Genomic DNA, 144,179 nt, shown 5'->3' with positions numbered 1-144,179 from the left:
TTGGAACAGCGCCTAGTGTGGCTGAGAAGGCCAATTCGAGAGTGACAATCTCTTCCACACTGAAGACAGATCCAATCTGTCCCCTGTCCGGCTCCCTGGTTTTGCTGCTTTTGTGACTTCCTCTTTGCCTCGGCCCGTTGGGCAAGGGTCTCTTCAAATTGGGAGAGGCCGTGATGCAGTGCCTGCCTCCAGGCTGAACGCTCAGATGTCAGGATTTCCCATCTGTTGAGATCCATTCCTAAGGCCTTCAGATCTCGCTTGCAGATGTCCTTGTATCGAAGCTGTGGTCTCCTGATTACTTTAGCAATTAAGAACAATATTATGAAAAAAAATGGAGAAGGTGACATGAACAACTCTGAAGTCCAGGGCTTCCTCCTTTCCTTTCCTCTTCTCCCCCTCAATCTATGCCTGCTTCGGTTCATTTGTTCTCTTCATTGAATGAAATCTGTTCCTTTTCCAGCACACTTTTTTTGGGGGGAAATGTGCTAATTCTAATTTGTGTTTTTCTAATTACACATAGCAACCACTCATATGTCTTCCAACTGACTAAAGATTGTTAATACACGTAACACGTTTTAGGCACTTTTAAAACTGGACCTCACCACCACTTGGATCATGGAGATCCCAGAACACTCTCTAGGGCAGGCAATGCAGCCTGGTGGATGCCTGCAGAGAGACACAATCAGACTAAATGCCCTGCACATCCTTCATCAGAGTAGCTCAAAGTAGGAACCATTCCAGAGTTATAGAAACAAGAGTAAGTTTGTGAGATGTGGAACAAATGCTTGAGATGCATGCATTCAGTCTTTCGAGAAGCCATTTACATGGTGATACAATTGGATACCACCAAGACAGTCTGTTTTTTTTTTCTTTTGCTTGCCAGGTGATGCTCACCACCTACAGTCCTTCTATTAAAGTTCCTCCAGGGAGTTGTGGTTGGTGCTGAGCCGCGTAGGCAATGGTAGACCAGCAGCCTTGAAGAATAAAGTCATAGAAACACATGCACCTTTCATGATGGGCTTGGCCATCATGATATTTACCAAGCAGCAAATTGGTTTCAGTCCCACCTGACTTTTGTCTTTAACAAAGAGAAACCAAGAAGAACGTTTTAGCGATTCATTTCTTGCTTTCTGGGAAATGTATGCAAGAGGACAAAAGTTGGCATGATTTTTCTACTTCTAATTGTCTACTACAATCATTGGTTTGAGTGCAATCTAAAAAGCACATATGAGCATAAAGCACTACTAGGCAGGGGAAGAGGGAGTGATTTGATTCATGTTTCAATGTTCTAATCTTCAGTGCAATGTATTTTATCTTACACTTGATTGATCCTTCTGTTCATACTGGACATGTGTATTTCTCCACGAGAAGGATCCAAACCACACTTCAGATCATGTGAAACCAAAGTTGCAAGGTGGGCCAAAGATCAAAGAAAATAGATCAAGGTTTGTACATGATGCTTCTTACCATTAAATCCACTAACTGACCAACAGAGATCAACCATTTGACATCACCCTGTTTAGGAAGGTTTCCAGTATAATCTTATGCACAACTTCTGAGAAGTCCCACTGAACTCAATGGGCCTGTCTTCTAGGTCAAGTACATACTGCAGCAGTGGAATCCATTTTCAGTTCATGCTTGCCCCAATGCAATTACACTTTCTTAAAATAAATGGGAGATTTCTCATCACTTGATGGGAAAATGTAAACTTTACTCACAGAAGGTACTGACTTTTATTCCTAACATTAAACATTAACATTAAAATGATCAGGACTTCTACATAAGAATTACTCCTGTAGAATCAGGAACATAAAATACCAGGTCGGATGGACCAATGGTTCATATCTGAAGGCAACTCAGTTTCTCCATTGGTTTCAAAGGGAGATGAATATTACACCTGCCATATTCAATAAATTAAGGCTATCCAGTTTAGGACAAGGTGGTGGTTCATAGCTTGAAAAGTTCATATTAATCACCATAAATTTTAAGCAGGAAATGGGCCTATTCACATTTATTTTATGAGAGGAACATATGAACCATTGTTTATTTTTATTTTGGGGGCTTAGGTCATGTATTTCAACAGTAAATGTTAATAGGAGGAAAACACAGTATATAAATGAATATCCTGTTCCAATATTGGGCCGTTCTTTTTGTTAAAAAAGAAAGCCAAAAAAAAAAAAAAGGGAGTAATGTCTGTTGGAATAATGTAATCAAGTTAATTAAGGAAAGCACTAGAACACTATGAACCCACCCAACCTCAAAACATTTTTGGTCATTAGAAAGAAAATGTCACTACTTAAACACCTTTAGTAGTTCTGATTCTGGATTTCACGGATTGTGGATTCCCGTCATTCTGCCCAGCATAAAGAGCAGATAACATTTTTTCTTCTTGTGCCATGACAAGAGATAGGTGAAAGGTGGAAAGAGAGAATAGAACACCTCCTCAAATGAGGAGGGCATTTTAATTTAAAAACGACAACAACAGCGTCATGTATGTACAGTTACAGTTCATTTCTAGCACATGTTAGACTGGTAGGCACTGTCATGCAAAGCAGAAACTTTCCTTTTCATTTATTTACTGCGGAGACTCCTGCAAGGTGAAAGGAACAACACTTGTTCAATAAAACACCCCCAAGGCCAGCCTGCTTTGCGCTCAGCTGCCTGGAATGCCCTGTGTGTTCTTAAGATCCCGCCTCACCTGCCAGGAGGGAGGGGCCTAACTAAAGACCTTCCTCACGTCTCAGTGAGGGCAAAGGTAGCTATGATGCAAGAGAAATCTCGCTGGAGCATCTTCCCCTCCCATTGTCCACAATTAATACTACGTAAGAGGAGGTTTTCATCAGCATGCCATATGGGAAGAGTGCAGAGTTAATTCTTTCCTCCTCAGGCACAATCCAGTGACTTGACCCAGAGACACATTTCTTTGTGTTCTGTGAAAGAGATCCCCCAGCGACAGCAATGGGAGCTCCATTCTGAGATTGATGCTCTTGTTATGTGATATTAAGGCAGAACCAACATATGGCAACACCAATAGGGCTTTCAAGGTAAGATATTTAAGAAGTGTTTTTACCAGTTCAGCTGGCTGGAGATCTCAATGGTTGAGATATTTATGGAGGCAGAGTTTGGGAGTTTGATTCCCCACAGTGTGCCTCCTGGGAGAAGAGCCAGCCTGTGTGGTCTTGGGCAAACTGCACAGTCCCAGTAAGTTTCCATGGCTGAGCAAGGCTTGAAACCTAGGCTTCCTAACCGTAGTCCATCACTCTGTTTACTACACCACACTGGGTATGTGAGATTAATAGGACAAATTATTTCCAGTAGGGTTGTAGCTAGGAAAGAAAGGAAACTTCCTATCCCCAAACATTGCCGTCCCAGTGAACATTCCCGGTGGCTTTGAAAAAGAAAAGGTGTGCCACGGAACAGCACTTTGAACACGGGGGCTAGTTGGCACAGAGCACCGTTTAGGAAAAATCAGTGCATATTAGGGAGGACAGGTGGTGCTGAAAATGGATTGATTTTTTTCTCAGGGTGCTGGATTAAGCTTCCTAGGGGACTAGTTCTGCCTGCACTGAAGTTCCTAGTCTACCATGTTTATGTAGCTCTTTCTGTTAGATAACGTGGCCTTTGCCCTTTGTACAGGTATGGCCAGAGATGGGAAAAGTTACTTTCTTAAATGAAGAACTCCCTCTATACCTCAGTCAATGTATTTTGTGGCCATATGGCCTGAAGTACTCCAGGAGCTGTAGTTTGGATGGGTGACATTTCCATGCTCTGCGTATGATGGTCCACAGCACCCATGGATCTATAGAACACTCTATACGGGAAAACACTACCTAAGCACAAGGTAGTCCAAATTTTCTTGCCACTCGAGGCAAGAAGGAAAGTGCTGTCTCCTGCCCCAGTGACATGTTCAACCTCCACCTCCAAGGAAAATTGGGGGGGGGGGATGAATATTCTGATCAGTTTCCCCAAATGTCCAACATTATTTCCTGGACATTGATAATACTGTGAGAGGCCCAAAGTTACCTTGCCACTTTCTTTCCACCTTGAACTACAATAACAGACAATCAAATTAGAGATGGGATGGGATTTGTTTTCCAGTCCACCACAAAAGTACAGTGGTGCCTCGTTTAACGATTGCCTCATTAAACAATGAAACCGCTATATGATGACTGTTTTGCAATCGCTTTTGCGATCGCAAAATGATGTTTTAATAGGCAAAATTCGCTTCCCGATGATCGGTTCCCTGCTTCGGGAACTGATTTTTCGCTAGATGACGTTTTTAAAACAGCTGATGAGCAGCTTCAAAGTGGCCACCCGCTGTGTAAAATGGCTCCCCGCTGTGTTTTTGGACAGATTCCTTGCTTTACAGGCACAGAAAAAGGGCCACCCCTGTGGAGGATCTTCGCTGGAGTGTTTTTAGCCCATTGGAACACACTGAACAGGTTTTCAATGCGTTTCAATGGGATATTTTATTTCACTTAATGAGGATTTCGCTCTACAGTGATTTTGCTGGAACGGATTATCCTCGTTAAGCGAGGCACCACTGTATTCTAGGTGGGCTGGGATTCTACCAATAGCCAGGCATGTTTAAAGCGTATTTATTTAATAAACAAATTGATCCGCTGTAACACATGCAAGGATCAGCCACACTGCACCTCAAGTGACCCTGTTTAGGATAATTTAGACTAACCTCTTTCCTCTTAAAGAGAAAGGAAACAACAACAAATAAAAAAATTCCCCTCCTGTCTCCTTCCCTGTCTTTTGCCTAAGCTGCTTAAACATCTTAAGAAATGGAAAGCTTTCTTGCTGCTTGCCTGTAGAGGGGAAGGGAGAGGAAGTTGTCCTTTTTTTTTAATTGTTGCTAACACATCAGCAATGCTTTGAATGGGCTTTTAAAAAGCAACAACTAAAAAGAAATTGAAAACTTCCTCTTCCTTCCCTTCTGCAGGTGAGAAACAAGGAAGGTTTCCATTCTGCAGGTGAGAAACAAGGAAGGATTTTATTTCTCAATACCGTTAAGTGACTTAAGCAAAGGGGCAGTTTAAGTAATCTGTTTTTAGTTCAATCCCACTGATTACACATGCTGAAACTGTACCAAAATGGAGCAATCCTACCCACACCAAAAGAAAGAAAGAAAGAAAGAAAGAAAGAAAGAAAGAAAGAAAGAAAGAAAGAAAGAAAGAAAGAAAGAAAGAAAGAAAGAAACCAACCAACCAACCAACCAACCAACCAACCAACCAACCAACCAACCAACCAACCAACCAACCAACCAACCAACCAACCAACCAACCAACCAACCAACAGTAGCCCCTGACATGACTGAAAAAGGTGCTAGTAAAAACATCAATTGAGACATGGTGGTTCATGATGGCACATGCATTGTGCAGTCACTGGGAAAATGAGTGACCCAGCTCATCTCCAACCCAGATCAAAACACGGGACAAATGCCCACCTGATCACACCTTTAGTTTGAATAACCAAGGTGTGAGCCCACAATTAAGGACACTTTTTTTTGGTTTTGTTTTGGAAATCTCTTTCTCTTAGTCTTGTGCTCTCTTTTAGAACTAAAGATGCACTACTGATTTGACTTTTATTCTTTCTGCTAATTAAAAGATGTCTCCTGATAATAAACCTGACACATGCATGAGATAGGCTCAATGAAGAAAATTAAATGGTTGCAGAAGGGGAAAATATACAATGCAACAGACATTTTAAAGAAACTATTCAAGCACAGAAATTGTCAGAAAATTCAATTGGTGGGGAGGGAGGCTGTAGAAAATCAAGCAGAGGCATCTTATGTAGGATGGCCAGGTGTTGTGTTTTATAGGTCGCAGTCCTCTATTTGAAGGGCTGTTCGAGGACAATCCTCTTTTTAATGGTGTTTCCTGTATGAATAGTTGAATGGTTAACCAGTCGAAATCTGATTTAAATACAAAGGACCACAGGAAAAGGGAACCTTGCCCACTAGTAGTTAGCAGATGGACAGTAAATGGAGTGTGCACCCCAGCCACAGTCTTTCCCACTACAATTATATATATCCTAAGATGTCTGCCCTGATTTCTTTTCTGGATCCCTGGATTTTGGGGGAAGAAAGGGTTATCCGCATAATCTACCAATAACTCACATGTGCAAGTGAAGCATCGCTGATTAGAAAAACACAACTTTCCTATTACAGTACTTTGCCTAAAAACTAACATTGCTTTAACAATGGAATCACAAGAGGCATGAGGCTGCCTGCCACAGTATTTCTGTCAAAAATCTCCAGAGATATGATATTGTGCATACATATGTGTCAACAGGGCCAAAGTCTCATCTTCCTTGTTTTAAGTTTTCAGTGACATTTCTGCTCAGTTTTTGGCTTGTTACAGTTAGTGTCCTCCAAAATGTCCCAGAACTCTTTGGGAGGAAGAACATCTGCCAGTATAAAGACGTGAACCTTGGACATATTCTCTCCACTATTTTTTCCCCAAACCGCTTTGCCGATTTCCTCAGCCCTTTGATATGCATGTGTTCATAAGGACAACAAAGGACAATGGATTCCTGCCTTGCTGAATATCAGTATCATGCACTTCATATCTAGTTTCTTCCTCCTTTTCATGAATTCCTTTGTTCATTCATACCACTCAACAGGCGCATTCCTCTTCCTGTTTCCTTAGATAAATAGTCTTATTGAACCCTAGAAGAGGCATGCAGCTCCCTCGCCTCTAAATGTCTATCTGGCATTGGCCTGGCTCCAGATTTAGTCCTGCTTAGAGCCCTCCCAATGGAATACGTGGTACGTAAGTTACCATAACTAACTTAGACCCACTGCAATCAATGGGTCTCCTCTTGGGATGACTAAATCCTGATCCAGCTCCTTTATTTGATAACCCAGTGTTTCTTGGTAGTGAAAACGTAAGAAATTACACCCCAATGGAATAATGCAAGGCAAGAGCGATAACTGTTGAGCATTTCAGAAGAATGTGTCTAAGGTGAGGATCAGGCAGTATGTAAGACCAGCTAAAATAAATAAAATGTATTTATTTGTTTATTTATTTCATTAGCTTTATAGACCAAGTAGACATGGTCTAGAGGGGCGGGGTAAAAATCAAATAAATAAATAAATAAATAAATAAATAAATGCTGTCCCATTAATGCAATGTACTATTCTGGGCAGTTCACAACAAGCAGAATAAGAGATAGATAACAAAAAGGTGTGAAACTATAAAAACCGTAAAAACCATCAGAACAGCAATGATTTGCTGTTCTGATGGTGGTCGCAATGACCATTCAATGACAAAGGAGCCTGGGGAGATTCTGACTGGTCAAGCAGATGACATTGGGGTGAGATGCTCTGACAAGTAGTGTGGTCCCAAACCATGAAGGGTTTTATAGGTAAGCATCATGTCTAACTAAGAATAATCCAATCAGTTCTAAGAAGCCAACCAACACTTTACCTTATGGTGGGAAAGGACATTTGCAGAAGAAACGAAACATGTTGGATAATGAGTAGTAAGGCTATTGTTGAAGTATAAAATCACCTTAGATCCTATGAATTGTCTTAATTTCAGGGGAATTAAAGAATCATCTTAAAGAGAAATGGAAGAAAGATTCCAAACCTGTACCAAGTGACTTAGGCTTAAATGAGAAGCAGAAGTGCTCTCAACAGAAGTAAAAAAAAAAAAAGTACAGCAGATTGTTAATATGGATATAAAATAAGAATTAAGAAAGGTATTTTTAAGATTGCAAAGAAAATAAATGTCTGGTGGAAAATAAGGAAGCAAAAATGTTAAAGAATTGTCTTAATTTTATGGATGAAATGTTTCATCAACAATACAGTGTTTTGAAAAAAATGCAAACATTTGCCATTATATGCAAATTACAAATATTATAAAATTATCATCATTGGCCCAAATCCTCTTGTGTATCTAAGCAAAATATCACTCTCTAACAGATCAGTTTAGAACATAAATCTTGTAATTCTTATTTTATAAATGTTTTAACTCTGAAATGCTATTAGGGTGAGACCTTCAGATTAGTATATTATTAAAACCTGCCATCTTTCTATAGTGTTTGAAATACAGAACCCCATCGCTCAGTTTTCAAATTAATGACTACAATATTTATATTTATATCTTCACCATTTCTGCTTCCCCAGAATTTCTGTAATTAACAAGAGGAGTTGCCCGCTGAGATACGAGAGCAATGGCATCATTAGCTGAATTTGTGTAATTCTTGTGTTAAAAAATGCAGTAAGAGAATACTTACAAGAATTCTTTAAAAATCTCCTGTGTGTCAATAAATCTTACTGGGCCTCTCATGCTACTCTGTATGAAAAGATATTTGCATTTCATATTCTCTCCCTGTCTCCATCTTATCTTTTTGATGTGAATAGGCTAGTGTCTTAATGAGCTTAAATTTTGACAATGAGAAGGCAGGATTTTTTTTTTACAGCACAACAGTGGTGTGACTCCCAGAGCTAAGCCATTTAGGCTTAAGGAAGCATACACATTGTTCATTTTTCCTTATTCCTACCCTTGTAAAAACTCTAACCTTCCAAGAGAAAAAATGATTCTATTTTTCTCCCCTCACCCCTCCATTCTAGCTTCCATTCTGAAGGTATAATTTACTAGCTCAGCTACACTCAGATTGTTCTGAGTGTAGAACAAGTAGACGTTGTCTAGAGGGGCGGGGTAGAAATTGAATAAATAAAATAAATAAAAATAAAATAAATGTATGTTTCTGGATACGGCGGTCCATGTTAAAAAAAAAAAAAGGAGGAGCTGGAAGAGGGGAAGGGAGGAGATGATGATTCTTCTTGATGGAAAACAGGGAAGGTATGGACACAGGGCAGCGGAAGACATTTGGGTAGCATGCAAAACACGATGGCAAGCCCACAGTGATGGACTGGATACTGTCTGCCTCCTTTCCAGGAAGGAAATCCTTTGTAAAGCCACAGGAAAATCTTCATGTTGCAGATCCTGCATGGCAAAGACACTAGCAAGGAAACATTGGGGGGAGGGTTGCGTGGGGGATAGGCATTGGCTTGACTATTCATCTCTGTAACATCCTCGCAAATGTATTGCATCAAACACGTTTGTGGACTAGAAAAGCACATCGCAAAGTGGCACCAGATTCCGTTGTTTTGCTGAAACTGACCAAAAGGGCATAACTGTACATAGCATGGGCTTCAGGAGGCTGTGTTCTCCCCCAGAATACAGGGGATGTGGCTACTTGGCATCCAGGGTGAGTTCAACAGCTCATCACACTCCATTTCTACAGAAATGGTTGTGTGCCTCGCGCAGCACTGTCCTCCAGGATAAACTTTGGTGATCGGCAACTGGCTAATAGGGGAGATTTGTGGGTGTGTGCTTTTGCCACAGCTGGTCTTTGAGGATCAGGACTGGAAGCAGTCAATGGCCACCAAGTAGACAGAATAGGCTGTTACATTGAGAGAAAACAGTATCAGTTAAGTTGCTAGGCTACCCTTTTGGTTTAGCATCATGGTAGGTGTTTATACTGAGGCAAATGAGTCCAGAAGGAGCGAAAGGATCTTATGTAGTGGCTGCTAATATCTGCAAAACACTGGCACTTGTCCTTCAGCAATTCTGGACAAGTGTGCTGTGATCCGCTTGCTGTTCTTACCGCATAATGTTGGTTGGCTGGAGGGGCTTCGGATCCTGCCTAAAAACACCTCTGGTTCATGCATGGCCCATCGCATTAGCGATTGTGCATTTTCAGAGTTAGCACAAAGGTGATACCCAATACAGGTTTTGTTGCATAACTGGTCGAAACAGGCCCTTGCACAAGCACTAGTGAGATGGTAGCTCAGGACAAATGATCTTGTAGGGATTTTCATTCCATTCACATTTTATTTGATGTACCGGCCAATCCAAATATAACGTTAAAAGTTTCCACAAGCGAAGCCCAGTCCTCATCTTGCTTCCCTACCATCTCCGTGGAGCACTTCAGGAAGAAACTGTGAGGAGAAACTCAAAGAGGCATAGGGCACAACCACACAACCACTTGCCTGACTGGAATACCCTTATGTTTCACAACACCAGTTTTTCATTGGGATTTATGTACTGTAACAGCAGAATCCTAGTCTATTACATTTAAAAGTTGACCCCAATTATTCAGTGGGTCTTATGCATTAGCAATACTATGTATTTTAAGATTGTAGTCTTAATGAAAGTGTACCACACTGCAGAGAAATGCAGATGGTACAGCTTTCCTGTGGCAGAATGCACATGTGCATGCATGTATGCACACATGCACAATTTTTAAGGCTCTTGTTTCCTTTCCTTTCCCCATTAGAATGTTGTCTGGAAAAATAAAACCTGTGCACTGTAGGCAATTGAAAATTAGTTGTTTGGGGGCTTTTTTTATAATTCTTTTGGCAACCGTGTTGTTGCTGGCCTGCTTCCATGGCAGGTCTAGTTCTGGGTGACTTCTGGAACAAAATCTGACTTTGGGAGACTAAAATGTCCCCTTCTGGTAGATTGAGGTTAACAACACCAGTTGTATTTACTATGATGTCACACAATTTACTGCTATTCCATGGTAAAGTCAATTGCTGACTGGGGCTGGATACAGGGATCACATAACTCCCTTGTTACAGGTGCTCCACTGGCTGCTGATCAGTTACTGAGCACAATTCAAAGTGCTGGTTTTAATTTACAAAGCCCTAAATGGCTTGGGTCCAAGCTATCAAAGACCACGTCTCCCTTATGAGCCTGCTTGGGTGTTAAGATCATCAGAAGAGGCCTTTCTCTTGGTCCCACCACCCTTACAAGCACATTTAGTGGGGACACAGGAGAGGGCCTTCTCTGTGGCTGCTCCCAGACTTTGGAACTCCCTCCCACAAGAGGCCAGACTGTCCCCATCTTTGTCCTTCGGCAAGCAGGCAAAGACTTTTCTGTTCAGACAGGCTTTCCCTCTGTGGTTGTCTGAGAGTGTTTTTTAAATGGATTGTTGTGCTTTACTGGCTTGAATGTGTTTTTAGTATCGATTTTATTACTGTTTACTGTTTATTACTGATTTTATTACTGTTTAATAGATGTTAAATTCTTTTAAAATATTTGTATACCAACTGTTTTTAGTTTTTAAATATTGTCTTTTGAAAGATGTAAGCTGCCTTGGGTTCTTTTTAAGGGGGAAAAAAGCAGGATAAAATATTTTAAATAAATAAATGAAGGCAAACTTCTGGCTAGCCTTTCTAGGGTTTTCTCACAAGAGAGGACTCCGAAGTGGTTTACCATTCCCCTCTTGGCCTTGGGCAAGCTGCGCATGGGACGGTACAGCTTGCCCAAGGCCACACAAGTGGAGGCATGGTGGGGAATTAAACTCTGAACTGGGACTCCAGAGGCAGAGGTCTAAACCAGTGAGCTACCTGGCCAGCTACTATGTATTAACAGTCTCTTGCTATTCTTTCTCACAAGTTGATAGATGCTTCACAGTGATAAATACGTCCATATTTCACAATGATTGGTTGTGGGGTTATCTCACACCCTGCAGTGCATGGTACGGCTTATAAGACTTTTTTTTTTTTTTTTTGGTCAGTGGGGAGGTTTGCTTAACAACTCTAATGTAGCTGTTACTGCCACTTAAGCCATGCTAATCTCTGCTGCAATTATGTGGTACCATACTAAGGTTAGTTTGAGGTTACAAAATTTCTGTTATCTGTAACACCATATTACTGCATTCTCACAGGAATTTATTTGCTGCTAAAACTATGTAAACTGAAAAGAAACCGGTGGCAGGCATCTTGTGAGCAAAGGGGATAGTCCTCTGCTCTATGTGAACTTTTGCCCTTGGCAGGAACATGAGATAAATAGGGAGGAGAATCTGAATATCTAAACAAGCATCATTACAGCATGTATTATGTGTTTTATCTCTATGCATGCAAATTTGCGCACACATATGTGTGTACATACATATCTATCATTATGTGTAATATTCCTGAAAAACTTGCTAGACGTCAAAAACAAACAACACCCCCCCCCCAGCTGATACATGCCTTCTCGTAAACTGCTGAGCAACTTCGTGCTCTGAGAGAGTCTATGGATCTTGCTGTACTCAGATGTATCTACTGGGAAATGTTTATTTTAAAATGTCTTTGTTTTAACAAGCAGGAAAATGCAAATTCCATCTCATATACTGAGCCCACTCTATCTAAACATACAAAATCCCTAATCTTTCTAAAAATATAAGTACTAGAAAACAGCACTCAAAGCTTCCATCACTTTCATGACGTTTTACAACAAACTGGGAAAAAAAAAAGCAATTCACATTTAGAGTTCAAGATAACTTTGGGATATTTTTAATTCCAGATGTTAGGGTGGCCACATATACACACACCACCTCCCAGAAAAAGAGCATGCATTTCAGAAGGAGGACATAGGAGGGTGTTGGGTTTCATAAATATAGGAACATATGAACAATTATAAATGATGTTCTGTGTGTCCAGAATTCCAGTATACCTCGCATGAGTGGGGAGAGTGTGTGCCTGATTTCCTGCGTCCACTTTCTAGGTGCGCTACCTGTGGAAATGCAACTTCAAGACCCCTACTCTCCCTCTTTGTATTTTCTTCAAATCAGACTTGAAGTGGATATCCCTTCAAATAGAAGATGTCTTCAAAAGGAGGCCTGTCATCGGGCAGTTCTTTGAACAGAGGTCTCTTCTCTGCCAAACATAGCCACCTTACCTCCATATCACATGTTTTGGACAGTCTCACTTCCGACAAGTACTCAATCAGTATTTATGTCTCTTGCATTTTTGTTGGCTTTGATACCGTCTTCCAATAAACAAGCTTGTAAGTATGGGTATGAATAAATAGTATGAGTATGAGAATAAATAGAACAAAAGTATGAGTATGAATAAATAGTATGAGTATGAGAATAAATAGAACAAAAGTATGAGTATGAATAAATGAATGAATGAATGAATGAATGAATGAATGAATGAATGAATAAATAAATAAATAAATAAATAAATAAATAAATAAATACTAGTAAGCTGAACACTTTGAACACAGTCCAGCAGATAAACCTGGAGGTGAAGGGGAAAAATGCTATTGGAACATTTAACGCAATACAAAAATAATCATTCTTTAGTATCTCACAACTCTACTATTATAGGTCTATCCTATCTCCCCTCCAAAAAAAGGCACACTAGTATAGCTATTGCTTTATACATTTGGCAAATCGTCCAGAAAGACAGATTGTAATATTGGAAGGCCATCTTAATACATCCTGGGCCCTACAGGCAAATGGCTATTCCAAGAATGAAATTACAAGAGCCATTAAACCAAGAAAACAACACCAAACTGAAGAGGAAAAACAGCCACCCACAAATAAATATTTCTGCCATGCATCAAAGGAGTCATGGACAGCGTGGGGAAATCTTTAGAAAAACACAACCTACAAACAGTATCCAGACCCACCACAAAAATACAACAAATGTTATGGTCAGCAAAGGACAAAAGGGACCCCTCACCACTGCAGGAGTATACCGGATACCGTGCAGTTGTGGACAGGTATATATTGGAACCACAAAATGCAGCATCCACACCAGAATCAAAGAACATGAGAGACACTGCAGACTAAAACAACCAGGAAAATTGGCAGTAGCTGAACACACCCTGAAACAAGCCGGACATGAAATTCTATATGAAAATACTGAAGTACTGGACAACACCAGCAATCATTATGTTACACTGCACAGGGAAAGCCATTGAAATCCACAAACACCAGCAGACCAGCTAACACCCATCAAACACAGTGACAGTTCATCTCTCCCCCCTATCACAACAATACATCCACAACAAAAACACGCTGATCACTATAATCTCCCAATCTCCTGAAAGGGACAAAAGTTGATCCCACAGCTATAAATACTCAACTATCCAACAAACTGCAACAGAGCACAGACAGAGTTCTGACTCCTGTCCTCTGAAGATGCTGGTCACAGAGACTGGCGAAACATTAGGAAGAAAAACCTTAAGAACATAGGCAAACAGCCCGAAAAACCCACAACAACCAATCTCTCTCATGTTATGTCTTCCTTTCTTCCTACTATCCCCTACTTTTCCCAGCAACATTATTTAGAAAACCAATAGCAGCAAAGATGGTCTTTCCCTACGGGATATTCTCTCATGCTCAGTACTATTCACACTTGTTAAAAAACAGCCGGGACAGTTGCATTATGTTTGAGTAAGAAGTGGATAACTGAAGAAACAAGAAGTCTGGGATTTTCCCTTGCTTGGTGTCTCCTTGTGAGTGATAGTGAGCACAAGGCTGGCAAAATATTGTAGAGCAATATTGAGCTGTTTCCTGGAATTTTGAATCATGGATACAGAAGCAAAATATCCCAGATTCATCAGCTGAAGGTTTTTTTTGAAGAACTGAATTACAGTTTGGTTTCTCGTCTCACTCCTGATGGGAAAGACAGAAATATTTTCCAAATGCCATTATTCAAGTAATTTTTCAAAACATCGTGTCTTAGTATTTCATGCAAATTTTCATAATATCGTTACTCAACATGAGCAAAGATGAATGACTCAGGCCAGCTGTAAGTGCTAAAACTAGGAACAGCTTCTAATTTCATGGGAGTGAGGGAGTAAGTAAGAGGGGAAAATATCCCGCACTGTTTGAGTTCTTTGAGGCAGAAGAATACTTGTACATAGAAAAGGGAAAATCCGGTAGAATTAGCTGTGACAAGCTTGTCTTCTCATGACAGAACATGATAGTGAGTCAGATCGGCCAGGATATGTGAGCCACAGAACCCTCCTGAGGTTCAAAAGAGGACTTGTGGTGAAATGCACCACCACAGCATGGGCTTAGGAAGTAGCAGTAGGACATCTCCAGACTGACCTGAAGTCATAGAAATCCAAGAAGCTCGACCTTCCTACCACCACCGCCAGCCTCCTCAACATAGTGATGCGCACTTTAATCTTGACTGCATCTGCTTAGCATCCCTGACCGATAAACAGGTATGGCCACCACTGCCATGGCTGGCTCAAAATGAGGATTTCTGAGTTTATCTACATTTGATGAGCAAGTGGAAAATTTATGTATCTATTATTTATTTAATTTAATTTTTAAAAAATCCTGCCTTCCTCCTTAAAGAGGACCCAAAGTGGCTTACATCATTTAAAAGAGAGTTTTTAAAGCTAAAAACAGTAAGTATACAAATACTAAAAGGGACTGAACAAACACCACAGTAAAATATAGTAAACAAAGCCTCATTATTTACATCATTTAAAAGACAATATTTAAAGCTAAAAACAGTAAGTATACAAATACTAAAAAGGATCAAACAAATACCAAAGTAAAATATGGTAAACAAAGCGAGACCAAAATGACATTGCAGTAGACATGAAGGTAATTTGAAGATCATCTATTGAGGTTCTGGGTCATGCTGTACTGGTTACACAGTCCAGGTTTTCCAGAGAAGTACGCGGGTTTTTCACTCTTTCTAAAAATTGAGATTTGTGTTTATAAATATCATCATGTACGTATGAAGAGAGGCTTCTTCACCTGAAGAAACTTTTTGTTATAAACATTTTTTGGAATATGTCGATTAACTGACTCTCCTAAACGGCAAGGAAAGGTTCAATTGGGAAGTGCAGGTGGTCATCCTGACACCCCCCATGGTTACCAAAAAATGCAGGCATCTGGATTGATTCATATCAACACATGAGGACATTTTTTCTTTTTTTGCAATATTCATGTCTCTTAAATGCTCAGTCAAGACCAAACAATCCTTGCTTTACAACAGATATAGCTGTTCCTGAGAAAATCATCTTCTCGCTTAGCTACTGTTGGGATTGCAGCTAAACTTAGAGAGAAAAGGGAAGCTTGAGCAGTTGATTCCATCATTCTTGGTATTTAAAAAAGGCCCAGCTAAGAACTGGGGGGGGGGAGAGTTTTCTATCTGCTGGGCGAGTTTGGGAGAGATGTCTTCCTTGTTCACATTTTGCCAAATGTGGTTTTTTTTTTTTTTTTTTTTTTTTTTTTGCACATATACAACCTTGCACATTATATGGGAAAAGGAAGTGTGCAGAAAATCTCTCAGTTATGCAAAGTAGAAGATTTTGTAACACAAAATGGCCAGGATCCAATTACTTGCTGTGGTTAATTGCCTCTCATTAAGAACTCAGCGCTTGTGTTTTCCACTGTGCATTGCATCATAAAACTAGTGTACAACAAAACATACAAGCCTCTTGACTTCTTCACTATGTCAAGCCACGGAAATTTGTGCTGTTTGACTTATACTAGCAGGCATAAGTAATAGGATTCTGTCTCCTGTAGCATGGTTTGTCCAAAAGCCCATTAATATTGCTGCCAAATAAATAAGTCCTGGTCTTTTTTACTCATACAGGAATGAAAAACCTCACGGTGGGTGAGATTATTTTTTTTTCAGTGAGAGACCTTGATGTGTTGAGACATCTTTTGTTGTTGCTGTTGAGAACTTGTGAGCATTCATCCTATCCTTATTTATGAAATGAGTTACTGCGGCACTTGACTCTGCTTAAGATTTCAGTGGAGCCAACATTAATATCCTGGTTTGTTTCTGGTCTTGCTCTGTGCTGCAGAAAGGTCCTTCTGCCGTAGGGTGATGATGATCTTCAGCCAGAAGTACAGCAGGCACTCCTGATAATGACATCAGGTGGGCACTACATCCATTAGTGTCTCTATTTTGACAGGACATTTCTTTCTGCTTTATAAGTGGATATTGCTGACCAACATATCCTGAAAACAGTACTTCTGGATTTTGCTGTAAGAGTTTCAGGTTAGAGAACCTTCTATTTTCATCAAAGTACACCTTCCAATTAAAAGCAGATAAAAACAGCCCAAGGGCTTTGAGTGAGAACCGTAGTGTACAATGCAATCAACTGTGAAAGGGTGACATGAAATAAAAGCCTTTTTCTTTGGGACTTGGAAGACATCAAAAATAAAAACACAGAAGATTATTGATCACAAAACACACAGAACAGCCAAGAACTGTCAAGGTCGCTACTTTCAGGAGTTTTGTGAACAATTTTGTTCTAGCCAGTAGCTCTAAATGTTCACAGTGCAGCAGTTAGTGTGAGTCCCTTCTGCTGTGTCAAGAATTTTTTTATACATTTCCATTCAGTATTACTGCCAGTTCCTGGCAGTGACCAGAACCATACAATAGTTTCCAACAGGCACACAGAACAATGGTCAAATTATTGGAAGATGCATATTTGTCTTCCTGTCAGGCTCAAAAGAAAGAGGTCAGCCTTGATCCAAACATAACATGGGCATATTTGTTTCACAGGCTAAATTGCTTGAAAAGCAGTCTCCTCTCTGCAGGGGATCCTGGGAACTGCAGTTCTCATGGGTGGCACCTCAGCCAAGGAAGGGAAGAGCCTACATTTCCCTAAACCCTCGGCCCAGAACAATAACAAGTCATGCTGTCTAAAGCCAAGTGGTGATACAGGTTTATTCAAAGCAGTTCTTTAGGCTCTTAAACAGAGATGGGCACAAACCACTATGGCTACCCATGAACCAGGAATCATCTGAACTTCCCACTGCCCCTGTTGCCTCCTTACCCAGTCCTGATGCCTTCTTCTCCTCTTCCTCCTCCATCACTGCCTTCCAGCACCATTCAGCCCCAATCTGGCACTGCGTGGTGCTGGATCACCCATTTGCAGCCCCACAACCTGTCCACTGCCCCCCCATCCCCACCTGGTTCTGTCGCCTCCTCTTCCTCCTCCTCCTCCATCTTGAGAGACAACGGTTGAGCTTCCTTTCCGAGAGCTGGCCTTGCTATCTCTGCATATGCACCCGCCTATCAGCTGACAGGCGTGGGCATATGCAGAGACAGCTGGCCAGGGCTGGAAGGGAAACTGGGCCTCCTGTCTCTCAAGATGGTGGCAGGGGTGGAGGACAAAGAGCAGGAGGCAACGGGACCAGGTAGGGAGGCGACTGGAGCAGTGCAAAGGATGCAGGGAGGAACAAACCAAGAAGTTCATAAAATTGTAAACAAAGTATGTGATTCAAGTCCGTTCAGGTTCATTGGTTTTGATGAAGCCAAACCAATAAACCAACGATTTTAAACAAACTTCCTGGTTTGTTTTTTCTAGTTTGTGCCTATCTCTTCTCTTACATGTCAGCTGTCAAGGGGAGTCTGTATAAGCCTGTAGCCATTGGGAGCCTGAAAAGATTCTAGGCAACATGAGAGTCACCTTTTCAAACAGGAGCTTCCCAGTCTCTGCTCCAAGTCACTCCACATGTGCTGAAAGGCTTATGTAAGCTTACGTAAAATGACTTTGTTTCAGGACTGGTATCTGGTTAGCCTTTGTGTGGTACAGGATGATGGAATAAAAGGGCGTTGGTCCAATCCAGAAGTGGTGCTTTAGTACAAGTATCTGGCTGTGCACCCATACATACATACGTTATTGTTACAGCATCAGGCCAGACCGAAAACGAAATTGAATGCAGAGCTTCAAGTACTGACATATACTGCAAAAAGCCAAATCAAATAAACAAAAAGCAATAAAACTACAAATATAACAATAAAAGACCAATGTCTAAGGGTTTGGCTATCTATTCTGGCTACTATGGCATGCCACCCAAAATTTCGCTACCAGTTCTGATTTTGATCAATTAACAATTGGTTACAGTAGTCCGAGTCTGATTGGCTCGTCATGTCTTTTAAGAGAGGTGTAATATATTTTCCTTGAATCTTGTTATGCCTGTTACATCTGAGCATCATATGCTCAATAGATTCTATCTCACCAGATCCACAAGGGCAGAGTCTCTGTTCCCTCGGGATCTTCTTAAATCTGCCTTCCAACACCGCTGAGGGAAAGGCCTCACGTCTAGTCAGAGTAAAGGCTTTCCTAAACGTATATGTCTCAAGCTGTGATAAATAGGCCATGGGGAACAAACGATATTTGTCCGTGTCTATCACTCTAAAGTTGGGGCATCTACTAAGATCTACATGTCTTTCCATGTCCATTGTTCTCTGTTTAAGGGCTGATTTCTCTTCATCCCACTGCATACTCAATATTGCTTGTGGAGAGAAGCCCATAACTTGCAACTTGTTTAGGACCGCTTTCAACCACTTTGATTGAAAATGGTCCTCTAGAAATAGATGGGTAAATCCCTGTAATTGAAAATTTAATATAAGCCAGTACTGAAGGGAGGCTAGTGTTATTTTGGCTACCATTGTTAGTGAGCCTGTCTCTAAACGAATTTGTGCATTTGTTACGCATCTTGGAACTTCAAGAATTGCTCTAAGGAATTTAGTCTGAACCCACTCTATTGGATCAAAGCAGCTAGATGGAGGCCCAATAAAGGTGCCATAGAGCATCTGGCTGACCACCTTTGCCTAAAAGAGTTTTTGGGCTGCTGGAATATATCGACCCCCTTTGGAGTAATAGAACCTTAAAATGGCATTTGCTGTTTTTTCCTCTTGAGTAGCTGCATATTGTATATGAGCCTTTCTGTCCCCAGTGGATTGAAGGGCCATACCTAGATATTTAAAACAGGAACCCTGTTCAAGAGATTGCCCATTTATAGACCAAGCTTTTTCTTTTGTCTTCTACCAAAGGCCATAATTTTGTCTTTTGATAATTTATTTCTAATTCCTTCATTTTGCAGAAGTCTGCAAATTGCTTAAGGGCTCTCTTTAGGCTGATTGGAGTTCTCACTAAAAGCACAGCATTGTCTGCATGAAGGAGGATAGAAATATGTCTTTGATGTAATTTTGGAGGGTGGAGACTAGGAGAGTTCAGGTATTCTACAATGTCATTTATGTATAAATTAAACAGAGAGGAGGCCAGTAAGCAGCCCTGTCTTACTCATCTATAGGTGTTAATCGGTTCTGTTAAATTTCCTTTCCTCTTGAGCCTAACCTGGAGGTTGGTATTGTCATGTAGCACAGTGGTTCTTAACCTTTTTGAAAGAAACACCCCCTTGAGCCATTGAGGAAGTTATCATCGCCCCCCTCCCTGAGGTGATATGTTACCTACCTACCTACCTACCTACCTACCTACCTACCTACCTACCTACCTACCTACCTACCTACCTACCTACCTACCTACCTACCTACCTTGTCTCCCTCCCCACCCGGGTGCGAGGCAGCGCTTCATTGGGTGAGGATGAGGATCCAAGAGACCCTTTCCTTCCACCCGATCCACACTCAGTGCTCCCATAAAGGAGAAAGGCGAGACGTGGCAGGTAGAAAGAGCTGGATCATCTGGCGGCAGCAGCAGCACCAGATCTACTGCCAGCACTGCGGCTGCAGTTGCCTTCACAGGTTTGGCTCGCTCCAGTGCCCCCCTACCACCCCCTTCTGTTTTTTTGCCCCCACACCGCCCCTTTTCGTTCTACTGCCCCCCTGAAAAATGAAATCGCCCCCTGGGGAGCATTATTGCCCACGTTAAGAACCACTGATGTAGCACATGCGACAATAGAAGTAATCGTTTATCTGTTGAGGTGGCTTCTAAATTGGCCCATAGTTGCTGTCTCGAAATTGAATCGAAAGCCGCTTTCAGATCGACAAATGCGGCATATAACGTTTGACCCTTTGATGCATATTTCATTATAAGGTGTTGGATAATGAGACAATGGTCCATGGTGGATCTACACTCTCTAAAACTGGCTTGCTCTACAGCTATCCTATTTTCTTCAACCAACCAGGTCTCAAGTTTATCCTGAAGATGCCTAGCATATGCACCCATTTTAAAAAGCCCTGAGACTGTGATATAAACAAGCCTGTGAGCAACACTACAGAGGTGTTAAAACTGGTTATATTGTTTTGGCCTGGTGTGAGTGCAACAGTGAACTACAAAATCTGCACAAACGCTTCCTGCATTTCTATGAAGCATTGATCTAAGGTACTTGAGCCTTATCACCAACATAAGGTCTCCTCAAAGGTTCTTACATCTATGGCAGATAGTTCAAGAATTTGGCAAGGAGCCCCTTGTTGCAGTGGTTAAACTGTAGTCAAACCTCTGCTCATGACCCGAGTTCAGTCCTGATGGATTCAGATAGCCAGCTTGAGGTTGACTCAGCCTTCCATTCTTCTGAGGTTGGCATTGAGGTTGACTCAGCCTTCCATTCTTCTGAGGTTGGCAAAATAAGTACCCAGCTCACTTGGGAGGCAAAGCGTTGCTTGCATAATCATATTATAAACTGCCCAGAGGGTGCTCACTATGGGGTGGCATATAAACTGAAACAACAACAACAACGGGAAGTGCCTTTATATTATGTTTGTTTTGATGGCATTTAGTTTTTATTGTTTTTTATAATTTCACACATTTTTATTTATCTGTTATTCTTTTTGTTGTGAACCACCCTGAACAGTGCATTGCGCTTGCAGAGTGGCATATAAAGTAGCGTATGGGGCTAATGAAATAAACAAACCAGCCAATGGTAGTTAATGGTTCAGAACCCTAATCAATCATCTCAGGCTGAATTGTGGGAGAATCCAGAGCTTCCTGACACCAGCCATTACTCCTCTGTGGTGCATGTTTCTGCACTGGGGCCTCAGGGGCTCTACATGCAAGTCTTCCCCACTATATTGGCCTCCCGTCTTCTAAGCTCTGGAGTCAACAAATGCTCTCAGTGTCGCCTTGCTGCCCTTGATGGTTGCGCTTAATTACTCTCACTGCAGCTTTTTTTTGTCAGGCTTTGGCAAGCGGACTTCCTATAGAATCTCTTCTTCTAAGAGGAGGAGGCATAGTCTCGGAGGAAAAGTGTCATGATTAGGAAACCCCACCAGAGCTCGAGGAGGAGGAAGAGAAGACTGTGCAGCCCCCGCCCCACCCATCTTAACAGACTGTAATTCCCATCATGTCCTTAAGAATAGTCAATGCTATTGGGGATTGCAGTTTAGAACATTTTGAAAAGCCACAGGCCCTTTATTGTTTCACCATATAAAGAGTAGCTCATATAAGACGCTGGAAATAATCTGCAGAGGCCTGGTCACTTTCAAATGAACTCTAACTCCCAAGAGGACATGGGGAATGGTGGGCAAACCAATTTAAATTAGCAGCAGGAAATATTTTATGTCTATGGAAAATCTAGCTCACCAGAAGGAAAATATTTGCTTCCTGTATGTACAGCAGGGGCTCCCAGTCCTGGGTAACCCAGGTGTTCTTGGACTAAAATTCCCAGGAGCCTTCACCACCAGTTGTTCTGGCCAAAGTTTCTGGGAGTTGCAGTCCAAGAACAACGGGATTATCCAAGGTTGGGAACCACTGCTGTAGAGAATGGAGTAGGGAATTGCTGTCTCGCCATATAGGACTACAGACCACGCCGTCACCTATTGGCCATACTGAGATGATGAGCAGACAGGGGAGGGACGTTGGCCAAAAACTTACAAACATTTCCCCCACCGTGATGTAGAACATCCCACCAGCTGTGGTGCCCCTGTAGTGACAGTGCCACATCTCCATTGGACAGAATGCCAGTTCGCGGGGGGTTGGGGGAGAGGTCAATCCCATCTTCTCATTGAGTTGTTGGCTAAAAAAGTTAAACAGAACTTAGTTATCTGGCAAAGCTTCAGAAAGTTCCTTTTTTTTTGAACCACAAGCCCCCAAATAGACCATGCTGGGCTGTCTTTAAGTGCTTGTCCCAAAAATGTAACTTTTCTAAGCTCTGCACTAGTAGGGGATAAAAGTGTGTTTGAGGGGTGTCTTCTTACTGACTCCTGTTGTAGCAAAACACCTTCCACAAACTCATCGGAAGCAACACTTACCCCTGTTCCCCCCTCAACAATGAAACATTTGCGTGCCCTTGCTTCAAGGCAATGCTACTGAAATTAGAAAAAGCTTTAAATTATCATTGTATTTTAAAAAAATCTCTTTTAGGTTCTGAGAACAGACACATGCAGGAATGTTAACCACCCACCTGGGACGTAACCTTATTTGCAGAGGCATGTGCTCAGTGTCTTTTAACCCTGGTGAGAATACCATGCTACCCTCCTTTCCTTGTGAGAGTTGTTTGCCTGCATGATGTGAAGTGCCTAAGGCATGAAATTAAATGGCTCTTTTGATGAAGATGAGGACTTATTATTCTGTCTCTTTCTTGTGCTGTCTTTGGGATGGCATCAAAGGGGAACAGGGAAGGGAATCTCCGTACACTGTCTCTCCCTTCCATTGATGGGACCATCCACTTCATGAAGCTTTCCCACTCCACACAATTCACATCTAATCCATTGTCTCCATTTGGCTCTGAAGGGAGGAATGTACAGTTCTTGTGTTGCCCCCATTTTAAAACAGTATTGAAAGAAGCCAGGGTCACCATCATCACCTCGTGAATGCTTATCAGGGTTGAGGTAGAGTTTGCGAACCAGCAAGGAGTGATGACACCACCTGGCCTCCATTTTGGGTATCGTCTTCACAAGCACCCTTGTACCAGAGAAGAGTTCTAGGCACTGCTGCCTGCCCCAATCTGCAGACAGTCTGTGGTGGCGGGCACTGACAAGGGCAGGCCTGGTTTGGGAGGGCTGCCACAGTTCCCCACAGTGGAAACCAAGAGGGCTCTCTCCACCCTAGGAGATTTTCACCCGGAGTGGGTGCATATCCCTTACTGCTTGCCAACTCAGTGGTTACCAGGCAACACGATGACACAGTGGGTTATCAGATGACAGGTGGGTCACCCGATATAGATCTGCTCCTGACGCTGCCCTGGTGCTCTGCTGCAGCGGCCAATACAAGCAGTGGCCTTTTAAAAACTACTATCTATCTTTCTACAATAAAGCATCCAAGGTCAGCAATGTACGTCCCTCAACGGATAGGATGGAGGTGTGTGTTTCTTGTCCTAGTTTTTTTTTTCTCACCTGGGTTTAAAAACAAGGAGAACTTCTTGCAAATCCCAAGCTCCTCTCTTGGTCACTGAGAAAGGGAAAGAAAAAGCAAGTATTTGACCGTGTTAGTTTATTCCCCCTTTCTCCAGTAAATCAGTCCCAAAGGACTTTGCGCTCGGCAGCTATTCTCTTCCGTTGCATGAACTGTAGAAACAGAATTGAGCATCACCCATCATTTTTCATCTGGATAGCCTGCTGTTTCGAAGGAGACAACCAACAACATCTTTCTGCCAAAGCAGCATCTTCCAGTGACCTGCCAAGAAGACTGGATTCTCCAGGCTCCCTTCTGTATTAGACCTTCAACAAAACTTTTGGCTGTTTTTCAGAAAGTGACTTCAGTGAAGAAGTGGGATAATGGTTCATCATATTTTCCCTACTTTTATTTTCAAGATTAATCCCAGGCCACTTACATGAACAACATGAAAACACGCAGAGACAAACAACTTTCAGGCTCCCCTGTGCCGACGTTATAACCAGACAGTAACACCTTGTTAACCATCATTCACCCAAACATCGGAGTGGCAAAATGCCACACATTTGCTGGAACAATTTTGATCTATGCAATTCAAATAAAACTGTACATGACAAGGGATTAAAACAGTGATGGCAAACCTATGGCACGCGTGACACAGCTGGCACGCAGAGCTCTCTCTGTGGGCATGCGAGCCATAAGTTGCCATCAAGAAATACTTATCCATCCTCCAGTCCCAGATTTCAGGAAGAACTCTAGGGAAAGGAGGGAGAGACAAGATGGCCATGGCTGCCACAAACACCCACCCACATACCCGGATGCAAGGCATGGAAACACCCGGCTCCTTCTGACTGCACCTTTAAGGACTGCATCCAGAGGTGGAGTGGGGAGTGTCCCGGGCCGGTGCTGATGGTTGTGCGGCCGAAGGAGTGGGACTTTTTGAGATGGTTGTGGTTGGCTTTGTGTTGCAGTTTGGGCACTCAGGCTCAAAAAGGTTCGCCATCACTGGACTAGAACCTGGTGGCACTGCTGATAAGTTCTGACAAATGTCACAGCATGATATTTCGGTCTGGAAAAATTCATTACTGTGATGGCTCAAAATGTGCCAGTCGGCTCAGGATTGCCCAGAATAGGTAGGATTTGGTAGTATAAATGTGTTCAAATAGCTGCTAACAGACAAACAAGCTTTTAAGGCCTAGCCACCTGGCTTTATTCAGGTGGTTTCCCTGCAGCTGACTTGCAGGAAAGTGTGTTGAGAGAATGACAACGGATCCCATGACCTCAGGAGGTGGTGAGCGTTTCAGTGGTGCAGGCATTCAAGAGAAAATTGGGCCACCCTCTGTCAGATCTGCTTTTATTTGCGTTCCCGCCTTGAGCAGGGGGTTGGACTCGATGGCCTTCTAGGCCCCTTCCAACGCCATCATTCTATGATTCTATCTGTGGTTATAGCTGTGTTGTCTGTTTTGTTTTTACATTTTTTACAATACAGTGGTGCCTTACTTAATGAGCGCACTGTACAACGCCGAAATCGCATAGCAATCCCTTTTTTGGTATCGCTAATGCGATCGCTCAACAAGTTTTAGATAGGGCGAAACTCGCTCTACGAAGGTCGGTAAGCGGTTCGCTTACTGACCTTCGCTTTGCGACGCGCCGATCAGCTGTTTGGTGGGTCCAAAATGGCCGCCGGAAGCCCCAAAATGGCCACGTGCAGCGTTTTCGCGCCCTCGTTAAGTGAGGGGAGGGCGCGAAAATGGCTGCCGGCCATCCTGGAACGTCGCTGAACGGTGAGTAAAGGAGCCTTTTGGAACGCATTAAACAATGTTTAATGCGTTCCAATGGCTTTTCCTGCCCCGTTTAGCGATGTTTCGCTATACCGAATGTTAATCTGGAACGGATTAACCTCGCTATGTGAGGCACCGCTGTACTGAGAGTGACCAGCATCTCACTGCCGCGAAGATTACACTAATTGTCCAAAGATATAATGAAAATGTGATCATCATCATCAAAGATTACATATTTACTTAGGAATATCGTTTCTGATATTTTATTAACTGAATCCATCTGAAGAAAAATAGATATTTATTCATTTGAAGTATTACCCATCAACTTTAAAATTAACATACTCATTATTAGATTTTTTAAAAGTAAGATAAGAGTCTTAAAAACATTTCCTTATTTGACTCCTCATGTTATTTACGTTCACTAAATAGCTAAAATGATAGCTTTAAAAGAACTTTGAACCACTTCAAAGAGGACATTTTTTCAAGAAGCTTGTTTTCTAACCACATTTCAATCACACCACCCATAGAACAACATATTGTCTAATAAGCAAGCTGATCCCTGGATTCAAGCTACCAACGGGTGGTTCACACACATGATTATAAGTTGATTGGAACATCAACCAATGATATATATGTCTCAATTTACCATCAGAGAGAACTTTTTTTATCAACCAGGATCCCCTCAAATGCAACACTTTTTAATGGAGACAGTTCACCTGAGAATTCAAAAGTTATGAGATACGTGTGATGTAATGTCTGCATGCGCTGGTGGAAAAGCCCTAAGCCATTAAACTGGAGACAGTGCAGCATGGAGGTTAAAGTGTTCTAATGTCCAGGGCAGTGCAAGCAAATGATAGATAGTTCTCAAAAAAAGAGATAGAAGAAGTTGGGTGCCTTAGCAATATATATAAGAATGGTCACTGTAAGATGTATCATGACAGACACGGGTACAGACCAAAGCTCCATGTTCCCAAAGATTCCCATTGTCTTCAACAGAAGAAACATTCCAGATATACACAGGTTTTTCCAGATGGCATTTGCAGTGTTCTCCATTCATAAGAGGAAGTCACAGCAGATGCTGATTGATCCAACTTGGCCTTCAGTGCAAGGAAGTGGTTCTGACTTTTCCTCAAATTTGTGCTGATCAAGTAAGACAGGAAGATAAAAAAAAATTGCAAACCGAGTAATATTCCAGAGCATTCCAACATGTTGGAGGCCTGCTTCTTGTGCTGCTGTTGAAAGCCTTTTGAGTGAACTCAAAGGTACCACACCCATGACCAAAGATCCATGGAAAAAAAAACACAAACAAGCTGGAAGACAAACATCTGCCCTTCATGATGTCATGGCTGGAGCCAATGGTACAGTCTGCATCTTTCTGCCAAGAAAGCTGCATGATGTGTAATTAAAACACGACCTTTTGTGCAACTGTAGGCCTAGATGTGATCCTGGAGGATGCCAGCACAGTAAATGTACCCTAAACTAACAAAAATTCAAATTCAATTCTCCTTTATGAGAAAATCTGATATTTGTGACCTACATTATGCACATTTCCCCAACATTTTTTTAAAAATGCATAAATTATTCTCTTCTTGCGGAGTTGCTAAACAGGAGTCTTGAAGGTTCTTTTAGTAGAAGGTTGTGCTTTCTGAGATTTCAACAGACATTTTCATAACTCTTACAGGCTAAAAATTTGTCTACTCTTTGAAGAGAGATTGTTTTGTGGTCAGACTGGATGATAAAAGAAATGAATATTCCCATAACAAGATTTTCTCAAAAATACAATTCCGGGCAACCAAACTTGTCAGTTAAGCCTGTTTCTACTAAGAGTAGCCAATGACAAACAAAAGCAGACAGGAATGCAAGACAGGAAGGTGAAGTAAAGGCATGTGTGCAAGAGAAAGTGCCATTTAAGGGAGCACTGCCTCTAAATATGAGCTATTTACATCATCGAGTTTGACCCTTGAAAGGTAAAATTTATAGCCTTTCTATTCTGAATCACAGCCTACACATAGCCCTGAGTATAACATGGCTATGCCTTTCAAGATAAATAAAAGCGATGAGATTTCAGTGACTTTAATAAGAGCACCCAGCCATTTCATTATCCAGTCAAATACTATCTAAGAGAGCAACCTACCAGGCATCCTATGGGCGTTTCATAATAGGTTTAACCAAAAACATGACTACGTGAGTATGAAAACCGTCCTTAAAGGCTTCCAACCTTCAGAGCATCCTATCAGCGAACAAATGAGCTGCCAAGTAACTGAGGCCTGCTTATGACAGTTATAACTCTCAGGAAGAAAGGAACCAAGTATTTCATCATCCACAATGATGTTCCAAGGAAGACAACAGACAATTTCATATTAATCCTTTGCCAGTTGTTTTCACAATTCCGGAGGTATTTTGTTTCTTTTTTTTAAAAAAAAAATCTATATAATGTGACAGTTGCAAGATATACTTCCCATTAAAGAAGCAACAGATTTTTTTAAAAAGAACGTTCCTATGATTTTTACGGAAATTTATTTCACCTCAGTCCACATGCTCCAAATCTTCACTTGGCTAGGCAATAAACCATATATGAAATATCTATATAATCAAAATATTTCATCAAAGGACATCATACTGCACTTCAAAGTTCATGTCAGAGTAACTTGAATTTTTTAAAATATACTTAATATTTTCCAAAACTATAATCCATTAAAAATATCATGGTAGTGGTGTTATACATTGCAAAAAAAGTACTGCTATGTGTTAAGTGGAGGCAGAAACATAAAACCTGTTAATGTCACACAACAGGATGTGGCAAGAAGAGATTCTTTAATTTGGGCCACTCTTGGAGCACATTTCCCAGAAGACGTTCCAAGGCATCCTTCATAAAGCTACAATTACTCTCCTGCGCACGGTTAAGTCCCTTCACATCCTGCTGACTACTATCGAATTTAAGCAGTGTTGCCTGAGGTGAAATAATATGCACGTCTCTTATCATTATGCCTCCCATCCACTTCAAACAACACAAAGCAAGAACAAAAGGAAACCAAGGAAGAGGAGGAGAGGGACGATGGCCCTTAAAAGCATTCAACCTTTCAAAAGCGAGCATATGACAAGCTTAGGGGTTATATGGCTAAGGGGCTTTTGAGCTGAGTTGCCAGCCATGCTTGGTTTATCCACATTTGGTCTCTGCTCATATTAAGGATGTCATCAGTCCAAAGGGTTTTAACAACAGCTTCCAGTATGACAGAAACACACATACACACACGCACACGCGTGCACACGCACGCACATACACACACACCCTGGCAGTTTCTGCTCAGGAAGAAATAATTAAATAATGAATCCAGTCACCCATCCTGTCCCCTGGCTGCGACATCACTCCTCTATATTCTCTGTACTACAGAGTCTTTAATAACCAGATACCTGTAAGTAGCTATGCTGACCGAGTCTCCTGGCATTCTGATTTTACTTGATTTTTGCTGTCTTTGACAAAAGGTCTCAGACCTCTTGTGGCCACTCCATAAATGGCGGGGAGATTCAGGACGATATTCTGCACAGTCCAATGCGCTGGGGCCATGTTTCACTCTATATGACCTCTCTCATCTGTATGTACCCATCCAAACATCTGTATCACGGCAAGACTGGACAGCTGCAACTACCTCCTGACCTGGGCTTTGAGACCCAAATATGTGGCTGAGAAGACAAACCGCAGCTTCAAAGTATTAAATGCATCATCATTGGGGGGGGGGGAGAGGACCAAAGTGAGAGCCTGTCCACATGGGTGTTTGTCCCACTGTTTGGTGCACTGATGGGTCAGGTTAGTCTACTCTTTTTTCCAGCATCCACACATGGACATTGCTGGAACAAACCAATTTCCCCCAACCAACACCTTTTTGAACTGTTAGAGGGTTATACCATTTTGGTGCAGGTTGGAGGGCTCCAGTTTAGTCAATTCTAAGTGAGTGCAATCACTTGGAAGAGACTAAACTAGTCTTGCAGCTTCTTCCAGTGGCAATTTCCAATATCCTGAAGTGGTATATGAGCCTCTTCAGGGTATCAGAAATTGAACACTTCCCCTGATCGTCTGTGGAGGGTCAAGGGAAGTGAAATTATTTTTTCATTGCATCTGCTAGATTGTTGCTAGTTTAAGCACTTTGATTAAATTATTTTTTTTCCTTTGCCTGTCTGTATTGCTGATTGAAACAGGGCCTGTGGGCAGTTTTTTGATTGGCAATACATAGACAAGCAAAGAAAAGCATTTTTAGAAATTTAATCAAAGTGATACATCACACCAGTGACGATCTAACAGATGTTTTTCAAAAAAACAATTTCACTACCCCTGACCGACTGCAGACAATCAAGGGAAGCTTTTAATTAACACAAAAGCCTATATGCTGTTCAGATGGAAAGAGTGCACGAAACAGCACACTGCTCCTTCCCCCAATCTCGGCCAGCTCTTTGCAGCCCAGCCCAGCCCACACCAAAAAAACAGTCTGGACAGGCCCTAAGTAAAGACTAGAGGCCTTTGGGATCAGCTAAGTGCCTAATTTCTTCATAAAATACCAATCAGCCGCTGCCATTAATATAAACTCTATGGAGTTTATCCCACTATCAGTATGTATGCCAATACACACATACACATAGAACTGCTGCTTAAGCATTCACTTCACTGAAGCGGTTACATCAATGTATGGAGAAAAAAAACCCAGACTCCTTCATTCCAAGCAAAGAAAGCCTATGCGATCACGGAAACTTCATGCAAGGGTCTAGATCCCTGTGCCTGCAGGAGACTTGAGAGACCCTTCTCATCTCTTACGACAGGTTCCTTGTAGGAGCAGATAGAGAAGAGGCAGATCTATCTTGCACAGTGCTGGCTCTAGGATTTCCAGCCGCCTTGCCACATGCCCAGTTTAAAATGTTGCAGATTTATATTTATCCTTGTCAGAGTCAAACATTGCACAGTAAATAAGAAGAATGAAGTTCAATTATTGCATTGTTTTTCAATATCAAGGTTGCATTTGTTGGCTGCACTTAAGACAACACAAGTACTGTGTGTTTTATACAATATGTACAGGTTCTTGCGAAAAAGCAAAATGGCTTCAAAAAACAACCCAGTCACAATACAAACTGCTGGGAAAAAATAATTATAATTATAATAATTTCTTTCACTCCCTTCATATGAAATAACTGCCCATTTTATCTACACAGTAGAAACTGAAGAGGCAACAGCTATCTACCTCAATATTTATATGTACAAGACCTATTCACACATGTGCATGTAACCAGAGCATGATTGATCCCTATTAAGTGTTTCTCTGAATGTTGAAAATCCAGAACTCCCAAAAAAAAAAAAAAAAAAAAAAAAAAAATTAAAATTTCAATTAATGGACATGATCTGCTCCAGTGTACAAACAACTAAGAACAAACGCTCATGTGCTAAGCTACGCGAATGCATGGGCACATGTGAGAAACACACTGATATTCATTGCAACTTTCATGGACAACCAACCCCAGACCGACAAAGAAAAGTTCTTCCGCGCACATGAAGTCATCCACTCAACACATCACAAGGTACGGGAGGGGAAAAAGCAGTCTTCCATGATCAGCCATACAATTTGTCAGCTTTAAAGACCACATTGTCCAAGTCATGAAAGGTTTTGCCATTTAAATGTTCACTGGTGCAGTCGTGATTGTAGGTGAAGCTTTGACCATCAGTGATTGAGGAGGAGACTGTATATGAAGCCGAGCGAAGACCATCTGAATGGGCAAAACTGTGCTCAAATTGGATCCTGTATTGGTTCCAGTGTCTCCTCAAAACAGACTGGACCTATTCCATTTGGGGAGGAAAACAATGAATAGATATAAGTAAAAACAAAACAAAACATGATCATACACACACACACACACTAGACAGACTGACAGATATACTGTACTGTATTTATGTGACATCAAGTCACCTCCAGCTTATGCCAACTCTAACCAATATGGGAAATGTTCAAGGAGTAGTTTGCTATGGCCACCCCTCGGTGAGTTTCCAGAGCCAAACAGGATTTGAACTCACATCTCTGACTCTAGCCGCCTAGAGTGGTCTTAACCAACTAGATAGGCGGGATATAAAATAAATAAATAAATAAATAAATAAATAAATAAATAAATAAATAAATAAATAAATAAATAAATAAATAAATATATTTGCAGTGTATTAAGTGTTGGACAAGGACTCAGCCGATTTGAGTTCAAATGCAGTGTTTTGGAGGGTTTTCTGAGGCAAATGGAAAAAAGCAAGAGAAGGTTACCCACATAGCTTCCCAACTTGTTAACACTGCTGCTGCACACGCAGTATTCTCTGTGAAGAACACCCACCGTCCTATTGGGCAATGGCAACACTTGCACACATAGCATGAGCCCACATTGCTATGCTGGTGAGACTTTCCACTCAGAAGTGGTTCCATCCATCCAACCCTGACCACGGTATTATCCCACCGAAGCTGAAACGCAAATGCAGGCCTAGGCAATGGTCTCTGGGCACTCAATAGCAGAGTCTCTTGGAGAGCTTGTGGGAACCTATGTACCAAAGCTTGAAACAATTACTTTTGTGGCCTGCGAGTGTGACCTTGTGGACTGCAGGATACTGGGTGATGTAGTCCTAACATTAATTTTTCAAAATTCTGCCTGTCCTGTACGTAGCTGTGAGCAACCATGGGCAGGGGTTGGATTGACATCCAAGTATTATATTATTATATTTCCCTGGAGATCTTGACCCCTGTCAGATATTCAGCCGGCGGTAAGGCACGAAGAGGTATGTGTTGGCTTAATTCTGACAGGAATTTTTCAATCAGCAACCCTGAGTCACATTTCCATCAAGCTGGTGGAAAAACTGTTTCCTGAATAGAGTTCAGCCTGCTTTTCTACCTTGGTTAAAAATACATTGGATAAAATAGATTGAAGGCATATGACGCCTGCATTTTGTTTATCCATTGCTTTGGAAGGATGTTCTGTTTTACAATAGTTTCCGTTTAAACAATGTGGCAGGCCACCTGTGCAACAGGAAGTTTGATTTAGTAGGGACCTTGGTCAAATGTACATAAAATCCATCTTTTCCAAGAAACAGTTGACATGAGGAATGACATGCTGCAAAATGTGCTCTGTTAGAGGGTGTGTTTTTTCCCTCCCCCAAGAGGGAGGGGAGTAGAGCATTTGTGCTTCAAACATGTCAGCTACACCGAAGTAATATTACCGTTGTTGTACATAAATTATAGCAATATCATGCTTGCACATAAATTGTAGCAAAGTACACTGGTGCCTCACACAACGATGTTAATTGGTTCCAAAAAAATCAACGTTGTGTGAAACATCGTTCTGTGAAACACCATTTCCCATAGGAATGAATTGAAAACTGGTTAATCCGTTCCAATTGGAACAGATTGCCATCGTTCAGTGAAAATCCCCATAGGAAACATCGTTGAGTGAAACAATGTTTCCTATATTGGAATGTATTGAAGCCGACTCAATACATTTCAATGCCTTTGCGAAGTCCTTTTTCGCTCCTGTAAAAGTGTCTTACAATGTTTGGACACTGTTTTAAATGATTGCAATGGTTAGTCCACCTCCTGAAACCTATGCAAACTTAATTTGATGTTGTTTAGAGTCGTCCTTAATTTTTAGTGATTTTTTGAATTTTCTCTCATTGGAATGTATTGAACTTTCCGTCCAATGCATTCCATTGAGAGAAAATTCAAAAAATCACCAAAAATTAAGGACGACTCAGAACAACACCAAATTAAGTTTGCATAGGGTTCAGGAGGTGGGCTAACGATTGCAAGCATTTAAAACCTGTTCCAAACATTGTAAGACCCTTAAAAATGAGCGAAAACGGAAGAGCTTCAAAAGCACTGAAGCCGGCTTCAGTGCTTTTGAAGTCTTTTCCGATGTCCCTTTTCGCTCATTTTTAAGTGTCTTACAATGTTTGGAACAGGTTTTAAATGCTTGCAATTGTTAGCCCACCTCCTGAACCCTATGCAAACTTAATTTGGTGTTGTTCTGAGTCGTCCTTAATTTTTGGTGATTTTTTGTTTTCCCTATTTAAATGAATTGAACTGTCCATTCAATTGATTTAAATGGGGAAAATAAAAAAATCATCAAAAATTAATGAAGACTCAGAACAAAACCAAATTAAGTTTGCACATGTTTCACAAGGTGCACTATGGAATCCAAGCATTTAAAACAGGTTTCAAACATTTTAAGACACTTTTAAATGAGCAAAAAGGGACATCGTTAAGTGAAATTCCCCCATAGAGAACATCGTTAAACGATGGGGGAAATTCCTCAAAAAAACCCATCGCTGTGTGAATTCATCGTTGTATGAAGCAATCGTTGTGCGAGGCACCACTGTATCACTGTGATGATAGCATACGAAGGATAACGTCTGATGTTAAATAGTTCCCTCCCACCCCCCGAAAAAACAGGAGCACCGGTATGCTTCTGCACCTAGTTTATGCAGGGCCAGCTACAAAAAGAGGTAAGATATCTTAAAGGGTGAAGGAAGTTGACAGAAAGAAGGCTTCCTGGCTCTTCTCCCCACTCACAGGCCTCTTCCTCGCCTGGCCTTACATTGTTTAGGGATCACCAACCTCCTGGAGAGGCTTGTCAGGCAAGAGTGCAGGTGGTTGCAGGGAGAGGGCAGGAAACTTTGCCTCCATGAGTTTCCTCAACTTCCTTCAGGATCCAAGCCAGAGCTTGGTTTCCAGACTGTGGCTCTCCATGGGATGAAGGATGGTTGGGCTGGGGCGAGTGCACTCCTCTTCTTCATGTATCCCGTTTCGCTTTAGTAAGGGTGGCTGAATAGAGCTAAGGGGTGGCAGGAACAGGGCCCCCTGCTCAAAGTTTGACTCCATTTTGGTTTGTTTACTGAAGGCCTTCACGGGGGATAGTAATCCTAGCCTGTGCAGGTACAAAATATGGCAATTTGCACAAACAAGTGTTCTGTGTGGCAACAGAAGGTGTTAAGTATCAACTGTTTGTGGTGAAGGTGACAGTACACAACAGGGAGGGAACAGTCTGGGTTTTCATTCTTTTTTTTTGCCATGCTAAAATACTTGTTCTGCAACCACCCGGGTGGCAATGGAAGTGCCACGTGGTGAGTACACCACGCAAATGGCTTGCCATCTTCATCTGGCTCAGAGGTGGACCAAGCACAGTCTCTGCTCCACGTGTGGCCCACAAGGCCATTTTGTGGCTCCCTTGGAGCCTTTCATTTTTGTGCATGTGTGATATAAAAAGTATGGTGAATGAAGTTTTGTTTGTTTGTGGACTGGCATCTTTTACGTAAGACTGGTCGGGGCACTGCCCCAAACCAAAAGACGCTGGGCCTTTACCTCTAATTTTCTGATTCTCATTGGACATTTTAAAAAGTTTATTTATGTACTTACTTCCTTATTGCTGTTTCTAGGCAATAAGGCGGCCTGCTTGAAGGCACTGCGGGTGAACACTGGATCCACCTCAAGTTGTTTAATCCTGATTTTCTTTAAAAAATGTGGCCAGCTTGCCAAGCATTCCTTGATGAGACAACCTGCCTTTTAAAAGAATGCTCAGTTCCACCTTGTGAACCTACAGGAGTTTTTAAAATACCTTTTAGGGCACATGTTTAGTTGCTATGAGGTAGCATCCAGACCCAACAGGTCTGACCCTATATGTTATTTCATATGTAGTGCACTCCAGAACGAAGCAAAATACATGTCCTGCTATTGAAAAACAAACAAAAAGAAATGCTCATGGGTTCTTTGTCACATTAAGGTGAGTGATAAGGAATTTCTTTAAAGGTTTGGCTATTCTCAGACTAGGCCTACTTTAAAGTCACTTGATTTCAAAGAATTCCCGAAACCTGTCCAAGAGCAAAATAAATTTGTAAACTGTACCTCTCCATTAAAGAAGCAGAATATTGTGGCCACCAGCAAGCCCTGCAGAATAAAACAAGATATTTTCAGTTTTTTTAAAAAAAAAACATAGCATTAGCATCACTATATGATGAGAGAGAGAAGAAAAAAACTGAACGGCTTTGATTAGGTCCAAAGGAGCTGAGCTTGAATGGGAAGGGCTTTCCACATGGGCAAGACAGTTCTGCTCAACCCCTTCCATTTTACTGTCCCGTCTATCATTCCATGCGATCCATAACATCTCTCAATCAACAGACTGAGAGATGTAGGAGTTGCAATAGGTGAGGGGGAGCTAGCGACGCCCTGCTGCTGGTTCTTCCCTGCATCCCACCCAAAGATTCATGTTGGGAAGAGACAAAAGCTTAAGGAGGAACTTCTTGTGCCATAAAGCGGAACTGTTTAGTAGGAAAGAAAGAAAAGAGTAGATATGCCAGCAGACTGGAGATTGAGCAAATGGGCAATGCCACTGAGTATTACACCTTTTGCAGGTCAGACCACTTCATTTCCCCCATGTTCATGGGTTTTAAACTACTTGAACAAATACAAATATATGTAAATATTTCATAATATTAGGACACAGATTGAAGTGTGTGGGCTTGGTTCAAAGCAGATCATTTGTAAGACAAATAATTTGGACCAAATCAAAGCAGATATATTCCCATTTGCTTTGGGTTAGCTAAAACTGAGCCCCAAAGTTGACTTCTCTCTTGCTGGCCCTTTGCATCCTGATGAAACTGCAGGTCTGGTGCCTTGTTTGTTTTCTTGTCTGTAAATTGTCGTTCTTCATTCTGGAAACAGACTCCCTCTGAATTTGCCTCTGTGGCAAATCTGCTTAGCCACACAACAATGCTGTAGGTTGGGAAGAAGAACCATTTACAAACAAGTAAAAGAACAGGGCCAAATCTGCCATCGACAGGGCCTGCAAGGAGCTCCTTCTTACCGGTGGCCCTGCCAAGATACTAGGTACTAAGGAAAGCCTCCATGTGGATCAAGGACTAAGTAAGTATTTTTACTGCCCTTTCAGATCCTTTGAAAAATTTCTCCACTGGTTGAATTTCTCTGGGACAAAAAGCACCTAGTGAACTGCACTGCACATCGAGATGATGTGAAAATTCATAGCATTCGTTTAAAAAAAAATACCAGGAAATTCATTATACCAGAAAGAAACACTGGGAAACCTGTCAAGGCCCACATTTGAAGTTTGGATATGGGAGTGATTAAAATGTGCCTATCACTCATTTTGCAGGAAGCTTAGCAATGAACCCCTGAAAACGGCAACGACATCTTTAGACATGATACCTGATAGTGCATAAGGATATGCATCACATAGTCATGAATCTCTTCAGCGATCCGGCCTTCTGGTCGCCAGGGAAAGAGTACAAACTCAATGCCAAGAAGTGGCACTAGAATGAGGGTGGCTCTGACAGCCTTCATGTAGAGGTTGGATTCGGCCTGGTGGGTAACTTTGAGCTTGGTGATCAGAACACGAACGATGTTCAAGAGGAAAAAGAGATTCACCTGCAAGGAAAATAAAAAATAATCTACTAATTATTTGCCTTAATTAAATAACAAACAAGGTGCCAAGCTCTCATGTCAAATAGCACTTGCTAAGCCAATCATTTCCTTCATGAGGGAAGCTCAACATCCTAGAAAGGGGCCTGGAATATCTCTGTGGGAACAAGACTACTGTTTCTAAAACAGATGATAAATTAGCACAAAACCTGTCACTGCTTAAGATGAAGGAGCTGGCCTTCAAGTCCCTGACAAAAAGGAAAATATCTCTACCACTTTAAGCAGGTTCATTATGCTATGCTGTATGCGTTAACCCTGAATGAAGTATATTTTGTTTGCCGTAAGTTTGGCTAGTTTTCTGTTCTTCCCAAAAACTATGACCAAATTTTCAATATGTGTAGCTGAGTAAAGCCTTTCATTTGCTCACATGGGATTCAATGAGACTGAAGATCACTTATTTGCCTCTTAATCATACTGCACATTTAACAGCACACCCTTCCTAATTAGGTTAAAATTAACATTCCATGACTCCTTACTTCTCCACTTGCTCCACGCAATAGTCTTGGGAGCTACGCATTTCAGAGCTGAGGCACAAATATTTAGGCCTATTGACCACTGCTTTAGCGTGACAGTACTGTTAAGATACAGCTCTGCGACTTTTCATGGGAGTGGAAAGGAAAAATAAAGGCAGATTTCATATGGACAGAAAAGTGAGGCCTGTTTCAGAAGAGAGTGCAAGAGCATAAACAAGGGACATGCCAGTCCTTAATCATGGCAGAAGATGCAGAAATAGGCAAGGAAGTTATCTGTCTGGACTATATCTAGTGCCTTATTTAGAGCTTGGGGAATTTCTTTTCTGGACTATAAAATCTAGAATCATCTAACTGCCTTAAAAAAAAAACACTTTTCCAAACACCAGTGTTATCAATCTATGCTAACAGATTGGTGAGGGTGCAAGCCCATTATTTTTGGATTTTTCTTTGACTTCTCTTTACAGGCGGGGTGTGAACAGGGGCTCAGCAACAGAGTTTGTGCCCTTGGCTTACTTATCACGACGTCACCAGCCTGTGTTTTTGATAGAACCTGGACAAAATAAATGATTGTGTCATATACTAAATGTTTCAATCTGAATCATAACTTCTTAGGTTATTATCTCATGGAGCAGACTTAACCGGGGCCACGGCTGGCCAAACAATCAGGGCAATGAAGTGGTTGTCTCAGGCAGTAGAATGTGAGGAGGTAGAAGGGCAGCAAATTCTGCCCTACTGACAATTGGAACGGATTTCCCCATTCACAGCAGCTTACCTTTCCCCCTTTATAGCCCATTGTGCCTCTCTTTCTGATTCCCCTACCACCCTTAGCCTCCCGCCCTCTCCCGCAGTGATAGTGGCTCTTCTGTTTTGTTTGCTTTCCCTTCTCTTCCTTTCCCTCTGTGCCTATTACTGAAGGGTGAAGGACCAACACAATGGCACCTCAGGCCAGCAGGAAGAACCCCACAAAGTGAATAAGGAGACAAGAAGGAGGGCAGAGGCCACATGGCACAGGGGGCTGTGAGTAATGCACTGTATAGGCAGACAGGCGCTGGGTGGGGTTGCATAAAGAGGCTAGAGCAAAGAATTTACTACTGCCTCAAGCCACTGGAGACATTAGGTTACCCCTGGTGGTCAACACTCCATGGGTACAGGAGCTTTAGTCCAAATAAGCATGCATGGGGGATCTGTTGTCAGCTATCTGTTATTTGCTTTTGAAATGGGCAAGCAGAACAATGCAATATGTTCTTATTTAAAAGCTCCTACCAAGAGAGCAGCACAAATTGGACCATGGACAATGTACAATAGATGAGTGTCTGAACGGATCCAGCAGCTGCAGAAGAGAAAAAAAATCAGATTTAAGGAAGGAAATTAGTCTGCCCTTCTATATAGATAGAACTATAGATATATCAAAAATTGTGACACCTTGGCAGAATGAATTTTGTTACAACTTACTTGTCATTGAAATATATGCTTCTCGCTACAGCGTGTATGCAGGCAGGAATGAGTGGGAATCCTGTAAACAGGAAAGGACATGCTCTTTACTAAGATTTCTACATTCTGTGACTGTAAAACCAAGGACAGCAAGACTGTGGCCTCAGCCATGATGGAAACACGGTCTCCTGAAGTGCTGCATCCCCCTCATCGACAACGGGCAGCATCATGGCAAGGGAAGAAAAGCTAGGCCCCATCTCTTGGCCAGACCATGACTCAAGAAGCTTATTTCTTCCTCTCTGTCCAAAGGAACTCATCTCCTAACTGCCAGTCAGCTTCAGACTGCAAAAAACCCAACCAACCAACCAACCAACCAACCAACCAACCAACCAACCAACCAACCAACCAACCAACCAACCAACCAACCACCCACCCACAACGGGAAGCGCATTCTAGCCTCAGCCACCGGCCAGGGGAAGTAAAATGAATGGTTCAGTCCAAGCACTTCTGTCCAAGGCAGGTGGAGGAGCCAAGGAAGGTGATCTTGCTGACAAAACATCCCCTTGTTCTGATCAAAGTTTGGGAGAGTTACTTTTAGGACCTAAAATTCCCTGAATCCTCAGCCAGTGTAGCCACAGGCCATGTTCCCTCTTTTCTTGTGCCTCTTGTCTTGCTTGTATACCTTTGGTGGGACCTATGTGTTACATACAGCACTGATGTTACCTGTCTGTCATGGGTTTGGAGGGAAAGTTCCATCCTATGGGGAGTGGAAGGCGGGACATCAGGAGGAGGGGCTGTACTGTATATAAATGTGATGCCTGTGTGGTGAAGAGAGACACTGGGAGACACTGGGTTGTGACGAAGCAGCAGCTGGGAAGAAGAAGCTGTTGTGGGAGTCTGTGTGTCAGACAGGGTACTACTGTGTGTCAGAGTACCAACCTGATAGGTTCAGGTGTCTGTTGGTTAGCCAGAACTGATAGGTTCAGGGTCTGTGCTTTAAGTTAAGGTTCTAGGTGAACCAAACTGTGTGTGTGTATGAGTGAAACTAAGCCACGTTACTTTATTTATTCACCTGATTGTTTTATTTACCCTGTTTGTATTTAAAATAAACCTTATTCTTTTATTGTTTAAAAATCCATCCCTGGTCTGTGTGACTTCTTAAAGGGAATGGTTGGTGGCAGCTTAGTGTAACTGTGTGACATATCCCAGTAGGTCTGGGTTTGTCACATTGATTGGTGTCCAGCGTGTGGGATACGACTGGTCCAGTTGTCCAGTGGTCCAGCAAAGCCTTGGCAAGTGTGCCCAGAGCAAGGGGGGTCTAGTCAGGGACAGTCTGAGGCGCGTAGGTAATCTTCTAGGTGTACCTCACGGGGAGGTGCGCTAGTAGAAGAACGTGCCAACTGGGGAGACTTAGATTAAGGTGCTCTGAGGCAGCCTAGTTTTGGCGGGAAAAAGCTGAGGCAAAACTGCGTAGCAACAGCGAGCTAGCTTGCCAGCTGAGAGGCCCAGCAGAGGGGGGTAGGCTCTGACTCGATACTGTTGCAAGTTAGTGCTGAAGAACAGCAGCAATCTCTGGGGAGAGCTGGTTCTGAGGCAAGAAGGAAAAAAGTGGTCGTTTTATTTTGAGGCTTGACTTTTTAAAGCAGCCTGTTCTGAGGGGGGATTATGCCCTTGACTCGAAGCCAAGTAGCAGACATGAGTGAAGTGAAAGACCCCCAGATTGACCAAGGTTCTGAGGATGAATTTGGCTCAGTGCAAGGTGACAGCACAGGAGAGCAGAACCCAGAGCTCAGAAAATTGCTCATAGCCCAACAGCATGAATTGAGGATGAGGCAGTTGGAAAAAGAAGAAAGATTAGAGAGAGAGAGAATGGAAATGGAGAGGGAATTGCAGAGGGAGAAAATGGCGTTTGAATTAAAAAAATTGGAACTGATGAACCAGAACAATAATAATAATAGGGATTCGGAGGGAGGCCAATTGTCTAAGGCTGACCTGAAGAAATTCCCTGTGTACCACAAGGGAGATTGTCCTGAGGTGTTCTTTTCCTTAGTGGAGAGAGCGTTTGTGGACTTCTCAGTGAGGGAAACTGAGAAGATGACCATCATGCGGTCTTTAATCAGTGGTAGCCTGGCTGAGGTTTATGCCGAGATGCCTGAGGAACTGATGAAAGATTTTGCAGAGTTTAAAAAACTGGTGTTTGCCAGACATGGAATAAATGCAGAGCAGCTGAGACAAAGATTCAGGTCCCTCACAAAAAAACCAGAACAGACTTTTACCCAAGTGGGGGCCCAATTGGTGAGGCTGCTTGAGAAATGGCTATCGCAGGAGGGGATAGAGACCTATGAGCAGCTTAAAGATTTGATAGCACTGGAACAGTTCTATTCAGTCCTGCATGGGGAATTGAAATTCCAGGTGAGGGAAAGGAAACCAAAATCTGTGGCAGCAGCCGCAGAGATCGCGGATTTTATTTCCCAAATAAGAAAGCCCTTGGGTGAGGGGAAATCTGTAGGTAAATCCAAAGAAACCTACAGCAAGTACTCTCAGGGACCAGGGAAAAGCCAGCAAGGGGGAGGGGCCCATGGTGAAGGGAAGCCCTCAGACATGAAACTAAGACCTCAGATTTTGGAGGGAAAACCAAAACAAGATGAGAGAGAATCAAAATACACCAGAAAATGTTATTTTTGTCAGGGAAAGGGTCATCTAATCTCAGAGTGTGAGAAATTAAAGCAGCTAAAAGGAATGGTGCCTCAGAATTCTAGTGGGACCAAGCCAAAAGCTGTGTTCTGTGTCCAGAAAGAGCAAGGCTCAGTGTCACTGAGGGAGCCTGTTGCCATGGCTACTCAGTCTGGAACAGCTACCTCTGCTGAGCAGGCTGAGGAAAATGGTCCTCTTATAGAGGTAAAGCGCTGCTTGCTGATAAAAACAGATTCTCAGTTGTTTGAGACAGCCGGGGTGGACGTAGGAATACTTGACCGTCAGTATAGGGGGCTGCGGGACACTTGTTCCCAGGTAACCCTGTGCCATCCAGATATTATTCCTCGGGAGTTTATAATCCCAAATGAGAGCATGAAGGTGGCAGGGATTGAGGGGCAGGTAATCTCTCTGCCAGTAGCTGAGGTACCTGTCAACTTTCAAGGCTGGAGGGGCGTTTGGCGGCTAGCGATTTCATCTACTCTGCCAGCAGCCGTGCTCGTGGGAAATGACCTGGCTGAACATGTGAAACGGGTGCTAGTGATTACACGCTCACAAGCCACCACGGGGACAGTTCAGGGGGGTAATGATGAGCCAGAGACGGAAGCAGAGGGGAGTTCAGAAGCTGTGGTGGAAACCTTAACCACAGACAGCAGATTTGGACAGGAGCAAAAGGCAGACGCCACTCTCCAAAAGTGTTTTGAACAGGTGACTGACGCTCAGCTAACACCTGAAACCCCAGTGAGATTTCTGGAGGAAAAGGGGATTTTATATAGAGAGACCCTGAGGAATATCTCAAAAGGGGGAGATGGGATCAGAAGTCAGCTGGTGGTACCTGAAAAGTATCGCCCCATGATCTTACAAAGGGGTCACTCTGACATGTCTGCTGCACACTTAGGGGTGAAAGGGCCCCTTGATTTGATCAAGCAAGATTGGGAGCAGATCACCCAGGATGACCCACAAGACGTTGTGACATACATAGACACCTTGATGAATGACATAAGGAGAAATCTAGAGCTGGCAGCAGAAAACCTGCAAGCTCAGAAGGTCAGACAGAAAACATGGTATGACCACAAAGCTAGAGAGAGGCACTTTGACCCAGGGGAGGAAGTGCTTTGGCTTAGGCCCTGCAGAGAGAATAAACTGCAGCTCAAATGGGCAGGACCATATAGGGTCATTTCCAAGATGTCAGACCTGAACTACCTAATAGAGCAGGAGGAGAACCAAGCAAGGAGGGTGGTTCATGTGAATGCCCTAAAACCCTACTACAGAGGGGAACAGAGGGTTCTATTTGCTATAAAAGCAGCTGAGAGTGAGGAAGCTGAATTGCCCTTCTGGGAGGGTAGAGGGGAAGTAAAATACAACCCAGAGGAGGTAAAGATCAGTCCTGCACTCACCCAAGACCAGCAGCAAGAACTAAAAATGCTGCTTAGTAAATATCAACAGGTGTTTTCCAACAAGCCGGGGATAGTGAAGGGAGTGATGCATCGGATCCACACAGGGGATGCACCCCCACAGGCAGTATCCCCATACCGAGTAACGGGACCCTACAGGGACAAGGTGCGGAAGGAGCTGGACGAAATGCTGAGGGAGAACATAATCGTCCCCTCTTCTAGTCCTTGGTCCTCTCCGATAGTCCTTGTGGACAAGCCTGATGGGAGCATTAGGTTTTGTGTCGATTACAGGAAATTAAACCGTGTAACCACTCCTGATGCCTACCCAATGCCCAGGCTAGACAACCTGATCGAAACCATAGGGGGTTGTCGGTTCATCTCATCATTGGACCTGGTAAAGGGATATTGGCAATTAAGAATTGATCCCAGGGATCAAGAAAAGACTGCCTTTTGCAGCCCTTTTGGTCTCTATGAGTTTCGAGTCCTGAGCTTTGGTCTCAGAAATGCACCAGCCACATTCCAAAGGCTGATGGACCAGACCTTGGCAGGGCTCAGTGACTTTACAGTGGCCTACATTGACGACATAGGGATCTTCAGTAATACCTGGGAAGATCACCTGATACACCTGGAGTTAGTGCTGCAGAGGTTAAGTGCAGCAGGGCTAACAGTAAAGGCCAGCAAGTGTCAGCTGGGTAGCCCAGAAATCAAATACTTGGGTCACATGGTAGGGGGAGGAATGATAAAACCCCTGGAGGCCAAAATAGAAGCTGTTCGTGATTGGCCTAGACCCAACACCAAGAGAAAAGTCAAATCATTTCTTGGGTTGGTGGGCTACTACAGAAAGTTCATCCCGAGGTTTAGCGAGATTGCGGCTCCGCTGACCGATCTGACGAGGAAGAAGGCTGATGACCGCATCCCGTGGACCAGCGACTGTGAGGCGGCGTTCCAGAGGTTGAAGGAGGCGTTAATCAACTATCCTGTCCTGCGTGCTCCAGACTTCGACCGGGAGTTCATCATCTACACCGATGCGTCTAACAGCGGGGTAGGAGCAGTTCTGTGCCAGGAGGATGAGAATGGTGACCAGCATCCAGTATCCTACCTGAGTAGGAAACTTCAAAAAGGTGAGAGACATTTGGCAACCGTGGAGAAGGAGTGTTTGGCCATAGTCTACGCGATCCAGAAGGCCAAGCCTTACATCTGGGGAAGACATTTTGTTCTGTGTACTGACCATTCACCATTGCAATGGTTAAAGACAATGAAAAGCCACAATAGCAAACTTATGAGGTGGGCTTTAAACCTACAGGACTATGACTTTGAAGTGAAGGTGGTCAGAGGGTCAGTGAACTGTGTTGCTGACGCCTTATCAAGAAGACCTGAAGATTGAAGACGGCGAAAGAACATGGACTCTATGTGTATATATTGGTGAACAAAAAGTTAATGTACCTGTTCTTTGAATTGGTTTGTATGAATAAAGGTAAATTGATGTAATGTATATGGTAAATGTTTAAACTGCATAGTTGCTATGGTTTAACTTAGAATGTAAGTATAAGTATGTATTATATGGTATGTATAACTGTTGTTGTGTATTTTATTCAGGTTGTTTTTTGGTGAAAAGCACTTTTAGCTTTCCCCCTACAAAACAACTTTTAAAGAGGGGAGGTGTTACATACAGCACTGATGTTACCTGTCTGTCATGGGTTTGGAGGGAAAGTTCCATCCTATGGGGAGTGGAAGGCGGGACATCAGGAGGAGGGGCTGTACTGTATATAAATGTGATGCCTGTGTGGTGAAGAGAGACACTGGGAGACACTGGGTTGTGACGAAGCAGCAGCTGGGAAGAAGAAGCTGTTGTGGGAGTCTGTGTGTCAGACAGGGTACTACTGTGTGTCAGAGTACCAACCTGATAGGTTCAGGTGTCTGTTGGTTAGCCAGAACTGATAGGTTCAGGGTCTGTGCTTTAAGTTAAGGTTCTAGGTGAACCAAACTGTGTGTGTGTATGAGTGAAACTAAGCCACGTTACTTTATTTATTCACCTGATTGTTTTATTTACCCTGTTTGTATTTAAAATAAACCTTATTCTTTTATTGTTTAAAAATCCATCCCTGGTCTGTGTGACTTCTTAAAGGGAATGGTTGGTGGCAGCTTAGTGTAACTGTGTGACATATCCCAGTAGGTCTGGGTTTGTCACACTATGTTCCCTTTTTTAAATAGTGGAATGAAATGTTTCCATTGGAAAACTTCTTACAGATACATTATTTACCTTAAATGCAGTACTTAAATCACAGTAAAACAATGCAGAAATAGCCCAGGAATGAATATTCACATTTTCAAGTACCAAGATTTCTAACAGAGACACAAATATTTGCCGCACATGTAAGCCTTAAACTATCCCAAGTATAAACTAAGAGCGTCCTTGATACCATAAGCTAGGGAAGTGACTTTTCCATGGAAAACATAAATTGTGCAGAAGTAACCCAACGGAACAATGAAATAAAATGGCTAGACACATCATCACCCAGCCTGCACCTTCCGTGGTTAGAGCAGAGGTCTGTATGTTAAAGTGCCCTTGAAAAGGAGTCAATTCAGATGTTCTGCAAGTAATGAACTTTGTGCTTGCTGTACATCTTCTAGGAAACCCCCACTATCTAAACACAGCCTATCATAAAACAGATAAGGGTAGAAAAATTTTGACAATGGTTTCTAAGAACGCAGAACAGCTTACAGCCAAAAAGAGGTGGACCAAGATCACTGCATGAATATGTGCCAGAAGCCCCAATTCCACTGTAGCAGGGGAATTATTTCTAATTTGGAAAAAATGGCCACTTGATTTAGAATTTTCAGATTATTGCAGATTATATTATCCCACTTGTCAAAGGAAAATACATTTCCATTTGGCAGATATAAGCCTGTTGCCCATGTCTAGAGATGAGGACAATACCAAAGGGGACACTAAATGAAAAACATGAAAAAAAGACCTTAAATGTTTGATAGGAACTATAGAATGTCTGGCAAACCTATCATGCTCTAAACCTGCATGGACTTTGCCAGATACCTGAAATGTCTTCAAGGTGACCATCTCACATCCTGAAAGAATACCTCTTAATATATCTGTTAACCTTAATATATCTGTTAAGATAGAATGAGACCTTTGTTCTTCCTGGGTCTACAGTCATCCTTCTGGATCTTATTAGGAAAACAACAAAACCTTTCTCTCTCTCCCCCCCCCCCCTTTAAAAAAATGAATTAAAAGCCACGATTTGTTCAAGCTTCAGTTTTGGCACCACTAATTCTCTTATTCAACAAATGGCACTTGATTGAATAAGTCTGTTTCAGCTAACTTTGTGACTCAAAGGAACTTTTGGGCCTGAAAATCCACTAAATTGAAATGATTATTGTGAAGGACATGAATTATTCCAGATTTCACAGTGAGGCTAATGAGTACATGGAGTTAAGGCAAACATTTAAGTGCTTTACTGGAAGGCAATCCATAAAAAAAGAGCATGAACACATGCTCACACCCACAGCTGTTTTAATGTCCCTCTTACACAAACCCATATGGCCTGAGGACACCCTAGTTTGGTTATCCTAGTAATGATGGGATGGCTGCTGAAGATGTGAAATATCCAAAACCTTAATGCTACACAAAAAAACTCACGCTTTCAATCCAATCCAATGATTTTCAGCCAATGATATGTGCATTACTAGTGAAATATGGAAGTTGTCTAGAACAGCGGTCCCCAAACTTTTTAGCCCCGTGGACTGTCTGGGGAAGGCGGGACACCCCCCTGTGCTTGTGCTCATGTGTGAAGGAGTGCTCTCTCTCTCTCTTGCGGGTGCACACTCACGCGTATGTGCAAAGGGCAGTACAGCACTTGTGCAGGTATGTGCTCTTGCGCATGTGCACAGGGCAGCACAGCGCTCACGTGCAGGCGCAAATGGGCTGTGCAGGGGGGAAGCACATGTGGGGGTGGGGTCTCTCTCTCTGCAGCCCGGTCCAGTTCAGGCCATGGACCGGCACCGGGCCATGGACCGGGGGTTTGGGAACTACTGGTCTAGAAAGGATGCCAGGTTCTCATAACAATGACTAAGAATTCATCACCTCCATCCATGAGACTGGCAGGCAACCTCCAACCTCCTACCCCACCTGCCACGGAATATCCACCTGCAATTTGTCTGGCATGTTAATAACAACTTTGGACACTCAGGCCAGTATACTGTATGTGATTTACATGTACATAAGTTAAATTACTTATTGTGGCAACTTGTTGCTAATGAGGCTGGCCTCATTGCTAGGCACATGACTGCAGGACAATTGGGTACATACCTCAATAATGTGACCCATGCCTTGTTAGTAGTAATTTGCTGCAGCAAGTTGCACAGTTTAAGTTGTGCATATGGAAATCACCAACAGGATGCTGGCCTCAGTATTTCTCCTAATCACCTGTCTTCCCTGCCTATTAAAACTTGCCACAATTTAGAAACAGAATAACGTAACACAGTACCAATAACCTATGTCCTTCTGGAGAAAGAGTATCTCTTTTCTTAAATCATGGTAGGATGCAAATGCTTTGATGTAGCACTTGGTGAGATGCAACATATGACAGGCTGTGAATTACAACACCAGTCAATTCTTACTCAATAGAGACTGATATAAGGCCTTGAGGATGGGTTTAAAAGTATTCTTTTTTTCTGCCTGAAAAAAGCTCATTGCTTTTAGGTTTCACTAGTAGCTGGATCACATTTTCATCAATTCCAAAATAAAACTGAATTGGCCACCTCTAAACTCAAACTTAGGACATGTCTGAATCTTGATGGGCTCCTTTCATCTAGCTTCAGGCTGGATTTAGATTCCACACATGTGGCTATAAAAACAGGTGGAAGAAATCTGATCTGAAATTTGACGCCCATAGTTCTTCCCTGCAGAACAGAACTATAATGTTATGGATGTCAGGCAGTAAAGATAGAAGCCAAAGATTTTACTGGGAGCTGCTAGAGTCTGTGAAAGCAATAACAAATTCAAATATCGAGGCAGTGATTGGTAGACTATATATTAAGTATTGGTTTTGCTGCAGAAGAAACTTTATGAAATGGAGGTTAGGTTGCCAAACAGTCCCATCCTGATTTATTGCTGACATTTTAGTTTTTTTAAATACTGTACACTCAAAATAAACATGTAAGTACCAGCTTATTTTGTTTTGTGGATGCAAAGAAAAAATTTCAAAAGTTTACTTCCATTTTTGACGGCGTTATGAGAGGTTTTGTGCGGTTTAGCATGTTGGAACCTTTTCGGAAAAAACAAATCATATTTTGTGTAAAACCTCTAGTTTGTGTAAATTACAAAATGCAAATGAACAAACACCCCCCCAAACCTCAACCCCCCCCAAAAAACCACCCCAAAACAAAAACACAAGAACCACAAAACATCACACTCCACTTTTTGCTGATGCCACTAATGCTTTAGAAAGGGTTGTTCTTTACACTCTTCTGCAGGTGGAAAAAAACCTTGCAATGGCTGACAATGTTTTCAGCATCCTTACTCATTGAGGATGTGGAAACTCATGAGTATTCATTGCATCCTTACTCTAAAATAACACGGAAGAATAAGATTTAGCATTGGTTGTATAAATTTGCTGCAGGTCAGTTTCCAACACTAGGATTAACACCTACACAAACTCGTATACACAGTTAAATTGTTTAGGAGGATTTCTCATTATACGTGACTAACTGGAACAATGGAACACTAAAATCAACCTTATAGAAAAGGAATGATTTAACACAAAGCAGAATATTTTAACAACACCGACATTTTTCAGCTATAAATCCAAGCTAGATTAAAGCAAAGTGAGCTGCTTATATGCTGCCCCATGGCGTTTCAAGCATTCTCTGGGCGGTTTACAATTTAATTATGCAGGCTACACATTGCCCCCCCCCCAAGCAAGCTGGGTACTCATTTTACCGAACTCGGAAGGATCGAAGGCTGAGTCAACCTTGAGCCGCTACCTGGGATTGAAGCCCAGGTCGTGAGCACAGTTTTGGCTGCAGTACAGCGGTTTAACCACTGCGCCACGAGGCTCTCTCTCATTAAGTCTTGATGACTCTAATAAAAACGACATAAAATGCCTAAATACATGGAAATGCATAAATTAAAGCTGCCAAATTTGTTTTTAAAGCTTCTAGATATGGCACGTGATTGCAAGAAGTTACACACTCAGCATGTATACAAAAATGGATCTCAAACTATAGAAGGCATGCTATGTCACCTATTTAAAGATAGATGTGCTAAATTTTATTCACTGGGTTTTTTAAAAGGTAAGAGATAATTCATGTGACAATTTGCCCATGGTAGCTCCCCCTCAGTTTTTGACCATGCCCAAAATGCCATGTCTCTGATCATGGACCAGTGTGCTCCACTGTTCAAGATGACCAATTGGAGTAGAAACACCTCATGTGACAACTATGGTACATCTGTGCTTCAGAGTTCTATGCTACATAAAAGAGCATGGTTCCAGCCTAAGCAATCACAGGATTTGTAGGCACTTCGAATTTACTGATGTAGGACTCTCGGAACGTTGGCTCAAATTTATGCACATGATGGTAATGAACTAGAAATGACCTGGAAACAAATATGGATAAGGTCGATGTATCACCATCTTTAAACTGAACGGCATGGACTGGCCATCTAATTCTGTGGGTTAAGTTCAATCCTGCGCCAAGAAAGTCAGGCAGAGCTGAGTGTCTATTCTATTTTATTGCTCTGTAAGAATGAAATGAATACTTGCAATTTTTCTCATCCGTGAAGATATCTCAGGACATTAAGACACTCCACTGAAATGATCAAGGCTCTTTTTCCCCCATCTTTTTACAGCCATAGGAGCAAAAAGTGATTTTATGGAACCCCTCCCCCTTTTCACATTCAAAACAAAGCCCTTTCAATTTGCACAAAAAGAAGTTTTGTGTACCAAATACTGTACAAAGATTGGTTGGTAAATAGGTGGCTTTTTCTTTCTTTCTTTTTTTGACACAGAAACATACTTGTGCAAATTCGGTACATAAAAAGTAAAAATGTTCTCCTCAATGGGAGGAAAAAAAACTTTTTTTTCCATTTTCATAAAACAATTGTTCTTTTCCACAAAACAAATGGCCTATGTAAACACTTCCAAGATGAGAAACAATGACTAACGAACCCTTTAATGCCTTTTCCTTCATAAGAGAGTTGTGAGAATGCAATGAGCAAAGAGGTACACCTCTGTTGCTTAGTCCATCCCCACATCTCATTTCCTAGATTGCTTTGATGACAAGAGGGTCTTCTGTATTTCCAGGTGTGTTGTGGAGACTGGTGAGAGGAAACAGCAAGGTAATCTGTGCTGGTCCAGCAGGAATACCCCTCATATCCTTTGTCCAGGTAAGGAGCTATAACTATGGGCCACTGCTTATGTCTTTCTGCTCTCTTTCTGCAAATGGGACTCTGGGTGTTATATTGGATAGAAACAGAAGGAGGTTACTTGTATTGTCAGAATGAAAAGTCACCTTTTTTATGGCCTTTCTTGCCCCAGTAAAGTTAGGGGGCCATTCATGGTGAAAGGTAATTCTTAAAGGTAAAGGTAAAGGTTCCCCTTGAAATTTTTGTCCAGTCGTGTTCGACTCTAGGGGGCGGTGCTCATCCCCATTTCCAAGCCATAGAGCCAGAGTTTTGTCCGAAGACAATCTTCCATGGTCACATGGCCAGAGCGACTTAGACACGGAACGCTGTTACCTTCCCACTGAGGTGGTCCCTATTTATCTACTTGCATTTGCATGCTTTCGAACCGCTAGGTTGGCAGGAGCTGGGACAAAGCAACGGGAGCTCACTCCGTCACATGGATTCGATCTTACGACTGCTTGGGCTTCTGACCCTGCAGCACAGGCTTCTGCAGTTTAGCCTGCAGCGCCACCACGTCCCTTTCTTAATTCTTAATTAACTCTATTTGAATTTCTGCTGTTAATTCTTTACTACTGCTTGAGACAGTATGAGGACTACAAGGCTTTAAAATTAAACTTTTCATGTATTTCTGCTTTTTGCCAGACACTGTGCCTGACAAGGAGATATATTATCCCAAAAGTCCGTACAAAGAATTACATACCTTTTTAGTTGGCCTAATAAAGATATTAGCACAATACGGATTTGGGAATTTGCTTTATGACCAATAATGTGGTTTTCCCCTGCATTCTGAGGTAGCAAAATGCAGAAAGGAATAACCAACCAACCAACATCCAGGTTGAACATATCTCTTTTTGTGGATTGGATTCACCAGTGTTTTTTCTCAGAGGGATAAGGGAATCCAAGTAGGTCTAATTTGTTTTAATAAGCAAATGAGCAAAGAACCATAAAAACCTAAGTGCGGTAAAATGTCCGCCTACATCAGAAATGAATGTCTCCCTGCCTTACATACTGTTCTGCACTCGAGTTGTTTCATCACAAGTAATGTTCCCCCAGCTGTTCGAACAAGCAAGTCAAAAGGAACTGCTGAGAAAATAAACAGTGGATCAACCTCCTACCCTAGGACTGGACAGACGTCTTTGAAAACAAACAGTAATCCCTGTATAAACACCTCTAAGATCAGAAACAATGAATAATTACCCTTTATTGCCTTTTTCATAATCAAATGCTATTTTCTCTATATCAAGGAGGAATCATTTCCTGGCTTGACTCAAAGCCTGTCTCTTTTAGCCAAGATAAGATTGGTTGTTACCTCACACACTCCAAAGCTGTGGCAAAAGTTTATTCTCCAGTTGAAACAAAGGGGCAAATAAGCAAGACATAATTTATTGCTTCTTTGATTCTTTAGTTATGGGAGTAAAGCTTCTGTGATTACCATCTGCTTATGTGCTCCGTTTAATGAAGTTTATCCAAATTCTCCTTAGTCCAAATTCCCGTAAGCCTACTGTCCTCAAACAGACATTTATATACCTGACTGGAAGACCATAAAAAGGAATAAAGGGAATAAAAAACGAAGGTGAAGACAATAAAAGGAAGGAAATGAGCCTACCCCAACCAAGAAGGTAGTACCACATTAAGTGCTGTTTTTCCGCAAATACTGCCACCACAATGAGAGTGTGCAGGTAAACGCCTTCACAGAGCATCCAAAAGTAGTTGCACACCAACAGATACAGCTGTAGGAAGTGAGCCACTTTGCATCCAACCTGTGAGGAAAAGATACCATAGGCTTTATCCCAGGTTCAAACCACATCTCTTCCTATGTCACAGACAATGAAAAAAAAAAGCTGCATTTTAATTGATTTAAGAACAATTTAGATGTAAAAAAAATCTGAATTATTTTGGTTCCCCTCCCAGGTGCTATATCAACACCATATATGTCAGTTAACATAAAGAAATTCTTCCTCCACTCTGCATCTCAGTTTTCCAAAAGGCCTCTCTGGATGGAATCAAGGAGGGATCGGGAACTTTCCTCCAATGTATATTTTTTAGGTAATGTCTCTTTGACTTCAACCCCAATTTGGGCTAATGCTTTCTCTGCAAATACTCTCAAGCACCAAACCACATTCTTCAAGAGGACCTCTCTAAACTTCTGGACAAACAGGTTGCAGAAGCAGAGCAGAGGGTGCTCTATCCATGAGGCTGTAATGTCTGTGGAAACGTACTGGAGAGTAGGTTCCATTGAATATTTCTGAATAAACATGCAAAGACGTCTGCTGTAAGCTAACTTATCCAGGATAAAAATCACAGCCATTAAAAAAAATGAGTGTGTCATCAGAGACTGTTGAACCAATACTAACGAAAAATAGGCAACTTGACATTTATGTGTTATGGACTGTGTGTAAAAATTCTTATGTTTTATCGTATACACCTTATTGGAAGCCGCCCAGAGTGGTCGACCAGACCAGATGGGCGGAATATAAATCAAACAAACAAACAAACAAACAAACAAATAATTTATGGACACAATATAGACTTCCACTGTCTTAACAGAAGGCTATGAATGTAAATTTGGATTTTTTTAATGTCCAAGTATTCAGAATTCAGACATTTATCATCTGGTTTGCTGTCTCTGAGCCCCACTAGTGTATACTTACTACATTATCATCTAGTGTATGACGCAACCACCATTGTTAGGCTTCACAGTGTCACTTTTTAAATTTTTGCTTCTCACCTGTCTTTAACAATTTTAAGTGTTTCTTCTGTCATTCATCTAAGCTTTCTTTTCTTTTTACTACAGTAAGTGTCTTTTTGCATTCTTCCCTAATAATATGTCTGGTTTCAATCCAGTTTTTCTAGTTGATGGTCAATTGAGTTTAGTAATGCAAAACTATTCTTTATGTGGACTTTAAATTCCTCAGAAATGTTGTTTAAATTTTATTTTGGCACCAGAATACTGTTCTTCTTTTCTTTGAAACATATCATTTAATCTTCCATGAAACAAGGGACATTTCTTGATGAATGCTTTGAATCTCTGTTCTAGATACCTATAGTTGTTTTAAATTTTATATTGCTGGGAAGGAATACAATAATTCACCACCCCCAAATAAAACAACCAGAATATTGCCAGATTTATGCTTGTGTAAGATAAAAAATTGTACATCATGTTGACAAACTGCTGCTCATTAACAAGGTGCTGGCTGGGTTTCTGGGCACATGCATGACTGTGTGATCGGGCGTGTCCCCAAGAATGCAACCAGCAACTCATGGATAGCAGCATTTTCCCATTAAGACTTGTACTATTTCACTCACACAAGGAGTATATAAAGTTGTCGTATACATTTCCCAGATCCTATCAAGCAACAGCAAGTGAATGCATCAAAAGAACACTTAATTCTATAATTGTGTTATTATACTGCAACTCCCACCAACCCTTGCTAACCCTGAAAATGTGGAGGGACGACAGGAGCTGCAATTCAATGACATCTGGAAGACTGCACATTGCTCACTCCTGCTATAATGGCCCAAATCCTATTGCATAATTTCACTTGTAGAAGGCAAACAGCATAAGTTGCAGTGCCTTCTTGCTGGGAATGAAGAACTCCCCACTTGGATTTTTGGGTACACGACAACTCTTTGGATTGGCATGTGCACAAAAATATAAGGGTGCACTTGTTAATTAGCAGTGAGAAGCTGCTGATGCTTACATCAATTACTTTCTGCGTTTAAAATTATGTAACAAGATTTTGGCCAATAAATGGAATGGTTCAGAATTCAAATAACCTAGTGTTGTATCTTCTCAACAATTAAGGAAATCATGGGAACAAGAGCTTTCAGCCTACCAGCAAACAGTCCCCAGTCATGTGAAGGCATCCACACCTGTACTCAAATACCGTGTTTCCTTGAAAATAAGACAGGGTCTTATAGTAAATTTTGCTCCAAAAACGTATTAGGACTTATTTTCAGGGGATGTTTTATTTTCTTCATGTACAACAATCTACATTTATTCAAATACAGTCATGTCATCTTCTTCTGGTTGCTGCACAGTGATGGAGGGTGGGGTTTCACTTAACTGGGGTTTCTTTTGGGTGTAGGGCTTATATTACAAGCATCCTGAAAAATCATACTAGGGCTTATTTTCAGGTTAGGTCTTTTTTTGGGGAAACGGTATAATGTGAAGCAAATGTACATGGACATAGTAAACAATAATTTCGATAATTCCTCTGACACTTTTTCAGCTGCACCAGTTGAGTAATAGTGATTGTCTACTGGCAATCACACAGGTCTCATGGGATGTCATGCATAGGACGTGCATGACGGGGAATCACCAGCAATGGATGGACACAGAGCATGGGAGTGGAACTGCTGGGGATGTCGGGGTGCACTTGTATCTCTTAAACCAGTGGTTCCCAACCTTGGGTAATCCAGGTGTTCTTGGACTGCTATTCGCAGAAGTCTTCACCACCAGCTGTGCTGGCTGGGGTTTTTGGGAGTTGCAGTCCAAGAATACCTGGGTTAACCAAGGTTGGGAACCACTGTCTTAATCCATTGTTGTCCCCAATTTCACTTCCACATTTCTTCTAAACTGCTTCCTGTAGTTTTGCTAACCAGACTTACATTAACCCTTCTGTCTTGTTTATAAGTAGAATCAATTGTCCATCAGGTTCACAGGGAGTGTCCACTTTAGTTGGTCAGCATCAGCATCAGGAAAAGTCAGGGGCATGAAGTCCCAAAGGCCTTTTATGGGCATGTTTCGGTTTTGTTATACAGAATTTCCTTGGTGAGGCAGTCTCTTCCTTACAGCAGAATCAAAACCACATGATCTCAGAGGTAAGTGCCACTCATTTAAACGGGAGTACCCTCACATCATGCCTCTGAGACTGTAGACCAGCTGCACCTTTTCTGCCTCTGCCACTGAAATGCTGCTTCTTACGAAACAACAAAGTAACTATGGTCACGTCCACTTACTGGATTAGCCGCAACGAGCTGTTGATTGTTGGCAACTCCTGTCAGACAAATAATTGTGACGACAGAGTTGCAAACAAAAGAGAAGAAGAGGTTTTTGTGTAAGGTGATCCTCTGGCAACTCAGGCTCCTGTAAGGAAACACGTGGGGAGTCAAGAAAAAGTCATATAGGCAGTCACAAAATTTCCTGTTGATTCTCTGCTTTGTCAAAACAGCACAAAATAGGGCAGCCTGTAAAAGGAAGCACTTGGCAATGACTTCTTTTTTTGTCCTCACTATATCCAGATCCTTGTGGCCAGTCCTGATATGAGAAGACCCAAGTGCTGCAAGATAACAAATTATCTGGGAAGCTTATTCATGTCAAGCTACTCTAAAGAGAGCTGCAGACAGTTTTGTGTTTGAACCAGTATTGCCTCCTGACTGAAGAAAAGAGACCAGCCGCCTCCGATATATTCATTGAGTAAAAATAAATAGGCCTGCTGAAGCAGCCAAAAGCATCTTTAGCCCTTTGAGGACTTCCTCTGTCAGCGTTTTTGTCACTCCACTTTTAAGGACCGACAGTGGGGTCTCAGCACCTAAACATTTTTGCTACAGCCTGAAAGCCCTATTCGGGCATTTCTGAAGCCTATGGAATATACAGGAAGTGAGGTGGCCCTACACCTGCCTAATGCCACTTCCAAAACATGGGTTATTTGGGGGGGGGGGAATACAGCAATCTCCCCCTCTTCAGACAGTTGCTTTTGTGTGTTGAAAGCGATTGCGTGTGTGTGTGTGAGAGGTTAATGCACTCCAACACAGACAGGCTCCACACACTTTACAAACACCAGAACAGGATGTGAGTTAAATTATGCTCTCTAGAACAGGCATGTAATGGCCTGTTTTCACTGTCCTGGCAAAACTGGAGCATTGATTTTTCTGACTGATGAAGGAAGAGCGTGGAACCGAGAGGACGAATGATATCAGGCGGACATGTGACACAGAGGCCTTTGTGCTGGCAGCAATTGCAAGGGTCTTTGAAAAGGCCTCTGGCTGGCAGAATCCTTCTTTATGTTCTGAAATGCCACCTGGTAATGCCACTGTTTGATCTTGTGGTGATGTTTCCAGATCCATTTAGCGTCTCACACAATTTGCTAACAACCTGATCTAGAACAGGACTACCACATGGGGGTGGGAACAGGTCAAAATTCCCCCTCACCTCTGAAACTCTTATTTGCCTGAAGTTGACCCCTCTGCTCTTACTAAGAAAGGGGGAGGGAGCCAGTAAAGGTTTTCTGTTCTTTCTTTTAGTCGTTGTGTGGTGGTTGTGATAGTAATTAAGGAAAATGTGTGGTTGAGGAGGGGGAAGGTTTATATATCTCCTACTGCATCTTGGGACCTCAGTCTAGATCAAAAGCATGTCCCCTTATATGTTTTTTTTTAAAAAAAAGAGAAAGGGGAGGGGGGAAGGGATCAGCTGCATGCTTCTTATTTAATGTGTGGAATAATTTCAGCCACAGCTGTCTGGTGTAGACAAAACAGGAAACTAAGGTTAATCAGATGTTTCTTGGTGTGACTACTTGTAGTACAAAGGGAAGAGTGAAGGCTTTGCACATGAAGGCAAAAGACAAAGATATGATTCTCTGAACAAAAACCAATGTAAATTGTTCTTCAATGTTACTGCTTCAGATTTTTTTATGACTGGCACAGTGGATAGCATATCCTCAAAGGATTTTTAGACAGGGTGTGTTCTATATGTACATTAAGAACTGCTTGATTGGATTTGTGATGGAAGTGGCTCAGTAAACCTGAAAAGGTTACTTCTGTGGGCTTTCTTAACTTGAATCCCACAGGCAGTATGGCCATTGACTGGGGCATTCGAGGGACTGTAGTTCAAGGAATGGATGCTTTGACTCAATAAGATTTACATAAGTAGTGATTCACAATGCAGAAATTGATTCAGTCCATCTACTCTACTCTGGTTGGGATTAGCAATTGGATTAAGTTTCCAAACGTTATTTTTCCATTACAGAGACCTGAACAAAGCAAAGGAAAGACTGACTCAGGGCTTCTTTCCTCGCCTGGTTTTCTTTCATTTTACATATAAAGGCTAAAACCAAAAGAAGTGGGTGCCATATTAAATATTACAGTTAAATAGTAACACTTACTTAAAATAGAAGAATATGCCAAGAGAAATCAACAGTGAAACGAGTGAGAGGCTGTGCCCGATGATAGTGAGATAATACATATTGAGTGCAGTCTGCAATAAAAAGAGAGAGAGAGAGAGAGAGGGCTGAAAATTCAAATAGAAAGACTACACACAATGTCCATCTACCCCACATATTCTGAACAAAATATGGGCGGTCAAGAGACAGAGCATTAGTGATCATACATTAGCAACACTTCCGTTCCTGTAACATCCTTCCCCAACATATTGGTTCTTGCCTGCTCTATACCAACCATTCCCAACAGGGGCCATATGGCCCACCTGGGGGACCCTGGCACATTTGACGGGGTCCACAGACCGGAAACCATTCTCCACACCCCACCTCATAAGGCTTGATTTACCCAGCGCTGGCTCAGCCTATATTTCTTTCATATTGTGTTTAGGGTGGTGCTCCCTCCCCCACAAAAAAAGGTTGAGAATGGCTGCTCCAGACTGCAGTTGCCACTCTCCATGTCAGGCCGCAAGGTCAATCAGGGATAATGGGAGTTGCAACTTACAAATATTTGGGGAACATGAGGAAGGGGAAGGTTGGTCTATCTCAGGAGTGGGCAAGATACAGCTCAAGAGCCACATGTGGTTGTTACGTATTTATGCAGAATCCCGGCATCCCATGGCCCCATCCTCTTCTGACAAAATTAAGTCCACTATAGCCATCAGAAGCCTCCAGGACTGATGGTTCATCCTCTGAAACATTAGGGGCACCTTACAAAAACACAAAATAACCTCTATCCTGCTCCCGCCCCACCTCCAAATTCAAAGAGTATTTCTAGCCACTTTTGAGTTTCCCACCCTGGCCCTTCTGAAATCTTCTTGGGCCCTTTTGATGGATCCCAGGGGGGCTGACCTTTGGCCTGCCATTAAGAGAAATCACCAAGGTGGATACTGTCACTAGAACACTTTCAAGGGTGGCCATCTACCAAATTCCCTCATTTCAGGATTTAAAATAGAACCTAAAGATGCTTCTCTTTTGCTAGATATTTCAATGACCAGTGGCTGGTTTTCATCTGTTCCATTCTTCCACTGTTTTAGCCCTTCTTTGTTTGGTTTTATTGTATTGTTTAAATGTTTTCATCTGTTTCATTCTTCCACTGTTTTAGCCCTTCTTTGTTTGGTTTTATTGTATTGTTTAAATGCTACCTTTTATTGCATGCTACCTTGACCATGCCCTGAAGGCTGGTTTAAAAATAATGCAAATGAATACATGGATGAACTTCTACAGACCAACTTGTTTACATATATAAATACCTATAAGTCGCCAAGTGTTCAAGGCAAATGATTGGCTCAATCAAATCCTAGGGGTTATCTCTCCTCCTCATAAAACTTCCATAGGTACCATATTTCTCCATAGACTGCATATGACATCTATCTATCCCAAAGAATTTACTAATTCATTGTTCAACTCTGCTTATTTTCAGCATGGCTCTTTGAAGTCATGGGACTTCTTCATAATTTGAGAAGTGTAAATGTCATTTTGCACAGCAAAAGAACAACCAGTTCTACTTTTTCTGAATACTTTGTTTGTTTTTAAAAGCACGTTTAGACTTTCCGCTTGAATCATTTCACACTGTGCCTCTGTGAAAGACACTCAGCAAACAAAATGCTTCTGAGGTGCTTTCATAAAATCCATGTGTATTGTGGGAGGATATTAAAGCAGTGCATGAAAGACATCTAAATAAACTGTAATCAACACAGAACTGCTAATTTTCCAGACATGTCTTTGGGGAAGGAGAAGTAAACAAATACTGACACAAAGACAAGAGGAGATTATGTGATACAAATTGCAAATAATAGAATATATGCCTGGAACAAATTCATTTGCACCACAGACTGGCTTTACTTTCTCTCTCTGTCAATCATTTCTACCACAATTGGAAAGTGGCACGTCCCAGTATGTGGAACTGTCACAGAGAAGGAGAGCTGCCTCACTCCAAATATTGGCAGGCAGGGAGGAAGTCCCTGTTCTGACCATGAACTGCACATGGGTAAGGGCAATATTGCAGCAGAAGCGACCTAGGTCACTGGTGCTATGCCATCTGTGCCGCCCTCCCCACATCTCTCTTCACTTTGTATATAAGTGCTGCCCTCTATTATGGAGAAAGCCAGAGAGTTCCAGAAAAACATCTACTTCTGCTTCGTTGACTATTCAAAAGCCTTTGACTGTGTGGACCACAGCAAACTATGGCAAGTCCTTAAAGAAATGGGAGTGCCTGACCACCTTATCCATCTCCTGAGAAACCTCTGTGTGGGACAGGAAGCAACAGTTAGAACTGGATATGGAACAACTGATTGGTTCAAAATTGGGAAAGGAGTACGACAAGGCTGTATATTGTCCCCCAGCTTATTCAACTTATATGCAGAATACATCATGCGGAAGGCTGGACTGGAGGAATCCCAAGCCGGAATTAAGATTGCAGGAAGAAATATCAACAACCTCCGATATGTAGATGATACCACTCTGATGGCAGAAAGTGAGGAGGAATTAAAGAATCTCTTAATGAGGGTGAAGGAGAAGAGTGCAAAAAATGGTCTGAAGCTCAACATCAAAAAAACTAAGATCATGGCCACTGGTCCCATCACCTCCTGGCAAATAGAAGATATGGAGGCAGTGACAGAGTTTACTTTCTTGGGCTCCATGATCACTGCAGATGGGGACAGCAGCCACAAAATTAAAAGATCCCTGCTTCTTGGGAGGAAAGCAATGAGAAACTTCGACAGCATCTTAAAAAGCAGAGACATCACCTTGCCAACAAAGGTCCGCATAGTCAAAGCTATGGTTTCTCCTGTCATGATGTATGGAAGTGAGAGCTGGACCATAAAGAAGGCTGACCGCCGAAGAATTGATGCCTCTGAACTGTGGTGCTGGAGGAGACTCTTGAGAGTCCCCTGGACTGCAAGGAGAACAAACCTATCCATTTTAAAGGAAATCAACCCTGAGTGCTCACTGGAAGGACAGATCCTGAAGAGGAGGCTCCAGTACTTTGGCCATCTCATGAGAAGAGAAGACTCCCTGGAAAAGACCCTGATGTTGGGAAAGTGTGAAGGCAAGAGGAGAAGGGGACGACAGAGGACGAGATGGCTGGACAGTGTCATCGAAGCAACCAACATGGATTTGACCCAATTCTGGGAGGCAGCGGAAGACAGGAGGGCCTGGCATGCTCTGGTCCATGGGGTCATGAAGAGTCAGACAGAACTTAACGACTAAACAACAAAGCTGCCTTCTAATTCTAGTACATAGTTACACTGTGTAGGGCTGGCCCAAGGTTCTCCACTCCCTTTGCAATCTGAGGTCTGAATCCGAAGTTCCATCAGAGGTTGACATGGAACTGTCTTCGCCTCTCTTTTCCCCTGCAGCCCTTTTGTCAGGACTAGCTCCAAAGAATTTGACTAAGACCCCAAAACCTATCTTTGGGGCTGCATGCAGTGGTAGTGAAGGAGGCTGCCCCCATCTGATTCTGCTAAAACTCATTGTTTTGCCCCTTTATGTCCAGTGCTGGATACAACCCTAAGATATAATTGTTTCTTATAGGGCCAACTTATGTGTTTAATCTTCCACAGAAAAGGTGGATATAAGGATCAAGTACACATGTGAACTTGGGTGGGATAACCAGGATGTAAGGCAAACTAATTAGCTCTCTTCCCAGTCTATGCATAATCTCTTCGTTAGCCAGTGCACGTGCTGTTAGACAAAAATGAATTACTTTAGGATGAATGGAACAGCCAAAGGATTCTTTCTGTGGAGGTAATCAGTTCCTCTCCATTATTTCAGAAAACTAACTAATTTTTCTGATGCAAGTCCTCATCCACTGAGGACAAAAGATACAAATAAAGTGGTGCCTCGCTTAACGAGTGCACTGTTTAACGATTAATCCGCATACCGATGCGGATTTTGCGATCCATTTTGCAATCGCATTACGATGTTGCCCATAGGCAACCATTTTCCTCCATCTGACCGGCGGGAGCCTCTGAAGGACCGCTCCCGCCGCTGAGCTGGGGGAAAATGTCGGCAGTGGGCGGCGGCCTTGGAAGGACCCCGAAGCCACCGCCCGACTGCCAACATTTTGCCTTCCCAGCTCTCAAAGGGCCCCCCTCCGATATTGGAGAGAACCCCTTTGAGAGCTCGGAAGGCTCTCAGCGGCGGTGGGGGCAGGGTAGGGTGGATCGGGAAGGCTTCCAGGCAAAGCACTGGAAGCTGTCCGGAACACACACACCCTGCTGCCGCCGCCACTCCTTGCAAGAGCCCGCCTCCCAGCTGATCGGCGGTTCCAAAATGGCTGCCAGTTTTGCGCCCCGCTTACCGAGGGCGCGAAAATGGCAGCGGTATGGAGGAACTTCGCTGAACGGTGAGTACGGAAGCCATTGGAACTTAGTTTATGCGTTCCAATGGCTTTTTGCTTTCCGTTTAATGAAGTTTTCACATAGCGAAGGTTAATCCGGAACGGATTAACCTCGCTATGCGAGGCACCACTGTAAACAGTTGCAAAGCTTAGTAAGCTCTGAACATCTTTCTGGTCTATCTTCAGCAAGGAAAAAAATGTCCCCATTTGCTTCTTAACAAGAATGGCTAAAAAGCTACTGATTCACCCTGCTTGTTCGTAAAGCCCATTCTCCACAGCACACCTGCTTCCAGCAGGGGTGACAAACAGGATAACTAGGACAGAAGTAAGTAAGCATAACTAAAAGGAAATCAGATACTTGGTGCTTACTCTAGGCAAACAGGTATATAGCTTCAGTCTAAATGCATTTCAATGTCACTGGAATAGCAGTTCAATGGAATCGGGAAGGAAATATACATGGAGCAAGGTTTAAAAAAATGGTTGTCTATATTTTGAAATTTCTAGAATTTGGAACATGAAGTTTAAAAATTATTTAAAGTCAGATGTTACAAACTGGGAAATGAACTCGTTGATGTCACTATTTAAAGTGAAAATATTTAACTTGTTGAACTAGTGTTATTAACACATTCATTTAAATATTTGTTTAATGAACTCTCCAAAAGCAATAGGTGTCCATTCATATACTGCAGAGGGAGAAATATCTCTACCTTCCTTTAAAAAACGGGTTTGTAACAGACAGCTTAATCTACTTAAAGAGAAACAAAAATAATCTGTAAACCTCACAAATCTTAAGTCAAAACATCTACATACATCTAACATCTACATACTTCCTTTAAATTTCTAGAAGTTGTACCTTAACATGAGGAGCAGGTAACAACTAAAAACTTTGCCTCTGCAGAAAAATAGTTACTGCTTTTAAACTTCTTTTGTTGTTATGTGTCATCAAGTCAGAGCTGACTTATAGAAACCCTAATTTCAAGATAATCGAGGTATACAGCACAAGCAGTGGCTTTACCAATTCTACAACCACTCACAGTCTGTTCCCATGACAAGAACTAGGGAATCAACCCCAAGTCTCCTGGGTCCTAGTCCATCACTCTGCCTGCTACACCACGCACAGGACCCTTAAATTTCTTTTGCAGAGAGCACTAGAACAACCTTCTCTTTAAAGGACAGATTTCATTGAGCCCATCCCCTCCTCTCCTCTGATGACCTTTCTAGCCTCAGACTGCTACTGAGGTCATAGCAATCCTACTTCTTTTGGACCTAAAACAGATCAGTTATAGTGTTCCCCTAATGAAAAAGAAAAAACTGTTTCAGTCCCCCACAGATTTTTTTAAAAAATTTTTTTAATAGAGCCAAAACACAAACCAGAAGCCTCCGAGCAAGATAAGAGAGAGATGATTTCCATGGCCCCTCCCCTAAACGCTTCTGTACATGGGAAAGGAAGAACTGGTTGAATGGCCGATCCTATGAGCGCCTGATAATTTGCTTATTTTATTGATTGATTGATTGATTGATTGATTGATTGATTGATTGATTTGATTTGATTTGATTTGATTTGTATCCCGCCCATCTGGTCTATGCGGCCACTCTGAGCAGCTATTTGAATGAAACACAACATGAAATTATTGATTAATGAACTTAAACAAGAAAAAGAGCAACATTTCTATTGGTGCAACTGAAGTCTCTTTTTCTTATTAATAATAATTATGTGCCATCAAGTCAGTTCTGACTTAGGGTGACCCTTTTCAGGGTTTTCTAGGCAGAGAATACTCAGAAATGGTATAACATTCCCTTCTTCTGGGGGTGCCCTGGGACTGCGCAGCTTGCCCAAGAAGACACAGGCTGCCTGTACTCCCAACGTCTGGCTCCACAGCCAGATATTTAAACTACCAAGCTAGCCAGCCGGCTTTGTTTGATAGTTTGAAACTGGTGGTGCAGTATCGTTCTACTGGCAGACACAGCTAATATATTATACACTGAATCCCACAGTTGGCTGCAAATGGAATACTATAGCACCAAAAAATAACCACACACTCTTGGCAATGTTAATGAAGAGTTCAGAGCATTATAGTCCAAATTCACACGCTTGCTAACTCACTAGTGAAAATCTAGTTTTTGAAAGAATGATATATCTTCTTGCTTTGGGGGAAGAATGAGTTCTCACACACTTCCCTCTATAGAAAGATTTACAACTAAGACCTCTAACAACTTCTAAAGCTTCTTCTTAAATCATTATTTTAAAACATTACATTTTGAGGGACTTTTTCTGGCGCTGGTCTAAAAAAAAGTAACAAATACAATTTAATATGTTTTCCCCAAGCCAAGCTCTGCAAATGTCTCTCACTCAGACACCCAGTTAGGAACATAAATATTTTTTGAAATATACCTGGAGTTTAAACTTGACTCTTGCATTACACTGTGAGAAGTTTGTCCACGTTCTGTTACTATCAGGATGTACAAACCAGTGTCCATTTTGTTCACAAGTCTTGTATACTTTTTCTGATTGAAGAAAATGAAGGAGAAAAGAAAAACACATACACCTATCATTATTCTGTTAGATTTTCCCCTCCGAGCCCAGCGCAGTATTAAACACATTTAAATCATTTACAATGATATTATTCATTCATTCATTCATTCATTCATTCATTCATTCATTCATTCATTCATTCATTCATTCATTCAGCTTATATGCCGCCCATCTAGACATTGTCTACTCCGGGCGGCTCACAACAGACAAGATAAAAACATTTAATATATAGTAACAGTTTTACAGCAATATACAATGAAAACAATAGTTCAAGATATAACAAAACACTGAGAAGATGGCATGTTGGATTATGCCTGGAACAACTTTTTAAAGAAAATGGAAACTCTCTATTGCCATACGGACTTCAACGCCCCAAGCAAACTCCCGTGTGCACAGTGTAAAAGCTTCAGGCTGAAATCATACTGTTATGTCTGCTAGTATTCTGGTCAGGCTATGATCTTAGATGACAGCCTGAGAAATCAATGTTACTAAAATCTCAAATCAGTCAGCTTTGGGTGGCTCCCCCACCTAGAGTCCCCAAAGCATTTTAAAAAGCTTGACTCCAACTGCTTAGTTGTACTTGTTCCCTATCTTATTTCTGATCCAATAACAATTTTGACCATCAGTTGGCACTTCTCAGAACTACCAAAGGAGATAATGAAGCAGTGGTTCCCAACCCTGGATCCCCAGATGTTCTATGTCCAAGAACGTCTAGAAGCCTTCACCACTAGCTGTGCTGCCCAGGATTTCTGGGAATGGATGCCCAAGAACGTCTAAGATCCCAAGGTTGGGAACCAACATACTGATGGCTTATATAAACAAACTAGTCCTAGCCAGCTCATCATGTGACCCTCCAACCCAAACAAGGTCCACCAATCAAGTGCGGAGCCTGATGAGTTTCCTGTATTTGCTGCCTGCACTGGAGATGCCAAACTGGAGACTGTCAGGTACTCTGATGGGCAACAATCAGAGAATGAAAAAGGATTGTGTCTGATTGTATTTGAAAGGATCCTTTAAAGCTACTGTTCTGTTCATGTAGGGGCTGCCCCAGCTCTGCTCCCAAAAAAAGGTCCAGCTTGGGCATGGATCATGGTCAGGCTGGATCACTATTGCCTGTATGTTGTGAGAGTGGTGGGAACTCGTTCACATGGGACCCTGCCACAAGTGGTTAGTTAAGGTGTTCCTGTTCCCCATTTCTGCAATGCTCAACTACCTCCTCCTTGGTCCTCTTGCTCAGTTCCTTATTACCCATCAGGAAATTTCCTTTACAGCTGTGCTAATTCATACTGCCCTCCCCCATACAACCCCTTTCCATACTTTTATCCATGCCCAGCTCATACTCTCTCCTGAAGGTACCTTTTCTTCACAATGTGGCACCCTTGCAATGTTAAGGTTGTCCAGTGCCATCAAAACTATGGGAGATCTAAAGGACCTGCCTAGTTGGGCCATGTGTTAGAATGGCTATTTAGAAATGCAAGTAGGAAATGCATGGGCAAGTGAACTATTCAAAGTATTTTTGCTCCAGCAGTCTTCACTGCTGACAACAAAGTCACTGAAAATTTCAAGGAAAATGATGAAGGCCTTCTCCACCTAATATGCCTATGCTAGGTCAGAGGTTCTAATGCAAGAACATGTCCCTAAGAGCCCTAGAGAACTTTAAAGACCTCTAGGGGGCTAAAAATCAGAAGCCTTTGTTATTGCTGGCATTCATCCCATTTTGGATTAATTCTTAAATGAAACAGTTCATTACCAATCATATCAATATTCATTTGAGTATAAAGCTATAAGACTTTTTACTGCTGCAGCAATTCCAGGTAACATCAGCTTGTCTAATTCTAAAAGCTTTATCCATCTCCATTGCATGTACTTTCCACATGCAAAAATAAAAAATAAAATTACAAATAGAGATGGGCAGGAATTAAAAAACAAACTGCAAAATGTCAAAATTCACTAATTTGTCAATTTGTATTTTTCTGAATGAATGGCCCCCAGCAAATACAAATCAATGAATTTTAACCAATTTTTTATTCATTGATTTGTTGGGCTATAAAGTGCCGTCCCCCAGGGACACCAAAATTGCAGAGAAGCTTGATTTGTTATCAGAAAAAGAAATGTATTTGTAATTTGTCGACCTTGACAAATCACAAATCAAAATGAATTGCCATTTTTTTCCAATTTGTGCCCACCTCTAATAACAAATATTCGAAACATCCAAAGGATTTACAGCTATGAAAAAACTGCAGGCACAAATGCTTAAAAATACATAAAAACTAAACTTAAGTTCCAGGCAAATACTTCAGTCAGAATTCAAAATTACAGGAGTATAAATCCTAAAAATTCAAAATACTACAGCCTGAAAAGGTACATTTAAAAAACAAAATAAAGAGCATACATCTTTAAAATGCGTAACTAAAAGCTTTGCACATTAAACACACACACAAAATTATGCCAATTGCTAACCCAACCATGACAGTGTCAATCTATGGAAGGAAATCCATGGTGATCGTTGTTGGTACCTGGTATGTATGCTGTAGCAGGAAGTTGCATTGTTATGTGCTGAATTCATGTTAGTGTGTCTCATTTCCCCATATTTATAGTTCTTTCATTTGTCCATACCTCCTCCCAATCTGTCAACTAGTACCGCATATCTATTCTAGAGATAAAGTGATAAGGTGATCTAGTGCTAATCTCATATATGTAAAAAAAAATGGATGATGATCAGGGGAAAATAACATGGCTTTGTATGTTCTCACAATCACAACCTAACTGCCTATATCACTGAAACACTGCCGACAGACATGCTGCCCCATCCCCCTCTTTACAAGAATGAACCAACTGATCACATGGGGGAAGTCCATTTAAATCATTCCAGTTTCAAAAAAGTAGAAGGTCCCAGTGGCAGAGAGAAAAAAAGGCACACTGGGAATACAAAGGGCTGAACTGATTCAAATTGGCCTACGAGTCATGTGATCAGAAAGAAAATACTTTGAATTGACCCTTACTATAATCACAGCAAATCTCACACTAGTTTATTGTGTAGTAACAGACTGAGACTGGCTATAACATAGCTAGCTTTCTATCACCAATTGTTTATATAACTGCTAAGGACATCAAAATATCTTAATCGAACACAATTTTTAAATGGTTTCAGACCACGTTAATTTGTGCACTGAGCAGGGATGAGATGACTCACTCTAACATTTTGGGGAGATGCTCCCACCCACTCAGTCCATGAGCCATCTTTGATTTCAGAATTGACATTCCAAATGTGTCCTGTTCCTTCATATCATCTCATTTCTATCCATTTACATCATCATTAGGTCTGAAGGAGATCATTTGTATCCATCCCAAGGAAGACAAAGACATTGTTGACTTCTATCAGGTGCTTACAATTGTAAGCTGTTCTGTTGTCAGGTTCTGTCAAGTAGTGTTTTATGATTGTTGTTCTTTAGACATTCCATGCAGCGCACAAATTTGAACCTAGATCTCTTGAGCTCTAGTCCAATGATTTATCCAAAACATCAAGATTTACCGTATTTTTCGCACCATAAGACACACTTTCCCCCCACAAAACAGGGGGGTGGAAAGTCTGTGCGTCTTATGGAGCGAAGAAAACAGATTATATTTTCCTGTTTTCTTCTCCTAAAAAATTGGTGCGTCTTATGGAAAAGTGTGTCTTATGGAGCAAAAAATACGGTAGATTGTATTTGTCTTCAGTGTGGAAAGGATTGTCACTCTTGAGTTGACCTCCTCAACCACACTAGATGCTGCTCCAAGACATCTATTCAGACCACATTACCATAATCTCTTGAGACTGAAGGATGCCTACTGCAAGATTTAGAAGTGTCAACACGAGATGAAAAAACCCACTTTTAGTGTCAGTGACGAAACAAAATGACGAGAAGGGTAGCTTTTGTACGTACTACCCATTGTGTCAGCCCTCATGTAATTTCAACATTGGAGATGCCTCTTTGAGGACTGCTCAGATTGCTATTAAATAGAAAAACAAGATTTACCTGATGGGTCGAAGTCCTGAAAATAATCAGGGCAATTCTGCACTGCTGTTTTACCGGCAGCAACATCATCCCAGCACAACCAGCCGTCCCAGGTGCTGTTGCAGTGAGGTTCTGCACAAAGAGAGAAGACATGATAGAGTCATCTGTACCTGTTCTTCAAGGACCGGGTAAAAGTGTGTAAAAGGTAAAGGTAAAGGTAAAGGTTCCCCTTGACAATTTTTGTCCAGTTGTGTCCGACTCTAGGGGGCGGCGCTCATCCCGCTCTTCAAGCCATAGAGCCAGCGTTTTGTCTGAAGACAATCTTACCGTGGTCACATGGCCAGTGTGATTTAGACACGGAACGCTGTTTACCTTCCCACCAAGATGGTACCTATTTATCTACTCGCATTTGCATGCTTTCGAACCGCTAGGTTGGCGGGAGCTGGGACAAGCAACAGGCGCTCACTCCGTCGCGTGGATTCGATCTTACAACTGCTTGGTCTTCTGACCCTGCAGCACAGGCTTCTGCGGTTTAGCCCACAGCACCACCACGTCCCCTCTAAAAGTGTGTACTTTTAGAGAAATCCTTTCTCTGACCAAAAGTCCCCTTTTGTTTCAGGAAATAAAAGTTTGGATGGAATCCAATAAACAGGCAACTGTTTTCAAATCCCAACCTGTTTTTCACTTGAACCTTTATCCAGGGCATCTGTTTTTTTGTACACATCCAGGAAAAGAAAATAGTTCCAGTTTGTTGCTAATGATATACCCATCAAACAGGCTTTAGACCAGTTCCATATCTGATTCAACAACAATACTGTTTTAATATTTCATTTTGTCCTGTGTTTTAATTTTACCCTATTTCATATTAGTGCAAGTTACGTCATGTCCTGCAAAGAGTACACCGAAGGAGGGATAGACAACAAATGAGAGCAATAAATAAATACAATAGCCTGAGCTCACTTAAAAAGATATTGGCTCTGGTAATTTTGAACAGTTCAGAAGCAAAATTCTTTTAAATATTTCCCACAGAATAATTAGAGTACTATTTGTGACCCACTAATTGATCCACCGCTGATTTTGACTGGCTTCTCGGTCTAAAAATATTCAAAGATATGTACAGAAAAAATTGAAAATATAATTAAAAACTCAATATCATTTTTCAAAGCAACTATTTAAGCCTCAGAATAAAGAAGATGGAAAACATCAGCACATCCGAAACATTGCCCCAGTTTTATTCGGCACACTTCTGGGGATCAACCCGTATGTTACCTAGAATGGCCAGAGTCTTCTTGGTGATTTAGTTTATGTCCGATTTTGGAAGAATGTTAGGCCCAACAATGTGAATGGTGGCTCATTAGTTACTCACCATTCGCTACAACTGAGTTCCTGAACTCTGGCTATTTGGTCATGGGAAGAGAGAATGTGTTAAGTGCTGAAAATATCTAATGGTTGCAACAGAAGCTCTGCACGTCTTCCACAGTTTGGAAATTAAACTTACTTTGTTTTCTTACTGGCCCTCTGTAAGCAAGATCTTTGCAAATGTAGCTACTCAGTCATTAAGGTCAGCCTGAACTATGTCAGTGGAATACTGGCCAAATTTACCTTCAGGCATCCTTTGGCTGGGAGACATAGAACAATCTTCAGAAAACAACAGAGAATGTGCAAGGAAGGAACTATGCTGAACTGCCTGAATGGAGAGGGGTTAGAGGATGAGTACCATGATGGGTTTAAACAAACAAACAAACAAACAAACAAACAAATAAAATCCAAGCCCTATTGCAGATTCTCAGAATGAGCAGTAGGGCCTTGGGCCAACATACGGTATAAGGTCACCCTAAAACCACCTATGATATAAAGAGTTTCCTCAGGCATGCAGGGCCCTAGCTATTGAGGGCTTTAAAGGCGAAAAACTGCACTGTGAGTTGCGTAGATCAGCAAGGAGCAGAGCCACCTGATCTCTTATACTCCTTGACTCTGTTTACAAGAAGTACATTAGTTTATATAGCATTCCACAAAGGATAAGCTTGTTTGTGAGAATAATGGCGTATCTAGTAAAAAACAAAAACAAAACAAAAACCCACACACAAACACACACACACACACAACGGCAGAGGGAGTAGGATTTACCGTCATAGTTGCGTGGAGAAGCTTGTGCGATTTTCTGGTAACATTCATATTGTGCTGTCATGATTTTGTACGTAGTTACACCCAATGCATGGAGGTCATCGGTCACATTCTTGTCAGCCTTGAGATACATTTCGTCAGTAAAATTCCCTTTCTCTTCCGGAATGGCTGCAACGAATACCTGAACAGAAATTCATTATGCAGTTGTCAAGAGAGATGGAACATAAAATATATTAATTGATCACTTCAGGGGTGGGCAAGCTTTGGCCTGTAGCCCCAATCCACTTCCCAAAATTTCAGCTTTTTGAAAATCTTTTTTTTTTTTTGCCTCAAAAAGTGTCCTTGTAGTCTCTGGGGTCACAGAAATCAAATTTGCCATATTTTTATGGGCCTCCAACATGCTTGGGGTCTTTTACACATCCCATTTTTAAAAAAAATAATATGTCTTATATTGTTAGGCAGTAGAAGGCAGAAGGAGATTTCTCTTGTACCTCCTCCAAAAGTTTGCAAGGTTATTTTTCGAGCTATGAGGGTCATGTAAGCCAGCGGTTCTTAACCTTTGTTACTCAGGTGTTTTTGAACTGCAACTCCCAGAAACCCCAGCCAGCAGAGCTGATGGTGAAGGCTTCTGGGAGTTGCAGTCCAAAAATATCTGAGTAACAAAGGTTAAGAACCAGTGATGTAACCGAATGTAGCCTTTCTAGCTCTAAGTATGGACAGGTGGAGCTCCCAGACCACCGGAGATTATCTATCTCTGGTTTAGATGAACTAATATCTGCTACTCTGGATGATTAAAACAAGATGTCTAGGTTACAGGGAGAGAATGTTAAAAATCCCAAGACATTTTAATACAAGGAACTGGACAAAAACTGAGATACCCTTCACAAAGCCCTATCCTGTTGCCTCATTATGGCATGAATGTGATCCTGAGATCTTGAAGCCCATGCAAGCTGGATGACTGGTCAGGCAAGTTCCGCTAAGCTGGAAAGGCACTAAATGTAGCCCCTCTGGAAGACTGTATCCATGTAATCGATGGGACTCGCATAGCTTAAGTACAGAGATTCCCATTAACAAAAGCGTGGTAACAAGAAGTTGAACTGGCCACAGCAACTGCCCATGGAGTGATGGTGTATAATTGTTCCAGTCTTCATCAAAGGGAAGTCATATACATTGGCAACCATGAAATCATAAATACTCAAGATATTCATAGTCATTTCAGAAGCTGCTGGGAGCAGGTGCCATCTTAGATGGAGGAAATCAGTTTCCAGCCATCACCTATGCTTCTCCACCACGTGCATTAATTTAAGGACAAAAGATGCCACATCAAGACATTAACCCATGTTCAATCTTGATCAAGTAACTTGACTCAGATTGTCAGCAGTGCTCCAGGATTTCAGACAAAAGTCCTCCCAGCCCTACCAGGATGTGTCAGACAATTGAATTTGGAACTTCCTTCATGGAAATCAATGAGTTTACCAATGAGCCAGAATGTCTGATGCACTGCCCGATAAAAGTGAGCATATTGGTTATTCCCACAAAACGTGATATAAAATCAAGCAACCATCAAGGTAATAATCAACACAAGCCGTAATTTATCTCAGGAATGTTGGTTTTTAACTTACAGGTTTTTAAAAGATTTAAAATTATTTTTAAACTTAATTTTAAATCTTAATATACATTTAATTATTTTTTTAAATATGGTATTTATAAGTATTTTTATGGGAAGAAAGGCAGCATAAAAATAATTTAAATAAACAACAAGCATGGTAGCATTGAAACATGTAAATATATTTTCTATGCCCATCTCTACTGTATTATATCAACTGGAGAGGGAGGGCAGACTCACCAAGCTAAGGGCTAAGAACAGCAGCAGTTGTATGATCCAGTTTATCTCCATCATGTAATCTATGCAATGTTGTTTCACACTACAACAAGAAGGTACCACTGAAATTCAAACAAACAAACATTAAAAATCTCAATAAACATGTAAATTTGCACTGTAAATCTATCTAATCCCATTGATTTCAAAGTGGCTAATGTTGCCAGGATTGTGCAGGAAATATTTAACAAATGGAGTTTAAAAATTAACAGCAATAAATATTGACATGTTGTAGCATGCATGTAATTTAAAAAATAGGGATCATTTTGGATCTACTGGCTAAATTCTTCTATCACTCCAGCATAATCTGTTTATCTGGACAGGCTTGTCAACCACTAAGGATCTTTCAATCACTCTTAACAGCTTCTGTTAAGATCTGGACTTGTCATCTCTCAGTGAGTACCGTATGACCATGATTGATCATTATACCATCACAACGCTGGTACCTTTTTCATTTCTGCTATATCCTCCCCTTCACACAAAGATCCACATCCACTACTATTGCATAACTGTTTGGTCATGTGGGCTACTTTCCATATATCTGAAGAAATGTGCTGTGGTCCACAAGAGGTCATGCCGAATAAAACTTGTTAGCCTTCAATGGGCAGCAAGAAGCTAACATAGTGACTGCCCTGTAAATTAGTTAGATAACTGTTGTTCCCTGTCATAGAAAATGCTCTTGCCCGTATTTACTGCTCTACTATTTTGTGATATCTTGCTTATTTGTGGTCTTCTTTTCAAGCCTCCTTCTGAGTCCTACCCACTCAAGTCTTCCCTTTCACTTCCTCTCCTCTACTAACTCTTCCTAACTAGAGATGGGCACAAACCAGAAAAATTGTGGTTCGTGATTATTCACTGTTTGCGGCTAACCACAAATGACTCAGAAAATGCCCACCAGTTCATGGTGGTTTGGGCCAATGTCAGCCCGCCCGTCCCCCACTGCCACTGTTGCCCGGCCTGCTTGCTGCCAGCATTGCCGGGGCCACAGCTATTGCTGTTATTGCTGCCTTCCCAAGTGGCCCGGAAAAGCGATGGCAGTGCCAGAGAAGTCAGACAGAGGAGCCGGGTTGCAGTCTCTCCACATGGTTGTCATGGAAGGCTGGCGCTGGGTGGCTGGCGCATGCTCTGAGGCAGCAGCCGGGCTTCTCTGCCAGGGCTGCTGCCTCTGAGGATGGCACCTGGGGATCAGGGTATCCTGGATGACAGCAGCAGGAGGTAGGCTGAAGCGATGGAGCGGGCAGGGGGCAATCCTCGCTTGCCAAAGCAAGCAAAATGCCAAGGGGAAAGCAGTTCAGTGTTTCATTTTGTTTCGGCAAACTGGAAACATTAGACTAATTTGTGGAGGACAAAATTTACCAACACACGTTCTCTATATGGAACCTCCACTAAACCTTAAATAAGAGTCACAAACAACCTAGGAATTATAGCTACTTGTTATTTTTCAAAGTTACATTTGCTCCATTTAACTTTGAATATGGAAAACTAAACACGTATATATAAAGCTCTGTCGGGACTCCAAGAGCATTTTCACATGCGTTCTATCACCTCTAATCCACTGAGCTTTTTTCTTGTAACAGTCAGGAGCCTCAAGAGAGATTTATGACAGTAAACAAATAATTGACTCCAATGGATACTATTTCTGACAACTACAATTCTTCTTTCTAAATAGACATAATAAAATTATCGTCAGACTGGAGTCAAGAGTATGCAGCACCGTGCCCAGTCCTATCCATGTTTGCTTAGAAGTAAGTGCCATTAATTTTAATGGGGCTTATTCCAAGTACGAGTGCCTATGATTACATGAATTTTATTATCTGTGTATACAAGGCGTCTGTCAGAAAAATTGAAGGATTCTTTATGAGAATTTCATAAATGAATTGAGTCTGAACAGTTTGAACCAAGGATGCAGCTGTTAAGAAAGACTCCCAACAAATACAGGGAATCTGTCAAATGTTTCTGTACTACTGGGGGGGGGGGAGAAGCTGTGTGTTAGGTTTGTGGGCATTTATTTATCTGACAAATGTGTTCAACAAGAGTTCCTCGCAAGTAGGTTTGTATTTCCAGCCTTAAACACTCACTCACACAGACACACTCCACAAAACCCCATCCCACTGCCTCAGTAAGACAAGAGATAAATATTATGCTTCTAATTTTTGAAAGTTCGTGCCACAGAACAGCGCCTGTCACTGTTACACACAATTTGCCCCAAACGGTTCCCACAAATTGGGTGGCTATTATTAATGCATTTCTTGATTAATGTGGCTATTGAAAAGTATTTTTCTGACACTCCCATGCAGAGTTTAGTGGAGTTGTGAAACAACATGTATAAGGTTGCATTTTAAAAAAAGTTATTCTTCTGGCTGCAAATACCTAATCTTTCTTCAGAACAAGTTCGTAGAAAGGAGGAATGGGCGCCTTTCCATTGCAGCACAACGTAGCATAGGCTGGCCCTTTGAAAGAGGTGTTTCGGTTTGACTTTGCAGGGGTGGGGAGGGGACATTAAGATAAAAGAGAAAGTTCAGCCAGTGGTCCACAACCCCTCACCCCCCCACATACAAAAGTTTAAAATTCTGAATAAACTGTCATAATGTGTGTGTAAATCTAAGGCGGATATCTTATACTCAGTAATCTGGGAGTTAGCTATATTTAACTCAGTTGGATTTATGTCAAGCATGTATAGAATTGAGTGATAAGATAGTGATGCCAAAGTCCAAAAACTGGGGCAAAATGGAGTGTAAGTTCTACATGAAAACAGAGGTGACCAAAGTACGTATCCGTTTACAAGCTGTTCACTGAAGATGGGTAAGGTGTGCCCCGAGTCCACCTAGATCTGCCAAATGCCCTGCCCAAACTCTCTGACTCTTCAGCAGGCTTACATCAGAAAAGTGCAGAGCCGGTGAAAGAGGTCAACAGCTGGGGAACGGTTTATTACAAAAGCTGTGCAGCTGCACAGACAGAAAATGCCCCTTTCCTCTTTGGTCTACGCCTCTTAACCAGGCCATCTCATTCACTCAAAATCTTGCAGCGTTTCCCATGGAGAATACAGCAAATCTCTGTGGCAGATGGTACGGGCCAACCACTGGAGAAGAGTTTACACACTACCGATGCATTACTCAGGCAGCTGAAACATGTGTTGGCATTTTTCCTGCCCCTGTGCTCTGCAGCGGCACCCTGCCAGGGCTAGCAGCTGTTTCTGCTTTCCGTTTTCTCCTTCCTTTTCCTCACAGGAGTCATTGCCATTTTGATGATCTGCCAAAAAATTTACCATGTAATCCTAACATGCACAAGCTTCCATTTGGATCGCTTCTCTGCAGCTACGAAACAAGATGACCACCTCTTGGTCTTTGCTTTTGTTTAAAGAACGTAGCGATTCGTGTTTCACTTTCTGAACATGGGTACAAACTCGGTGTGATCAATGCTAAAGTCCAAGAAGAATCCCAAGGACATGCTAAGCCCATCACACTGCAGAGTCCAAGAAGCATTAGTCCAGCCAGCCCCAAAAGTCGCCGCTAGCCACGGAATCAGCAACAACCATCAAGATACATGGCAGGCGAGATCAGGAACTAGAAGAGACTCTGTCGCCACCAAACTCACAATACCAAGCTGATGTTTTCCTGGCTGGGTGGCCGGAGCCCCATTCTGAGCAGATATCTGGCCCGCTAATATCCTGAGGAGGAAAATCTTTTCCTGAAAGAGGCTCCTTATTCCTGAAGAAGCTTCTTAACTTCCAAGAAGTCCTTTCCTGCAGCCAAACACTTTTGTCTCTGGGCTTCTAGTGGAGCTTGTCTTTTACTTTGTTGCATTCTTGTGGTTGGGATGGGCTATCCCCGCTCTGGCTCTCACAGCCTCCTTTGTTGGGAGAGGCAGGAGGATCAGGATAGGGTACAGAGACACTCGGGAGGTCCAGGGTTACCAGGATCCAGCTGTTCCTCATTCATGTTGGGTCTGAAGGACTCTAGCCTGCAAGACTCAACCGAGAGAGCTATGGCAGTTCCCCAAAGAAAGAATTAGGCCAGAGAGCTCTCATGTCCCAGCATTCTGTGCCACCCAAAAACCTACCTCCTGCATGTAGTTGTGTATGGTCCTTTTTTCAGGGCAAAGTGGAGAAAAGGGGATGTATTACAAGGGACTGGAGACAGATGTGGTTGACGACTCTTGACTCTCTTCTAGCACAATTTTATCTGATGGTTTGCCAAACCAAACGGCTTTAAAGGATTTGTGATAGCCAAGATGGGCACAATTGTGTGTCTCTATTTCGGAGAGGTCATGTATCCTCTGTTAGGGAGGGCAGTCCTCTCTTTGAAAGACTGCCAAAGCAATGTCTTCCTTTTGAAAGTGTCGTCCACTTTAAGCTGGACAGGCCTGTCCAATCAAGTTGGATTTAAATAAAGGAATGATAAGGAAAGAGATCGGAGACCTGAAGTTGTCCTTCCACACTCAGAACTTGGGCAGCAACCCCAGCACACAGGTCACCCGGACACAGTCTTGCCCATCTGGGCTAAATCTTTTGTAATTCTATTTCATTTCTCATTTGCATCTGATTTGCATGTATCTTAGTGTTATACAAACTATTCTGAAACTAATTCATCTCACTTGCACTTTGTTCCCCAGCCCAGTCAAGGCAGACCTATCACTTTTTGCATTTCACTGAGATCTATATACAATTCATTCAAGGTCATTCAAACCTTGCAGGGTTTTCCTCTTGCCATTTACGCGCAAGCGAAGCATACAGATTGCAGAAGATCATAGACTCATGGCTCTCTGTTGCAAATGAAATGTATGTAGAAAGAGAAAATATCACATCTGATTTGGGCTCATGTTACAAGAAGTCAAATTTCAGTTGAACATCAGGAAAAACTTTCTAACTGTGACAGCTAGTTTGGCAATGGAACCAATTTCCTCAAGAGGTGGTGTGCTCCAACATCAGAGGCCTTCAAGATGTTGACAACCATAGACAACCACCTGACAGACAACCACCTTTGATATGTATTCCGACACTGAGCACAGGGTTGGACTCAATGGCCTTAGAAGCCCTTTCCAATTCCATTATTCTATGATTTGCCCCTGTAACTCTTCAGATAAAACAGGGGTGGTCTATTTTAAAAACAATGCAAATGAGTCAAGAGCAGTCACACCTACATTAACCCATCCAAATTCCAAGACAAAACCAGCACAATCTTTTACACCTTTCCACAAATACCTCCTTTTATACCCACTTACTCATATGGAAAGTACAAGGAAAAAAAACCTCACAATATCTATTCAAAAGGAAGCTATATGTGGCAGTGTGTTCCATTCTTGGGTAGTTATATGATATCTGCCACTTCACAATGGTCATTTTTCTTTGCCTATTAAAGTATCCAGGAAAAAAGGACAGAATCGACAAAATGCATCCGGGATAATTTCACAATAGTTCCTGTTAACAAGGTTGACTCCTGTCTCTGTTAGAGCAGAAGTCACCAAACCCTGGTCTGTGGCCCGTGGCCTGAACCCGACCAGGCTGCAGAGACAGACCTTTCCCCCCCACCACACCAGGACGAGCCCCCTTCCGCTCCTTCACACATGCGCATGAGCGTGTGGGGGGGTCCCGCCTTCCCCAACTGGTCCGCAGGGTTAAAAAGGTTGGGGACCGCTGTATTAGAGGGTAAAAGGATCACATTCACGTAGCATTTCACTTGGAACCTTCTGTTAAGCTTAGAAGCTATAAGCTGGCAAGATTTCCAGAACTATTTTCTCTGGCTGAAATGCTATCAGACATTTTGCATGTTTTGAAATAGTTTATAGGCTTCTATCTGATGTTGGCATGGGAAAATTATGAACAGCACTTTAAAGCATTCTTGCCTAAAGGCGTATCTTTTGGAATTAGTTATTTTATTACTACTTTAAGTGAACAAGGGTCTCATCCTAATATGGCAGTGAAGCAACTAGCGCCTTGCAGGAAGGAGGCTTCCACAGAATGCCCTGAATGAATCTGGAAACATTAACCTCAAAACATACACTTCTCTGCTAAATAGCTCAGTGGTTTTGGTATCTGGCTGCTGAACCAAAATTTGGGAGTCTGATTCCCCCCCACTGGGCCCCCTTGACATGGGCTGGACTTGATAATCCATAGGGTCCCTTCCAGCTCTGCAGTTCTAAGATTATTAGCTGACTGGAAAGCTCAGTGATTTAGGTCTCTGGCTGTGGAGCCAGAGGTTGGGAGTTTCATTCTCCATGGTGCCTCCTTGACAGGGGTTGGACTTGATGACCCCTAGGGTCCCTTCCAGCTCTGCAGTTCTAAAAGACAGGCAAGTCAGCCCACAGCATCAAACTCCTCCTCCTCCACAGTTCTGGAGTGGCATACTATTATTATGAAACTGTGGCAGATGGGAAAATAGGAGACTGGGTTAGAATCTGTGATTCTTCTTGTAAAAAAACCTTCCTTTCTAAACCTCAGCACTCTTCATTCTGGACGATCTGAAGACCTGAGAGAAATGACTTGCTAGCTGGAGGGATTCTGGCAGGTAGTCCCAAGAACTCTGCTCACTGGCTCAGTTTGGACATAGGTAGCAGTATTTGGGGGGGGGGGGGTTAGTGAGTTGACCTGTGGCTGCAGTGACAGAGGTCAGGAGTTCAATTTCCCACTGAGCCTCCCAGGAGAAGAGCCAACCTGTGTAGCCTCAGGGAAGCTACACGGTACCAGGGCAACCCCAGAGAAAGAGAACTGACGTGATGGCACACGATTAAGTAGCACTACTAACTCATGAGGTAGTTCAGCCTGTCCCCCTAGGCTCCCTTTCTCTGGGGCAGCCATGAGAAGGAGATCAGAGTGTAGGATAGAGCTATGAGGGATCTAGTCCCAGTGGCTGTAAGCTGCCTTTGTGGATTAGAAGCGGTATGCTCTGAATACCAGTTGACAGGGAGTAACACTGAGAGAGAGAGAGATGACTTCCTCTTCGCCATCCTACTTGTGAGCTTCCCATCTCTGGTTGGCAACTGTGGCAAACAGGATGTCAGAGTAGATTGGCCTTGGATTTGACTTCATGGGCCTCCTTCTTATGTAAGCATTTGCTTCCACTTTCGATACTTGGCGGAACGCCTACTTCCGAAAAAGATGCTGTAAAAAACAGGCCTTGACCTGGAGACTTGATTTGCTCCCTGTTCTTCCTTTAAGTGGCTGAGTTTTCTTCTGCCTTGTATACGTTTGTTATCATAGTTCGGTTTCATGTGATTAACTTGGTTCTAGTTGTCTAAACTGTGGTTCAGTCTCATATCTCATGTTTGTACAAACGAATTTCACAAAATTAGTGGTGTACTGGAGTTGTGATTACAATTGTTTTGTGGTTACACAATTTAAATTTTGGGTTCTCACTAAGTGGCATTGATTTGTTCCTTGTTTTGCTGAGGAAGCGCAAGCCTTCCTTTGCCTTAGGATGATTGAACTGTCTTCCCCTTTACAAAACTTTCTTCTCGCCTTACTTCACACATGACAAAAGAGCTAACATGCATTTTAAAGAAGACCCAAAACTCCATAGAAATAAACACTATCTCTCTTAATTTTGTTGTTCTTAACTGAAAAGTGGTTTAGGACAGCATGTTCCATCTCAAAAAGATGGCAAACCCGTTTAAGTTGTACTAGTCGTTACAGCAAACTGTTATAAATTCAGCGCTATGTTTTTTCCTGTTTTCTCAACATGTCCTCAAGTAGACATTTAAAATAATTCCTTTCCTGTACAACTCAGCACCAAGCATTAGGTGTTTTTTAAACACACACACACCATTTTAAAACAAAGACCGGCTAAAAATGAAGTGTACCATCAGATTTGCATACTCGAGAGAGAGGAAAAACAGACTTCCCACAGACTTTTCCCCCCTCGAAGTGTATGCACATTATTAAAAAAATTGCAGTGGTGCCAAAAAAAAAAAAAATCATCTTGTGAGGTTCTCTATGGGAACCTCACAAGACGAATGAAATTTATTCGTCTTGTGAGGCATTAATTTCGGGGGGAAAAACCACACCCATCTTGTAAAGCATGGCCATAGAAGAAACCGTCTTGCGAGGCACAATAGTGATCACAAAAACCAATCGTCTTGCGGGTTTTTCGTCCCACGAGGCAATCGTCTTGCGAGGCACCACTGTATGTGGGAAACAGACAGGATCAGTTTCCAAAGAGACACCATTTCCTCATCAGGACAAACCGTTTCATTATCAGGACATCTGACTCAAAGACTCAGCTGCTTGCGAGAGAACATTTAAGACTGTCTGACTGTTTGAAACGAAGGCACTGCTGGAGCTCGTTCACAAAGTAAAAGCGGCCCCCAAACAACCTTCCTGAAAGGTGCCACTGGCGGCTGACAACCAGCCAGGTGAGACTTTGAAAGTGGGCAGAACAATGAGAAGAAAACTCCCCTCATCACTGCCGTTCATGTCAGCTGTCAGATCGCCAGAGAAGTGCCTCATTGGATAAGTTTTTGCTACCGAAACTTGGGGCGGGAGGGTGGGTATTCAGATCAGAATTGCACAAGGCTGCCTCCCCCACGCCTTGGCTAGGAGATGAGAAGCTTTCACCAGCTATAAAAATAAAAAAGGAGTCAAAAGTGGTGCAAGGGAAAAGAGGCAAAAAGTTCTGTGCCCAGGGTCCTCTCAAACCTCTGTTTTTCAATATGATTTTCATTTCACCTTCTAGTTTTTTTCTAGTGCTTGGATCTGAAACACCAGTTACTGCTTCCATGACAGGAGCAAAGCCAAAGAAAGCAAATAATCTCTTTCTCTCTCTGTGTGTTAATGTTTGTTCTTACAGATGTTATCACCCTAAGTCACACTAAAAGCAAAGGAGTGAACTTATAGCTATATAGAAAAGTTTTGTACGTTCTGCTCTCTACAAGACAGATGAACTTGTAAGACCTCAGATCTGAGCTGCGAAGCAGGTCCTATTTATAGTGTGCAAAGAGAAGTAAGTGGTTCTACTTTGATCCAGAAGTTTTTCATACTGTAATACATATTTAAGACCAGATGTTGAGCAAAATGTCTTGCTTATTAGCTTAAGTCATGGACAATCTTAGAGTAAGTCGAGGGGATTTCAGCGATGATGAAACTGATTACAACATACAGTTCCGAATTCATAGCTGGCTGGAAGAAGTGGAGATGTGCATAAATGGTAAAAACTACAGAAGGAGGTGGCTCCTCATTCACAGACTTCCATCTGAAAATGGTTAGTTAAATGTGAATCAGCTCCATTTCTGGCTGAATTCTAGGACTGCTTTTGCCCAATGGTGGCAACAAGAGTGAGCAAATGTGGTATTAGAATGACTCCATATTAAAGCAGATTGCTGCTCAGTACAAAGGCGCAAGTTACCTCAGATATTACAATACTCACCCAAACACTCCCAAGAGCAGGCATTACATCTATCACTTAGAACAGGGGTGGGCAATTAATTTCTATAGGGGGGGGGCACATGAAATATCTGAACTTTGTCTGAGGGCCGAACCAACTTTACTTAAAAATAAAATGAAACAGTGATGTTATGATTGTTTTCATTTTAAACTTGTTAATCTTCACAAATACTAAAGAGTTTTTTTGCGGTATGTTAAAGATAAGCAACTGGTCAACTTTAGACGAAAAACTATAAATGGTTTTGATGTTCATCTTGTTCAGTGAGAGAAATCCAGTCTGACCTGGGCTTGAACATCAGACTGGAGCAACAATCGGCAGGCCAGACATATGTGGCCCTCAGGCCGCACTTTGCCCAGGTCTGACTTAGAAGCTAAATGTCTTTAAAAAATAAAAGAAAAAAAAGAGGAGTACTGACCTCAGACCTATTAGGAAAGTTTGCAAGGCCCTTGATATTACGTAGAATTATACTTCCAGGGGGTGGGGCGGGGGCAGGTGGGGGAGACAGAAGCTGTCAATATCCTTGTGGGGAAAGAGAGAGAGAGAGAGAGAGAAGCCTTGTTTTGGGGAAAGTTTTCCAACAGAAGGAAATATTTCACCTACGGTATCAAAGCAGGGCTCTACCTTATCAGTGAAGACAACAACGCTAATCTACACGGATAGTAAACGGTTGAATTGTCACTAAGGAAATGAAGCAGTTAGGCAGAATTATGGACTTTATATCTGGCCACATAGAAGGATAAATGACCCTGTACTTAAATCGACCTAAGTAGGGCTGAGTAATTAGGTACCATCATGTTGCTTGTTTTATCTTAATTGTACTCAAACACAATGAGGCCTTGTACATAATTAATGCTTTGCCCTCATAAATTGCTAGCAGCAGAGCCAGTTCAGTGTACAACAACGACAGTCTTCTATTTTAAAATGTCTTTATTGGCAGAAGAGACCCATACTATTGTTGGACTTTAACCAAATGGCAAGGAAGTCAAGCATGTTTCAAGGTTTCCAAGCCAGTATTATATTCACGCACGGCAAAGGTAATGTGAGGTGCTCGCTCATATATACATGGATGCTCATCTCTGTGTGAGTGGATGCATGCATAATAATTAAAAAGGCATGTATGAAGTGCAAAAGTAGTAGGGGTCTGTGATAACTTATCCAGGTGTACGTGTTATTGCTTAACCAATAACAGACCCAGAGGAAACTTCGGGGTGTACTCTTTCCAACATTTCAGTGTTCATGTCATGACGGCAGGTTGAGCTTTCACGTAGCAATGGAAGGTCCATTACAGGAGATAGAGCACTGCCCCACCTCAATGTTCAGGATATCTTCACTCCTGCGTGTGTCCCCACCAGAGAGCCCAGTCCTGCCTGTTCTTCCCCCTGTTAAGCTCCCAGCATCACACAATGTCAGAGGAAAGAGAGAGGGAAGCTGCAGTAGGTTAAAAAAAACAACACAAACATTTCTAATTGGGAGCAAGTTGTATTTTACTGTTCCTCGGCTTAGTTGCAAAGGGAATGAATGGGGTAGGGATGACTTAGTGGCTCACTAAATGCCTGACTCTGAGTGTAAATGTATATGCTTACCTACCTGTACAGTATATATTTTTGCCCTCGGCTCAACCCTTGGTCCACATCCTATTGGCTAGTATGTTTTCCACCCCACCACTTATACTGGGCACTAGCCACCACTGGTTTGAAGTCTAATGATGCTGTGTGTTACAATTCTTATGAACTGTTTCCGCAGCATTACAGTACAATAGCTGGGAAAGTTATTTTTTTGAACGAGAGCTACCAGAATTTCCTACTTAGTTTTTCTTTTTTTAATGTATTTTTAATGTATTTTCTGTGTTTCCTCTGTGAGTTATTGTGGCGTATATGGCCAGACAAATAACAAGTGCACCTATTGTAACATTAATGCCAAATGCCATAAACTGTTGTGAGTGAAGAAGCGGATATGGCTGGGTCATAAATTAATTCATTTAACTTAATGAGACAGTGGAACAGATAAGATGCGCATCATTTTCTCAATGTAACAAATTGAATAAGTGACCAATAAAACAATCTCTCTCTCTCTCACGCACACACACACACACACACACACACACATCTCGCATCCCTCGTACTGCATGCCTTCTACTCTGTAGATTCTGTGCAGGTCTCTTTTTAAATGTGCATTGTGGAAAAAAAATTGCAAAGATTTGAATAACTCAAATGCAACAACAACAGTAATACAAACGCAGCACCACTGAACGCTACAGAATTATACACCCTCAACTCAATTCACCAAATTTTCTAGATTAAATTTTTATTTTGTTCAGCTACAATCTATTACATATTTACTTGGAAGCAATTCTCAATGAATTCAGCCTTGGCCAAGCTGCTCAATCCCAGAGTGCCACCAGAAATGGTAAACCCAGAAAAAGTGTTACCATAAGTCAGATTGACGTGATGGCACATAATTATTATAGTATTTTAACTGCACATCTACAACAGTACGAAAGAAGAAATTCTAGTATTGTCAATGAAGCCTTCTACTAACATTCATATCTCATAAACCCAGCCAAAGTTTTGGTTTCATTAAACACAGAATAACAACAGCTCCAACTTTCATTGTAGAAAAAAATATATATATGATGAATCCTATGTAGAGACATGCCACACTATGCAGGAGTTTCTTCTGCCCTTTCCAGCTGAATTCTGTACAGAAAAGGCACCATTCTGTATTGCAACAATCCTGCACAGTTTGGCACTTCTTTCGGAACAAAAATTACAAGAAATTCTGCAAGACTGTCCATTAAATTTCTTGGGGAAAGGATCCTGTGTAGAGAAATTTCAGTTAGAGGAAAAGAGGGATTTCCCTCCCCTTCAGCTTTTCACTAACCACAAATGGCGGTGAGATTCACATCCCTACTGTTTCTCTGAAAATAATACCTAACCTGAAAATAAGCCTTGTATGATTTTTCAGGATGCTCATCATATAAGCCCTACCCCCAAAATAAGCCCCAGTTAAGTGAAACCCTGCACTCCACCCTTGGGCAGCAACCAGAAGAAGATATGACTATAAAATAAAACACCCCTGAAAATAAGCCCTAATGTGTTTTTTGGAGCAAAAATTAATCTAATACCCTGTCTTACTTTCGGGCGAACATGGTATTTTATGTACAGTGGAGCCTCGACTTATGAATGTCCCTAGTTGCATAAAATTCGAGATATGAAAAGCTCTGGACGCAAAATATTGCTTCAACTTGCAAACGGAGCTTTGAGTTATGAAAAAAACGTGGGGGAGACAGGGAAAGCAAGAAATTTGAACTTTCAGTTGATCATTGGCCAGCGAAGAGGCTGCTTGTCTGCTACCTCACTCATCCGAGCAGTTAGAGAGTGGATACGGACAGAGTCTTCAGACTGCCTGGTACTGTACTGTACGGACTGTATTTTTTTGGCTTTTTAAATTTTTGACTTTTTTTAAAACAGAGAGACTACCTATTCTGGGTGAGTACATACACTGTACAGTATTTTTGCAGCCCGGGTGGGGGGTAGGGCTAGGTGGAGGGTTATGTTTCTGTGCCCTGATGGGTCTTGTAGTGTGGATTTAAAATGTGAAAAGTAGACTGTAATATTAAATTAAAATTTAATTGTCTTATCTCTCTCCCATTGTCTTATCTCTCTCTCCCATTGTCTTATCTCTCTCTCCCTCTATGCTCTCTTTTTGTGATGAAGAATTCTGTGCTGGAATAATGCTTGCTGGATTCTGTGACTTTTTAAAAGGTGTTCTGTTTAAAAGGTGTTCTCCTGCCCTTTTTTAAAGCTAAAAGATGCTTGGTTTTGTTTCAAAGCTGCTTGTTTTTAAAGGTGTTCTGTTTAGAAGGTCTTCCCTCCCCACTCCTTTCCTGCCCTTTTTTTGACCTAAGTTCATCTTAGGTAAAAAGAAGAAAAATTCTCCCCCTAGTGATAGAGTACGGATTAACCGGTTTTGCATTAGTTCCAATGGAACTAATGCTTCGACTTAAGAACGGTGCCTCTACATAAGAATGAAAAACAGCTGGAACGGATTAAATGGTTTTCAATGCATTGCTATGGGAAATGGTGATCTGACTTATGAAAATTTTGAGATGCGGCCACCGTTCCAATACGAATTAATTTCGTAAGTTGAGGCACCACCGTATTCACTTTCACATCATATGATGGCCTCTGATGAGCTTTGAGTGCAACACACATTCAAAACTTCTGTGGAGGTTCATGTACCACAAACACCACAGGTTTTGTTCAATTTTCTGCATTTTTCCCAAGTTACAGTATACCTTGGCTATTTAGGGTTCTGAGCTCCAATTCCTCCAGTGGGCACCCACTCAGAGGTACCGTGTTTCCCTGAAATAAGACAGGGTCTTATATTAATTTTTGCTCCAAAAACTGCATTAGGGCTTATTTTCAGGGGATTTTTTTTTCATGTACAACAATCTACATTTATTCAAATACAGTCATGTCACCTTCTTCTGGTTGCTGCACAAGGGTGGAGGGCAGGGTTTCACTTAATTGGGGCTTGTTATGGGGGTAGGGCTTATATGATGAGCATCCTGAAAAATCATACTAGGGCTTATTTTCAGGTTAGGTCTTATTTTCAGGGAAACAGGGTAGTAACCAGAGGAGCGGGGCAGGGAAGCTGGGGCACTGCTTCTGAGTGGGCACCTGGGGGGAGAAGGAAGGGCTCAGAAATGGGGAACACTTGTTGGACCACCAGACTGGTTTGTACCCATCCCTTTAAAAAGATACAAATAATGTTTAAAAAGACTATTACTTCCTTTGTCAAAAAGAAATGTACACACATAATTTAAAAATAAAATTATTTTCTTTCTCCCATTATAGGACAAATGCTTGCTTTTTGGCAGCATTCATAAAGAGAACTTGAAATGTTTTTATAGTTGAGCCTCTTGGCAGATATAGTAAACAATGGTAATCTTTGTTGAAAAAAAATTAAGTCCACAGTGGTGAGAATGTTTAGACTAGAATTATGTTTCTTGTTAGGATATTAGGGGAAACTGTAAACAGAGTCCTTAAGAGCAAACAGAAAAAAAATGGAGAATATTTTCTTCCACTCATTATGAGCACTATGATTGGGTAGTGCTAACTGTGTACATTTTGGAAATGATTCCAGCCAAATTGTTTTGATAACACATGCCAAAAGGCAGCTTGGTAAAGTAAACATTCATGTTTTAGTAACAGATAATAGAAAGTTAATTGGATGAATGTTTCCATTTGGCCAAAATCCTGTTGCTTAGCATAGTAAATAACACTAGAGAGGCCCATTAAATCAATGAGGATTTAGTGAATTAAAGCCTCCTTAAGTTTCATTGATTAAAATGGGCATATTCTAATTGTGACTAACTATGTAAAACTGAGTAACATACTTTAAACTAGTAACTGTTAGTATAATGACAATCTTCTAACTTTTTATATAGTCCCCCCCCCATATATAGAGTATATACTCTCCGTACTCTCTTTTCTTTCAGCCATTGATAATTTTCTTTGTGTGTAGGCACATTCCCCCTTCCTCCCTCTTTCATTTTGTTTTTTCTCCTTCCGGGGTGCTTCTCTACTGGCTTCCATTTCCAGCTGCCCTTGACAGTGCATTTCAATCTTCCTCTATAATTCACACTGTTCTCTTCTTCTGGCCGTTTATTGTTTGCTTTGGGATATGTTTGTGTGCATGTGTACATGTGTATGTCCTTCCAACCTCTATTGTTCTATGTTTCCTCTTCCAAGGGCCTCCTCTGTTGGTTTCCGTCTCTAGCTGCTCCTGAAGATGCCGTGACAAGGCCTTTTAAGTTTCTGGTTGCAGCCTGCACCCAATACCATCTTGCAGGATTCCATCTTGCAGGATTGGTTTTTATCCCGAACTGAAATTCATTTAAAATGATGTCCAGGATGGCTGTCAGCTTACTCGCTTCCAATACCCTGATCAAGATAACTATTAGAAGTACTGAGCATCACAGGAGTGTTGCTGATTGACAAGGTTGATGTCTTCGTTTGCCTAAAGCTTCTCTTAGCAAACTCTAACCTATGTGACCATAAATAAGGATGCGACAAATACTTCCTTTCCCTTCCTCAACAAAAAAATGGTGTGTTTACACATTGAGACTCCCCATAAAATTAAAGTTTTAAAAAAATCAGCTGGTGCATGAGTTCTCACTCCTGCTGCAGATCAAAAGGATCAGCACTTTCTTTTGTCACTGCAGTATTGGCAAGAAAATGAGGTTATGTACAATTTTTGGGGGGAAAAAAAATACTCAAATTACAAAAAATTCACAAAACCCTTTTTAAATTCAACCAGCAGGGACAAAAGATCTGGATTTTTTCCTGCTCAGGTGCAAGGGCCAAATAAGCGAAAACCTGCACCCTTGACTTTACCTTTCTGTTTCATTTCATGGGGAATTATTTAAACATGATATAAAACTCCCAACCAATCATAACTCTAAACACCAGCTTTCTTTTTTCCCCGTTTGCATTAATATGTAGTTTCTTCATAGTGATATCTGTTCACAAAATTATAGTCTAATGTTCACTGTATTTTGACCACTAGCAGTCTGGGAAATTATCGAAGCCCCCCCCCCCTCCGTCTTTGGACGTTTTTATACAAACAACAAGATCCAGTAATAACTTGTTCTTTGGACTGTTCTAGTGTAAACTGCAAATGGACACCTGTACATTTTCAAGTTGCCTCCCTTCAATAAAAATACAGATGCTAGAATAAATCAGATTTCATGGTGAGGCTTTCTCCCTCAATTTAGGAGTAAGTTTTAGTGCCCATCCATCACCTGTAGTTTGAAATCTGAGAATGCAGGGAATAAACATTCAAAAAATGAACTGAATAAATCACCTACACATATGTATACACCACACACACAGTTACCCATATGTCAGTACACAAACTGCAGTTGCTTCACTACATGGCATCCAATACTTCACTGTCTGAGAAGCAGGAAGAATGCTGGGAGAGATCTGGTTCAGATCCATAAGAACAAGGTGTGTCCATGGGAAAGTCCGGGGCATCCTTCGTCTTGGTCCCCAAAGCCTAATTAGCATTCTTCCAGAGCACAAGTGGGTTTTTTTCTCCATATCCTTTCGCATTACTCCACCCTGTCACATTACCTGATTAGGCAAAGGATTACAACTCGAAACGCACGGAGCAGGAACTGAAAAAATAATTCATCTGAGAATTCAAGATAAGTGGAGAATCAGCCTTGAAAATCATGCAGGGCACCCAGCCAGGGGACCCCCCCTCAAAAAAATCAAACTTAAAAGTAGAGTAATAAAGCTGGCTGCGCTTGTGTATGCTGCTAAAAATAGGTCTAGGCACAATTAGCTGAACACAGAAAGGAAGGACTGTACTCTGCTTAGATTTTAGGGATACAGCTGAACTTAAGAATGTTCGGTTGTTGTGGGTTTTTCGGGCTCTTTGGCCGTGTTCTGAAGGTTGTTCTTCCTAACGTTTCGCCAGTCTCTGTGGCCATGGGCATCTTCAGAGGACAGCACTCTGTGCTCTGGTGAATTTTTCCCTTCATTTTTCCCTTAAATATCTTTAAGTCTTTCTCTCTCTCTCTCTTTCTGTCTCTGTAGGCATCAGGAAGTATCATATCCTTTCTATTGAACAAGGTAAATTAATGAGAAGACATTAAGAGGCATTTATCTAGTGGAAAATGTACAGTAGGCTCCCAACAACAACTAGTAATAATCTCTTTGTGGCAACTGTTACTCAGCACTGCCACGAAGAAGTGATGGTAGGACCGATTCACCCTCAGTGGCACAGTGGTTGAAGAAGCCTCTGCATAAATTTTAGGGGTGGGTGAGAAAAACCCAGTTTCAGTTCACTTTTGGGGGGCAGGGGGAAGGACCTAACATTGGCACATTTCCTCATATCTGGAATGGAAAGAAACTGAGGTGTGTGGGTTCTTTTTTAAAGAACAGATCTGGAAGAAAGTGAAAAAGACGCAATGCTCCTTTCTTACATGGTTTCTTCCTGCTGCGTAACGATCCAGTTTGACAAGGCTTGCTTTCCATAGTTCTGACCTAGACATACGTACAGTAGTTCTAGACAGCAAGGGGAAAATCAACTTTGTTCTGATTTTAGATAATTAAAAAAAAATGACTAAGGAATTTCTATATAATGTATGCTCAACACAGCATACATTAGATACTGAAACTGCACACTAGAGATGTACCGTAAATTCTCACTGGTCTCATCCTCTCAAGCGAGAACAAGGAACAGTCAAGGAACGTTTGCAGGACTCTCTTCATCCGCAAGGAATTTCCAGCTGCTGACAGTGTTTTCACAGCAGCAAGTGTATGTTTTGCACAGAATTGCAGTCCTTCGTACAAAACTGTGCAACTAGAATAAACGGCACAATTTCAATAAAATTAGGACTATTGCTGGATGGTGTTTTTTTTTTAATGGGCACTGAAGTTTCTGAAGCATGGGATGGGGTGTCTGCAGTTTCCTTAACAATCAGTCAGTCCTTTTGAGGTTGCTTGTGCACACTTTGCTTCTCAAGGAGAAGGGACACTAATTTTGCAAAGGTATGTTCTGTGCAAATCTGAGGGACCTTAACAAGGAAGAACTGTTCCTCGTCTTATTGTCAGGTTGAGGTCAAGAATCTCAGTGGATTTTCATAAATCTTGTCAAAGTATCTGATCCAGTCCAATTGGTGCATATAATAACTGGTGAGTCCTGTCAGGAGCAGATAGGGATGTATAGTACGGGGTGAAATTTTTCATGGCTTTTCATTCCAGGTTCGTTTCTATTAATGTTTTTCACACACTGGTCTTTTCATTTAAAATTAAAGGGAAAGCCTCTTCTGGGATCTTTCACTTAGGTTTTCCCCAATCTTCTTTTCTGGCTCGCAAAAGCCCTACCAAACCCTTAAAAATACTCCAAAAATCCAGAGAGGCAAGGCAACAGAGAAACAATCTTCTCCAAAAGCAGGCAACAGTACATGAAAAATAAAAATAATCATCAGACTTATGCATGCACTGATTTATAGAAAAATAAACCCCCTGGCAGTACCTACCTCTCACTGCACACCACCACCAGAGGCTACACAAAGATCCTCATCTTGCCAAGAAATCCTCTACCAGTCCTACACACACAGCAAAAAAATGCCTCACCTCACAAATCAACCAGTTTGAAAAGCAACCAAAGTTAGGAAAGAGAAAAGAATAATTTGAGTTCAGTGCCACCTACACAGCACCACAGAAAAAAGGAAAGAAAGCAGCTGGTCAGCAATACAAAACAATCTCCCAAATCCCCCAAAATGTACACATTAAACGTAATAAATACACAGTAAATTAATGAAGTGACATTTTTTAAAACAAAACCAGTCAAATGGAAAATGTAACACACTCAAACACAGAGAACAATTTTTAAACACACACACACACACACACAGTCCCCAAAACGAAGAAAAAGCTACTAGGCAAATAAAGGCAATAAATACAATCAAAGCCCCACCTGCCTGCCTGCCTGCAAACAAAACTACTAGAATATGTGGAGATTTCTGCACTTGATGCCTTCTCTTTTCTCCTTTGAATCCAGCTGGCATCTGGAGTCAGGCTGAGCAAGTGGCAGCAAAAATACTCATGAAATGTGTGTGTGTGTGTGTGTGTGTGTGTGTGTGTGTGTGTGTGTGTGTGTGTGTGTGTGTGTGTGTGTGTGTGTGTGTGCGTGTGTGTGTGCAAAACCACCTCTAAAAATGAAAGCAAAAGGTGAAAGAGGAATGAACCCAAGAGGCAGGCACAGAGGCCAGCAGGTAAGCAGCACAATTCAAGGTGGGGGGCATCAGGGGCCTCCTCCACACGAACAAGTGAAACAAAGAAAGAACAGTCCTCATTGGGTTCCAACCAATCCAGGCCCTTTTCCAGATTTAAAATTCCTGCTTCCCCCTCCTCAATGACTGGGTGTTGATAGCAACCCACGTGATGCTATTTGTTGAGAAATTTCCCTGGTTGTTGGGCAGACAAAGGGTGAAAGAAAGGTTAACTGAAAGAGGGAAACAAAAGAGAACACACAATGTTTGTGGATCCCGCTTTGTTAAGATGAATTATTTATGTTTTAGAGGCTCTCATTCGGGAATCAACAAAAAAAACATGAAAATGAAAAAATAGCCTCTTTCCTGTTTTTGTCTTTCATTAAAATATGAAAGGCTGGCCCCTAGGAGCAGCTCTCCCTTTTGGTCTAGTGTACAATCTTCCTCAGGGAATCAAACATACAGGATACAAGTTCTTTTTATTTTCATCAGAAGCTGGCTATGCAAAGGACTGACTGTTACAAGGACCATAAAGTCATCATCCTCTCTGATCACCTAGCCTAGAACAATTGTTACGTCTTGTGTCAATCATAAAGTTACATGTCCTTCCTTCCTTAAGAGGAATAGTTTCAAGTAGGAGAGGAGAAAAATGACTGAATAAACATTTAACTTGTCAAATCAAGATGAGGCGGGAAGCACTTGCATTATGGTGGGGAATTATAGGTGAGTAAGATCCACAATAGGTGAAGCCTGGGCAAAAATATCTTACCAGAAGCCTTTAGAAAGCAATTGCTGAATAGGGGGGATTTTTTAAAAAAGTCTAGTAGAACAGGAAAGAAAGTGTGGTGTGTGACTAAGGTCACTAACAAGATTTGTTAATGTAGAAGGGGTAGCCGTGTTAATCTGTGCAAGCATTGTAGGTGAAAGCAAAATAGAAGTAAAAAGTTAAAAAAAACCCACAAAAATGTGGTGGCATTAAAGACTTTTATATTTTTTTAATGTGAGCTTTTGTGGAGAAGTCCACTTCATCAGACATAAGATAAATTATATCTGGTGAAGTGGACTTGTCCACGAAAGCTCACATTAAGAAATATAAAAGTTAGTCTTTAAGTTGCCACCACGTTTTTTTATTGTCTTTTTTAAATTTACAGGTGTTTTTTTTTTACTGTTTACTTCTATTTTGCTTTTACCAACAAAATTTGTTAAAACCCTTCTGGGTCTAAACTATTTTATTTTGCCTTGCGTCTAATAGGAAGCTTTCTCTAGTCATCTACAGTGACGACAAAATGGCTGCCTTTGGTCCCAAGCTCTGAACTGGCCTGCTAAGAGCTCATTTGTGTTTTCTGTTATCTAACGGAGACATGTATAATATCAAATCCTATTTGCCAACACCTTTGTTCACAGTTGCTAGCTTGGCAGCCTTCTGAAATTGAGAAAATTTTCCAGGCTGTGCTGGAAACATTACAACAAATCTTTCATCATCCATAGCCTTGAAGAAATATCACCTGGGGACCCATGTCATGTGACCAGGATGTGAAAGGCTCTCCTAAATTTACTTCCTCCAGTAAATCAAGTGCCAACTTTTTTTTAAAGGTAAAGGCCTATAGCTTTTTATCAACTTCCTCTGAATGCTGAAATGAGATATTCACAGAAGCGGTAAGCAGTCCACAGTATTTCTGGATTTATCTGCACTGAATATGGGATGCTATTCTGTGTCAAACTGTGATAAGGATAGAACAATATGTTTTTGAAGATCTGGGGAATGTCAAGTACTTTTGATTATTTTATCTGCACATTCCATGACACACACAATATTTGAGAGCTTGTGTGGGATTGTCACAAGAGTGTAGGCCATACAGTAGAAGAACGAGAGATCGAGGTTCTGACTGAACCACGAAACCCACTGGATGACTTTGGGCTGTTCTTTTTCAGCCTGATATTCCAATCCGATAATGCTTAAAGCACTTTCTGGGCAATTTACAATTCACAGTGGTGCCTCGACTTACAAACATCTTGACTTGCAACCAATCCGAGTTATGGCCAGCTCCGGCTGCAAAATTTTGCTATGACTTGCAACCAGAGCTTTGAGTTATGACCAGAAAAAAGGCGGGGGGAAAGGTGGGGAATTTAAACTGCTAACCGTTGGTCAGTGAAGAGGTTGCTTCTCTGTAGCTCTTTTGCCCCAGCAGTTAGAGAGTGTGCGTTCGGACGAGGCTCCAGACTGCCTCATACTATTTTCTGCTTTTTAAAATGCCTGTTCTGAGTACAGGATTTTGCACTATAGGTTTGGGCGGGGGGGGTTATGTTTCTGTGCTGTCATGGGTTTTGCAGTCTTTGTTTGCTTTTCTCTGTGCTTTTCCCCCTGGCCGGAATGGATCAATTGCATTTCCAATGGGTCTTCCAGTCTTTGTTTGCTTTTTGGTGTGTCCTCCCCCCCCCCAAAAAAAAGCTGGAACGGAGCAATTGCGTTTCCGATGGGTCTTGCAATCTTTGTTTGGTTTTCGCAGTTTTTCCCCCGTCTGGAACAGATCAATCACGTTTCCAATGGTTCTTGCAGTTTTGTTTTGTTTTTCGGTGGGTTCCCCCCCCCCAGCCAGAATGGATTAATGGGGGTTCAATGTATTCCTATGGGAAATGGTGCTCTGAGTTACAACTAATTTGAGTTACCACCATCTTCTGGAACAGATTAAGTTCGTAACTCAAGGCACCACTGTAATTGCACATACAGTACTACATAATGCTCACTCTCTCCACCCCCCACCCCTATCAAACTGGGTACTGAATTTACTGACCTCAGAAAGATGGAAGGCTGAGTCACCCTCAAGCCAGCTACCTGAGCCAATTGGGGTCGAACTCAGCTTGTGAGCAGACGCTTGAACGCAGTACTGCAGTTTTACCACTATGCCACAAGCCTCTAACTGCTGTGCCACAGAAAGAAAAATAGGGTACAAATCTAAATTATAAACAAATGCATGAATAAATTCCACAAGACACCAAAACATATGGCAGTGTGCAAAGCATCCACTTTGCATAACTGAGGAAACAAAACTTTTCTTTATGTTCCTTAGGAACATGGATAGAGTTTTTGTTCCTCAAGGTATTTTATCAAAGGCAAAATAACCATGTAAAAGGAGCCCCTGGGGTACACATGTGCACAAGCACACGCACACACATACAAAGACAGAGTTACTCTCTCCTCAGATTCCTAATGTTTCCATGACTTAAAAATAATAAAGTAGAATAATCTACATTCCAAACAAGTATGTTTCTATCTTTTAGCAGTACAAAAAAAACAGAACACTCATAAAGATAAGCAAGGAAAAACAAACTGCTGAATGATTAGTCAGATGACAACCTCAGTCCATCACCATGGAGTGAATGGTATGTGGTTAAAAATTTGAATTCACTCAATTAAATCCAACTTGTTTGTCAGTGAGTTGAAATATTTTGATGTGTCTATCAAATTAGACAATGTCTATTATTCCTACCAAAGCCTCCTGAGGTAAGCTGCAAGAATAGAACAACTGCTTTGCAAGACAGAGAGCACTTTCCCCTCTGAACGGTGTTTCCAAACTTGCTATTACTATTATTGGAAACGTGACGTGGAGGGTGGGAAAGGCAAAAGGCAAATGTCTACATCGAAGTACTGTCTGGAGCAAGAACAAAAAAAAAGTTTGTTTGATTTTTAAAAAATAAGTGCACATATATGTGTGTTGCTTTAAAATTTATCACCAGTGAAAATATTAAAAGAACTGAGACAAGACAGGGGAAGGGGTGGGGTGAGGGCAGAATCCTATTTTTGGAGCTTCTCTTATTAGAACAGAAAACACTCCATGGAGGAAGATTTTTCTGCCAGAAAAGTCACTGTGATCAAATACCAAAACAAAAAGTGTTTCACCCATTCATTCTTCTTCTAGTGAACGATGTATTAGTGATGGGCACAAATTAAAAAACAAATTACAAAATTTGTCAAAAATTGCTTATTCGTCAATTCATCCATTGATATCAATGCCCCTCTACAAATACAAATCAACTAATTTTAATGATTTTTTTATTTGTGAATTCTTTGGTCTATAAAACGGCCCCCTCAGGTACCCAGAGACACCAAAATTTCAGAGACGCTTCCCCTGGCTGGGGATCAATGGTTTACCTCAGGTCAACTACTAAAGGGCTCTTTCCTCAGGGGGACCCAACTTGTGAGCGTATAACTTGGATGTCTGAAACCCAAAGTTCACCAAATTTGGAGGGACTGTAGAGAAGAGTCACAGAAAGCTTCTCTACAGTTTTGGTGTCTCTAGGTACTTGGGCGGGCATTTTATAGAGTTTTAAAGGTAAAACCAAACTGTCGAATTGATTCAACGATTCACCAGGAAAAAAAATCCATGCATCTCTTATTTGTTATTCATCGACCTCGATGAATCACAAATCAAAACAAATCACTATTTTTTCAGATTCATGCCCATCTGTACTGTGTTTTATTTCTTCCACAAGTCATAAAAAAGGAATGAGAACAAGAAGTCTTAGCACAAAGCAAATAGTCTGTGTACTCAGAAGTGTTTGCAGTAGGGGTGGACTTCTGTGGCATTTAACATTTTCTCTGCAACATACATTTGAACCCCAGTTCAAACATCTGGAGAGAAAGACATGGCCTTTCTCACCAGATTATTCACAAACATGTTCAGATCCACCCATAAGCTCAAACATAGGTTGCAGGAAAAAATAAGGCATGTCATAGAAATCCTTTCTCTCATTGCCAATTCGAAGAACCGACATGACACTGAAAAAAAATCTAGCATGTATCTCCATTCCTCACATTTTCTTTCTTCTGGTCCCAAACAGCCACGTTTATTTCAATCTCTTCCTCTCATACAAATTCTTGAGAGCCGGTCCTGTAATCGAGTAGCTATTTTAACAAAGTGGCAAGTTTCAGAGGTGCCTAGGCATTTCTTTTTGAAGACGTGTATAATATGATTACTATATGCACACTTTTCAGTGGCTCCCCAATGTGCCTATGCATCGCTAGGCACACTGCTGACATGCCAATCAGTACCGTGTTTCCCCGAAAATAAGACAGGGTCTTATATTAATTTTTGCTCCAAAAAACGCATTACGGCTTATTTTCAGGGGATTTTTTTAAATGTACAACAATCTACATTTATTCAAATACAAGCATGTCATCTTTTGGTTGCTGCACAATGGTGGAGGGTAGGCTTTCACTTAACTGGGGCTTATTATGGGGGTATGGTTTATATTACAAACAACCTGAGAAATCACACTAGGGCTTATTTTCAGGTTAGGTCTTATTTTTGGGGAAACAGGGTATGTGGGGCTGGGCAGGGTGTGAAACCTAGGGCGCCTGTAGGAGACAACTACTCAGCAAGAGTAGACCGTAAGTCTTTTTTTTTTAAAGGCCAGGAATGGTATTTGAATTAAACTTGTTAAAATATGCATTCTTTCAAAACATACATACAGCGTCTTTCTGTGCAGCCTGCCCCTTGAAGGAAAAGAAACCTCTTTTGTCAGCCCGCGGTGATCAGCTTCTTAAAGGTCCCGCCCCCCATAATGGGTTTTTACCTCCCTCAAGTCATTTGCCAATCCCATTGTAAGCATTACCCTAAAAGATTATGAAGTATACAGTAGAAAATTCCCCAAATGTTGTGAACATGACACCCCTCTGCCATAAAATCCAATTTCAGGAATTTTCCTGCCTTTTGCCATTTCAGTATTATTTTTATACATGAATGACCTGAAAGCCAGAGAGAGGAAAATAAAAATAAAAATGGACCAATAAATGACATATTAATATACCTCAGATTGAGGCTACAGCACAATCTAGTTGCTTTAAAAACCCGAATGCATTTCTAAACTGCGTAAACTGAAGTACAGTGTTTGGATCCTGCACAGTAATAGACTGTGTTGCATCCAGAGAACCCAGTCCAGTTGCAAGTACAGTACACGGTTCAAAGAGGACACTGACACACTGGAGTGAGTCCAGAGAGGGTAGACAGGATGGGGAACCATTTGGAAACCATCCCCAAGAAGAACAGTTGAAAGCGCTGGGTTACGTTCAGCCTCAGGAAGAGAAGATTCACGGAAACAGAGATGGAGAAAGGTTAATAGTTAACAGCTAGAGAATGCCTCCTGAGACAGGTACAGAGAGCTCACTTACAGTTATTTCATCTCTTAAAACTCTTTTTAAAATTTAACTCTTCTAGCTCTGAAGCAAAGGCAGGATAGCTTCCTTCCAATATCTGAAGGGCTGCCATATAGAAGACTCCTCTCTTGTTCCAGAATGCAGGCCCAGAGCAAATGGACTGGAAACTGCACCGAAGCAATTCTGGCTGAGCCAGGGGTGAGCAGTGGACAGCTCTTCAGTCTGTCCCCCATCCCACCCCGCAACCCCTAAAGGTTTTTCAAAATGTCTTAGAAATGGCTTTAAAGGTCTCCTTCTGCCTTGCAAGGAGTGGTGAAGAGGGCAAATCTGCCATTTTTTTTCAGCAGCCCAGTACTGTAGTCTTGCCCCCGCTCCACACAAAAAACCCTCTCATTTTTTTTGTAAAAAAAGTATTTTTAACCACTAAAGGAATGCCATTAAAACAAAACAAACTTGTTTGCATTAAAATATTTTTAATGGGGGTCACTGGAGGGATTGCGGCCATTCAGATTTCTGGGGTGGTGTGTGTGTGGCCCACCCACCTCTAGAGGTCACCTATCTCAAACTACACAATAGGATAAACATGCTGACGGCACAAATTCCTCCATGATGGAAGAAATGGCTTTAGAAGGTGGCATACGTACATTCTTCTCATTGGCACATGGAAGCACAGGCAAGCTGGCTATCTGGCAGGAATACTGTCAGTGGCTTAGCATGGGTGGGGCCACAGGGCCAGTTGCCCTGGGTGCAAAATTCTTAGGGGTGCAAAATTTCAGCCCTGCCACGGAGCCATCGGGCAAGGCAGAGCACCCAGCAGATAAGAAAGTGTGTGAGCCTCGTCTCCTGCTTCTGGCTGCAGCTGCCTCACTCACTCCGTTTCCCCCTCTGGGCAGGGGGTGGCAATGGCTGAGCAGACCCACCTCCTTGGAGAGGGTGGCCCAGAGGGTGAAGGGCAGCCCAGCCTCTCTCCCCCGGCATAAACCAAGTGGGCAGACAGGCCAAATGGAGGAGGTGGTGCAAGCAGAGGGATCCTGTCAAGTTCCCGGGGGTTACAACAGCCGAGGTCCGATAAGCCAGTCCAAAGTCAGGAATACTAGGAATGCAAAGCCGATATCCAATTACCAAACCAACTCACACAACGTAGTCCAAAGTCCGAGTCCAGAGTCAGGAGTTCAGGAAACACGGTTCAAGGTTGTAGGAGTGTGGATGCAAGTCAGAGGTTTTGACTTGTTGCTTCCACAGAAATTCTAGCTGACTAGGAGCTGTTTTTATAGTAAAACAGCCCCTTGAGCTGCTGGAAACCTTTCCATCCTGTCAATACTCAGAGCTAGTTGAACGGATGTTTCTGTGGACAGCCTTCGAGCGATCCTCTGATTTTTTTGGCCATAAGTCCTCCCCGAAGCCTGTCTGCTGGGGAAGGAGAATCTGGAGGCAATTCAGGTGTTTCTGATTGCTCAGCATTCTCCTCAGCCTCAGTTAACCCTTCTGGTTCCAGGTCTTCAGCTGCACTCATGACAGATCCCCTGGCACCTAGCCCCTTTCTCTGTTGCTTCTCAAGGTGACCTTGAAGGGTGCAATACTTGCTTTGCCCTGGGTGCTAGCAACCCACACTACGCCACTGGATATTGGAGTTGCCAATATTATTAATCATGCAAGAGGGGCTGGATTAGATGACCTCTAAGACGCTTTTAATTTTGTCATTCCATGTCCTGCTGCAAAACATTGTCACCATGAATTAATTCAGATTCTGTAAAGCCAGTGTGTGAAAGCCCTGTGAAAGGAATCAGCAAGAATCCAAGGACAACAGAGAGGCATCAAGTGCCAGTGGTGTGTGTTCCGTATAAGAATGAAGGATTTTTTGTTAAACGGACAATGTTTTCTGAGAGAAGACGGGGAAGAATGTTAGAGAAAGCTGGAAGGGCAGGGAAGTACTACAGAGATACCTGCAGCACGTACGGTAGAGCAGCCTAATGTTATGACATCCGTCCACATTTGGGGAGGGGGGAGAGACAGTTTTGTCTCCCCCCCCCGCCTCTGTGAGTCTGTGTGCGCCTACATATTTCTGATACCAGAAAAGCACAGCAATATTCTTTAACAACTATCCCAGTCCAGCCAAGGAGATCCAGATGTGGACAGTGGGAGCCAATGCTGCTTGCTCTACCGCCAAATCAGATGCAGAAGTGAAAATGGGAGTTCATTTGCACCTAGACGGCAACGTTCATACTGGCCACACTGGAAGCAAACAGGCTGGATGAGTCTTTCCAAACGGCCGGAAGCAGACACACACACACACACACACACACACACACACACACACACACACACACACACACACACACACACAGAGAGAGAGAGAGAGAGAGAGAGAGAGAGAGAGAGAGAGAAAGAGAGAGAGAGAGAGAGAGAGAGAGAGAGAGAGAGAGAGAGGCTCTTTTGCTGTTGTTCTGCAGGACAGTCTGTGGAACCAGAAGGGGGCAAGGGGTTGCAGTGTTTAAGAAGGCAAAAGGGTCAGATATTTATTGGTCAGATATCTAAAGGCGTGCTTGAGCAAACATATCCTCTGCTACAGCATACTGAAAGTGGTCCAGATCAGACGAAGCAGCTTGATACAAAAGAGTTTGAATTGCCTAACACACTCCTTAATATTTAAAGAATCAAAACTTTTTTTTCTTGTTTCGTAGGTTAATAATGTTGAGAAGACAGCAATCTTGCATGCACTAATACCGGGCATCAATGGGAGGGGTTTTTACAGGCCAAAAATGATTGTTCTTTTCCGTTAACTTGATTGTTAAAGCTTTTCCCGACTTTGACGCCTGGAGCAAGCCTCCTCTTCCTGTATACCTGGAATGCTATTGTTTTGTTGATTGCCTCACTTCTGCGTTGACCATCCTTTAGGTCAGGGGGTTCACTGTTTAACCTTTTTCCTTCAGAGTTTAACTACTGACGACTGTAAAGTTACTGTTCCTACTACAAGATGCCTCTAGGTGACTTTTACTAGAGAAAAGCCAGATGTTCTGTTCAGTGATGGAGGGGCTGGTGAGACTCAGCTGATCTCTACACACTGTCACTCTCTCTCCCCCCCCCTTTATGCTATGCTAACTAAAGGAACACCCAAAATCCTAATGTAAAACCTGTATATCAAAGAATCCCAAGCAATAATGCGCCAACAAAACTACAGCAAAACTCAAAAACCAACATTTTCAGAACAATAATTGGAACATTTTGAAGTACAAGGTTCAAACAAATTATATATTTGTCAGCCAGAAGCTGCAACCCCTGACATATCCATTGAGGTGTATACCCTAACCCAGTGGTCTCCAACCTTGGGCCGCCAGATGTTCTTGGACTCCAGCTCCCAGAAGCCTTCACCATCACCTCTGCTGGCCAGGGTTTCTGGGAGCTGAAGTCCAAGAACATCTGGAGGCCCAAGGTTGGGGACCACTGCCCTACCCCACTTAGGGAGACTTACATCGGTGTAAATGTATTTCTCAGCAAGTTACATTCAGGACGCCTAAACATGGGTTAATTGAGATCATTATGTTGGAGTCCTTGGATAAACCAGTTGGAGACACAACAAATACTAGTATTATTCATACGGTAATGTTCTTTTACACCCTATGTGACTTGTTAAATAAGTAGGCTGACTTAATGGAAGCACACACAATGCTTCCCTATGTTCATTAAAATAAACCCTCTGTTTTAAAACATTAAAAGTACTTTAAGCATCCATCTGTGTCCATGTACCCTGAAGCACAGAATGTGTGTGTGTGTGGGGGGAGAACAAAAAGGAAAAAAACAGAAGCCCCCCTCCTCCCCCCGCCAAAGGGGACGAGTGTACAGAAAGAATTATGAAATGTAAGAGAAGCAGGCGAGAACAGCCAGAAAGATTATTATGAAAGTTTTCGGCCGAAGCCCAGCAACGGGGCTAAAGTAACATGACTGGGAGGGATGTCAGGACTCAGAAGACATCTGGAGAAGACTTGGCAATCTGTGCTTTGCGGTTTCAGCAGCTGTAAGCTATTACCAACAATTGTTAGGAGCCCAGGAAAACAGCCAAGTGCACTTCAGTTTTTGTCCCGTCCAAATACGGTTCCTTTGTAGCGTGGTAAAAGACCACGTTATGTCAAAGAAAGAAGGGAAAGCGGTGCCAGCTCCAGGATAGGAGGAAGATTTAGCCAACATTTCTCATCAGTGGGGCCCCCTTCTTGACCGGGTCCATCTCCTCCTTGGCTCCCCCTCGCACTGGGAGCTGTTCTTGTTGTTGCTTCTTCTCACCACAGCTGCCAGCTTGCTTGCCAGGGAGAAGCCATTATGTTATTAAAGCCAGGATATTGAACGTGCTTGAAAGGGGACAGTTTGACACACAAACACCCCCCCCGTCACGTTCTTTATGTTTTCAGCACTGTCTGAGGAAGAAAGCTCAGACTAGTGCAAGGGTGGCAGACCTTCGATAATTCAGATGCTCTGGACTTCAACTCCCCAAATCCCTAGTCTGTAATGCTGAAGCTAAAGGACTGTGGGAACTGTAGTCCAAAAGCATCTAGAGTACCTCTGGATTCACCACCTCTGGATTCACATGTAGGAGGTTCAGATCATGTAGGGTAGGGGTCCCCAACCTTTCTAACACTGTGGACCAGTTGGGGAAGGCGGGGCACTCCCCTGCGCTCATGTGCATGCACGAAGGAGCGGGAGCGCGCAAGTGAGTGCACATGATTGCACGCATGCGCAAAGGGCAGGGGGTGCTCACATGCATGCGTGAAGGGCAGGGGGGTGCTCAGGGGGCACTCACGCCCATGTGTGAAGGGTTAGGGGTGCTTGTGTGTGCACACACATGCGCAAAGGGGTTGTGCATGTGCAGTGGGGAGTGCACGTGGGGGTGGGAGATCTCTCTCCTGGGCCCAGTCCAGCCCAGGCCACAGAATGGCACCAGGCCACGGACCAGGGGTTGGGGATCCCTGATTTAGGGCACCGATCTGTGTGTAAAGTGGAACCACTCCATTTCAAACCCTTCTAAAGCATGAAGATTGCGCATTCCCCTCTAAGTGTATCCAGAATACTAGTTTTAGTTCAGAAAAGAGAGTGAAAGATGGCCAACAGATGGCAGCTATTCCGCCACTTCTGTTTTCATGAGTCAATTATTCATACTTTCTGGGCCAGAAGGAAAGAATGGAATAGAATAGAACAACACTTTATTGGCATTGCATGTGCAACAAAATCACCAGAGTGCTATCCAGACAGTGCATCACTCATTCAGCTAAAACTCCATGTAAACACCTTACAAAAATTCAACATAGTACAGTGGCAACAAAATACATTCACATGTATGGGTGGGCAAACCATCAGCATTCCTGAGAAAAACGGCCTCCTGATGGTCAGCCCTTGCAAAGGTATGGGTAGGTGACCATTTCTGCCACTTCCAGATGCTGGGTCTGCCTATAGGCAAGAAAACTATCATAGTATACACTAGGGATGGGCACAGCCTTCCATTTCCTTTTCTTCCTGTTTCCCTCTTTTTAGCCCTAAATTTTGTTTGCTCCAAATTGTGATAACTTTCAAAAACAATTTTGCACAAAAAAAAAACCATTCACATATTTGCATTCCATTCCCCTATGACATGCATGCCTCTCTGCAATTTTGATAGTCATCCCACCTATCTGCAAGCAATTTCCTCAAATATACTTTGAATACAAATATACAAAATGAATACATGCATTTCCCCACGGTAGATGGGTGTTGCTTTTTTTTTTTACATCAGAAAGCTCCACCAAAAATTCAGTGATGTGCATATTTTGAAGAAGAACTGAATAACAATTCATTCATTGGCTTGAAAACATGGAAGCAGGAGAGCTCGCACTGAAATATGAACCAAATATATTTCACTCTTGCCTTGGGCGCCTATACAGTACAATAAATTAGTCTTGATGAAAGGGCGGGATAAGCAGCACCAGCAACAGCCTAGGTCCTGTCAGAGGTTTGGGAGAAGGGAAGCGTTCTTGCTCTCCATGTGAATAATTCCGATGTAACGCTGAAGAGAATATTCAACCATTTCCCCCAATGCAGCTACAACATTTCAGCACAAATAGTCTCTGCTAGGCAGATGAACCCTTTTATACAGAAGTATTCTACACAACATGTTTAAATGTTAGTAAAAACATAATTAGAGCTATGCAATTATACAAATTATACCTTCCTAACTAGCATAAATGCTCAATTTAGTTATAAACTGACATGAATTACTGACTAAATTACTCAGAATGTTTCATTCTTTCTGAAGTCCTAAGGGCAAATCATTTAAATTATTGATTTAAAATAGCCCTTTTTTGTTGCTTTCGGTTATCTTGTTTGAAATAACTGATGTATATAGTGTAAAGTTATGGTGGTTAGAAGGTGAGTTTGTTATTTGGGGTGGGGGTGCGGGGGGCTGGACCTCAGATTCTGGTTTAGTCCTGAAGTTAACCAACTGGCTTTTGCGCAAATGACTAACTGTCAAATAAATTTACTTAAACATTCATTGTGAAATAACATCCCACATTTTCTGAATGAATTCTCCTTCAGATGTTACACAAAAGTTTAACTCAGGTTTTGCCAAATAGCACTAAAATGCACAAAATGCACCCGAAGTGCCAATTTTCAGTTAAAATAGTTGTGAAACTAATATTTCAATTAAAAAATAAATCTAAATATTCATTCATTCTATGCCACCTTTCTCCCTACAGATAAAACTATAAGATAAACACTACGTACTTTAAAACACTATGTAAATATCATATTAAAAAACAATTAAACCTATATAAAGATTAAAAATGAAGATTCACAACAATTTATTTTTTTAAAAAAAATCTGTAAATTAAAAGCCTGCATTCCCGAGACAACTTACTGATTAAAAACTGTAAGAATATGGATTCTTATATGGGCTTTTTAAAAAAGAGGAACCCACTGACAGGAAGTGTGAGCAGCAGGCGTCTAATTTGTCCATCTCTACTGCTAAACGACTGTTACCCTCTGTGAAGAAAAGCTCCGTGTGGAGACAGTCAACAGAGATTTTTCTACGACCACAGCACTGGGTATATGTGCTGGTAGGAATGATTTGATTGGAGTTAAAAGGAGCATCCAGGAGTTATTCCAAGTCCAAATCTGTTTTGCTAAGCCAAAGGCTAACTATTGCATCATTCCATAATGCAATCAAAAGAGGGACACAATGTCCATAATATAATTAAAATGTAGCCTAATACAGTTCATTACTATGTCCAGAGTATATCTGGTATCTTATGTAATGGCAAAAATAATTATTAGGATAACTAATAGCTTAAAAAAGCAAAACAGGAAATAACATGTCTAATACAGAAATACTAAAACAACCCAAATATTTCGAACAGAGAAATTAACAAAAAATAGTTCTGATGTAAGAACCATTAGCAAAAATAGCTCGGCAATTGACAATCCCATCCTATTAAATATTCTTCATCCTCCTCCACCATTCTGAATCATACTGGCAGTCATTCTTTTTTAACAGACATGCAATTTTAAAAAAGGCACAGACTAGTTAAATCAAATATAACCCTATTTGCCAGCAAGGAGATCAATCCATCCCCACCTACAACATACCTCTGGTCCCTGGTAAAATTTCAGATAAACTGGTTTCCCCAGACAGATACACTAATTGAATAAACTGGTATTTCATGAGATTTTCATCTGATTTTCTGTTTAATTAAGGGGGAAAGACAGTCTTGGACACAGTGATCCAGCATATTTTGGATTTCAATTTTTATGAGTCATTCAAAACCCTGTCCTCTTTGTCAACGTTTATGGTTCCTTTCTATGCGTAGAGGGTGACATTTTATTTATTTATTTATTTATTTATTTATTTATTTATTTATTTATTTACTTACTTACTTACTTACTTACTTACTTACTTACTTACTTATTTAATATCTCGCCTATCTGGTCGGATTAGGACCACTCTAGGAGGCTAACAACATAAAATAATACAATGCATATATATAAAACAATTTTTGCACAACAGAAACATTAAACAAGATGGGGAAAAAATAGGAAAAGGAAAGAAAAAGGGCATCAGGAATTATCTGATGGGAAGGCCTGCCGAAACATCCATGTTTTTAATTAATTTTTAAAGATACCCAGCGAGGGAGCCATGCGAATCTCAGGAGGTAGGTTGTTCCAGAGGCGAGGAGCCACCGCCGAGAAGGCCCGATTTCTTGTCTTTTCCTTCCGGGCCTCTCTCGGCGTTGGGCTCCTCAGCCTCACCTCCTGGCTCGCACGAGTGACACGGGTAGATCTTGGTGGGAGTAGGCGTTCCGCCAAGTATCGAGGCCCTAAACCGTTTAGGGCTTTGTATGTAAGCATCAACACTTTGAAGTTGATGCGGAACGGATGGGCAGCCAATGCAATGCGGCCAGAGTGGGCGAAATATGTTGATATTTTTTCACTCCACTAAGTAGTCTGGCCGCCGCATTCTGTACCACCTGTAGTTTCCGCAACAGCCTCAAAGGTAGCCCCACGTAGAGCGCATTACAGTGGTCTAATCTTGAGATTACGAGTGCATGCACCAAGGTAGTGAGCGCCCCAACATCAAGGTAGGACCGCAGCTGGGCTATCCGCCTAAGATGAAAAAAGGCGGTACGGACCACCGACGCCACCTGAAATTCCATAGTAAGCCCTGGGTCCAGATGGATCCCCAAGCTGCGGACCCCATCCTTGGTGGGCAGGGTCACCCCCCCAAAAGAGAGGGAGTTTCCCAAATCCCCAGCTGTGGGGGCACCCACCCTTAGTACCTCCGTCATGTCCGGGTTCAGCCTCAGCCCGTTGTCCTACATCCATTGCAGTACAGTCCCCAGGCAGCGCTGAAGGGACAGAACGGCATCTCCTGCAGTTGGTGAAAAGGAGATGTAGAGCTGAGTGTCATCGGCACACTGATGACACAAGGCTCCACACCCCCTGATGACCCCACCCAGCGGCCTCATGTAGATGTTAAACAGCATTGGGGAGATAATCGACCCCTGTGGAACCCCCACAATTGAGACTCCACGGGGCTGAAAGACTCTCCCTAAGCTGTACTCTCCGTGGGCGGTCCTCCAAGAAGCAATGGAGCCAGGCCAATGCCGGGCCACCTATTCCCAGCTCGGAGAGCCTCCCCAGGAGGATACCGTGGTCAATGGTATCAAAGGCCGTTGAGATATCGAGGAGGACCAGCAGAGACATTTTGCCTCTGTCGGCCTCCCTCAACAGGTCATCACACAGGGCGACCAATGCCGTTTCTGTACCATGGCGCGGCCTGAAGCCCGACTGAAACGGATCCAGGGCATCTGTTTCATCCAAGAGCGCCTGAAGCTGATCGGCCACCACCCTCTCAACCACCTTACTTAAGAAAGAAACATTGGAGACAGGCCTATAGTTGCCAATTTCGTCCACCGCCAAACTAGGTTTCTTCCTAATGGGCCTAATGAGTGTGTCCTTGAGGGCAGATGGAAATCTGCCCTCAAGGAAAGACCCATTAATTATTACAGTGGCCCATTCCGTTGTTGTAGGCCTGGCTGCTTTGATTAGGAGACTGAGTGTGAAATGGAACTCTGGATAGTCAGGAGAACAACACGACACAAAATGGAGAAGGGAATACAGTGGGGTCTTGACTTGAGAACTTAATCCGTATTGGAAGGTGGTTCTCAAGTCAAAAAGTTCTCAGGTCAAATCTGCATTTCTCATAGGAATGCATTGAGAACCATTTGATCCGTATATGCTCTTTTCCGTCCATAGAAACTAATGGGAAGCTGCTATTCTGCCTTCGACCACTAGAGGGGGATATTTTGTTTCTTTTTTTCTTAGGTCAAGAAAGGTTCAGGGAAGGCAGGGAAAATACAGTCCAGGCAGTCCGAAGACTGTCTCCCAATCCACTCTCTAAACGCTGGGAGGAGAGAGGAAGCAGACAGGCACACTTTTCACTGGCCAACAGTTAACTGAAAGTTCACATTTTGCACTTTCCCTTCCTCCCACGTGGTTTTTTTTCAGTTCTTAACTCAAATCTAAGTATGTAAGTCAAGTCAATATTTTCCTATGAGAGTGGTTCTTAAGTCAAAATATTCTTAACTCAAGCCCTTCTTAAGTCAAGACCCCACTGTAGCATGTTCTCCCTCACTTTTAAATGACTGACTATAGCTCACACATTTGAGGGTTCATGCTATGCATGTTCCACACAGACATCTGTGTGCCTCTGGAAGGTTCCTCCAATCCATGCTAAGGTAAACCACAGAAAGAAAACAATTAATTCCTATTGAAATAATTACTTGCTAGTACTTTGGGTGGACAAGTTTGCTATACATGGATAGAGAGCTCCCTGCATCTAGTTTAAAGAAAAGCAGAATATTCTGGCCATCAGTCTCTCCTAACAGCTCATAAAAATCAAAATCCAGACTGTTACTAAATCCAAAGCTGCCTTTCCCCCTTAATTAAACAGAAAATCAGATAAGAACCTCATGAACTACCAGCTTACTTAATTAGTGTCTAAGATACTAATCAACAATAACTTTGAAAAGCTTTGCCTATTTTTGTTTAAAGTATGAAATAATTGTCCTACTGTTTACCAACTTTGATTAATTAGCTTTGGCTGACAACAAAGAAGATGGAATTCTATCAGATAACTGCAATGCCATCCTCAAGAATTGATTCAGAATAGATTCTACTAAGAAATCAAAATTATCCCATAGTGTGTTCCATTAGGTCTGCCTGAAAGATGGACAATGTTCTACCTAGCATCACAGATCCTACAAGAGATAGGAGTGGAACCAGAGGACCTTCAAGACCCCTCCCATCTCCATCATGCTTCTAGGGACCACTGAGTTGCTAGATCACTATTTTCTAAGAGTGAAAATAGAGCCTTTGCTGGTAAAAGCACGTCTACTAACAATGCCTCCTTCTCTTATAACTCTTGTCTTGCTCTAAAGTGTCTATAGAAGTGTAAAAATTGAATTTTAGAAGGAAAAAAAAGCAAAAGAAAGGAGAAGTTAAGAGACTGATATGTCAGCTGGAGTTGGGGGATGAAAACCATTACAATTGTGATTCATCCCCTGAGAATAACAAGAAAAATCTGAAACCCAGTCATTTTAATAATTTCCCCACTATTTTTAAAAACACTGTTGTTCTCCTCTAGCCTATTGTCTAAGCTAGAAGGAAACATTCACCTTGAAAATCAGATATTTTTGGAGGTGTCCGCAATGAGAACATCAAAACTAGATGTGTGTGCATGTGCTAAATGACGTTTTATGCAGATCTAAGCTTTATATTTCTAAGCGGAAAAGACGTGATGGTATGCTTCTCAAAATATGCCATCCATTAGAGAAATACATCCTCAAAGACCAAAAGAAATCATGCTTTTTTCCCCTTTAAATACCGTCTACTGGAAGCAGTGATGGATACCACTACTGCTAATGATTATCCCAGTATATCAGCCTGCCCCCCAAAAGTGACTATCTTGAGGAGATGGGAAGGGGACTGAGAGCAGTATTTTTATGCTGAGCGCGGGCAAGAGAGTTTCTCCTTTTCTAGAGCCTACTTGGTTTCTGTACTAGGCACAGAGGACGAATGGGGTCCAGTCCGCATGGGATTCCATGTGCCCACCTGCTAACCACCTATGAGGCCCTCTCTAACACTCGGTCGGTAACCAGCACTCAGTTTAATCTACCTCACAAGGTTGTTGTGAGAATAAAAAAGAAGCCAGGCACGCCACTTGCAGGACCACATATCACGTTAGGATCCTCCAAAAAGGAGGTTCTTCTGGTCCCACCACCCTCATGGGCAGACCTGGTGAAAGCATGAAGAAGTATTCAGTGGTATGCACACTGTATGCGCTGCTGCGCACTGTCTTTTTCAGCTGCAGGCGAAAGCCTTTGCTTCCGGTGAGCTTTTGGCAACTGAACAGACTCAAGAGAACGGCATTTTTAAGTAGAAATGCTGTAGTTTTCTTTTTTTTAAACCCTTCTTTTTTAAAAAAAGTGCTTTTGTTTTTCAAGGTAATTATCCAATATCCTTTTGAAATTCCACTAAGCGGAAAAATCTGTCAGTGAACTCATGTAGGTTCACACTATTTATGCAAGCATTGCCACTGCACAAATGAGGGTGGGTCTTTATCATGGGGGCCACCACTTGCTCTACATCAGTGCTTGTGCCAGCAGCACGATTTTGTGTTTCTATGCTGACAGGACTTGCCACTCAGCTCATCAAGATACTGCCTATATTCTTCACTCTTGTTATATGTTTCACTGCATTTTTAATATTATAATCTGTATATCTATGCCCCTCACCACAGCTTTGTAACTTGACTTAGGGCCCTGAGAAGTAGGATAACAAAGTGTGTGTATGGGGGGGATAAAATAAGTGAATACATTTAATAAATAAATAAGATAGGATTAAAATGGCATTGTGAAGGACTTCAACCTGAAGCTCAGCTAGGCTATCTTCTTTACTGATGACAGCAGTCAGGTCAACATTACACTTCTTTGTTCTAATTTAGAGGGCATTTTAAGCTGTGAAAATTCACAAGTGAAAAAGCTGGAGGCTCTGTGTATGGTGTATGTATGTGTGTTTGTTTGTTAACAATAAAAAGTGTTCAGTGTTTTCTCCTGCAGCCCCCAGAGGCTAGCTTTAGTTAAAAACCAAACAGATCAACAAACAGTAAAAGCAACAGCTATCCAATCAATTTGAATATCAAAGCAACAGATAATAACCCATCTATTAACTAAGAGGGATCCAGACAAAATTTAAAAACCTGAAGATATCTTGAAAGAAAATCAAAAGCTTTGTGGAACAACAACAAATAAGGGTTTCAAATACATTCATTTCCTGCATCAGAACTTTACATCAAAAAGAAACACATCAGAATGTACACTTGATGAAGTTAAACTCATTTGCCTCTTTGGATCACGCAATTCAGTAGGACTTACTTCTGAGCAGAGGGCTCTGATTCTGACCACTGGGAAGCTGTCATGGACTCCCACTTCCCATTCCCTCATCCTCTTTTAGAGACAGGCTTGCTCCAGGTTATCCCTTTCACAGGTTTTGTGTTGCTAACTTGGACCACTGGGAGTCACCTGAAAACCAAAAATCATGCTCGGAAAACTTGTGCTTGGATGCTTGTCCTAACAAAGTCTGCCCAGTTCAGATGTCACTCTGGTTTTCACAACATAGATAGGAAAGACCAGGGGAAGCCCCCTGCGAGATCAAGAAAGGAAGGGAGATTGCCCTCAGGGAACAAGGAATAGGCAAGCCCAGAGTGTATGTCTAATTTCCCAGACTAAGGATGGAGGAACTTCCATGTAAATAAAGCTTCAACTGTACCATACTTCAACCAAACCTTTTAAAAACACATATCTATGCCTTGCACTTAAAGAACAGAGAGGAAGCTTTGAGTTAGCTGGGAAGTCAAGATCTTAGAACACTGCCCTGCCCCAAAGTGTTTGGATGTCACTCTGGATCAAACCCTCGCCTACAAAAAACACTGTCTAAACACTAATCACAAAGTTGCCACCGAAACGACATATTTAGGAAACTGGCTGGGCAGGGCTTAAATTTTTTTAGAATATCTCACCAGTCAGTCAAAAATTTCACCAGTCAGCATGACCGGACTATAGCCTTGCAATTTATTGGGATCGGGAATCACTGATTTATACCCTCAGACTTGAGTTGCTTTCTTACCTGCGTGCCTGTGGGGTCATGAAGCTTGTACAGTGGTTCCTTGACTTACAGACTTAATTCATTCCAGAAGATGGTTGTAACTCAAAGCACCATTTCCAATTGAAATGCACTGAAACACGATTAATACGTTTTTTTTGGTTGTATCTCGAAGCGCCGGTTGCAAGTCGAAGCATTCGTTCTCATAGGAACAAATGCAAAAGCAGTTAATCCGTCCACTACCATTGGGGGGGGGGGAATTTTCTTCTTTTAACCTAAGATGACTTAGGTTAAAAAAAGGGAAGGAAAGGGGGAAGGAGGGAACAATGGGGAAAAGAGGAAAGAAAGAACGTCATCACTGGGGTACACAGACCCCTCAGACAAACGTTTGGGCTGTTAAGCACAAAAAGAGAGAAGAGCAGCAGATGGCTGAGATAACACTATTGAAATCATCTGCTACTGGTCAAAAATAGCCTCATTGTCTTAACATTTTAATTTGCTTTTACTTTTACCTGTATTTCATATATGTCCATAATTCTGAATTGTGCATTGCTCAGAAATGAATAAAGAAAGACCATAGTTCAACACTGGGCAGGCTGACCAGGCCAAGGACAACTGCAGTTCAACAACATCTGGAAAGCTATATTTTCCTCTGACCTGTAAGAGACTATGGTATGGAGGACTGGAAGACTACCATTGAATGATACTAACCATGTGCTGTTTTATCCATTCTGATTTATGGCAACCCTTCTCAGAGTTTTCTAGGGACAGTATATTCAAAAGCGGTTCACCAGTCCCTTGTTCCGGGGGTGTCTAGCTTGCCCAAGGCAACAAACACTGTCTCTTCTCTCAGGAGGCAGAGCAGAGAATGAAACGGCCAACCTCTGGCTCTGCAGCCAGGTGCTCCAACTCAGTGGGGCATACTTAATATCTATATTTATGGCTTACTGAGGCAAGAGATACAAAGGCAGTCCTGAACAACAGCATTGCCATTTGTGAGACATGTAGTTATGGAAGTCAAAATAAAGCAAACATAACGTCTATTCAGAAGTGAGACAGAACTCTACCCCCACGCCCACCTAAAAATATAAGGCAACTAGAAGGAGTGTTGGGATCATATTTTCAACTGGGGTGTCTTTACAATTTCAGCCTAATTTAGTCTTAATTCAGTCTTCTCTCTGACTTGCTGCTATTCTGCACGTAAGAATATAATTTATTCTCATTCCTTTTTTTGAAGGCAACATTAAAGGTATATAATGGCCAACCGGCAGTCTGAAATGATTTATGTCAGGAACAATCTGGTCATTTCAGTTTGTACAAACTGCTCCTCAGTTTCAGTGGTTTTGATACCAGAATGTTCAAATTTGGGTCTCATACAATCCTAGAACAGCTTTATTAGACAGACACACTTTTATTACACAAGTGTCTGTAGCACTCCGCTCATACAGGAAGTGACCCTAGGCAATAAGAATTTCAGCTTATCCCAACCCTGACGTCTTCCAGCTGTACTTGACTACATGTTCCATCATTTCTAATTCACAAACTCTAAGGAGTTGCAGTCCAGCACACAGAGAGACCATGAGATTTGGAGAAACTGAAACTTATATCAACAGCATCCACTAGGAAATACACACGGAAATTAAAGCTGCGGCAGAATCATTATGCTTTTGCCCTTCCATGATGTGCTGAGGAAATCTTTTCTTAAATATGCTCAGTGAATCCATATTTTGTATGAGCGTGCACTGGAATTTTCCACGTCACACTCACGAAAAGCCAGGTGCTGATGCAACACACAGAGTAACCGAACAACAGCTTCCCATAGATGGCTAGTAAGCAAGCAAAGAAGCACCATCCCTTTAGATATTTTTTTATTTGTGACCCCATCATCCTAGCCGAGGGGCTACCCTTGTGGTTCCTCAAGACTCCCTCCCACCCCAAAAATATACAGCGTAGCAGAACAAGAATGTTCTGCTGCCCAAGGGAAGGATGATACTAAAGGAAGGATAAAGACAGGGAAAAGTCAGCACATTTTTAGCAAGATGGCTTGTCGTGGCAAGAGATGTAGCAACAAGACAGACCCCCACCCACCCACCCGCCCACCACGTAAGTCACAGCACCACCATGCAATGCCCTCTCTCCGACTGGTTTAGCAAGAATAGACACGCTGGAGCTCTCCATGGTTTAATGAGGCATCCTGAACCAGGGCTGTGCTTCATCTTAACTCTGGCTGGCTTAAGCTGGGAGCTACAGTCCAACAGCAGGTGACCCTTTGCCTACCCTGGCTTTAAAAATGAGCCAGCTCGGTGAAAAACAAATCCAAGCTGTCTTGGTTCAAACTGACACTGTGCAAGACTCACCCAGTTTGCTGAGTTCAAACGGAAGAGCGAGCTGTGGTTTATTAAACCCAAAAGCTTCCAAACATTTGCTGGTAGCTGTACAGTTGTAGAAGGAGAAGGGGATGGTGAACCTGGAAGGCTTGTTCTTTGCATCCAGCTAATTGCAGCTTGCTTAGTGTAACAGTTGAACACTGCCACTATCCCTCAGCCTAATTTATGGTGCGAGATTGCTGAAGCAGTATCAACTAGGAAGCACTCTCCGAAAAGCTCCGTAGGAATAAAAATACTTTTCAGCATTTGGAAAGCTGATTTTAAAAAGTCTTTGAGCAGCATTTATAGTTTAAGATCTTTTCCATTACATTTGCAATTTTTAATTCAATACTCTGTTTCTTGACAACAGTTAAAATATTGCAGCCCAACTTTTATTATTATTATTATTATTATTATTATTATTATTATTATTATTATTATTATTATTATTATTATTATTATTATTATTATTATTATTATTATTATTAGTTATTTAGTTATTTATTAGATTTACTGTATATACCACCCATCTAGAATGTGTCTACTCTAGGCGGTTCATAACTTTATAATGATATGAGCTGCTGATCTGTGGGACAAGAGATGCTTTCCTCCCATCCCCCTCACCATCATCTCAACACACACATCAGAACAAGGCAGCAGCAAGAGGCAGAATGTGTAGCATGTGATAGTCTTCTTAACATCATCATCATAGCATGCTGTCACATCAGTTCTGACTTATAGCTACCCTTTCCAGGGTTTTCTAGATAGAGAATAGATAGAAGTGGTTTACCCTTCCCTTTAAAATGACCAAAAGATAAACATATGCTATAAAGGAATGAAGTGGTCCCTTGTAAAATGACAGGTATAATGTAACTTAGTTGACTTGATAATTCAATGGTTTAGGAGTTGGGAGTTGGATTCCCCACTGTGGTTCCCGGGAGAAGAGCCAGCCAGTGTTGGCCTTAGGCCAGCCGCAGTCCCAGGGCACCACGAGAAGAAAGGAGTGTGAAACGACGTCTGAGTGTTCTCTACTTGGAAAATCCTGAAAAGCGTCGCCGTAAGTCAGAATTGTTTCAATAGTACATTATTATACTGTTTCCCTGAAAAATAAGACCTAAGCTGAAAATAAGCCCTAGTATGATTTTTCAAGATGCCCTAGTTCAGTGAAACCCCCGCCCTCCACCCTTGTGCAGCAACCAGAAGGAGATGACATGACTGTAAAATAAAACAGCCGCCCCGAGTAGACATGGTCTAGAGGGGCGGGGTAAAAATCAAATAAATAAATAAATAAAATAAATAAAACATCCCCTGAAAATAAGCCCTAATGCATTTTTGAGCAAAAATTAATATAGGACCCTGTCTTATTTTTGGGGAAACATGGTATAACTAATATGGGTGGTGGGGTGGGTGGGTTAACTAGTAAGACGTTATTTCCAAACTTGCATTTATTAGGCCCACTGTTGGCTGTAAAAAGTTACTGCATTCACAGGCTAAAGAATCATTTAAATGTTAAATGTTTATGTTCCTTCTCCATTAGATGTCTGCTCTCGAACAAATGAAAACCATACTCTTATTTATGCTTTAACTTGTATGTTGTGGGTGGGGTGGGGGTGTTTGTCTCTCTGTGTGTGTGTTTCAAACAACTTTATGGAAACATTTAGTCATCTTATGAAACCAGGGTCTGAGAAAGGAAAAGGAAACTGTGGTACACAGCTGTTTTGTTGATGGGTAAAAAAAAAGCCCAGGAGCAAAGGAAGGACAAAGATGTTTTCTTCCAAATGTGCCGATCTTATGGAAACAACATCAGGTTTGGGGAGGATGGAGGTGGTCCAGACAGACAAGGTAGGGGACCACTCCGACTCAGCACTTCTGGCGCATTCAGATGAAATCACTGCTGTGTTGTTAGAAAAGGCTGTTCCAAATTGCTCAGGCAAAAAAGTTAGGGCAGGGATCTCATTAGAATGGCCTTCCTGGTCAGATTAATAAGCCACAGTATAAATAATGCAAGAGGCCAAAAAAATAAAATAAAGAGTAATGGCGAAGCAGCAGCGTTTTTATTGTTCTATTTCCATTTGTGGCCTGGGAGTTGAGATGTGCAAAGAAACTTTTGGAATAAAACCATCTCACAGGGTATACTTCCCAGTTCCTTATTTGTCGACAGAGGGGGGAGAAAATAGGTAAGAAATGGCTTTTACTTCAGCTTGGTTTTCCCCTCAGTTAAAAACCATTAAAACTATTTAGCATCAAGCACATCTTCCCCCTCCCTCTCACACACAGACATTATACATTAAGAATCTACCAAGTTGTTTATGAAACTTGTAGTCTCATCAGATAGCCATTCTTTTGTAGAGGTTGATTCAAAAGGAACAATCAAATCCTGGATGGATTAATAACTTTATTTTTAGAAGGCCCATGAAAGTGAGGTGGGAGTGTTAAGGGGTAACAGAGAACTGAAACCAGCCTTACTGGCATACTTAGTCCTGCCCTAGGTTTTAGGCATTGTACATGATGCCATAGGGCAGCCTCTCCCAATGCAGGTCCCTTCAGAGAACGTTGCCTACGACTCCCATTATCCTCAGCTAGCACAGCCAATGATCAGGAATGAAAGGAGTCATGGGCCACATGGTTGCAAGAGTGTGTGACATTCTAGGGTTCATTTTCACAAAGTGCCTTCTTTCTGTTCCTCGCAGCAAAGACAGACCAGAACAGCTAAAGTGAGGGTGTGCAGGGAGCAGAGTCCAGTCGCTAAGTAAGGTGGGTGTTCCAACAAGCAAGGGCAGGGCCAACATACCCCCAGCTCCAACGAAGCATGTACAGGAAGTTAGGCAGGCTGGCAAATGACTCCAGAAGATGACAAAAGTGTTGAAGCAAAGCAGGAGGCTAGCTGCAACTAGACAACTGTGCATTCACATCCTGATGGCACTCAGTACCTAAATGTGGCTTTGCAGACAAAGGATGCCAACTTTTTTCCCCCAGTTCCAGCTTTGGCTGAAGAACTGACCTGACTCACCCACCCACCCAGCATGCTAGGAATTGCAGTTTCCAAAATATTAAAGTACATGAGTCTACACATACTTTCCCCCATGGCAGTGAAGGAGTGCCTGGATTAGAAACAGAAATGGGAAATTCCTTCTTCGGAATACAATTCCCATACCGGTCATGTTAGATGAGGTGCTCTGGAACCTTAAGTATGAAAAGTTCCTCCCTTCTGTCTCTTCTTATGAATAAAGAGAGCTGCTGTATGACACATCGGACCACCAGTTTCATCAGGACGCTACTGTCTATATTGACTGATTGCAACTGTCTGGGATTCCAGACACATATTTTTCTGAGTCACATCAGGAGATGCTGCAGACTGAACTAGGACCTTGTGCATATAAAGCATATAAAGTTCTACCACTAAGTTATGTCCTTTCCAGTCTCTCTGGAGAAACATTCTAGCCTAGTTCTGTAGATGACTTACTTACTTAACTGACTTACTAAACTTCCTTCCTTCCTTTGGAGTTCTTCACCAGCAGCTAGATCCCTGTGACAACAGCCTTCTCATACATCTTGCTTGCTGCTGTTTTCCTAATCCAATATGTAATCCATGTTTCTTCAAAAATCTTTTGTGTGTGGGCACACACACAATTTTTCTATTTCACATGCTTTTTAAACTCTCCGCAGAGCAGGTTTTGCAAGAGTATTCTAAGTTGCATCCCAAACCATCAGCAGCCTGTAGTCTGTATTTTGCTGGTAACGGTCAAACATTGAATGCATCTTGAAAACTTTTATTCTACCACATTGTTACCTCACTTTCCCCCTCCGGATTTTAGGGCAGTATTTTATCATTCTGACTACTCTTATAAGGCAGGTAGAGCTGGGAGATAGGTAGTAAAGGGACCAGTGCAATCCAGTCAACTTCAAGGCTGAGCAGGAGTTTGGAGCCTGGGTCCCCAAGGCTGGCACTTCCTTTGGTGCTTTTCATCCACTCCTCCTCTGATAATGATGAAAACATCATCACAGATCTCTTTGCTCTTGGACAGACATTACTGTAACATTGGCTCTGGTTTCAGGTCTTGCATTATCAGCTCAGGGAGTTATTAGTACTAGGGCTGCATACTTCTTAAAAGGGGTCAATCAATACATGACAGATAATCCATCACTAAAAGAGGGAATTTCTTCAGCGCAGGTTGTACAATATTACCACAGCAGGGGGGTTTCTTGCCTCCCGTACTTTGCAAATTAGCTTGCTCTGTTTCGTAAGAGGTCTTTAGGACAGAACCATGTTCTTCCTTGGCAAATCGGATTTCTCAGACACAAAAGACTACTTCAGCCATGTCTCTTGAACACTCAAGATGATTGCTGCTCTAATGAAGGGCTCTCAGCTCCATAGCAGCATTAGGGCTGGTGAAGAACTATGCTGTAGGCTTGTTGTGAGCCCCCTCCCCGAAAAAAAAAGTCCATTCCGTTCCAAGATCTGAACTCTTTTACTCTACCGTGAAAGTGTCTTTTGGAAGAGGGCAGCAAATTTAAGTGAAAGGCAGATGCCCCACTCCTGCAGACATCTGTTTTCAGCTGAAGCTTCACCCCATCCAGATCCCACCACTAACAGGCTCCTCCTTACGCAGTAGTGCTTCCCTCAATTACTTGATGAAAAGGGCTTTAAAGAGAATTTCAGTTAATATTTTATACCAATGGTCACCACGCAGTAAGTGCTGAAAAGTAGTTAAAATGTTTGCTATCAAGAAAAGTCGCTTTATGGCTGTGCCTGGAGGAAGAACCTGAAAGAAGTAAGAGGTGGACAAAAATCAGTTGGGAAATGAAATCCAAAACTTACTGCAATTTCTGCATTGTTTTGCTTTTTCGCAGAGTTGCCAGTCTTCTGCTCTTTACGTCCATTGGCATTAAGTTCAATGGTGTAAATCTCAGTAGTGAAATGCAGCTGGTTAAGTAGCTAATGCTTGTATTTCTTGGCAACAGCAGTTATGCGACTTGGTACATGACAAGAAATACAAGCTTTGACTTCTTAACTGGAAGCAATTCACCGCTGAGATTTCTGTTGTTGAACTTAAACTGGTGGGTGTAAGTGATAAGATTCTGGCCACGGAGCTCATGGATTTCTAGTTAAGTATTAAGAGTTTTAGTGGGGTGACAGCCATGAAGTACTGATTAACACCTGACACCTTGAGTGAAAGGACTTTATTAACTAAGATGGCTCCAGGGGTTCCGTTTACTGAATTAAAGTTGCTGATCACATCCCAAGTAGTCATTAAATTTCTTTCCATTTAGAAAGAAAACTTGCAGAATACTTCTGTGTTGCTAAGTGGAGCTGACTCAACAGGAGCCCAGCAGGAGATGGGGCTTTTCAAAGACTGATTCTGTGACTGGACTTATATATCCTTTTACTATTTGCCTCTTTTCTTCTTAAGAAAATGGCAACTGAATGCTACATCCTGAGGGCACAGGAGTAGAATTAAAAAAACGTTTGCAATGTGCTGTCAAACTGATTCTGACTTCCAGCAGCTCTAGTAGATTTTTCTGAGCGAGATGTTTAAAAGAGTGCTTTTACCATTATAAACACGCACGCACACACACACACACACACACAAACAAACAAACAAACAAACACACACACACACACACACACACACACACACGAGTATCCTGAAATGGTGGTTGAGAAGAGATTTGAACCCAGGTCTCCTGAGTCCTAGATGAGTTTGTTTCAGAAACATGTCCTGCAAACACAGCTGACAAAGACCAATCAAAAAACAAAGTAAGCTTATCTGCAGACTGCAGGGGGTAAGAAGCACTGCTACCTACTAGGACAATTATACTGTTTCAGAAGCTAAGGATTTCTCTTTTCTAACAACAGTTGATCTGCAACTTGTTCTTTGGTTCTCAGATCTCTTGATTTCATTCTCCAGCCTGCCATGTACCAGCACATGCAGACTCGTCTCTAGTACATGAGTCGTCTCTGTACTAGCCTATACAAACACTGCAGTAAATCTTTTCATACAGGGATGAACCATACAGACCTGGTTCAGCTGTCATTCTCAGGCACCTATATTAATGGTAGCCACAGTCTTAACAACTCCATAGGGGGGGGGGGTAATACCTGTTTTGCAGAGTTTAGAAAAGTTATTCTGGGATTACATTTCCCAGAATGATCGCACTGGCATGGCCACTGGGAGATTCTGGGAGTGGTAGCCCCCAAAAAAGTAATTTTACCAAACTGTGAATCAAAACTGTATTGTTTTCTACTGGCTTGACTGTGGGTTTCCCTTTCATTTTGTCAGCTTGCACAATTCAACTTTTCTTGAGAGAGAAGAGGCGACCTCTTAGGAACTGGCTTAGCAAGCCTTTCTACAATACCACACGGCACCCGTTGCAGTTGGAAATACCTCAGCTCTTAAACTACACACTTCAACTACCCATGGGCTCTAGCTGCTAATCCATTTTGAAACATCAGCTCTCCTTCCAAAGGGCCAGGTGCCCCTGGCTGCACACCAGCTGCCTGGAAGAGAATGTGCTTTGCAGGTCCTTTTACTATGGTGCAACTGAGCCGGTCTTTACATCAATGTCCTTCAATGTGCTGTAATGTGACTCCAGGAGAAGCTTGGTTTGTCAGCAGATCCATGGCCTTATCTCTGTGTCTAAATAAAACAGATCAATTATAGCTCTGTCGCAGGTACAGGATAGTTTTTCCCTTTCCATGGGAACAGAACGGATGTTTATATTGCATATCTTGACGAGCTTTTGGGTTTGACATACAGTAGATCATGGAAAATTCCGTACTGAGTTTCTCTTGGAGGTACCAAAACATGGCTTGGATGGCACTAACTGGCAGATGCCCATACCATCACAAAACTTACTTGCCTATACTCCCTCAAAACAGATCATTTGTATCAATGCCAAACTACTCACAACTCCTTATCTGGCACTATGTCAAGGTCAGTTTTTTTGACACAAATGTTCAATCAGTGCTTACTCAGTAGTCTTTTTGCAACCCATGAGGACTCTTGTGAATGGAGAAAGGAGCTTTCTGCACAATTTGATGCTAATATGTTAGGGACACATGCCGAAGCAACAGTGATACCTGAAATGAGTATGGGACAGACATTTTAGGAAAGCTTGGACATTTTTCACGCCTGCCAATGTGACTCATTCACCACCCTTGTTGAACAGGAAATGGAACAAAACTAAGGAAAGGAAACAGGATGGACTCAGACAGGAAATAAAGGAAACAGTGGATGTTTTATATGGCCTGTGGTTGCAACTTCTGGAAACATGCATATGATTAATTATATTTACTGCCTCTCTATAGTTCAGCAACTGAATGGGCCAACTTTCTAATAATGTCTCAGTTTCACATCAGCATATCATAGCTTTCCGAGGTCACATTTTATAGCTTTTCTGCATAGTCTGCAGCTTTGGTGGCACTCAGCGTAGCACTTTTAAGTGTAATCATATACTGAAGAGGTTTTGAACTAGGCTTCAGCATGTTTCATTCCAAGGAACAGCAAGACCATGAGAGACCAGATTGTACATGCATATAGCTTTGGGAATGCATTCCATGGATGCCCAGTAGAATGCGCAGTCAGTTGCAGCCTTATACTGATGACAAGACACTTGGGTCAAATAAACACATTGACTTATAGCCTCAAATCATATAGGATAATCATAGTTTTTAGTTATATTTTTATTTATTTTATTAGATTTTCTACCCCGCCCATCTAGACAAAGGTCTACTCTGGGCGGCATTACAAATTAAACCAATAAACCCTGTGGTACAGTAGTATGTCAATTTTGTCAACACTTTTTTTTTTTACATCTGTCAGCTGTAACTTGTGTGGTCTAGTCCCTCTGCTCCACACATTCATAGTAATTTATTACATTCCATCCTGCTGATTCCAAGCAACTCTTCTCAGGGTTTCCTAGGTGTAAAGCACTCAGGAGTGGTTTACTAGTCCTTTCTTGTGGTGGGCCTCCAAAACAGTGCAACTTGCCTAAGGCCACACAGTCTGGCTCTTTTCCCACAAGGGGAGTGGGGAATCAAACTACTGACCCCTGGCTCCATAGTCAGGAGCTCCAACTGACTGAGCCATAATTGTGCTAACAAATTTGGTGCATTTAACTCAGTTCAAATGGTTTTCTTTTGCCAAACTATCCTGTAGAGCAACCAGCAGAAGTAACTCATAGTGCAAACAAATTACTTAATAGGCTTTCTTTTTTTCACAGTGTGAGTGTAATAGCAGCTCTGTTCCTCACTGAGCCCAGAAGATTATTCCAAGTAAATTTCCACCAGAAGGCTAAAGGTACTTTAGCACAAAATATATGGGACAAGTGTATATTTTCTTGTCATGACTTAATGCAACGTTTTGCATAATATAGGCAAGAAACTGGCTTCCGATTAACTCTTTGAGAGAGAATTCTCATTCACTGCAACTGCTATCAGATGCTAGAAACATTCTAAAGTTTTTCTTGTTTTGTTATAGCTAAATATATACACATCCCTTTTACCATAAGGCATTCTGTGGCCGCCGTCTAGTAAAACAGAATAAAGGGATAAGCTGTAACCCAAATAACTGCTGTGCACAGGAAATCAGTGTATAGTAAAAACAGCTGCTCATAACCAACAAATATAAACATAACAATAGATGGGGGGGAAAAGCCGTTCTTAAAGTAGATCACACATAAAAGTTATGATGACCATTTGTGACAAGGAATAAAATATCCAGCAGAAAGGAAGTAGATAATGCCACAATAAAAGGAAGAAAGAAAACAGCAATAAAAAAAAGACTTCTTAAAAACTCACTTTGTTCTGAACACCTCATTCACTATTAGTCCCCAGAGTGACACCTGCTGGTATCAATGGACAAAAATACAGTGCTGTATATATTCAAAACTGAAGTAGATTTCTAATCACAGGATTTTACAAAAAAAGGATAAAAGCCGTTTTCTTACTAACATTTTCTTGTCCTGTCAACAATTCATCTACCTTCCTCCGGCGCTGGGCACATTCAAGAATCAACTAAAAACATGGATGTATATTCAGGCCTTCCCTCCTGTCAATACTTAATTTTTTCTTTATTCTTTTTTATTTATTATTTGTTTCAATATTGTATGTGTTTGGATCGTCTGTAAAATCCTCATGTTTTTATTGTATATACTTTTATTGGAAGCCGCCCAGAGTGGTCGACCAGACCAGATGGGCAGGATATAAATCAAATCAAATCAAATAAAATAAAATAAATACTGCACTGTAAGGATATTTTCTTTTTGGAGTTAAAATATTTTCTGTGGGTTGGGTCCTTAGAAAGTTAGCTGCCCATCATTCCCACCAAAACCAACGGGACTTTATCACTGACTTGCCTCCACTGATTTGAGCAAGTCTCGGGTCCACTCCATTACAAACAATGTGAAACAGAAGCTGAATGCTAATGCGCTGTTTAGGCTCACCATGAGAATCTCTGTGTGTCCTGTACTCTCATGTCATCGCATAAGACAGCTTTTGAAGCATCCCTCCATTTGCCACGTGGTGTGGTGTGGAGCAGAACGAATAAGGTCTCCTTAGGTATGTGGGAGAAGTTTCATACTTCTCTGGAACCGGACCATGTCACACATTGCTGGTATGAAAGCAAGAACAGCATACTGATGGCCTCTCAAAATCCTCCCACTTATTTGTGGGCTGAGAGGTTTCACTCAGTTTTTTTTTCCAGGAGGCGGGAAAAATCTCCAATAGTTTCTGTAGGGTGGGAATAACCTTCAGGAGTCATGGTAGCACTGTGTATTTCTTCTTGTTGTTTTCTTGTCAGGAGGCTGGCCGCCATTTTACGTTTCCCACAGCATCCCAAAGCTGGTGTCCTTCAGAGCATAGGGAGGACAGCTGCCAGTTTCAATAATGGTGGACAGGATCCAAAGAAATGTCAGCAAAGTGGCCTTTGTCTTCTCAAATGGAAAAACGTTTCAGCAATTTTCTCAGAAAGAGACTTCTGAGAAATTTGAGCTGAGTTAAAACCTTCCTAGCGCCGAAGATACTAGTTCTAAGAAACACCAAAACCCCATACAGTTGACTCAACTTCAGCTTGACAGAAAACATGGAACTTCGTGATTTAATCCAAATTCAAACCATGGAACTTCGTGATTTAATCCAAATTCTTCTCCTTAAGTGTTCTCATCTCTAACTCCTCATTATACTATGGATTTATTAGAGTGGGTGCAGTTAATGCACCTTCAGCCTGTCAGAAACCATGGGACTTCACAGTTTAATCCAAATTCTTCACTTTAAGTGGACAGTAAGAGCACAACTATGTTTCTGTCTCTAATCCTTATTTTACAAGCTAACAAACACCCTCTATTTACTATTTGTTCAACTCCCTACATTGCTGCAATAAATCCTGTCCTGCATTGCAGCTTCACTGAAAAATTGGCCAGGTCCAAAAAGTAATCCCTGTTCCAGGACCTATAATAAATCCACACACTTCATATATTGCAGAAGGAACCACGATTTGGTTTTTTTGGAAAATGGTGTTTGTCAGTGGAACTACGGCTGTTGTTATAAAAATCTATCCAGGAGCTGGAATAGCATTTTGCTTTATTTAACCTCTTTGTTTAAAGTTTTGGAGTTTATTTGAATAAGCTTGATATGCTTTAAAAGTAAGCTAACATGTGTCTTCTGCATACAAAAGGATTTCAACCTCATTCTTTTGCCTAAAGAATGTGATTCCTAGCTGCCCGGTTTACAAACCCATGTAGGAAAAGGTTCTCTCAAGATCCACTGCAACAAGACATTTCTGTGAGAAGTGAGGTCAATGCCAGCTGCATTTTCAACTGGGTAGCCTAATCTTAGAAGCCTAATGCCCATGCCTTATATATCTGAATGGCCACTTTTCTTTAGGAAAATACACAGAAAATAGGAGACCCATGCCTTTCCCGATTTCCATTTCTATGTGTTTGGTCAGACATGGCTAACCCTTATGGTATATTTTGGTAAATGCCCTTATGAGAATCACCACAGATAGTAGGATGTTTCAGCCGTACACTGAGAACGTTATACACACAGAGAGACATAAATCTGAAATAGCCTGTTTCTTTGCCATGATGATATCAGAGCAGATACAGTCACAACTGCCCTTCCCCAACTGGTTTTCACAGTACAGTATTTCCTGCCTGGGTCCCAGTATATCACAGTGAAAAATAGGAACATCTCTTTTACATGCAGTCAGCCTGAGACTTGTGAACAGAGTTCCACTTGCTAGCTTCACTTGAATTCACTTTTGCAGTTATTAACATATCCTTTATTACTCCCCAAACTCCCTTCAGATTTGCATCTTTCATGCTCACTCTTGCTTCTCACTCTCTCACACACACCCGACAGGCAACTGCCATAAATCACGCCTGACAATATATACAGACAATGTTTTACAGAGCAGCTTGTAAAAGAACAACACTGGGTAAATAAAGTGCAAATTTACTGGGCAAGGAAAGTGCAACTAAAGAACAGAGGCATTTCAATCCAAGGGTAGGTCTACAGGGAAGATACCAAGGTCAGCATAAACAGCTTTATTAGGAAGACAAACACTTCCAAAGGCTTCCAGGTTCATCCCAAGGAAAAGGAAACTTTGCAAATGAAATTAACAGAAGGGAGACCTTCATTAATGCTAAATCAACAGCAAAAAAAACCATATATGTTTCAGTGGCATAGATTTGCTGGTTGTCTTTGACAGAAATAAGACGCAGGGCAGGCTGCACGTACGTTTCCTTCCCAAAGTTTCTATAACACATTAAAAAAAGAAAACAGATAATGCACTAAAAGTTGAAAGATGTAGTTTCTCTCTCACACACACGTCCTTGCACTCGAACTATTCTTTGAGTTCAATTTAGACCTCCAAGTTCATCCTTTCTCTGTTTCTCTCATGGATTTAACCACAAAAGCTCAATAAACACCACTTCCTCATTAGATCCAGGGTGGGTGGGGAGGGTCACTCTTTAAGTTCCTGCTTTCAGAACTTTTACAGGCTTTCTGATAGACCACGGGGGGGGGGGGGGAGAGAGAACAATTCTTAAGTAGAATGTGCCTGCAGTTATGTTTTAATATTATTGAAGAACAGAATGCAGTGAAGAAACCAAACTGGTCATGCTGCGCGGTCAAATGGACGAAAGGACCGGACTTTGGGGCACTTTTAGTCTGTGTACCATCTAGACATTTAAACTGATACCTGCTGAACGTCTCTCCTCTAAACAGCTTTTGAGGGAGCAGAAGCCATTTCTGCATCCAGTCCACTTATTAGCGAATGCAGCTTTCTATTCGCATGACTGAGGAATTCAAGGGGGAAGATGAATTGCGCTTCATATATGAAGCCTGGCATCTCAAGGTGCTGGTTTGAGCACGAGAAATCTATGAGTTTCAACAAGCAACGTGGAAACTTTTAAGTTAAGAAGTAACCCCTCAAAACTCAGAAGTATGAACTACCCTGTGGCCCTTGTTTCCAAATAAACAGCAACAGTTACTTAAGGCTCCAAGACATTAATTCCAACCCGCTTTTTAATTAACCATGTCACTCATTACTTTCAAAAATCACCTTTGCCTCTGGTGGCTAGAACTAGCATTATTCACATTTCCAAGGGTTGGGGGAACAGTCTTGTAGAATCCTTTAATTCTAGATCTCATACCTCGGCTGTTTCTAGTGGGTGCCTTGATGTCCTTTGCATGACTTGCCAGGAACCCCGTATTAAGCAGAGTCGTGCTCCAGGCATTAAACAGAAGAGCAGCAAAACCTTCCCTGGCTTTTCACATCCCAGAGCCGCAAACTCTCCAGTAAGACTCTGCAGATTTATCACAGGACTGCTGCTCTCTTTGGTTAGCCAGACTGTCTAGAGCAGACTTTAGACAGTTCCTGAGTAACAATGTGTGCCTTTTTCTCTGGGATTTTTGCCACCGGTCATTCATCACCCTCTTTCCTCCCTTCTTCATGCTCTCCTTGTTGCATACAGAAAGACAAGGACTAAAGTTGAGGGGCTACTGCCGCCCCCCGGATTGCAATTTGCACGTAAAGACTGTGTCCAAACCAGAGAAGTCAATTTCCAGGCAAAAATTAAATTGCCCTGGATTAACCCATCCTGTTCGCAGGCACACATTTCCCAGTTTCAGCACCTTTCAAGCCTGAAGTTGCTGGAGAATAAGCGGCGGCATCACCCAAACCGTGACCGGGAAAGGAGACTTTAGTGAGAAGTACCACCCCATGAGGCTTGCTCAGAGAAGCTGATCCTGTGCCTTTGCAATGTGGTGTTTCTGCAAAAGAATGCTTCACGTTGCAACTAGGCAGCGTGACCCAACTTTACGCTTACTCTGAAGTGCTGCTAAATTAACTGTGATTTATTCCCAGGTAGGCAGGCAGAGAACCACAGCCTCAGGCAGCGGCTGTAGCCAGGCACCTTCAGAGTCCGGAGTCAATGAAGCTGAAAGCAAGGAAGGCTCTTCTTGCGAATAAGACCGACCAAAACCAATGGAACGGAGGGGCTTACTTCCAGAAGCACAAAGCAAATCATGCATTAGAAATGAATCTTCCCTGCTTTTCCTGCAGCAAAGTCACTGATTAAATCATTGATATCTATATACTGTCACAGGATTGCAAATCCCAACAGGGCCTCCAGGACCAGTAAATCCTCTCCAAGTGGGAAATCCGGAGCTAGTGCAAGGTTTACTCAGAAGTAAAGGTCAGCTCCCCCCCCCGTGGCCTTTCCATTCATCACCCACCCCCACCCCGATCCCCCCCTTGCTCTGAACATGTTGCCGTCTGGCCCCAAATTTCAAGCTTATTCAACCTGGGTGGGCAGCGGAGACCTGCGCGCAGGAAAAGATGAGTGCAAGGGCTCCCCCGATCTCTGGGGGGGGGGGGGTTATTACCAGATTACTTCTTCTCACGCTTGAAACAAGAAAAAAACAGATTAAAAAAAACTCCAGAAGGTGTCCAGATGCCCCGCGTGAAACTCGAGGCGCGCCTGGGAAGGATTCCGCCGCCAGCATGCGAGGCATGTGTCGAAAGGGATCGCATCCCGGAGAGGCAACTCTGGATCGGCTTTCTCGCACCCCAGTGGATCGCCCCATTTAGAAACCTGCGAAGGACTGAGTCGCATTCCCGGGTTGGGGAGGTCGGTCTCTCTTTCTTTCTTTCTCTCTTTCGCTCTCTCTCATACACACGCACGCACGCCCCCTTCTCTCTCATCATATTCTCTCACCAAGGCTGGGGTTCCTAAAGTGGAAGCCAAAAAGAAAAAGAAAAATATCCCAACCCCGCTCCCCTTTCGGCAAAGCCCGGCGTCCTTGCCCCGGCAAAGAACTTCAGGAAAGTGGACCGGCCGCATTCTTCCCAGGATCGCTGCGGACCGCAAGATACGGGATCGGGCGCAGAGCCCGGTACTCACCGCAGGCTGCTCCCCTTTCTGAGATGCAGTTTGAAAAGTTAAAAAAAAAAAAAAGCAAGTCAGATGTGTGTAAAATCAGAGGCGTGTACAATCCGGCGGGGTGGGGGGGCGCGGGTGCTTCCTGGGCTGGGACGGAGCTCTCCAGCTGCCCCGTGGTGGTGGTGGTGGGGAATCAAGCCAGGGCGACGTTGAGACTCTCTCCGGGGATCCCAGGAGCGGGGTCCAATCCTGGCGGCAGGCACAAGAAGAGCAGCAGCCCGCTGGCCTGAGGCAGGGGCGGACTCGCTCGGCTCTGCTCCGCTGCGCTGCGCGGAAAGCCTCGGCAGCCGCGTCCGCTCGGCAGCTCCGAATGGGGAGCCCTCCTCGCTTCCTGTGACATCAGGCCCAAACCCCGCCCGGCGCGGGGCTGAAATGCCTCCCGGTCTCCGAGAGAGGCGCGCCCCCGCCCCCGCCCGGGGAAAGCCCGGGGCGAGAAGCGCGGGAAGCCCCAGGTAGGCGCAGCGCTGCCTCGGGACCTGCTCTTTGGGCTCCGCGCGCGCGCCTTTCGCACCCGCAGCCGGCGCGAGGGAGGGAACCGGCGGAGAGAACCACCACCACCCCCCGGAGAGGTCTGCGGCGCCTGAAGACGAGCGAACTCAGGCCGAGGGCGCAGCGGGAGGCTCTCGGCACGCGGCTGCTTTCCCACTCCCTCCCCCCCCCCCCCCCGCAAAGCACGACACTCTTTTAATTAGTAGATTTAAAACTGGTGGGTTTTAAGGCGGCTTACAACAGTGAAAGACAGTACTTGTATTGGAAGTTGAGAGCAAGGAGTACACAAGGGCGCTTCACATCACAATATTTAACGCTAAGGACAATGAACAGAACGAGGCAGCTCACATTATTAAAAGGCAATATTAAAACTAAGCACAATATGTATTCAGATATTAAAAAAAAATAAAATGCCCCTCTGAGAAATGGAAAACACAAGTACAGTAGTACTAAAGACCCAGTCAGAGCGCTTAATGCAATAACAATGGATCTGAAAGTCTTCTTCATATCTAGGCAGTCACTGTGGGAAAGCTTGTCTGAAGAGAAAAGTCTTTGCCTGCTTAGGGAAAGAGAGCCAAGATGGGACCAGCCTGGCCTCCGGTGGGAGGGAGTTCCAGAGTCTCAGAGCAGCAAGAGAGAAAGACCCTCTCCTGTGTCCCCACCAAGTGCACCTGTGAGGGTGGCCGGACTGAGAGAAAGGCCTCGCTTGATGAAAGGCCTTTATTTATTTAAATAATTTGTACGCCACTTTTCTCACAAGGAGGCTGACAACAGACAAAACAACATTTTAAAACCACTATATCAATATCATTTTTTTAAAAAAATTAAACATACGTGAGATTTATATATTATATTTATAATATATGAAATTTTAAAAATCAAGTTCAAGAACAATTCAAAAAACATTTTTAAACCTAAGTTAAAAACCACTGAAGGCCATCCTCTGCCACATTGGGGTTGAGGTCTCTGGCTGTGGAAGCCACCGGTTGGGAGTTCGATTCCTCCCACAGTGCCTCCTTGATCATCCATAGGGTCCTTTCCAGCTGTGCAGTTCTAAGCTGATGATGGTGGTTTATCCTTGTAAGTTGGGTTAGACTTGCCCATACCTTAGGGGTAGCTCATGACTGGGGAGAGGGAGTAGGAAACTCCGCCAAAATTGTGGACTGTGGTATGTGTCCCCCCCCATTCACCCTCACCCCACGGTTGGCTCCCAGGCTGCGGAAGGCACACACAGCTCTTTCCTCCAGCGGTGAGGAGCGGACTGGAGGGGTTTGCACAGGAGGAACCCGCAAGGGGGGCGGCTGTTTCTGCCCCACAGTGTCTGCCCCACAGCTTAGCTGTGGTGTTGAGAGAGTCCAGGGCCTGGGGAGGAGGTCCCAAACCTGAAAGCAGATATGTGACCATGTGTCAATGGCGGTACTGGAGGAGGTGGCCTTTTAAAATACATGCATAGTACTGTTTTCTCAGGCTGAATTTTCCTCAAAAGCTTCTGTTTGCTCCACAGGGACCATAGAGCAGATCGCCCAAGAAGCATCGTCTTAGATGGAAGATACAATTCATGAGGGTATTGAATAAATTGAGTCCAAGTTCTTAAACCAAAGTGATCAAGGACACTTTCGGTATTAGCCTACAATCTACCTTGCAGGTTTGTTTTGAAGATGATGTATGCCTCCTCAAAGCCTCGAATTAGGACGGCTAGTTTCTCTGAATTAAGTTCCTCTGGAACGTCAGTGGATCAAATTACAGCCTGACTGTGTGTGTTTGGCCTTGCGACAAGCCTGTACTGCGGGCTGTTGTTATTTCTGTTTAACAAATAATGAATTTTTTAAACCGGTGCCAGGAAAGCTGAGAACTCTCTTCTCACAAGCCATGTTTCAGCCCTTTAGTGCGTAGACGAAGCACATTTCCTCTGAGCACATGCAGATTTCCTTTCTCTCCTGACTCAGTAACCCTGCCAATCTGCTGGATAATACTGAGGACTGTTAGTGGAGGAAAAGTTATGGGAGGGAGGTGTGAAGCCTGGAAGCTCTCCTTTTGGAAATCAAGCACCAGAATGGAGAAGCGCCACAGAGCCAAGTGAAGAAGCAGCACACAGACAGGGCATGGCTCTCTACCCATGCCACCTTTTGCCTCTGATCTCCACAGCCATTCTCCTCTGCCATTTAAGTGCCACACAGCTTGTGAGGTGGGCTGGGGGTTGGATGGCTGCTTGCCTTTTGCTCCAGGCAGCACAATAACTTGGGTAGCCCCTGTCTCTTTGGAGACGGGACATCTCTCTCTCTCTCTCTCTCATTTATCTCAGTAGCTTGCATAGCTCTACCTGCAATGGTAACTGGCAGGACCCAAACATGGTTGACACACCCTGAGCTTGTTCATACTACTATAGTCCGAAGCAGCCAATGCTGCCCCATCTCCAAAGTCAGATTCATAATATTGGTAGGGTACTTCTGACCCGTGATGCAGAAAATCCCTCAGATGTGTCTCTTGTTCTCTGCCAGTAAAAATACAGCAACAATAATTGAGAAGAAATCTCGAGAAGAAGATATTTGTACCTAGATTTACAAATATACACATTGGCCACAGATTATGCAATGCAAGAGCTGTAATTTATATCTGGTACAGCATATACCATAACTTTCCGTGTATACGACTATACTTTTGTCTAAAATCTTTAGACTAAAAATTGAGGGTCATCTTATACATGGAAGTAAGCTAAGGAGAGAACAAAAACAAATGGATGGGAAAGCAGGGATCAGAGCGATTCTGCAGCGCTTTTATTCCTTTCCCCCTACACTTGCTGAACCCCACTTAGATTTCTTAATTTTGGATTAGAAAAGTGGGGGGCGGAAAAATACGATAATTAAATTTCTGAACTTGGCTTTTCATTGCCACCTAATAATTTGTTTGCAATCTGGCATCTTGAAAAGATGGAAAAGTTGAAAGAAAAACTAATTGTAGCATTCAGAATTCCAATTTTCATTATATCAAATGTGAACTAAACATTTGTTCCTCTTTCATCAGGTCCAAGATTAGGTATGTGAGGCAACTGCCTCATTCTGCCCAGTGGTAAAGTCAGCCCATATCTATCTATACAATCTATAGACAGCTGCTGCCATAATATTGGTAAAGTACTACATGAGGTAGAGGTGTAACAAGTACTCAGAAATTTTAAAAATGCAGGTAACTTCTGATATTTCACTCTGATGTGCCCTGATGAAGACAGAGAGATGGGGGGGGGGAGCAGTGGAGAAAATGCTAAGCACGTTTTTTTTCTCCCTTGTCACAGATTTCCTGCACAACATTAAGTTTGACAGTGTTACCTGGCTTGAGCCGGAAGTATCAGCCTCCAGAGAACTGGTGTATCCTTTTTGCCAGACTTTTATCCTGCTCAGGTTCACATGCTTGAGTCACTCAGTATAGGAATCTGAAATTGACAACAGGTGCTATGGAATCCAGTCTAGAATGTCATCAATTCCTCCATCGTACCCAAGGGATTATGTACAACATTTTGTAGGAAGAAATGAAGGACATTTTGCTGGCCAGGAAATCCTGAGAGAGAGAAGAAGAAAGCCAGAAAATCCCATAGAAAGCTGTGAAACTGAAAAGCCTCTACTGTAGGTTCATAACAATAATAGAAGGAGAGAGAGGAATAAGCAAGACAGAAAAAAGGACATAATGTTCTGCTAAGAGCAGGATACTCATTTAAGGGAGATAAATATGGTAGCATTTTCATTATGATTAGTACTTTTACTTGCATTTTACATCTATCTATCTATCTATCTATCTATCTATCTATCTATCTATCTATCTATCTATCTATCTATCTATCTATCTATCTATCTATCTATCTATCTATCTATCTATCTATCTATCTATCTATCTATCTATCTATCTATCTATCTATCAGCAGATCAGTGAACCCAGGTGCACTACTCATAGGGCAGAAGAGCAGCTCTGCCATGGATCTATATATCTAAAATAATGGCAATTGGGATTCTGAATTTTACAATTAGTTTTTCTTTCATTTTTTCCATCATTTCAAAATGCCAGATTGCAAACTAATCATTAGGTGGCAATGAAAAGCCAAGTTCGGAAATTTAATTATAAGCTGTACCAGATATGAATTATTTATTTTATTTATTTTATTTATTTATTTACAATATTTTTTAGCCGCACCATTGCCAGTGGTGGAATTATAGCTATTACATTACATAATCTGTGGCCAATGTGTATATTTGTAAATCTGTGTACAGATATCTTCTTGAGATTTCTTCTCAATATTTCTTTTTAGAAAAACAAGTCTTCAGTTGCTCAAATGCCTACAAAGACCAAAACTAAGTTAGCTAGGGAGAATTTAAAAATTCATTTCACATAAAGTCTTTGTTTAAATACTTGAATGTTTAAATGGAGCAGCAAAAAGACAATTCAACTGTTCTCAGATCTGACTAGGTCAAACAGAGCACAAGCCTATGAACATGTTTATTGACTGAAGTAGGATTTTCCTCTAAATAAATATGTATAAGATCAGTTTGCCGTTTTCTCGAAAGCAACTAAGACCGTACAGTCTTGTGATGAACCACAACCAATCTGCAGGTGGCTTTCTATTATTTGCACAGTAGGGGATCCCCATACCCTATTGCACTGATTTACTTTTAGCATTGACTAAGAACTCTTTGCATGGGAACATCCCAGGCTTCTTATATAGCTCTGCAGTTCAAGTGCCTCCTTGGAAATGAGCCACATTCCTAGACGGACACACCCACAATGTTTGGGAATGCCAGGCAACTTAATCCAAGCATATTTGTTGGCAACCTCCACTTTCCAGCTTTCTGGAAATAGCCTCAGATAGGGATGTGAAAAATCTGTGACTCTTGTTCTCATGGCAATTCTTGCCACTCATCAACATTTTCTTCCTGGTCCAATTCCATTGTGAGTTACAAAAACTTTTTCCCCCTTTCTGCATGGACACTTGTGCATATCTTTCTGCTCATTTTTGGTTGCATTTTCTAATGTGCATGTTTTTGCATGCATTTTTGCTCTTTTCAAATGTACATGTTTTAGTTTTTTACTACGTTAATAATTGCATGGCTCTAAGTGTGCTTTTCCCCTTCTGAAACTCATTACACACCTTAGAAATGAATGAATTTCCAAGAGAAGGTTCTCCTGGAACTTTTTGGAGGTTCCAAATGGATCTTTTTGTTTGGAGGTATAAGTCCAACAAATCTCTTTTCCATCCTAATGGATGCAGACTCTCATCACCAAAGCTGCTGCAGGGTTAGCCTCTCCACTACTCCTCTGTCTTCCCGTTTCGTGGCCTCTGTACCAGAAACTGGTAGTAGTGATGATGCTACAGAACTAAGAGAGATATAAGACTCAATGGTGGCACCAAAGGTGATCAGATGCCAAGATGAGCAAACGGAATCTAGAAGCCTTCGTTTAGGATGATAAGACTGTTGCTGGAAGCTGACAACACATCTACTGAGCCTCATGGCATAGTGGTTGAACTGCAGTAGAGCAGCCAAGCCTCTGTTCACAACTTGTGTTTGATCCCGATCAGTTCAGGTAGCCAGCTCAAGGGTGACTGGGCCTTCTGAGGTCAGAAATGTGAGGGGGGGGGAGGCGATGATTAGCCTGCATAATTAAAAATTGTAAACCACCGAGAAAGAGCTTTAAGCACTATGGAGTGGTACATAAGCAGCACTCTTTGCTTTTTGTTTTACTGCTGGGAAAAAAACAAGGTCATTAAGCAATACATTTGGTTTAAATTGGGTGCTCTTCTGTTACAGAGCCAGACATGAGAACTTGTGGCCATCTAGCGCATAGTGAAATACTCTCCCATTAATCTCCTTCTGTTGGTCAAGATGGGAGCTGGAGTCTGTCACCATCTGGAGGGCCATCAGTTCCCCAACCTATAGCTTTGGTGCAACAGCTTTAGGAAAGAAGATAATCTCCTCCTCATGTAATGAAGAATTATCTTTTTTCCTTCATGTTGCACAGAAGAAACCTGTGAAGTAGGTTAGGCTTTCAGACATTGGCAACCCCAAGATCACCCCTGTGAGTCTCATCACTCAGTCAGGAATAAGACCTAGATCTCCCCAGTTCCAGTCAGCCACTTTAAATTCAACACCCACAAGCTGCTTCAGTCTAATATGGCACATCAATGCATTGAGAGCTGACATATACCATTATTTCCTTACTAGATAGACTTCTTGATTCTGACACGTTGAAAAATTGATGAAGGTATACCTCCATGGAAATGCAGACCATTCAGCTCAGTTTTATACATCTTTGGGGTTTGGCCTGTGCTGTCTACATGGTCAGAAAACATAAAGACTTGAACATAACCTGGATCTTTGTGTTATTATAAAGGTAAAGGTTCCCCTTGACATTTTTAGTCCAGTCGTGTCCGACTCTAGGGGGCGGTGCTTATCCCCGTTTTCAAGCTGTAGAGCCAGCACTTGTCCAAAGACAGTTTCCGTTGCCACATGGCCAGCGTGACTAGGGAACGCCGTTTTACCTTCCCACCGAGGTGGTACCTATTTACTCGCATTTGCATGCTTTCAAACTGCTAGGTTGGCGAGGAGCTGGGACAAAGCGACGGGAGCTCACTCCGTTGCATGGATTCGATCTTATGACTGCTGGTCTTCTGACCCTGCAGCACAGGCTTCTGCGGTTTAGCCCACAGCGCCACAATGCAGTAAAATCAAACACAGCCTGTTTTTTTGGTATGTGTGTGTTTTTTTTAAATTTTGGAGAGACTTGAATAAGGAGAGTTCTTTAACTCGGGCTCAGACTAACCAAGGAAGAATAAATGATCAGATACATGCAACAGTAGCAAACTGAGAAGTGCCCTCAGTGGTTGAGACCAAGGGTAAAGAAATTAGCATAATTCAGAAGCAGAATTGGTAAGCCAGTGTAATGCTGCCATCTAGCGTACAAGCGCTGGCCGGCTTTCCTATGCTCACACGTGCAGTATATGTGACACAGACAGTGAGGGTCAAGCCAGATATTAAAGGGAATGTTTATGAATTTCATTTATTTTCTCCTCCAGCTAAAGGCAGACAGCCATCAAACCAAGGATTACCTCGAAGACAGAGCTGCCATCTGAAAACCCTTTCAACAGAGGACTGAACTTTGCCAGAGAGGACACCTGATCCCTTGAAAGAAGAATGGGATATCAATATAATAAAAACAAATAAATGGTAGGCTGATGTGTTGGGTTGGTATCACTGCACTGGCTTCTACTTTAGACACTGAGATACTATACAATCTTTGTTAAGTGGGTGAAGCAAATTTGACATTTATGAATCTAGGGATGATGGGAAATTATTAGGAGATGGCACACAGCCCAGGAAAAGTGTTACCCTATTATCATTCATGATGAAATGCTTTCTAGCTAGTCTTGTCTCTTCTTTCTTTTGCATAGACAAAGCTTAAGAGCATTGAGAAAGCAACCAAGTGTTGCCTGTCACCAGTTCTTTCACTTTTCTTTTTAAAAAGACACCCACTGTCATGTTTTCATCTGCATCGAGCAAAAAGAGGAAGGGAAGACAACTCTTAAAGACACTAAGACAAAGGGGGGAACAAATGGAAATACATTTGCATTAATATTTTACAGCCTCCTCTACTTTTGAACTGGGTGCATAGAAAATAGTGTTTTTCTTCTTCTTACAACTTTGAAAAGAATGCGTCAAGGCAAGCTGCACCAACGTAACTCTGCTTTTAACTTAACAAAAAGCTTCTGATACATAAAACCTGTCCTACAGCGGGAGTACTCAGTAGCCAGAGAAACATTACGCCGTAATAGTCATCTGTCTGCAGTAAACTGAATGAAAGAACTGAAAGGAATGAAATGATGGGAAGAGTTATAATAAAAGCAGTGTGTAATAGGCAGAGAACACACTGTCTGATGTATAGTTAGTACAAGTGGTAAACTGTCATGCCTCATTGCTTCAACAAAATGGGGTTTTGTAGGCTTATCAGCTCCTACGTTTGCTGTAGCGTATCCCCATATTATACTCTGCCACATATTGTTACCATGAGACAGATGGAGACGGTCAACTCACATAGCTAATTCGGGTGCTGTGACTGACAGGACAGCAAACAGTTACTTTAATTTGTCATTGGCTGAAATCCAGTAGTAAACTGCACCTAGAGCAGGCCTATTGAATCAGTGGGGGTTTGCTGAGTCAAGTTCTCTGTAAGTCTCATTGATTGAATGGGGTTACTCAAGTTGCTTCTCACTACTGGATTTCAGCCACTGTTGTATTTTTACTGCCAGGGACAGGTAGATGTGGCTATAGGACTTCTGACTCACATGCCAAAATAACTTAAATTGGGCTGAGATACTCTGTATATTTGTTGCTGTAGCTCTGTATTGCTGAGGAACAGAAATGCGGGGTCCAGTTGTACTTACGGCCTGGTTGAGAGATTCATGTAGGGAACTGACTGGCCACCCTGTAAGGCTGGACTGGAGCCTTTGGTTTGATTTGCCATTTGGTCTGTTGCTCTCATACATCTTGATTGGAGGGGGCAAATAGCATCTGTCCCAGGAGGAATTGTGTCCTGGGATAGCTGTTTTCTGTCACATTTCTTCCATATAGTCTCTTGTGTCATTCAGCCACCTTCCTGAAAAAAGACATTGTCAAAAGCTTAGGACACACACGTCTCGGTAGATAAACAAATCCTCTGTCAGCCATATTAATAAGGACAGCTGTGAATGTTGAGGACCGAGTCAAATAAAGAAAACCCCGAGCATCTCAAAATATGCTCTCTTAGTAGGTACAATGAAGGAAATATCTGAATGTAATGAAAAATGTCTCGGACATTTTGCTGCAGAAAAGAAAGCACCAAATGGTGCCATTTCTAAGTCAAGCAACATCATACCCCAAACCAAGGCATGTTTTTCGGGCACATGAGGCAAGAACTCCCAGAGCCTGAAAAGTTACATTATTGGACTATAGCCCTGTGTCCCCTTGGCCAGTGTGGCTGCTGGCCATATTGGCTGGGGGTTTGTATCAACGAGGTAACTTTTCCAAGCTTTCAGGCATCCTACACATTCTTCACTCCATCACTGACAGTAGAAATTCAATGCTAATGTATTAAACAGCTAGATTTCCATGTGCTTATTATTCTTGAGGAAACTTTCAGATACGTATACACCTCTTTACTTGAAAGGTGAAGACGTGGAATTCCCTCTACAAATTGTAGCAACAGAACAATATTTTTTTTGGACAATCTGGTCTACAACCACAATTTCAAAAAGAATTAGAACTCCTAACCCTAACCCAACTTCCCAAGATAGGGTTGGGCCATTGTAATATCATGAGATTCAATAAGGCATTCAGTACCAGAAAGTACTGAATGCCTTATTGTAATTACTTTAGTAATTACTGTTATCGTATCCTAGCATTCCTTAAAACAAACTATTTTGTTTTGGTTTCATCATCATTTACCCCACAGCTGCAGGTCTGGGAGTTGTCATTGTAGCAGCATTTGGAAACTAAACCTTAGCAGATGTCAGGGTTGCTGTCCAGAGGGCAGTCAAGAAAACTTTCCTAGAAATGAGGAGTGCTTCAGGAAGAAAAAGCTATGCTAGATTTTCCATTAGTACCTATGTCTAAATTGCTTGACGAAATCAAATAATTTCCTTTATGAGGTTATTACTGTAGAAGGCAGAAATGGACAGGATTGTTTGGGTTGAGACCACTCCACTGCTGCCCCCCCCCAATCTCTCCATCATGTTCGTACTGTGGATGGATTGGAAAGTAGACCCTCCCCACCTATCCGGGCTCTTGGGATCTACCCAGAGACCACACAGGAGAATCTGGGGCTCTCAGGAAGGAGGATAGCGGAAAACCCATTCCCATCACAGGACCTTTGTTACTGTTTGTGGGGCTTTGTTGGCTTAACTTGGGTTGTCTCACTGTGCTTGGCACTTGATGCTGAAATTGCATATTCCAGCACCCACTGGGGGCTGAACATCTGGAGTAGACGTCTCCAAAATAGAAAGGAGTACGCCAAGGAGAAAGAAAAACTGCTGCTTTTTAAAACAAAACTCTCAGTGTTAACAATTGCAGTAGAAAAGAGTCTTTGTTTATCTTACACCAAATGATCCTAAAAGGCAAGATAGGTAGTAAAAAATTGTCATGGGCTATGGCAGACATTTTTCACTTCAAGAAAGAACTCCTTTTCTGGAAATGGGCTGATCTTCAAGTTTTGATGTACGTTAGATGTGCCACAAATCTTATAAAAGATGAAGAAAGATTGTTGTAGCAAGAAGAAAATAGTGGCTCCGGTCAGTAAAAACACAACTTCTAACTTTTAATTAAAATAAGAAAATCTTATAGTAAAGATCTTTTTATTATTTAAGTTGCTAGCATGAAGGTTGATCTCTCTCAAAGAAAAGTACCCTTTATTGTTCTCCTCATTCTTTGGCTTCAGCTATGCTAATCTTTTATATACCATAGTGAAAACTGAAGGCTTTTTTAAATCACTAGGACAGAAAGCAAGAGCTCTCCATTATCTTCCTGGTTCATGGTATGAAAATAGTTCTAGAGTTATATGACCTGCACCTTTCCCCTCCACCAGGAGGGATTTATCTTAAAAGCAATTGCTCTATTCTTTTTTTTCAATATATTTTTTAAAAAACAATAAGTTTTCTCTAGAACAACTGAAAAGGGAACATAGCATGTGAGACCCATTTGCCGATGGCAAAGGCTTCAGTGTGTGATGAAATCTAAACAGTCAAAGCTGGAAGCAGAGAAATGTGGATGCAGTTGGCCCTGTGGGAGATTTATAACGATTAAGGTCTTTTAGGATTATGACCATATTTTTTTATACTTGAGCAGCCATCTCCTGCCAGTATTCAAATCTCAGTTACTATAAAACACTGTAAACATTGCATGCTGTGGATGATTAAGCGCAACAGCTGAGCTTAGATGAGTAACTGTTGTTATCATTCTGGAAACCGAGCAGTGCAAAGTCAGGCCCCCACGGAAAGATTGCCCGGCAGGTGCAGCGTTGCTGGAAAATTTGCGTAAGAGATTCTTTCAGGAAATGGATCAGGGGTTATCTGCTATTTTGTTAATACACTGAACAGATTCCTATTTGAAACGGGCTAGCGTTTTAAAATGACCATATGTATTCTATGTAAAGGGGCCACTTTCTTCATAATGCAAACATGTTTTTGTTATGTGCCATCACATCACCTCCAACTTATGGCAACCTTATGAATGAGTGATTTTTGTAATCTTGCCATAGCTCAGCAGTTTAGGTCTCTGGCTGCAGATCCAGAGATTGGGAGTTTGGTTCCCCACTCTCCCTGCTTGGCAGGGGCTGTACTTGATAATCCATAGGGTCCCTTCCAGTTCTGAAATCTATGATTATTAATAGATTATATTCTAAGATTATTATTTTATAGTTGAATTAAACTTTTGGAAAGAGAAAACTAACACAAGCTAGAGAGGAAACGTGAATGTTTCCTGGAATTTCAGGACTAATGTATAAAGCTGGTTTGCTCTCTTTCCTATGTTAGTAGGGGTTGTCAGTGGGATCTGTGAATGCATCCTGTCCTCATTTGTTAGTCCTTGTCAGCTAACATTCCTAGGCAGGATGAAGATGTGAGAAACAAGGTGATAATGAGGATGAACAGGGAACAGATTGGTACAAGACAATACCAAATTGCACTTCAGTGGAGTCCACTGCATCGTCGTGTTCAGCGGTAGCTGAGATGAGACAGGTGAGTGCATGCTGATCTAAGCTAAGCATGGAATTGCAACAGCTAGTGACTCCTGGTTTGTGAAGGAAGTGAATCAACTCCAGCTTTTAGTCAGAACTGCCCAGGAGGTGTCCAAGGTGCTGAACTTTACCCCCCAAATAGATTGGGCAGCTTGAATACTTCCTGTATATTGAGATTAAAACCCATAATGGATTCCCCAACTCTGTATACTTGGAGTCACCAGCAACCTCTGGCATGTAGACAAATTTTAAATAAACCCACTCAACCGAAATGTTCACACTCCAGTTTAGACACACAATGTGGCTTTTAAAACAATTTTATTTCACTATGAATTCAGTAAAATGTTGCCCTGTACACAGGATGTGTTCTGTTCTGTGCAGGCATCCTCTTCTACATTTCTTCTTCATTCTTCCCAAGTTGACATCTGACCAGGCTTGAGGCAAAGCATTCAAGAGATGCACCAACAGCTGCAGTAGAACCTGGCACTGTGAGCCAAAAGCATTTGAACCTTTTGAGAAGATGAATGAACAAGAAGGAGTACCAGGACTTGATGTGTTGGCTGAAAACCAAATCTAGAGGCAAGCTGAAGTGCACCGAACAGTGAACATTGCATGTAGTGAATTCCTTGACTGGACAAGAAGCTGAATGAGTCCTCTTCTCAAATGCTTCTGGTGTAATATAAAGTTCTTGCACTGTTGTACTTCTGATCAACAATGGAAGAAAGTTGTTTGAACAATGTTTTGTTCAAAGATATGGTTGTATCTGTCTTCTCCACCATGAGGATCATTCTCATTTGGTTCTTCATCAGATTAAAAGTCGCTTTTCCCTTAAGGAAATGCAACCATATCTATGGCCTTCCTTACTTGGTATTGCATCTGCATGACATAATTAAAAATGATGAACTTTTTAAAAAATTGGGCCCATCACTTTGCTCTTGGCTTTCAGTTTTTCTAACTAACATTCCTTTTGTTATTATATCTTCTTTCTGTTTGAAATATACTTCAGGACTCTAGTGGGTTCCCAGAAGAGCTGAAGTTCCTCAAAGGCCTTTGGACTATTAAATAATCTGGTGGGCACAAGATTGCATGTCTCCTGAAGAGAAGAGCGAAGCACTGTCCTTGCTCCCAGTGTCCCTAAATCTATACCTAGAGAGGCAGTGCAGTGTAGTGGATGAAGTGACAGACTCAGGAGACCTGGGTTTAAATTCCTACTCAGCCATGGATACTTACTTGAGGGTGTCACTAGTAAAACTACTACTTAAATATTTTACATGTCATCAAAACCTTACTAGAGTTACTATCAAGTCAGATGCAATTTGACAGCACACAACATAACATAAATCTATATACAGTATTTAACTTTCTAACTGGCGTTTCCTACCATTTTGGTATCGTTTAAAAGCAATTATTCTGAAATTGCAATTGTTATGTTGGAATTTTTATTTTGGGGTTTGATTTCTATATAACCACCATGTTCCATATTTTTAAAGTGTTATTGTTTTACCATGTTGCAAACCACCCAGAGTGGCCTTGCAGCCAGGTGGGTGGTATAGAAGTCCGATCAATAAATCAGGACATCAATAAATCACTGTACACATTAATGGTTATTCAGAAATAATTCCAAAGTTGCACAGAAATCTCAATAACAGTTGCCCATTTTAGTATATATGCTAGATTATCTTTCTAACTGGTTTGAAAAGGTCATGTACTGTATCAAGAGGAGGTATTTCCTGGGCTTATTTTCTAATTTAGATTTAGATTTCTCTAAATTGTCCCTGTTCTTTTTTTCTTCCTCTTATCATAAAGTACATAAGGTGTAAATGCTATATAAACAGACAAATAGCCAGAGGTTGGGTGTAATATTTTCATATACTATTGATCTGATCAAAGGTCTCACTTGACTTTTTAGTCTTTATGTAATTGTAGGTCATAATGGGTAGTCCAGGGATCAAAATAACACCCAGATGGCTTTTAAAAATTGAATATAGGACTGAAAATGATAAAAGGGGATTAAGTTGGACAGAAATCTTCCTTGGATTCTTCCTGAGCTTTCCGTACTGCATCCTTTATTAAATCATACATTATAGATGTATGTCTTGTTCTAAATAATAATGGCCGATCAGAATTCAGAGGCATCTTACCAAAGGCCTGTTCCATGTTTGTTCCATCTCCTAGACTAACCCAGTCTCTGTGAGACAATTTACTGTGAGACCATTTAAATGGAAGTACAGAACTAAGTTTCCAGCTCCTGAATGTCTTCCTCCTTTCTTGCTAGGACATCGAAGCACTTCCTCCCTTCCTTCAGCAAGTGAAGTCATTAATCATGAGGAGCAATTTTCTTCTCCTATTTTCTGTCATTGTTATCAGAATACTTTGAAGAAGGAACTTTATTGTAAGGGAAGATGATCTCATTAACTTTCATTCTTCCACATCAAGAACATTTTAAATTGGACTATCTGCCCAGTTCTATCTCTTTATTAGATCAAATTTCTTTCCCAAATCTATTTTCCTTATACATTATACAGTACATAGCATTCTGTGGCTGAAATCCTGTTATCTAGGATAGCACATCGCACTAGAGTAGACCCATTGAATCAGTGGGTATGGTATTTGGTGAGTCAACTCTTGTGTAAGTTCCACTGATTTCAATGCACAGCAAGTCCCAACTAGAACAGGCCCATTTGAATCAATGGAATTTATGAAGGAGCTGGCTCACCAAATCCCTATTGATTCAATGGGTTTATTCCAGCGTGATTTAGGGTCCTAAGCAACAGGATTTCCATCACAGAATCTATTTGATATCCTCCTCAATAGCTCTCTTTGCTCTATCTGATGGACTTTCATTTTTACTGTTCCTAACGACCTGAGTATCTGCTCATTCATGTCACTTACATTTTTACTGTAGTCACTTTCTTGACTACATTATTCTTGGTTTGATTTTAGGGATATTGTTTATATGTATGTACATACCCACAGAGACACCCCCCATCACAGTTTACAAATTCTTCTGTAGCCATTTTCATACATATTCCCAGCAGTTATCTTCTTCTGCCAAGATATAGCTTACTTCTTTATAATATACTAATAATTTTAATTTAAAACCCCAGGGTACCTTATCCCTAATGATGTCATCCATGTTAGCTGCTCAATTATGTCTTTAAATACTGTGTGTTGGGTTAACATTATTCTAAGATGCTGAAGAAGAAGAAGAAGAAGAAGAAGAAGAAGAAGAAGAAGAAGAAGAAGAAGAAGAAGAAGAAGAAGAAGAAGAAGAAGAAGAAGCAGCTTGAACTGCTGTGTTGTGGGGTGTCTCTGTGGCCAACATCTTGAGCAGGCTGTCTGAGTTCTCCTGAGCCCCCTGGAAGCCCTGCCAAACCTGGATAATTCTGGGCCTGGGAATGGTCAGCCCACCCAGGAAGGAGAGGCAGTTTTGGGAATAAGGACTCACAACTGAGTCAGGCTGAAGAGCAGGCACAGCTATAAGGACTGGGGCAGAGGAAGTATTGGCAAGGGGGAGAAAGAACAAGAGTCAGAAGAAACTGGGATGGAGGGATCATAAAAGGAAGTGTACTGGGTTGACTGCCTGTGACTGCCTACACTGTGGAGGAGCCCTTCGTTGGCGCCTTTGAAAA

General features: G+C 42.0%; 1 protein-coding gene and 2 long non-coding RNA genes across 4 annotated transcripts; 2 read left to right on the top strand and 1 right to left on the bottom strand.

The window, feature by feature from the left end:
• The first annotated feature begins 4,853 nt into the window (after positions 1 to 4,853).
• On the top strand, positions 4,854 to 5,285 carry LOC144589295 (uncharacterized). Its single transcript, XR_013545342.1, has 2 exons — positions 4,854 to 4,964; positions 4,996 to 5,285. It is a non-coding gene; the product is annotated as an uncharacterized LOC144589295 (long non-coding RNA).
• Positions 5,286 to 25,826: 20,541 nt separating this feature from the next.
• CALCRL (calcitonin receptor like receptor) lies at positions 25,827 to 128,636 on the bottom strand. The gene is made up of 13 exons (XM_072981269.2): positions 128,281 to 128,636; positions 72,475 to 72,572; positions 70,632 to 70,809; positions 68,526 to 68,636; positions 64,369 to 64,481; positions 57,584 to 57,675; positions 55,443 to 55,569; positions 52,087 to 52,240; positions 38,997 to 39,057; positions 38,808 to 38,874; positions 36,799 to 37,017; positions 35,482 to 35,523; positions 25,827 to 31,394 (listed from the first exon to the last, which is right to left on the bottom strand). The coding sequence occupies exons 2-13, from the start codon at positions 72,526 to 72,528 to the stop codon at positions 31,170 to 31,172; spliced, it is 1,443 nt and encodes a 480-aa protein (XP_072837370.2). The 5' UTR covers positions 72,529 to 72,572; positions 128,281 to 128,636; the 3' UTR covers positions 25,827 to 31,169.
• Positions 128,627 to 143,814, top strand: LOC140702301 (uncharacterized). 2 transcript variants are annotated; one of them, XR_012081422.2, is made up of 4 exons: positions 128,627 to 128,771; positions 135,009 to 135,177; positions 135,866 to 140,548; positions 140,929 to 143,814. It is a non-coding gene; the product is annotated as an uncharacterized LOC140702301 (long non-coding RNA). The 2 variants fall into 2 exon arrangements; XR_013545339.1 differs by lacking the exon at positions 135,009 to 135,177 and adding an exon at positions 130,313 to 130,453 and having other exon boundaries at positions 128,635 to 128,771; positions 135,860 to 140,548.
• Positions 143,815 to 144,179: the final 365 nt, after the last annotated feature.

The sequence above is a fragment of the Pogona vitticeps genome, chromosome 1 (assembly GCF_051106095.1).
Source record: "Pogona vitticeps strain Pit_001003342236 chromosome 1, PviZW2.1, whole genome shotgun sequence".
NCBI classification, from domain to species: Eukaryota; Metazoa; Chordata; class Lepidosauria; order Squamata; family Agamidae; genus Pogona; species Pogona vitticeps.
The sequence above is the reverse complement of the archived record's forward strand: the minus strand, read 5'-3'. Positions and strand labels throughout refer to the sequence as shown.

Bases quoted from the DNA above. Each gene is read 5' to 3' on its own strand.
- CALCRL (XM_072981269.2), bottom strand. From the start codon at position 72,528: ATGATGGAGATAAACTGGATCATACAACTGCTGCTGTTCTTAGCCCTT. The intron at 37,018-38,807 runs GTAGGAGCTTTT...TTTTCCTTGCAG, and splicing joins CAATTTGTGCTGCTCTCTTG to GTGAATCTCTTTTTCCTCTT. The intron at 31,395-35,481 runs GTACAGTTTACA...CAAATGGAATAG, and splicing joins TCTGCTTCTTTAATGGAGAG to GTCCAGTCTGTTTTGAGGAG.